We start from the raw sequence: 144,179 nt of genomic DNA, 5'->3' as shown, positions 1-144,179 counted from the left end.
ATTTTACTGAACTGAACTTATTTTTACTAAACAGAAATTATTTTTACTGAACTAAAATTAATTTTACTGAACTGAAATTATTTTTTTAAGCTGAATAGAACAGGGCCTAAACATCTTAACTACGTATCTACCAAATTTTTATTAAGATTGTTTTTTTTTTTTTTTTTTTTTTTTGGCAACTATTTCACTTTAAGAGATTATGTACTAATTTTCATAAACTAACTTTTTCTTGTGTTTAGATATACTAATTGTGTATTTTTTTTTTTTTTTTTTTTTTTTTAAACTAATCGATTGTATTTCCATAAGATCGTCTTATCTAAGTAAGTAAGTTTTTGTGTATACATCCATATAGAAAAGAGACTAGAACAAAATTAAGAGAATAATTAAACAAAAAGTCTAAACTTTAATCATATTTAATATCACAATCATATTACAGTTTCAAATGATGATAATCATCTCAACTATGAACTATCCCTGGAATAAACATGATAACAAATCGGGCATTTCCAGACACCGGTCGACAACCACTGTTCAATGCAATGAGAGTGGAAGGCGTGCTTGCATGTTGGGAGAATTCGTAGTAACTCTCCATCTTCAAAATCGGAAATGCATATTGGGCAATCGGTGTTTTCAAATACCTCTTGCCTATCATCCGTTAGATATATATGTGATGGAAATGTCCTATCAAATAATTTACGTGGGAGATAAACTCCCTTGTAATACATTAACCATCGAAGAAAAATAACTATTAAAATTGCAACAACTACATATATACAGAACAAAATTATTGACTTTACATCGTCGTGTTTGATAGATAGTCCCTCGCAAAGGGGCAAATGGGCAACAATAATGGTCACTATAAGCCACCTGAATATATAAATAATGTAATTTAAATTAGCATAAAAGAGAATTATACCCCAAGTTTAAGTTTAATTTAATTAGTTTCCTTTTCATATTATTGTAGTTAAATAAATTTAACATAAATTATTTTATTTTAATTCTATTCTCTTACATTTAAGCAAACAACCCCTTACTGAAAATATTTAAATAAAATTTATAAACAACCCCATTAAACTTGAGTTAAATGACTCCCGATTTCCCACCTTAATTATTATAAACAATTAAACATGAACGTAACAATTCTCACAGATTAATTTAAAACTTCGTATATTGTGCAATTATAGCATAATAATATGAACACTTTTAACCTATATATACTCTTCGATTAATTGACACTTTGTCCTTTAATTAATTGATTACGTGCTTAGTGTATTTTCTGCAAAAAAAAAAAAAAAAAAAAAAAAAAAAAAAAAAAAAAAAAAAATGTATTGCAGCAATAATAGCATACTACCAAGAATTGATTAATTGACACTTTGTCCTTTAATTAATTGATTGCTTAGTGTACTTCATTGTATCAAACCTGAAACATCTTAGAGCGCCTGAACTTCTCCTTGTAGTAGCAACACGCGGATGCTGGGATGGAGGAAACCCTTGACGTTGGTGAGTAGGAGATTGTGCTGATGACTTTGATGCCATGGTTAATTCAACAGTATTTTATTGCCTTTGATGGAGATACAAATTTTTTACAATCAATATATGAGTTATTTCTTTATTTAATGATATAAATTATGTTTGAATTTTGCAACAATGGTATGTTATTTATACTTGTACACAGGTTAGTAGGCGAATTCTCTAAGAAACAAACTCGATCTGGGTACGTGCAAGTTGTTGAGGGTTAAAATACCCCGTATACGTGGACCAATCCCACAGTGACACGTGGCCCAATTATGGGGTGACACGTGTCACCACGGGAAGATGCCACGCAATCCAGAGTTTTTAAGGTCTCAGGCCAATCCCATGGTGACACGTGGCCCAGCCATAGGGCGACACGTGTACCACGGGAAGATGCTTCTAAAAAACAACACACCAAAAAGCCCTAACAACGTCAGGGCCCAAATTCTGAGAGATGACACTGAAAGCCGCAAAACGGCGCCCCCAGAGGGGCACGTGGCGATCGCTGATTGCACAGCCAATCATGTCACGCAAATCTAGGGTATGAACCCTAGAGGGGCACGAATCCCACCCCTATAAATACCTCAATCATTTATGATGAGGGGGGGATTTTTTCAGACAATTAAAAACACAGAACATTAAATAGCTCCAACTTCTCTCTACTTTCTCTCTCTAGCCCTTTTTCCGTTCTGATCACTGACTTGATCGTCGGAGGCGTGGTTTTGCAGGTGGGACCAACGTATTGCCAGCAAAGCGTGACCAGTATCCCAGGAGATCCAAAAAAGACCCGAAACATTTGGCGCCGTCTGTGGGGATACTCGTACGTTATGGCGATAGACGGTCAGACACCTAATCCAGGCGAGGATGGACATGTAGAGGATATAATCCCTACGATCCGTACCAGTGATCCTCTAATAGCCACATTTGAAGAAGCTGATGATCCTCCTTTTATTGCAGCCTCTCTTAAGGCCGCACTTAACAAACTCAGAAAAGAAATTGAAATCGGAGCCTCTACCTCTAGGCAGCCGCCCAGGAGAGAGGAACAGAGGGCTCCAAGAAAGACACACAGCAAAACAGTCCATGCAACGGACGCCGGAAACACTCCATTTCGAAGGCCGACTGGAAGGTCCCCGAGAGTACCGCGGACTAATTTCTCTGACTTGTTGGCGAAAACGAAGTCGGCTGGGGGGAGGGGTACGCAGCCTCGTAGAGAAGAGCCTGAACCGTCCAGACGATGGAAGGACGCAAGAGATTATCTTAGGCATAAGCAGCGGGAACGCGTTGCCCACTCGGACACGGCTTCAACCCCAACTATGCCGGATGATTTTTCACATCATTCTCTCTCCCAACATACCAACACGGCCACCTCCGGTGGAAGTCAGGCAATTCGCACCCCAACTCCTATTCCAGTCTTCCATGCTCCAACTCCTGTTCAGGCCCAATCACTGCAATATCAACCTCAGGGGTTCAATGGCTTGATGCAGCCAAACCCCCAGGCATACGTACAATATGGGCCATATGGGCAGGTGTACGGACAAGCTCCCTATCTGACTGGACCGTCCGTGCAACCGCAACCCATTGATTGGCAGATGCGCCTACTTACTCTGGGAGATAAGCCGCCCCCGTTTTCGCAAGATATCCTAAATGCCCCTCAGCCACCAAAAGTGAAGAGTGTACTTGTGGGAGCCTATGATGGCTCGGGCAACCCAGAGGAGCACATCACCTCGTACAGGAACCTGATGTACTTGCAAAGTGTAGACGATGCTACGTGGTGCAAATGTTTCCCGGCCACTCTGAAGGGTGTGGCACAGGACTGGTTCAACAGTTTGCCGGCCGGTTGTATCAATTGTTTTACCACTCTTAGTTTGCTGTTCGTGGGAAATTTTTCATACAACATACCACCTCGAAAGACTAGCCTTAATTTGGCGACAATCGTCCAAGAAAAAAATGAGGGCTTACGCTCGTACGTCCAGCGATTTAACCAAGAAAAAGCCCAAATTCATAATCTACCGGATGAAATGGCTTACTCTGAATTTCTCTGGGGATTAAGGCACAATGGTTTTAAATTTGACTTGGTAAGGAAAAAGATTCGGACATACGCAGGTGTTCTGCGGGAAGCCGAAGCTTATATTGAGGCGGCGGACTTTTGTTCGCTCACAAAAGCAGAAGCGTCGACCAAGGGGGCTGAGAAGAAATCTTCTCAGCAAGACTCGGCCGACCAAAAGAAAGAAGGAAAAAAGAGAAAGGAAGTCTGGGTGGCTGATGGCCAGCCGCAGAAAACCAAGAAGGTCAAGGCGTACGAGCCCAGTTTGAATTCAACAAGGACTGTTATTCTATCTTGATGGACATCAAGGATAAGTTTGAGTTTGAGAAGCCACAGCCGCTGAGAGGCCCGACTCAGTATAGGAACAAGAACAAGTATTGTCATTACCACAAGGACGTGGGACATGACACAAATGATTGTATCAACTTGAAGAGACTGCTGGACAAATTGGCCGAGAAGGGCATGCTGAATTCATATGTGATGAAGTCCAAATTCACTTACACACGGACAAACAACACGTCCGAGCAGAGACAGAAGAATGACAAGAACAAAGATAAAGAGGATGATGGCAACAGCACTGATTCGGGCTTTGTGGTCGTGATATCAGGAGGATTTGCCTCAGGCGGTCCCACTATGAGAGGGATCAAGTAGGATGCTCGGAACCTGGGAAAGGTAATGCAGATGGATTCAATGAAGGCTGAACCCTTCCCCGAAGTAGTTATCAGTGAGGCCAATCGGGGGGAGGTCAAAGCCTTGCACAATGATCCCATGGTATTCATTATGAAGATAGCCAATCTGAAGGTCAGACGAATATTAATAGACACGGGTAGCGCGGCTGATATCATCAGCCTGGCCGCCTTGAAAAATCTAAGCTTCCCAGAGGATGCTCTCCAAGACATCACTCACCCGCTGGTCGAATTTGGGGGGAATGTCATCCACCCGGTGGGCCGAATAGATTTACCCGTCCGATTTGGGCAAAAAGGGGAAGGAAGAGATATGGTTGTCCGCTTCTTGGTTGTGAAAGAGCTTACTGGCTATAATGTCATACTCGGTCGTCCTACGCTGAATGCAGCAAAAGCAGTCATTGTGCCTCACCTAATGCTGCTAAAGTTTGAGAGGACGGACGGGAAAATAGGTACAATCCAAGGAAGTCAGAAGATGGCAAAGGAATGTAATCAGTTGGCGGTTAAGCCTACAGCGCGCGGACCAAAATCGTCCGAGCCAAAAGAAGAAGGAACCTCACTCCCAACGCACCAGGTCGGCCAGAAGCGTAAGGCGGCCAAGATAGAGCAAGCATAGCAGCTAATGACTGTCGGTCGGCCAGAAGAGTTACGACCCCAGCCGGCCGGCAGTCACCAGGATATAGTGCTCGACCCCGATCAACCAAATCGGACAGTCAGTGTAATCCACGCACATTCTCCAAGTTCCATTCGGCTTTTTGACATGCCCTGATGAGCTTTATGGACGCATACTCCGGATTCCATCAGATTCCGTTATGGAAAGAAGACCAGGAGAAAACGGCGTTCGTGACTGAGCAGGGGTTGTACTGTTACAGAGTCATGCCATTCGGCCTTAAGAATGCCCCAGGTACCTTTCAGCGACTTGTAAACACAGTCTTCATAGATCAGCTCGGCCGTAATATGGAGGCGTACATTGATGACATGATTGTCAAGTCAAAAGAGCCGGCCGACCATTTGAAGGATCTAAGAGAAACTTTTACCGAACTCAGGCGGTATAAGATGATGTTAAATCCAAAGAAATGTGTCTTTGGTGTTGAGTCCGGTAAATTTCTCGGATTTTTAATTGATCAACGTGGAATTGAGGCTAACCCTGAAAAAATCCAAGCTGTCTTGGACATGAAGTCACCAAGGACGATTAAAGAAGTCCAAAGATTGACCGGCTGTTTGGCCGCACTTGGTAGATTTCTATCAAGATCAGGGGATAAGTGCTGCTATTTCTTTCAAACCATAAAAAAGAAAGCTATGTTTGAGTGGACAGAGGAAGCCGAGGAAGCATTTGTACAGCTAAAGGGCCACTTACATACATTGTCTCGGCTTGTCAGTCCACTTAAGAGCGAGAAGTTGTTCATCTATCTTGCTATCTCAGAGCACTCCTTAAGTGTCGTCCTACTTGCTGAGCGGGACGGCCGCCAGATCCCTGTCTACTTTGTTAGCCACGTCCTACATAACGCTGAGCTAAGGTATCCCCCCATTGAAAAATTTGGCTTGGCATTGTACATGGCATCAAAAAAGTTGCGGCCATATTTCTTGGCACATTCAATTGTGGTCTACACAGACCAACCTTTGAAGAAACCATTTACAACGCTAGAGGCAAGCGGCCGTATGCTCAAATGGGCGTTGGAAATGAGAGGTTTTGATATTACATTTGAGCCAAGAAAAGCAATCAAGGGGCAAGCCTTTGCTGAATTTTTAGCTAAAATGACCCGGCCGGATCTTCAGACTGCCGGAGATCAAATCTGGAAAGTGTTCGTGGATGGCAGTGCGACAGCCACTGGTTGCGGTGCAGGTGTTATATGCCAATCACCCGAAGGAGATAAGTTTGAGTACGCCCTGAGATTGCAGTTCCAAGCCTCTAATAACGAGGCCGAGTACGAAGCCCTCTTGGCCGGCCTCAGAATGTGTAAGGCGGCAGGAGCGACAAAAATTGACGTGTGCTCGGACTCCCTACTTGTAGTCGGCCAGGTGAATGGAGACTTCGAGGCGAGGGAGCCGGCCATGATAAAGTACTTGAAGATTGTAAAAGAGGAGGCTGAGAGCCTAGACCATTTTACCCTGCAGCAGGTCCCTCGTTCGTCCAATCATCAGGAGGATGCCCTTTCTAAGTTAGCATCCTCAGCATCATGTGATACTCCCAGGTCAGTGTTTTGGGAAGTAAAGGAGAAGAGGAGCATTGATGTTGAGCCAGTACATGCAATTGATAGAAGCTCCACTTGGATGGACGGGATCTTGTCTTACCTCAAGGACGGATTACTCCCGGCCGATCCTAAAGAGAGCTGGTTGATGAAAAAGAGAGCGGCTTGGTTTGAAGTTAAGCAAGGAGAGTTGTTCAAAAAGGCATTTGTAAATCCATACCTGAAATGCATTACTCCTGAGAGAGGGTATGATGTCTTGGATGATATTCACCAGGGGCAGTGTGGTTCTCACATTGGAGGACGCGCTTTGGCTGAAAAGGCTGCCCGCCTGGGTTACTACTGGCCGAGCTTAAAGTCGAACGCAATGGAAATGGTGAGGAAATGTGACAAGTGCTAGAGGTTCGCAACATTAATTCACCGACCTGCCAACAGCCTTTCGGCCATCAGTAGTCCGCTCCCCTTTGCCAAATGGGGGATGGACATCTTAGGTCCATACACACCAGCGTCCGGCCAGAGGCGGTATGTGTTTGTAGCAGTTGACTACTTCACAAAATGGGTAGAGGCCGAGGCCGTCCGAGGCATCAAGTGGACAGATGTTACAGCCTTCATATGGAAGAGTATCATTACGCATTTTGGCGTTCCCCAGTCTATGGTGTTTGACAATGGACCTCAGTTCGAAACGCCTCAACTCAAAAAATGGTTGGAAGACCAAGGCACAGCTCATTGCTTTGCTTCGGTCGGCCGCCCACAAGCGAATGGTCAGGTAGAGGCATACAACAAATTGATCTCCAATGGAATTAAGCGCAAGCTAGAAAAAGCAGGTGGCTTGTGGGCTGACGAATTGATTAATGTGCTGTGGTCCATACGAACCACGGCCAAAATTTCCACAGGAGAAACTCCCTTCTTCCTAGTATATGGTGCTGAGGCGGTCCTTCCCATTGAAATGTATGAGCCCACTCTTAGGGTGATGCTATATGATGAAGCAGCCAATTGGGAAGCCATGAAGACCGCTCTAGACTTCCTTCCTGAAGCTAGGGGCAATGCGGCGCTTAGGCATGAAATCTATCGTCTTCGGATGACCAGGGCATACAATCGCCGAGTGTCAAAGCGGCCGATAAAATTGGGAGATTTGGTCCTAAGGAAGATGGAAGCGGTCGGGCGAGCAAATGAGGATGGCAAGCTGACCCCAAATTGGGAAGGGCCTTATCGAGTCAGGGAAGAGGTCAGAGATGGGACTTACCGTCTTGAAGCCATGAACGGCCGACCCATCCCGCGTACATGGAACACTGACAATCTGAAAAAATATTATGTTTAATTACTTAGCCAAAAAGCTGTGTATACAGCTAGGTCTGTTGACCGAGCAATGTAAGCCGTACGGCCACGACAATGTAATTTTGACAAATTAATGAAAAAGTCAAACATTGTTATAATTATTTTTTCCATTTAATTTATGCTTATTTGTACAGTCATAGCTTATACTGATAGGCCGTGTGGAAGTTGCAAGTAAGTTACTTGCAACATAGCAACACGGTCGCAGAACAAAAGTAAATTAAAAAAAAATAAGGGGTAAGGTACCCTGTGAAACCCACATAGTGGGGCAAGGGCATACCAAGGCATTCCAGCCTAGCCGAACATGAAAATTTTAAGTTGAGATCACACTTGGAATTTCCTGAGTGCGTCCGAGCGATAGTTTCAACGGGCAAACTCAAATAAAGCCAAACGAACGGCCAATTTATGTGTTGATTCGGCGTACCACCTCGTCCAAGGGCAATCATTATTATGATTTGATTAACTTGGTAAAAATTATACCACCTAAGGTATAAATTCTACCAAAGCCAATCAAATCACCCAAAGTATGGACTAGGCGAACGCCGAATAAAGGGGCATACCCCCCAATTGTACGCGAATATAAAAACCAGAAAAGTACGCGTATAAAAATGCAAAAAACTCGTTAAGTATAAAATAGGCAAAGTACGAAGCAGAATCGGAAGCCAAATCAATAAAAGGGCCGCTCAAAAGGCGGAAAAATATCTTACATAAAAACCGCTCAAAAAGGCGGTTGAAAAAGTAAAAATAAAAAAATATATATATATATATATATATATATATATATATATATATATATATATATATATATATATATATATATATATATAAGAGCTTAAAAACAGAAAGCTGAAAGTCAGGGGGCGGCCGTAGCAGAAGCTGAGTCTTGGACTGGGATGGGATCCTGAAGAGCTGCAGGAGAGGCGTCCTCGGCTGGTACCTCTTTGCTTTCCGCTTCACCATCATTGTCGTCCACCACTTGATTTTCCTCATCCTCTGAGGTTGTTGGTGTGGCGTCCAGCTCAGGAGAAGGCTGGCCAGCCTTCTTAGCCTCCTCCCTGAGGCAGACGAAGTTGAGGCGCTTAGTGAAGCGCTCTTGAAAGTAGGCAGCCTCCCCATCCTCCACCATGAGCTCGAACGCCTCGAAGAAGAAACTCTTCAGCCTATCCTCAGCGTTCTGCTCAATGCGGACGACCTCGTCTGCGCTAGGGGCCCAAGGTGTTTGCAACTGGAGAGTTAAGTCCTCAACGAACTTCTTTAAGTTTTCCACCTCGGCCCTCAAAGTGTCCGACTCGTCCAAGGCCTCCTTTAAGTGTTTTTGGGCCAAGGCCACATCACTTTGGAGCTTTTCGGAGGCCTCGAAACCTGCCATCTAGCGTTCGCCGTCCAGTAGGGCTTGGTCCCTCTCTTGTCTCATGGCATCCCGGCCAAGGACTCTTGCTTTAGGGCCTCGCCTAGCCTCACCAAATCCTCTGCCTGCCGCGCAGCTTTGTCGGACAACGCATTGATTTGGGTCTCAAAATAGCGGCGCTGGATGGCCGCCTCCCCAGTAACAGCATCCTGGGTCTTTTGAATCTGGGCCCAGTCATGCTTCAGCCGCTCGTTCTCCTTATCCTTCCATTCCAGGAAGGCATTCAGCCGCAAGAAGAGCTGCGTACAGAGTAAGTATGTTAGCAAAATGAGCGAAAAATTGGCTAAGTGCATTTGAGGGAAAAATTTACCTCAGCGCTGCAATTGATCATGGGGCCGAGGAAGCCCTCATGAATTCCCCGCAGCTTGTCCCGCTGCTCAGCAGGGACGGCCCGAGCCATGGCCTCCCTCATTGCCTTCCTGTCCGCCCCAGTAAGGGACTGGCCGGGCAGCTTCATTTGTAGCTCCTCTGCAATGTCTGTAGGCGGACGCAAAGAGTTAAATGTAAAAAAAAAAAAAAAATAAAATAAAAAAAATCCAAAGTTATTGGAACTGACCGTCAGAGAAGCTAGGAGGAGTTGGGAGGTTGAAAGTGAATGACGGGGGCGGCACAGGTTCATTACTCTCCTCCCCCGTCCGGCCAGGCTGATCTCCGGCCGACTGATTGGCATCAAGCCAATCAGATTCATTGACTCTTTGGACGGGCGGAGTCACTTCTGGCCCGGTCGGTTTTGCCTGGGTCGACTTACCCCTATCGTCCGATTTCTCGGACCTAACATGATCCGGCATGGCGGCCGGATCCATGGACTTGGAGGCCCCGCTATCGCTCAGCCGGGGTTGTTCTCCTTTGGACTGTCTTGAGACAGTCCGCGACGTCGTCTTGGCCGCAGAAGTGGAAATGGTCTTGGATGCGACCGTCTTCCTTTGCTTGGAGGCCTTGCCGTCCTGATCCGTCTTGGACGTAGGAGACGACTGCTTCCGCTTGGACCTGGGGGTTGGAGTGGCCAGCTATAGAAACAAAAGTTAGATAAAGAAAGCAAGATAATATAATAGGCCGAGCCTAGTCAGGAAGAAGATCTCTTCCGTAATGCATACACGGACGTAAGAAAGAAAGATAGATGGGTTTACTTACTCCTTTAGTTTGCTCGTACAGTCTTTGGCGAGCCTTGTACCGAGCCAGGTCAATCTTGGACATGTTGACCTCCCCTTTTTGCTCCTTGTCTAGCATCTCGTACGCCTCAGCTGAAAGAAGAAGAAAAAGAGTTAGAAGATTTTTCAAGATCAAATATTATGTGTAAGTGTAAGAATATGTGTTCGTGCGTCCACCTTGGGGCAGGTTTCTGTATAGGCCGTAGGCGGACATGAAGGTGGGATCCCGCAGCCAGCCGGATAAAGGGACCCAGTTACTTGGAACGCGCTCAGTCTTGTCGTTCCTTTTCACCCGCTTGACTTTGAAATATTCAAGCTGGTGCTCCTGGCTGGGGTGGACGGGTGGCTTATCGGGCTTGAGATCCCCGCGTCCAAGTTGAATTGGCTCAGCATTGAACCGATTCATCCGCAAGTTAAATTCGACGTCCTTAGTTTTGACGCGGTAGAATCGGTGCTTCCAGTCACGCCACTTGGAGACGCGGTCCATCACCACCATGTAATCCCTAGTGGTGCTCAAGATGAGCCAGCCGTCTGTATCCGCGTCCGGCTTAGTCAGTGAGTGCATCTCACAGAAAACTGCAAAGTCTGGCACGAAGCCCTTGCAGATGCACGTCACCAGGTATCCAAAAATGTTCAACCAGCTGTTTGGCATCAGCTGGAAGAGAGCTATGTCATACTCGTCCAAGATTGTGCGGACGAAAGGATGGAGGGGGAAGCGCAGTCCAACGTCTAAGGCCGCCCTGTAGACGCTGAAAGATCTTTGGCGCGGCCTCTCTTCTTCCCAGGCGGCCAAGGCGCGGGACTTCCTTGGAGGCTGGATCTCAAATCCTTCCCCGAGAAGGAGGAATGCCTTGTATTCCTCAAAGTTGTGGTTCAGGTAGCCCAGGGCCGTGCTACCCACCATGCAGGCGTACGGATCCTTGAAGTTGTCAATATTGGCAACCTCTTCATCGGTCGCCTCTTCGCCCTCTGCGGCCGCCGCTCCGCCCTCGGCCGCATTTTCAGCTTCGCCCTCCTCTCGTTGAGGAGCGCTCCCAAACTCGGAGGACAGCACTCTATCGAGGTGAGCTGCCTCCGCCGAGCTGCGGCTCCTAGAGCTATGGCCGCTCCGGAGGGAGATTGTGTCTTCAAGTGGCCGTTTGCCCTTATCTTTGGCACCGGTCGCCTGACTCCCAGTAGGAGGGGCTCTGCGAAGGGGCAGGTCGGACGGTTCGTTAAGAGAAATCCCCATTCTTGGTCTGTCCGACCCGCCATATCGGAGATAGATTTCTGAAGGAGTGGGGACGGACGCATAAGCGTCCGCTCGAGAAGAGGAAGGAGGCCCCTCACAGAGTAGCAACTCGGCCCCATCCATGACCGAGCTGGCATATTGGGGGAACCTCAACTCCGGAGTTTGCCCGGACGTTCCCCCCACTAAAGGAGCGCCTTGAGTTCTTTGACGCTCCTCAAATGAGGAAGTTACCTCCACGGTCGAGCAGTGGGTGCCCGTGGAAGCGGTCGTAGGAGTAGTGGAAGGGGTCTCAGCATTAACTCTGTTTAGGTCATAAGGCGGCCTAGGGTTTACCAGACTTCCGTCTGGATTTCTGGTCGCGTGACGGTCGTGCGTTTGCATCGTCCGTGCCATGTTCGACTGCAGGGACAGAGAAGAATGGGTGGATATGAGTTGGTACACACTAGAAATGGACCCACTCCATGAAGGAGACAACTCGTCTCCGTCCACTCTAGACTCCTCAGTCCCAGGCGAACGGCCGGCCTCATGAGGAGAAACGGACGAAGCCGAGTGTGAGCCAGCTTTTAAATAAACAAAGAAATAAAAAGACAAGGAAAAGAAATGCAGGCGGCCTACCTCTGTACGTGTTGAAAACTTGGAGAAAGTTGAAGATTGATCGGAAACCTCAACCAATGTCACTGGAAAACTCAAAGGCGCGGCGGAGCTCTTGAAGATTCAAAGGAAAAACACTTTCTCTCTCTAGAAGCTCTGACTTCTCTCTAGAAAATGTAAAGTTCCAAAGTGCCAAAATGAAGTCAAAGCCCTTGTATATATAGGAAAAATTTATGGGGGTAAGATGGTAAATTCAACTTTCCCGCCCAACTTAGTTAAACGGTTACAATTTGAAAAAAGTAACCTAGAATTTGGAAGGACAATAAGCAATTCCGTCAAAATAGACGGAAGGGACGACCTAATAAACGGCTTATCCAAGGGAAAGCTGGCAGAACTAAGGCTCATTCCGAAACGGCAAGACGGCCGCAAAAATCGACAGCCCAGCTTCGTCCGCGCCGCTCGAATAGACAGGCGTTCGCCTTAAAAATGTTAGGCGGACAGAAAGTCGACAAACCCCTAAAACATCTGTACGCGCCAAGGCTATTAAAGGTCAGAGGAGCCGGCCTATTAGTGTACGAGCCATCCCCTCTGAGGGGCAAATGTTGAGGGTAAAAATACCCCGTATACGTGGACCAATCCCACAGTGACACGTGGCCCAATTATGGGGTGACACGTGTCACCACGGGATGATGCCACACAATCTAGAGTTTTTAAGGTCTCAGGCCAATCCCATGGTGACACGTGGCCCAACCATAGGGCGACACGTGTACCACGGGAAGATGCTTCTAAAAAACAGCACACCAAAAAGCCCTAACAACGTCAGGGCCCAAATTCTGAGAGATGACACTGAAAGCCGCAAAACGGTGCCCCCAGAGGGGCACGTGGCGATCGCTGATTGCACAGCCAATCACGTCACACAAATCTAGGGTATGAACCCTAGAGGGGCACGAATCCCACCCCTATAAATACCCCAATCATTTATGATGAGGGGGGGATTTTTTCAGACAATTAAAAACACAGAGCATTAAATAGCTCCAACTTCTCTCTACTTTCTCTCTCTAGCCCTTTTTCCGTTCTGATCACTGACTTGATCGTCGGAGGCGAATATTCTGTTGAACGGAATATTCGTGGTTTTGCAGGTGGGACCAACGTATTGCCAGCAAAGCGTGACCAGTATCCCAGGAGATCCAAAAAAGACCCGAAACACAAGTAATAATTATTCTAGCTAGCTAGTGTCTTCTACATGTAAGTCACTTACTAATAATAATTGCCAATAACGTACATATTATCATGCTGTAATCAATATTAATTTCTAAAATAGTAAATTAATTGAAACTGATTTCATAAAATGCATGTGTATTTGCAATATGATGCACTAAAAAACAATCAGTTCAGGATATCTATAAGTGCTGCATATTCGATCATATAATGCACTACTACTCATATGGTCCAACGTACTAAATTTGGGAATTGCAAATGTTCAAGATTGTCTACTAATAGCATGTAAAATTGTTAATTTGCCAGAAAAGATAGAATATTTCAGCAATTTCAAGTAGATATTTTAAAGATTTTTTACCACAAACATCATATAAAATCATAAATGACATTAGTACGAAACAATTGGCCAATAATAAGCTTCAACTACTAATACATAGCAATCATTCTCAATCTCATAATCAATAATTTTAAATGTTACGTGTGTAAATTATACTCCCTCTGTTCCTAAATAATTAACACGCTTAACTTTTTTTATTGTTCATATACTAACTTGACCATCGTTTTTTTTTTAGTAACGTTAAAAAAACTAAACAAATAATATCATGAAAACATATTGTTAAATAAATATTTATAAAGTTCTACCTCGTATGTATAATATCAACTTTTTAGCGTGGACTAGTTGTGGGAGCACTCGCTAGCTACGCGTGTGCCCTCCAATTTCGTAAATATTATTTAGTAAAGACGCTTTTAATACATGTTTATTAAGACTTAATTAATAAATTTATGATAATTAAAAGTTAAAGTCGTTTAATGATTATCTCTACTAGGTTGTTTTCTAATTAACACAAATGGATTATCATATTGTTCTACAAAAGAGCTCCTAGGACTTTTAAACAGTAGATTAACTTTAATTTAAAGCTAGTTAGTTGATTAAGGGTCTGTTCACTAATTCAGTTCTGCTCCAATAAGTTCAGTTCGGTTCTTAATTTCCTTCTCTCATAAAATATTCGGTTAATTTCAGTTCAGCTAAAATAAGTTTAGTTCAGCTCAGTAAATCAAAATAGGTCCTAAATATGTATCTCTTAATGTACTACAATTAACGTGTAAACAAGAAATAAATGACGTTTTTTTTTTTTTTTTTTTTGTTGTTCCAGCCGGTTCACCCTTTGGGCTAATTCGGATTCGGGGATAAATTTTGGGTGGTTAGTGTCCTTTCCCCTCCCAATTATATTGTTGTTGCAGGGGATTGAATTTAACTACGAACATTAGAGTGAAATGGAAGTGAGCGGAAGAAATGGATCAAATTGACAAAAGCGATGGGAAGCAAGTGAGAGGGGTCGAAGGGAGGAAGTCCCACCTTCATTCCAGTATTGCCTTGACTATCCTGGTAATCAGTTAACAGTACTCCCGAACCCAAAGTGCTACGAGGTTTATCCACCGTTCTACCTCTACAGATGACGTATAAATCAACAATTAAATGAGGGCTATAATATTACACAAAAATGGTGCAAATAAAGGGTGGAGGCATGTGCTAGTGCAATTTTAGAAGACAATTTTCATTCATATTCATATATAGTAGTAGATCACAGATAAAGAATGCATGTAATTGAAGATAAACAAAGGCTACGTATAAGACCATTTTCAGCTAGCACAAGGTACGGGATTCCACATCATCAATAATTTTGAGAAAATTGGCTTAGGACTTGGCAAACAAAGTGTCCTTTCATCCTAGGCCATTGCTCTGCTAGTTTGATTCTAAACCTGCATTTATAATCAAATACTTGGTGAGATAATCCATTAAGTGATCCGATGTAAATAAACCGTTGTGGTACATGAACTTGAACTATTTGGGGGAAGAAGGACAACGGGGGATCGCAGCACCGGAGCGAGGGAAGGGTGTGGGTGGTCGGGTGTTTGGTTGGCGTGGTGGGGGGTGGGGGAGACTGGCCGGCTGGCCGGCTGGGTGTGATTTTTTTTAAATTTTTTTTCCTTTTAGGAATTATTTTTTCTGACCAATTAACTATTTAACTTGTAACAAGTGTCATCAATAATCAATAACTTAATACAAAAGACAAAACCAGTGATGACACATGCATGTCATTCATTAGTTAAAAATTTTCTTTCCTTTTTTTTTTTTTTTCTTTTTTTTTCGTCAATTTTCTAAGAAAAGTATTCATAGCCTGATTTTTTTTATAATAGTGTTATGAAATATTTGTGGATATCCATTATCCTCTTTTGTATCGAACAATCTAAATCTAGGGTTTATATTCTTATCCATTCAAACCATAATATATTGTATGTATATATACATCATATCATTGAATAATATACATAGATTTATTCTCTTTCAACCTCTCATCTTTCCCCTTATTTCACAACAAATAGTACTTTTTTTTTTTTTTTTTGAAACAAGTATTTGATGTTTCATTATGTTCCTTAGTTTACTTATATATTATAATAAAAACCTACGACTAGCTCACTCTTTTTTAAAAATTTGATTTTTATATATAGAAAAATAATGTTTTTTTTTTTTTTTTTTTTTTTTTTTGACAATAGCAAAATCAAACTATTACAAACTACACCAAAACACTTAAATGAGCTAAACTAGCTCTTACAAACCAACATAAGCAATAACAAAAACTTAAAAACTTCTTGTTTGAAGGATCTTGGTTGCTTGAAACCAAATTCACTTGTCTTGGAACATACATTTGAAGAGTTGTCACAATAACTAATAAAGTAGTTGAGGGTAGGACGGAGTAATTTTTGTTGTTGAAGAGCAAACCACAAAGGATTAGGATTAACAACAAAAGAGCTGGTAAGAAGGAATTGTCAAGGCCACACCGGGTGAAACGAATCACAACTTATAACACAGTATCGTTAATAGGTACTCTTTATCTCTCTTCAAGAAGAGAGACCTTTAATGACATGCTATAAACCCCCAAACTTCGCATTTTGGGAGTCGCCTTCAGGGCAACGATTTGATAAATCGTTGCTAAGTTTAAATGAGAATAAATTAAACATAGTTAATTCTCCAAAGATCTTTCGACAATTGAAATCAAAAGATAACACGAACAAGGACCAAGTAACACCCACCAACTCCTTAACAAACATCACTTTTTCAAAAAAGTTAAAAGTTAATTAAACTTGTATAAACAAAAGTGTATGTCAAAACTGTATCAACAAAATAGGGGTATGATAAGTTATATAGTATGGGTTCTAAATAATCACTAACCCCTATTTTTTTTTTCATATTTATAAAGTCTAGCGCATCAATAGCCTTTACTTGCATCATTGTAAAAAAAAAAAAAAAAAAAAAGGTAATTTTTTTTTTTTTTTGAAGTTTATAAATGTAATTCTTTGTTAATATATAATTGTTAAATTAATGTTATAGTTTGTTAAATAATTTTATAAAACCTGTGCATGGCACGGGACTTAAACTAGTTTTAAAAAATAATAATAAAAAAAAACCTCATTCAACAAGCCACCGATCAATAGTTGGTTAGCCATTATATTTCAAAAGCCACCGATCAATGAAATTGAAGAAAGAAAACAACTCCAAAATTAAATTTGTATGATGCCAAAATAATTCATTAGTGATTTATATTATAATTAAATATTATATTTTTATAATTTTTCAGAAATTTCACCAAATGCCCCTGAGTTATTTTTTTATTCACCATATACCCATGCAAATTTTCAAATTCACCGTATACACTTGAGTTTCACAAAAATGTCACCAAATGTCCTTATTGACTAACGGTGGTTAATTCCATTAGTCATTAAGGTTAATTATGCCACGTGGCATGCTGCAATTGGTTCTCTATAAATTAATTAATTAATTTAATTAATATAAAAAAACAAAAAAAAAAAATTAAACCCCACCCCCAGCCACCCCCTCCCCTACCAAACCAACCCCCTGCCAGCGGCCGTCGGCGCCAGTGGTCCCCCCTTCCCTAGCCGGAATCGGCGCCGGTGGTCCCTATCCGCCGGCAAAATCAGCCCCCCCACCCTCGACACCCCCCTTACCCCACGACACCCGAAATTCTGCCCTAAAACCCCTCCCCATCCCTCGAAAAACCCCCTCTCCTTCGCCGCCGGCGTCCAAAACCCCATCCCTGGCGCCGGCGAACCTTTTTTGCCCCACCCCCCGCCATCCCAATTAGGGGCTGGGTTGGAAGTGGGGCGTTGGGGTGGGGTGGGTCTTGTGTGGTGGGTTTTTTTTTTTAAGTTTTTTTTAATAATTAATTAACTAATATTACAACAGCCAATTAGAGGCTGCCACATGGCATATTAGTCATTAATAACTAACGGTGTTAACCGCCGTTAGTCTTTAAGGGCATTTGGTGACATTTTCCTTAAACTCAAAAGTATTTGGTGAATTTAAAAGTTTTGATAGGTATTTGGTGAATAAAAAATTACTTAGGGGCATTTGGTGAAATTTCCGTTTACTTAAATAAATAACTAGTAATCATCAATGAATAATAACTAATCAATAATCCATAAGTATATAATTCAATAACTATATATATTTAATGATACTGCATACTAAAAAAATCCGTTCTTGGTTTGATAATGCACTATTTTGTTTTTTTTGCCTTTTTTGTCATTTTCATATGGAAAATATTAATGTAGAAATACATATACATATGATAAGTAAAATAAAAGTCTAACATAATACAATAAATTAATTAAAAAAAATAAGCACAATAAGTCAAACTTTAGGTGATCTTCCAATATTAATTCAACGTTAATAAATTAAAAAATAAGTAACATTGATGTCTATATTCCATAAAATATTTTAAGTACTAGATTTTATTTGTGTTCAGTCAAACAAGTCATCATTTGACTTATATTATAATGAACTCTCATTTAAATAAGAATTATCTTAATTAAAAAATAAAATATAGCTTAATATTAACTTATACAAAAAATTAATTTAATTATAATAAATAATTTTTTAAAAGACTAGGGTGTCGGGTTTGGTGTGGAGGGCTAGGTGGTCATAGGTTCATGCCGACTAGGGTGGGTGAGAGTTGTATGGGTTCGATGAATCAGCTATGTTGGGGCTAGGTGAGAGTTCGCCGCATAAGTGTGGTATAAGAGTAAGGGTTGGGCTTTGGTTGGGAGTTGATCACATAAGTGGGGTTCGAGAGTTAGAGTTAAGGTTTGGGTGGGTGTTCGCTAGACTGGTTGGGACACTAGGGTGTAAAGTTAAAATGTATCAAATTTAAGGAATCGATGTAGTATTAGAGCAACTCCAATAGTAAGCTAATTAGCAAATTAGCTTTTTTAGGCTACATAAGATTATAAAGCTAATTTCTTTTATAGCTAGTTTGTGCCTTCGCTATTAGCTTGTAGTGTTTACTAGAGAGAAGAAGAATTTGTCATGCATGCGTCAAGATTGCAGTTTAGCCCAAACAATTTGGAGTAAGTGCAATTATTCTGTGTTTTGTTTCACTCTCTTTGTAGTATGAGTGACTGGTGGAAGCACTGTTTTGGTAATTTTGGGTAGGAAATAGTGAGTTTAATTACCATGTGTTAGGCTATGTGGGGCGCAAGGAACATATGAATGATTGAGGGTGAAAATCCGAATGTTGAACAAATTGCTGCCTATGCTTTGAAGATTAATACGAAGAGGCGTGAGATGGGAAAGTTGAATAACAAGGGGAATTGATGGGTGGAAAGAGTGTCTCCGTGGGCGGGTCTCCTTCAGCATATGATGTGGTTAAAATTATTGTTGATGCTGAGTTTTGGGGGAGATGGGGCTGGGTGTAGTTTGCAGGTATAGTGAGGGGGGTGATGCTTTGGGGAGCTACGGTGTAATGGAGTGAAAAATGAGAGACTAAGTTTGCAGAGGTGAAAGCGGTATTTTAGGGCATGAAGATTGCGAGAAACAAGGGTATGAGTTGCATTGAGATCGAGAGTGATAATATGGTGGTGATTGAGGCAATGAAGAAGCTTTTGTATGACCCTAGTTCCTATCATCTTATTATATAGGATATTCTAGATTTTTTTTTTCTTCTAATTTTATTAGTGTTTCATGGTTTGTTGTAAAGCGAGGGGGTAATATCATCTAATTATATAGGATATTAAAGCTGTCACTTCCAAAGTTATTCACTAACAATTTCCGTTTTACACAGAACACTAACCAACTCATACAATTAACTAAGTGAATTCTACACTTGCTAGTCTGCAACTGCATTTATAATAAAATGTAGGTGACCGTCAACTGATATTAAAACCGCAAAGTTAACACTACCTATACAATTGCATAGTTCACACTTCACACGACACTATTAGTTTGCCATAATGGCCATGACAAAACAGTCATCCTAACCACATTTCTTTGAGGAAAACTCATCAAAAACACATGATAAATTGTGATTGACTTATGTTACCATACTTTCCTTTCGTTTGTTGTAAAATCAATTTAATTAATGTAATTTTAGTCGTTTTCAATTTTTTTTAAAAAAAAAAATAAAACAAAACAAAAAAACTGACAAACAATTTATACAATTTTTTATTTTTTTTTTATTTTTAAATTTAAGACAAATTATACAAACTTTGGTGTGTGATGATAATCACATCCTTATAAAAAGTACAAGATTATTCTTATGAATAAAGTTATGCTTGTTATACCATTCAAAATATGTATTTACATACATACCTTCATTAATATGTACAAGTTTTTTTTTAATGAATAGTGTTTGGACAATTATACCATTTAAAATGTTTATTTACTTATTTACCCTCACTATGATTATTATCTCTTCATTTTTAACTCTTAAGATTAATGTGTGGACATTGATACCCCTAAATATATTTTATCTTATTATGTTTCCAATTATTAAATTTGTGATATAAGGTTAAATCGAAAGAGATTCCGAGTATGACTAGCTATGGCACGCGCGTTAGCTACCTAGTATTTGGGAAAAGAAAGTGTAAATTTTAAAATAACACTCCATATTCTGTACTTTTTAAAACATGTTTACTCTAAACCCTTAAAAAATCTGCGTTATCCCATAATTGGACGATCGTATAAAGACTAAACCCATTTATTTATTTATTATTAGACGGATCTATCCGTTTAATAACTGACGGGTCATAAGGGATCCATAGAATTGCTCTCTCTAAGATTAGTGAGATATCCATTGAAGCGCACTCAACGTTCTCCATTGAAGCGCAGTTGGCGTGAATCTAGTTCTTGTATCCCCCATTGAAGCAACTTCTGAGGTAAGTTGTTTGTATTTGTTATCATCATATCAAATATCTCTGAAATTATGAATCGATAATTGAATCAAATATCCCTAAAATTATGAATCAAATTTGGTTGCTAATGTATTGCACAACACTTTAATGTTAGGATTTAAGTATGAAATCAGAGCTTCCCTGCCTGAGGGACGGGACTGAAGCTGAAATAGAGAATGAACTTGCTGATGTGCCTTTTGGAGAGTTGCAGAAGGCCCGTTCCGATGGTACCCTTTGTTTGCACAGAAAACGCGAAACCGAGAACAAGGCTAAGCGAGCTAACAAAAACATGTATGGGTTTCTTGCTTATTGTTATACTTTGTGCAATTGATATGGAGTGTATTTTAGTGGGAAATTGAGTATTTGTATTGGGTTTTTTGAATGTAGGCCAATGGAGGTGAGTAGCAAAAAGCCGGTTAGTAGATTCAGAGAAGTGATTCAAGTGCCTAAGAAGGTCAGCTTCATAACACATATTAGTATATTATGATTAGTTGTTCATTAATTCCTAAGGGGGATTGGAATATTATGATTGCGATGATCCTTTTTAGGGTGTTCGGGATATTATCATAGCATTGTTCCTAATATGAAAGTCTCATCATCTGTCTACAATTGGGGTTTCTACAATTAATTTTTTACTGTGGGATTAACCGTGAAGTTGCCAATTTATGATCTTGTTTATCTAAAATTAGTGCCTGGCCATCTGTCTCTAGTTTTCCTTAGGCAATTAGATGTGTTTGAACTCTGAAACAGAGGAAATCATCTGAAGTGAGCTCTTTGTTATTCCAATATATGAAGATTCATCTTTATTCAGTGCTTGCTTAGGCTTTAAGTTATACTCCAGTATGCACTTCACCTTTCTATAAGTATTACTGATATCTTCTGTGCATAAGACAGTTACTGTGTACCAGAACAATTGGTGAGACTTACCATTTTTTATGTTTTCTGAGGGTGTTCGACATTTTGACAAATTAGATTTCCTGTTTCTTGGGATGAGAGGTAAAACTCGGATGAGTTGAATGAGACATGACCAATATCTAAGCTTCTGCGAGAACTTTTTATGATGTGAATTGCAAGAGTGATAAGTTAGGGGATTCTGGTTTATCATTCTTTATATCTATGTTACTCTAACTCGGCTAAAAGTGTCAAGACACAGGTATGTATCCAAGTGTGTTAGACTCGGCCATTTTTCTGAATTTTTTTTCCTAATGGAAGTTTCCAAAGTCACACCAATGTTGAGTGTCTAGTAGATATGGCTACTTTAGGGCAAATGAAGCATAGGCTGATGTTATTCCTTTGGAATTATATTATCCCTTTGAATGTTTATGTAAGTAAGCTTTATGTCATATTATGACTATGCTAATTCACTCCTATAATTTGATCGACAGGTAGTACGTGATCCACGATTTGAATCTCTTTGTGGCAATCTTGATGAAGAGGGGTAAGGCTCCTGATTGAAAATTATCTGCCATTCTGTGTTTTTCTTTCTTGTTTTAGATATTTTTTAATTATTTCATTCATTTTTTTATTTTTGTAATAAATTATCAATGAATATGTTCATGTTATAGTCTAGTCTGTGCCAGAATTTCACGAATGCTGATCTTTGAGAATAATTAATTCCGACATTGATATTAATTTTTTTCATTCAATTCTTGTTTTTTATAATTGCGGATAGCGGAATGCATCTTAGAGATAGGTGATGGAATTTGTGTATCGGGCTATCGGCCTCACAAAATTATATGATATGAAGTAAAATTAAAAAAATATGATGATCTAACTATGATCTGGCACACATTTGATGAAAGTTGCATTGTTACATCATTCAAATACTAACATTAACTTTGTGTACAATGCAGGTTCAAGAAGAGATATAATTTCATCTATGAAGAGAACCTTCCCGCTGAAAAGCAAGTACGTTTATTTGTCTATCTGGTGCTGTGTCTTATTTGAGTTGTTTCAAACAAGCTTTTGTCTTTTGAGCCATCATCATAATATTTTCATCTTCTCACAGGAATTAAAGAAATTGCTGGAGTCATCTAAAGACCCTGAAAAAATTACAGAATTAAAAAGTCGCATTGCCTTGATTGTAAGTATATTTGCCTCAAAGTTTTTGTTTTATGAGCAGCTTTTGTGATGTCAGTTTCATTATTCTTTTTGCTTGGAGCTAATACCTTTAATCCTTATGGAGTTACGATTGTCATTTCATTTAATTTTTGATTTGTGGGTTTTCATAGGACAAACAAATGAAGTCTGACTCTACAAAACTCAGGAGAAACCAAATTCTTTCTGAACACAAAAAGAAGGCAAGGGAAGCAGTAAAGCAAGGAAAGCGTCCCTATTTTGCAAAGAAATGTAATCCTTTCCATCTCCTTTTCCATTTTCTCTTCTCAAATAGGGTCTTTTTTAAAAATAATCTTTATTCTTTGTTCAATCTTGAAGATTTCTCTCCAATCAAACCCTGTGCTGCTTTCCTTGATATTTTTTGCTTCTTTAATTCTTTTGGGATTTTTAACGAAATGAAAGTATGGGATCTTGTACAATTTAGGCTTCCTCTTTAAAAAGGATGTGACTTTGAACTGGGTGAATGGAGGTTTAAGCGAGGTATATGCAGGGAAGTGATGAGAATTGGAAAGAGGGAGAGAAGGGAAAGAAGAGGAGAGAAGTTTTCTTAAGTAACGACAGCGAAGCTTTTTAAGAGAATTCGGATTTTTTAAGGAGAGGAGAGATCGAGGATGATGAAAATGATAGTGGTTAGTATGGTGATGTGATACAAGGGTATTTTTTTGAAAAGAGGGGTAAATAATAAAATAATAAATCCCCCGTCTCCAATGTATTCTGAGGTCTCCGGAGTCAATTATGATTAATGACACACACCTTGGCTTTAGTTGATATTGTGGCTAGGACTAATGTGGTGCTCTTCAGAGTTTTTATTACACCCTTAAACTCGTCCATAATTGGTGCTATATTGGCAAATTTTGCCCATAATTTATTTAACCAGTGATCCTGTAGCTCAGGTTTGTGAGCTATGTATTACTCATCCTTTTAACCTGTTTTTTCCATGAGCTAATTTGGAGCTCTATGCTTGCACATGCTCATTTGATTCTCTTGTTGCAGCTGATATCCGAGATCGGATTAACATGGAGAAGTTCAAAGATCTGAAGGTATGTGCTAACCTCTTGCTTATTATTGATGGATGATTAAGAAATTACGTGTATTTATTACTAGTTGATCAATTGTCTATAATCAGGAAAAAGGTAAGCTGGATTCTTTTATGGAAAAGAAGAGGAGGAGAAACGCTGCAAAGGACCATAAGTTCATGCCTTACAGGAAGTCTAACAATAATGAGTAACAACACAGCTCTCTTCCGATTCTTGACAAGCAGCCTCTCCTTCATTTTCCATCTCATGGTGCATACAACCTAGTTCTATTTTATCCGTGCACTTTGACTATGTCGGACTTGTTAGAAGTACCTGACACAGACAAGGAAATCATTCCCAAAATGCTCTGTTATATTTTAAGGATCACATCTGACTGAGGTGACTGGATACATGTTGAGCAAGGGTATGAAAAGGTAACTGGAGAGTTAATGACTTATCTGTAGTGTTCCTCAGCTCTATATTTTTGGACTTCACTGTCAATCTAGCATCTTTTTCATGTGCTGATATGACAAATGCATTTTAGCTGTTACTGTCATTTCATCCTTTGTACCTCTGGAAATGTATCACACTTGTTTCAAGTTGATGAAAATGCTGTGCAACTATGAATTTTATTTACAAGTATTGTTCTATTTTCTAAGGCTTGTAACTATAGAGTAGAAGTTTTGAAGTCCATTCTAAAGATAGGTTCATCTCCTGCAGTCACTTGTGTAATTTTGGTTGATGGGTCATTCATTGATTCTACAGAATCCCAACCAAACCATTAAAACGGAGCCCAAAGCTTCCCAAGGTAGACTTAAAACCTTGCTTATCATGCATGCTCATACTTGGCGTGTAATCCTCAAAAGCCAAAGTAGGATTTATTTCAGTATGCCGGTGGGGAGAAACGACCTACGTTGGGAGATCAGCATGTTTACCGGCACCAAACCGATGATGACTTGATTTTTGTATGCTTGTTCTATCCTATGGATACCTTAACCTGAAGCCTTAAATCCTCCTCAAAAGTCAATACCCCCTTTCAAGTGTTATTCAAGGCAATTCAATTTCGATTAAAGCCCTAGGCGATTAATTTTTTAGCAATCCCTAGACATATCACAGCTCAATTAATAACAGGTTCAAATCTATACATAGTACAGTTTAGAGGTGATTAAAGGGCAGAGTGTGCCAAGGGTAAAAAAATTCAATTTGCTTGGTTAGGTTGGACCAGGTTGGGGCTGAAAATACTTGCCTAAGGACCTACAAAATGCGCATATTCTTAGATGCACACTCATGCACCTAGAAATAGGTGTAACAACAACACAATATGAACATTAGCTTTCTTCTCCTCTATTCTTCTCCTTTGTTTTTTATTTTCTCTTTCCTCTGTTTTTTTTTTTTTTTTTAATTTTCCCCTTTTTTACACTTTTTTTATTGAATTTGTTTCTTACAACATGAAAGTAGTTATTAAGTATGAATTTTTGTGTGAATTTCGATTTTGTGCTTTAATTTCGATTGATTAAGGTTTATATGAATCTTTGAATTCAAAATTTTATACTCTTTTTTTCTCCTTCTTTAATTCCTTTTTCCTCTATTTTTTTCTTCTATTTTCTTGTTTTTTCGATTTAACAATTGAATCTATTCCTTACAATATGGAATTGGTTGTTTATCTGATTTTTTGAATTCAAATGAATAGAATGTTTTTAGCTTCAATCAATTTCATCTGATTTTCTGCATTTTTTTTTATCAATGAACATAATCATGCAAAATATGAACATATGCATAGGTTTCCTTAAATGTGAACATTAGTTTTTTAGAAAGTGAACATAGCCATAAAACATATGAACATATGCATTTCAGAAAGTAAACATAACAATTCAAAATATGAACGTAAGCATTGGTTTCCATAAAAGTGAATATAACCATTTAAAAGGTGAACATATGCGTAAAAAATATGAACTGTGCATAAACAGACTTAATGAGGATACTTATGAACAACATAAATTTACTATGAATATTTACATTATGAACATATAAAATATTATTATGAATATAAGACATTTAATTATGAATATAAAAAATTGAAGAAATAAAAAATAATATGATTATGAAACATATGTATCATAAGTATTAAAAAATATGAACATATGCATTCAAAATAAAAACATATGCATTGGTTCATTTTTGAATACGTATGAACATAATTAAGCATTACAGAAGGTGAACATATACATAAAAAAAATATGAACATATAAATTTAGAAAGTGAATATAAGCATTTCATAAAGTTTAAAAAAGGATTCAAAATATGAACATAAGTATTCAAAATATGAACATATGAATTTTGAAATGTGAACATAAGGTATCCGTTTGATTTTACTAATTTTTTTGACAATTCCAATAAAAAATTTCGAACAATAGAGAGTATCGAATAATATTCAAACAAAACTAAGTGATAATCATATAAATTCAAACAAAATTAAGTGAAATTTACATAAAATTGCCTTTTTTTTTTTTAGGGATGATCCTTTTGATTTTGCATCTCTTCTCTAATGTCCATTGATGTTTTTGCAGTTTTTTAGTGAGAGAAAATGAAATATAGGACAGAAAAAGTGAAAAAGAGAGAGAAAATCATCTAAGAAAAAAGGTTTTGAGTTTAGAGGTGACGTTATATTTATTGGGTGAGGGTGGGTGTATTGCAGTTTCTGTGTTTTTTAGTTTTAGGGCTTTTTTTTAATTGAGTTGTGTGTAATTGGGCTTCTGGGCTGCTTGTTACACTTATCGGTGCACAAGGGTGCACCTTAGACTAATTGTACAAAATGGATCGGGACAGATGATTTTTTCGGGCTGGGTCAAAAAAATAACTAAAAATTACCGATGCATGTCCAAAACCTTTAGGAAAATTGTTTCAAGTCGAGTTGACTTCGGGTTGAAAATATTTGCTCAAAGTCTGGCCTATATTGGGTCTGGTCGGGCCAACCTAACATGATCAACTCTAGCACAAATTGTGGCAGTACATTTAATAAATTAATTATATCTTAAAAATTAAATCTTCTCCCTTTTAAATGTTTTGCGTTTAGTTAAATTGTTTATTAATTGAGAGTGAGGGATAGCTCAAATGGTTAGAGCTTTTCTCCCAATTTTAAAAGGGATTGATTCTCACCCCCGCCTTTGTGGCTCTCTAAACACCAAAAAAAATTGTTAATTAATTGCGATAAAATTACAATGTATACATATTCAATTCAATTACAGTTGCGATAAAATTACAATGTATACATATTCAATTCAATTACAACTCTTTGTACGATTACAGGTTACTAGTTAGTGGTAGAGCTATGCACATATTTTGATATTAATAATTACGGTTATTTCACCAAATGCCACTGAGCACTTTAAAAATTCACCAAATGCCATCGGACTTTTCAGAATTCACCAAATGTCACTCAGTTTTTAAAAAATTCACCGAGTGCCATTAATGACCAACTTTCGTTAGCTCTGTTTGTCATTAGGGGTTAATCATGACACATGTGTATGATATAATTGGTCCATTTATCTTAATTAATAAAAAATTTAAAAAAATAAAAAATTAAGAAAAAAAAACAAAAAAAAAAATTTTAAAAAAACCCCGAAAATTTTCCCAGCCACCCGCACCATCGCCAAACCCTAGCCCCTCCCCCTATCTCGCCGGAAAACAGCCAGCCACACCCTTAACCACCAAAATACGACCGCACGGCCCTTTAACACCCCACTTGACCCACCACCGACCCCCAAAACTACCCACACAAGCTGCCCCGACCCCAAAAACCAATAGCAAGCACGAGCTTTGACGAAAAACATGACCACCGCGCAAAACCACTCCTATCCTCCACCCTTGAAACGACGAAATCGACCATAGAAATCGACCATTCTGGATTTCCATGCATGGTCGATTTCGGCCATTTGAGGGTGAAGGGTTTCCATAGTCGGGTTCTAGTTTGGGTTTCCATGGTCGATTTCGGTGGCTATGGTGACGTGTCGTACGTGTTGGTGCGTGAGGTGGTTGCGGTGGCTGGGGTTTTGGTGGGGTCAAAGGGTTCAAGAGGGAGGTTAGGGGATTTCGGCGAATTTCGACGGGAGGTTAAGGGGTTCCGGCGGTTGGCTTTGGGCTGGTGATTGGCTTTGGCTGGTGGTTATGGTAGTGGGGTTGGGTTGGGTTAAGATTTAGGGTTTTTTGTTTTGTTGTTTTTTTTTTTTTAATTTTTTAATTTTATTTTTATTTATTTTTTAAACCAATAGCTAACTGACACGTGTCCACACGTGTCATGATTAAGCCCTAGTGATTAACGGAGTTAACTCCGTTAGACAATAATGGCACTTTGTGAATTTTTTTAAAACGCGGTGGCATTTCGTGAATTTTGAAAACCTTAATTGGTGGCATTTGGTGAATTATTAAATTGTTCAGTGGCATTTGGTGAAATAGCCGTAATAATTAGCTATGTAAGGAAGTCAATATACTATCTCCGTTAAATGTTATGTGCAACTTTGAAATATTTTATATCTCACAAATAATACCCCAAATTGCACATAACATTTATCGGAGGTAGTATATTGGTTAGCAATTGCTTCAAAATACTTTTACAATATACTGCGTAGTTTTTTTTTTTTTTTTTTTTTTTTTTTTTTTTTTTGAAATATGGAGTATATTAGAATGTCGTCACAATTGTTTTAAGGGAATATAAACTAAATTTGTTTTTTTCATAATATAATGAAAATTTCCCAAAAATAAAATAAGGTTTAGGAGGGAAATAAGTAGGGCTGTGCACGGTGCGGTTTGGATCTCAAACCGCACCAAACCGCAATTCTATACAAACCGCACCAAATCGCACCGCAAAATACGGTTTGATGCGGTGCGGTTTGCAGTTTTTCAATAATTTTTTTACCTCGATCACAAATAATGATTATTTGCTAATCTTTTGTTATGAAATTTTTACTTGGAAACTGTACAACTATGCAAATAATTCCATAAAGAAGTAGTGCTTTACTTCAATGTTAATAGTGACCCAGTAACATGCCAAGGCAAACATGGAGCAAAATCATTAAGTAAACCACAACCACTCCATTACAACTCCAAAGCACAAGAGACGCAGAGTAATAAGAAAGGAAAACTTTGGTTTTCTTAATAATGACCCACACAATTCAGTACATATAAATACAATATAAGAGTCTTCTTTCCATATAAGAGTCTTTGCATTAAATTGCAGTTTGCGGTGCGGTTTGGTTTGAAATTTTTTTGAAACCGCACCAACCCGCAAAACCGCGGTTTGGTCAAATTTGAAAACCGCACCGTAATTTCCAAACCGCAAACCGCAAACCGCACCAAACCGCAAAATTGCGGTTTGGTTTGCGGTTTGGTGCGGTCTAGACCATACTCTGCACAGCCCTAAAAATAAGGGTCCATTTAGTTCCTTGTTCTCGATTTGTTTCTCGTTAGTTTAAGGGTTCAGAGAGAGAGAATGTGTTATGATGAGAACCAAGTCGAGAACAAGGAACTTATTCGGACCTTTAAACTAATTTTTCCTCCTAAACTTTTTATATATATATATAATATTTTTTTATATTATAACTATATTATATTTTATACAATTTTTTTCAACATATGTCCCAGCTATTTGTTTATTCACAATATACCCATAAAATTTTTCAAATTTGCCATACACTCCCGAATTAACAAACAAATGTTACCAAATGCTCAAATGACTAACGGACATCAACTCTATAAGTCATTGCTTAATTGTGCCACGTGACATCATGTTTGTTCCTTTTAAAATATATTAAATTTTTTTTACAAAAATTAAAAATAAAATTACAAATCACCCATACTGTACCCAACCACCATCCCAACCCACCACCTCCGCCCAAGCCCAACCCCCTCGATCAGCGATCAGAGCCCTCTCCCTGGCGCCACAGTGCTTCTCTCTCCCCCTATCCCCTTCCGTCAAACCTCATTCCCCTAAGCCACCACCTCGATTTTTTCTCTACTTTGGCTAGAACCCAACCCCCTTTTCTCTAGTGCCGACACGGCGACACCGACCTAGATAACCCATCCCAACCCACCTCCCCTGCAGTTTGTGTGGCATGTCGTCTCCCCTAATCGTCGCCCCCTCCCCATTCTCCTCAAACCACCTCGAAACCCTAAAACCAAAATCTAAAGGTTTTGATTATGGGGGTTTTTTTTAGTTTCGGGGTGGTGGCTTGGGGGGCAAAGCTTTGCCGGCATAGGGCAGGGGTTTGGGCGGCGACATGAGGAAGGTGTTTTCCAAATTAAGGAGGGGATTATTTTAGAGCGGGGGAAGGTTGTTATGGGAAGATGAGAGGCCATGGTGACATGAGGTACGGGGACGAACAGTGGCGATTCCAGTATAGGTTCAGCTAAACCCATACTGGATTTGGAGAAAAACTGATTAGTTTTAAAAATTAATAAAACTAGTGAATTAGTTAAATAAAATAAAACGCAAGAATACTTGTTATCCGTTGCAGCAGTGCAGCGGTAGGAGCATTGTTTACTTAACTCACAGGTCGTGAGTTAGAATCCTGCCAAGCTTCTTTTTTTGGTTATTTTTTTCTGGGAGGGAATGGCGCCGCTGGTGCTTAAGGGGGCGTTGGTCGCCAGTGGGTGGTAGGGGCAGGGGCCGGCTGACGTGGTGGTGGGTGGAGGGTCGTGGCTGGGTTTGAGCTTCTTTTTTCTTAATCTGTTCCTTTTTTTTAATATTAAAATATTACTATTTCCATTTCTATATGATAGTCTCATATGGAATCAATCACATAAAATAAGAAAAAAAGAATGTTTGGAATCTGATCTAACATTAAAGTGCAAAAACAGTTCATAATTAGTTTTGTCTTATTCAAAATTTTTTGATTTTTTTTATGGAAATCATTAGCTATAATTGCATAGTTCAAAGAACGGATTTCCTTAATTAGAGTCATGTCATCAATCAACAATCAATTAATTTACCAATCAAAATTTAATATGTATAAAGTAGGAAATAAAAACTCAGTTAAAAATGGAATATAATCAATATGAGACTAACATTCTGAAATGGAAAGAGTGATAAAAATGAACTCATTAGAATATGCCACGTGGCACAATAAACCCTTAATGACTAACAGAATTGACGTCCGTTAGTCATTTGGGCATGTGGCAATATTTTTGTTAAACTCAACTGTATATGGTGAATTTGAAATTTTTCATTGATACGGTAAATAAACAAATTACCCAGAGGTATATGATGAAAAAACTGTATATTACTCCCTCCGTCCCCTATTGATAGTCACTTTTGCCATTTTTTGGCGACTCAAAATGTAAGTCACATTTGCTTTTTTCAAGTACCATTAATATTATTTTTTTACCAAAATTCTCTAACATTTGCAAAAATATTTGTGCAAATTTTAACTTTCCCACGTAAATTTTACTTTCCCATGTACTTTAATTACTTTCTTTCTCAACTTTTTTGCATACCCAATGTAAATTTACTTTTTCAATGTACTTTCTTTAATTCTCCTTAATTCCCGTGATTTTTCTCCCAAAATGACTATCAATCAGGGACGGAGGGAGTATAACTATGAATATAGTAAGGTGATGTCATATACGTATAGTAATGTGATGTGTTGCGATTTGACTATAATGATGTCATATGAATATAATGTTATGAGACTTTACTAAAATGATGTCATATAAGTATAATGATGTGATGTAACTTGCTTGACTATTATAATGTCATAAATATAATAATGTCATATAAGTATAATGAAGTGATAGATGTGACTTAACTATAGGTCTGTTGACTTCAGCTTAATTTCATTTCAGTTCAATTCAGTTCTGCTCTAATCAGTTCAATACAGTTCAGCTCAGCTTCTAATTTCCTTCTCTCATAGAATATTCATTTCAGTTCAGTTCAGTTCAGTAAATGTGAACAGACCCTATAATGATGTCATATAAATATAATTCGATGTGACTCGACTAAAATGATATCATATATCTATATACGTATAATGTAGAGTTGTTCATGGACAATCCAACCCGCTAAAATTTGGGCTTAGACACTTTTATTAAAAACAAATAAATTAATGGACAGGTTAAGCCCGACCCGTTTGTTGAAATGGGCGAGCATGGACAATGGTAACTATATTTCGAGCTGGCCCTTCTAGCCCGTTTTGTAAATCAATAAATGTATTTTCTTAAAAATATATATATAATAAAGTACAAAGTATATACAATACTACAAAGTACGAGTAGTAGGTACTAGAGATCTAGAAGAGTCTTTATATATTTGATTGTCAATTATCTCTTTCTACAACATAAACAAAAGTACCCCTAAATCTAACATCTTCGTCTTCTCATTACTTCATAGTCCATAATCTCCATATCATACATACTATTTATATTTTAAGATTTTAAACCATCAATAATTATAGGTAAGAAATAAATCCACCGAAAATAACAAAGGTCAATAGGTCGTTAGCCTGTGGAAAAGCCCAACCCGTTTAAGATGGCAGGTATGGATAACATATTAAGCCCACTAAAAAAGGCTTGGACTTGCATATTAAACCCGTTGGGCAAAATTATAGGAATTGGCCCTCTCCGTATCTGGCCCAAGCCCGAAAATGAGCAAGCTCCAGTATAATGACGAGATTTTTTTTTTTTTTTTACACATAATGACGAGATGTTACTTGAATATATATATATATATATATATATATATATACTCCCTCTGTCCCCGAAAGAACAACCCACTTGGGTTGATTACGCGGGTATTAAGAAAGTTAGATGAAAAAGAAGTAAAAGTATATTGAAAATATAAATTTACATGGGGTTTGTAAAAAAAATAGAGAGAGAAAGTAATAAACTTACATGGAAAATCAAATTTTTATATGGGGAAGCTAATTTTGCACATATATTGTTGCAAAATGGTGGGTGTTTTAATGCAAATGGGTCATTCTTTTTGGGACTAAAATTAGGCCAAATAGAGACGAAGGGAGTATATATATATATATATATATATATATATATATATATATATATATATATATATATATATATATATATATATATATATATATATATCCCAAAATCCTAAATAATGGTATAGGACCATATGTGAGTCATTGAGCTCATCATGGCTCATTGAAGGCATGGTGTAACCATAGTGCATCATTGTCCTTTTTCATTAATATATTCGGATTGTCCCTATTATGAGATCTATTAACCATTTATAAGTCCTTAAAACATGTTGGCAACTTCCTACTTTATCTCTTTGTATGTCACTTTTTATCAAAATCAAATCTAATCTCATGTGCCATATAGAACTACTCGTTATGTAGGTTATAATCCCTGCAGTCTTTAATCTAGTATATTCTGGTTTGTTAAACTAAATTACCCCTTAGCCTATTTGCCTTCTGTTGATGTTTAAAGGTTTTGATGATGAGGAACTTAAGTTACAGAAAACTCGTCTCATAAAGGCTTTTCAAGTGTTTGTTTAGCTTAGGTGAAATTGATCTTGAGATGGAAAAAGTAACTGAAGCTGAGAAGACTTGAAGGCCAGGGGATTTTTATCAAGAAAGTTATTCAAAATAGAAGAAGAGTTCCCTAACAGGAACTGAGTTCCCTCACAGGAACGTTCCTTCACAGGAACCTGAAGATTGCTGGCTAAGATCTTTGGAGGAACTTAGTAAGCGTGGAGCCCAAGTAAACCTACCAGAACAAGAGCGCAGCGCAGCAATGTTTTAGTTAAGATTTTATCTTCTAGATTCATTGTTAAATATGTTAAGTAGGATATGCATGAAATTTATTAGAAGCGTGACAATTAGCTTGGCAAATAAATTAAAATCGGAAAAGATAAAAGATAAAAATAGAAAAAGATTTTCTTTAAATATTTATCTTTTAAAATCAGTTTGTTAAAAAGATATTATGCTTTTTAACTCAATATTTCTATCTTATTTTCTGAAAAGATTTTCTTCAAAAGATTTACTTAAAAACCGTGTTTTAAGATAAGTTAAGTTTTACTTATTTATCTTTTTGAAAACCTACTTTCTATATAAGTAATACTTATATAAATAGTAGAGAATAATATGAGTTTAGGTTTTTGTGAGTTTTATGCGTGAAGAATTTACAGAGCTATAATCGTGTAAGTTTGCCAAGCTTATCATATTGTCATATTAGTTTCGGGTTTCATGCATAGCTTGCCTATCATATACTAGGTGTTTGTACTTGTAATTGGTTGGGGTTATTTTGGTGAGAGAGTATTTTTATCATTGCATACAGAGAGAGCTTCTGGTGAGAAGGGGAAGATTTGTACTTAGGGAGTACGAGAGAGTTTGAGTGTGGGACTCAGACTGGGTAGAACAGTGCATTGTTCTGTAGCGAGTTCATTCAGGAACTTGTGAGTAGAGGCTTAATTATAATAGGTTGTAACTTGGGGTTTGCCTTATTATAGTGGAAGTATTTGTGTTTGAAATCCCTAAGGTAGGGTCGAGGTTTTACTTCTAGTTGGGCACTAGAAGGTTTCCTCGTAAAATCCTGTGTGCTTTGCAAGTTCCTATTTTGTTATGTTTTATATTTGCAAAATTAGTAATTAGGAACTCATCTACAATTCACCCCCCCTCTTGTAGTGTTCATCTCAATTAACACCTTCTAATGTCTAATCCAATTTTATATTATATGTTCCCACTAAATGTAGCGTTAATGTCGGTATATAATAAGCTTGGATTCTATTTTTTTCTACCTTCAATAAACTGGTGTGGGGGGGCGGGCTAGGGGTTTACAGCAACAGCACTACGTGGCATGAACTTTGGCCTAATTGCGATTTTTTTTTTTTTTTTTTTTTTTTTTCACCTTTAATGTATTATGCCAATTTTATATGCTTTTAAACAAATACAGCGTAAGAGTTGCAATTTTATCAGCGTTAAATTCCGAAATTAATGATAACTAGCATTTTGGCTTGTTTGATACACGCATAGGCGGACCTTTTGTGAGGCTAATAGGGGCATGGCCCTAAAACATTTTTGTGACCATTTTTTTCTAAACTTAAACTAGCTATCAAAGAGGAGAAGAATAGAAGATATGTGACAACACTAAGCTTTAATAAGGACATAAAAAATTATTATCTTCTTAAAATAGTCCCACTTTTTAATTAACTTATAATAATCCTAACTTTTACACCCATATTCTTTTACTGGTCCTTTGTCTGTTTTCACTTACAATAGCAGGTTTCCTAACCTACGTGGCAGTCACCTATCCACGTGGCACCGAGTGAGTGAGTGTTGGTTATTCTTTTACTGACCTTCATTTTTCTCTTAATTTTATTCTCCCCTTTCCTTGCTTCATCTTCTGTGTTCTTTGTTACGAATTACCCCCAAGCTTTTACCTCCTCATTCCAAATTTTCATCTTAAAGGTCTTATACACTATTTCACCAGTTTTATCCTTCTTAAAATTACCACCATACCAAAATTTAAGAGTGACTTCATCAATTAAAGTCATTGAAGAGGGGTCAATCACTAATCACTCCGAGCAATTTTCCCTAATACGGAGTTTAGAATTCAGAAAAAAAAAAAAAAAAAAAAAGGTCACAATTTTCTAATTAAACAAATTTCTACTCCGTAATAAACTCTTATCAATACTCCACCAAACACAATTCACAACAGATAAATTTGAAATTGACAAAAACCAATCGCAATTTAAGGGTTTAGATATGTTTCCTGTAATTCATACTAACTTGGGCAAGAATTTTCTTTGCTGCTGCAGTAGAATTAGAACACCAATAAGTTCACAATTTTTCCCCTTTTTACGCAAGAATTCAGTTCACTGCCTTCACATGAGCATCGAAGAGAACGAGAAATTTTTTAAAAATATTACAGAGAAGTGATGGCGCTGACAGAGGAGTAATAGTTAGAGAAGATGAAAGATGTCTTAAATTAGAGTTGACAGGGAATTAAGAACTTGGTTACCCAGTTACCGGTTACAAGGACTGTTAAAAGAATATGTGTTTAAAAGTTGGGATTATTATAAGTTAATTAAAAGGTAGGACTATTTTAAGAAGATGAGTAAAAGGTAGGATTATTTATTTCAAATTTTCCTTTTATAAATCAATTTGAATGTGCATATTTAAAATATAAATTCCTTAGAGTTTTAATTGATGATTTCTAATTATTAAAAGGCCTACAGTCTACAAGTCTTACTTTGGCAAGCTAGATAATGATATTGTGACATTGTGTTTCTCATTTTTTATAGTATGACAAATGTTAATTACACAACTCTACTCCGTAAGATTTACACTCATGAACTAAGATCGAACTATAACCATTAACATGAAATTTCATCATAAACAAATTGACATTAACTTGATAGGTGCTCCCTCTGTTTTTTTATTTGCATCACTTGGGATTGCACGGAGTTTTAGGATAGTATTATACTATTGTGAGTGGGTAAATAAATTATTATTGTGAAAGTAATATGGGAACCATGAAAGAAAAAATATTTGAGAGGGGATAAATATTTTTTATTATTTAAGTGGAGACCATTAAGAGAGAGAAATGATAAAATAATTTTTAATGAGATTTGAAGTAAGAGAGAAATGTTAAAATATAGTATAAAGTTTCCAACTATAAAAGTGATGCATTTAAAAAAAAACACCCATAAAAGGGAATTAATGCAAATAAAAAAACGAAGGGAGTAGTTAAAAACACTCATTGAATTAATATAAGTGATATATAAAGACAATTAACGACACGAATTTGATAATCAAAAATCATTCTAATAACATAATTAACTTTTTTTTTATTAAATTCATGTCATTGGGTGTCCGTAGTGTCCATTCTCAAATTAATTTAAAAATGCGGACAATTTTATGTCAATAATTTAAGTTGAGTCATGTTCTATATCAATTAGTGTAATTTTGTCATTTGTTTGATTCTTGTTATGGATTTTATATAGTTACATACTTATATTAATACTATATAAATTTGGCCCCTAATAGAAAGAGTTTCAAGATCCGCCATACACAGGTTATTACTTATTAGTTTACTCCCTCCGTTTTTAAATACTTGCTCCACTTTCCTTTTCCGTCCGTTTTTAAATACTTGCTCCATTTTCTTATTTGGAAAGCTTTTACAATACTTAATTAATTTCTCTCACCAAGTGGATCAATCAATATTAACTAATTTTGGGTTTTTACAATTTTTTATTCTTTCACCAACCCCACTACCTCTATATTTTATTACTTTATCTAATTTCTACTAACACTCCGTGCATGGAGAAATGAAGCAAGTATTTAAAAACGGAGAGAGTATTACTTGAATTATTTCTATATGTAGGTATCAATAACTATATACTAAAAGACACACTAGCAATGACACATGTCATTTTCTGGTGTGTCCTTAGTATTTTTTTTTTAAAAAAAAAATATTTAATAAAAAATTTATTTAAGGTTAGTTTATAAATTACCACCCAAAAATGTAACTATTTTCAAACTAACCACCCGTTTAATTTTTTATTTTAAGTTATCACTCCTTAAATTAAATAAATGCTTGGATTACCAGTCATTTCAAAAAACGGTGGATTTTCCGTCTGTAAGCCCCACCTAATACTTATTTTGACTCTTTTGACTGATTTTTTCCCCGATTTTTCTCTTTAAAAACGCTCTCTATACTTTGAACAAGCTTCAATGAAATTAAATAAACAATAAAAAATATAGGTGAAAAATGAATGTGCATAATTTTTTAATTAAATGTGCATAATATTTGTACTAAATTTGCATTTTACATAGGCGAAATATGAACCGTTGGATTAATTTGGACGTTCAAGATTCTTTCTCAATTTTCTCATTATAAGATCCTTCTTATTGGATCACATGAAGATTTTTCTACAATATCTTACTAATATATAAAGTATTTTCATATATATGTTTATGGCTAAAATTAGGCAGAAAGACTTGTGTGGACCTGGTCCACAATAATATTATTGCGGACCCGAGATTTATACACACGCAACTGACATTATATAGAACATATAGTGACCCTTATTTTTAATATGGTAACCTTATTTTTTAACATAGTATCCTTTATTAAAACTTGTATAATGTTTGACATTATTGTGAACTTGAATTCGACGTTATGACCCTAATTTTAACATAGTGACCTTTATTTTTCATATTGATCGGTATATAAAATATTTCATTAAAAAAATTAACCACTTATAGCCTATATATTACCAAAATGACTTTTATTTCAATATAGTGGCCTTTTTTATTATTAATAAAACAACAATGGTTTCTCTAATACTGGAAGTCCACAATAAATTAGTGTAAACCATGTTTATTTAAGAAATTATGTCAATTATTATGAAATAGAAGGATTATAAAAATAAGACTAATGATAATCAATCATGGAAGACCAATTTAGATTCTTAAATCCAACTAGCCTTCTGTCCTGTACAATGCACGGTTTGTTTATAAGTATACAATATAAATAATTATTTTTTAATATATGTATATTGGAAAATGAATAATTTATAGAGTAGAAGAAGAGATGGAAATTAAATGTAATTATAGAAGAAATTAAATTGGGAGAAAGTGAACAAAACAACATTCATACATGTATTGAATTTTTTTTTTTATTTATTTATTTTTTTAATATGAGAAAAGGGATTAAAAAAAGAAAGATTAAATGAGGAGACATGTGGCATTGGGAAAAAAAAATTAAATTTACATGTGGCAATATAGGGATAATGGTTTGTGTTTTTAAATACTAAAGTATAGATAGATATAGATATAGATATAGATATAGATATAGATATAGATATCTAAATTTTAAAATAAATAGAGAGAAATTCTTTCTATACACGCATTTAATAAGTGTGGGGCCTACAATGGTGGCACGAATTTTGGCCCAAATGCAACAGAATGAGCGATGAGACTTTTTTTTTTTTGGACAAAAACTAGTCATAAGTCATATATAGGGATGTCAGCGGGGCGAATTAAGTAGGAGACCCGTCCCATTCCCGTCCCACTGGGGCGGGGATGGGTCTTGGTTTGATGGGTGGTGGGGCGGGGATGGGGATAAAAATCATACCCGCCATGGGTGATGGGGCGGGGTTGGATTTTACATTGTACCCGCCTCATCCCCGCCCCGCTCTACCCGCCCCACTTCGTACCCACCTTATCCCCACCTGACACCCACATCTATATATTTTATAAAACAAAATTATATACTTTTATACTATTTTATATATAAAAAAAATATGTAAAATAAAATAGTAGATATAATAATTTGTAATACACTAATTTTATAACTAAAAAAAGTGTGTAATATTAATAATAATTTTATTTGTTGTAATTTATACGTAGTATTAAATATGTTGGATTGTGTATTGGGACGCGGGTTTTAGGCAGGGATTAGGCGGGTCTTAGGCGGGAATTAAGTGGGTATGGATATCCAAGTGGGGGTGGGCGGGGATGGTGTTGGAACTGTTCCCGCGCGGGGCAGGGATGGGGATGGGGACGGGAAGGCCAACATCCGCCCCGACCGCCTCATTGACATCCCTGGTCATATACGTACGTCTGACAATCTCTGACCCGATTCGAAATTACTGAGAGAAACATGAACCCTACCCGAACAACTCGCGTTCGACCTAAATTTCATATTTCATAATAGTATAAAGTTTTACACTATTTTTGATAGTTTTTAAGCATAATCCGAAATCGACCCAAAATCTGACCCGAACCGACTTGCTGACCCAAATCGCCACCCCTACATATACTCATGTAATTATAATCTATAGGGGGGCTTTTGATTTGGATAATGGAACAAAATGGAAAGGAAACAAATAAGCGGGAAGAAAGGAATTATTTTATTATTATCTTTTTATTTGTTTGGTCTGACCATAGAAAGGAATATGATAAACTTTACTTCCTTGTTAATGTTTGAGGAGAGTAAGGGTATTTGTTCCCCTAAATTTTATAAAGGTAACAAATGAGAGGTAACCAAGGGTAATGGTAATTGTTGTAACCAAATACTTGGTAATAGTATCGGTTTAATCGAATCTGTTTCCAATCCAAAAAAGACAATAACCAAACATGCTCTAAAATAGTTTTGGAAAGATAGTAGTATGTGGTTATCAGAACTTGAAAAACTATAAAAATGTGATCTTGTTAGATTCGGTAAAGTTAATGGTAATTAATCTCGAAGAATCAATTCAAATGTTTGCATCTGTGCGAGTGGGTCTGGGCAACCCGAATAAGGATGAGGAGAGTTTGGTCCACCAACAAGACTTAGTAGCTTCCATACTGAAACCAATTGGCAATAGTACGAGGTATCCTTATACCTTATAAAGTGAAACCATCTATCCTCTTTTTTCAATGTAGGACACTCATAAGTGGACAATAATGAAGTACATATTAAGTTTTCTTAATATGCACCTAATAGTATGATTTGTTGTGTGTTTGGTTTTTTTTTTTTCCTTCTTTTTTTCTTGTGAGGTGGGGAGAGGTTGGGGCTTTGGGGTGGCTACTTTAGTGACACAAAATTTTAACCCAAATGTTTAAAACAAAATGACACTAACTTGACATTTTTTTTATCCAAAGTACTAGTATTCAAAATTTACAACTTCAGATAGATAGTAGCAAGATGGTCAACGAGACTTGAAATGGCTGAAAATGTACAGTTATTTTAATTACTATGTATGTAAAGTTAATGGTATATTAATAATCCCAGAAAAATCAATTTGAAATCTTGGATACCCCGTACTATGCATCAATTCTCAACACCCACATTAAAATTTGGTTTTGTGGCAAACTTTGAACCAAATGTATAAAACTGATACCACTTGACATTTTGCCAAAAAGCTACTCATAGTAGCAACTTTAGATAGATACAGAGTAGTAGCTTTTCACCCAAAAAAAAAAAAAAAAAAAAAAAGTTAAAACTCGGGAAAGTGAAATAATGTGACTTTGTTACGGAGTAATTTTTTTTTAAATAATTAACATCTCTAAAGTGATCGGTTTAACAATTAATATCTCTAATAAGGGGGCGTTTGGTTCACAAACTGATATGGGGTTGGAATCAGGAATGAAACCATAATGGTATGGGTTTGGAACTTGATTCTTAATATAATATGTTTGGTATGATTATAAAATGCAATGTTTTTCTTTTATTTAATGCCTAAATGTATGGAAATGAGTCAAACCCACCTCCCTCCCAAGGTTTCTAAACCCCATACCTTGGGGGTTTGAGGTATGGGTTTGAAACTCATAAAATCATAAAACAAACATAAAGTATGGGTTTAAACCATTCTAAACCCATACCCTATACCTTAATTATGTGAGCCAAACACTCCCTAAAAGGATTTGCTAATATAATATACACTAAGGGCATGTTTCGATTTACTGAACTGAACTGAATAGAGATGAACTGAACTGAATTGAGCTTAAAGGAATTGTTTATGAGAGAAGGAAATTAGGAAATGGACTGAAATGAACTGATTGAAGCTGAGCTAAACTGAACTAAAATTAATCTGAATAGAACTGAGCTGAAATTAAGCTGAACAGAACATGCGCTTAAGACAATTGAAACAAGATCCACAAAGCAATATTTTTTTCACATCTATAAATTAGATTAGCTAGTGATATTAAGGTTTGTGAATAAAACAAAGGAAAAATTGAAAGGGATATTATGACCTTTGCCCGGTCTGCAATAAATAAAACCACCTTTCGATAATCTCCCAATAAAACAACTTTTGCACATGAACTTCTAAAAATTATAAAAAACAGGCATCTTGTTTGATAGGTTAAGGAAGGACACGTGTTACCTTATAATTGATTAGTTTTTTTAATTTCAATTTTAACATATTTCTTCTTTAAAAAATAATTAATTTATAAAAATTTAAGTCTCCAACCACCTCCCTCCACAGCCTACCACCACCCTCCACCTCTTCCCCTCCCACCCCTAATTCCGGCATCTCACCCCATTCCCCTCTAAATTCTGTTCACCGCACCACCTTACCCACCCAAATTCGGCAGACCCACATTCTCCTCCAAAATCCAACCACCGCACCCTCTTCCCCTCTAAAGTTCGACCACCCCACCCCTTCCACTCCAAAGTCTGACAGGTGGATTTGCGGGATATGCTGAAGCCGAAGGTGGTTGTGGTGAGGAGAGAGGAGAGAGAAAGTGAGGTAGGAGTTTGAGTGCATGCTGGTAGAGGTGGGATAGTTGGGCTTTGCGGCAGAAGGTGGTGAGGGATGAGTAGGGAGTGTAGCGGAGGGAGGAGAGAGAATGTGTGGTTAATGGCAATGGAGGATTTCGTTTGCGATTTCCCATCGGCGGTGTTGTAATACCCCGTAGTTTTATACGTATTTCATTTAATGTATATACACTTTATACGTATTTTATTTAATATATATATTTTATAAAGGTATTTAATTAACTCTAGCATTTTAATTATAATGTTTTAATTATTTATCTCATGTATATTTGGAATATTTTACAAAAGGAAAAGCCGTTTAATTAATTAATCAATAAGAAGTTGGGGTTTTATTTTAAGAAATTATGATGTTTTAAACAAGTTTTAGTAGGGAAGGGATTAGGAAAGACTAAAGGAGGAAAGTTAGGGTAAAAGGGGGAGATAGAGAAGGGGTATAAATATTCCTCTTATGGGGCAAATTAACTTTGCCTAGAGTGGAGAAAACCCAAGGTAAATTTTTCTCTCTCTCCTCCTTATTTTCCTTTCTTTTTTTCTCTCTTCCCCTTCCCCTTATTTTTTTCGGCTGCCCCCTTCCACCACCACTGCCAGCAGCCGGCAGCTGGTGGCTGCCGTTTTCTCCCCCCCCCCCCTTTTACCCCTATTTTCGAGTATATATATATAAAAAAAAAAAAAAAAAACTAAGCTTTCTTGTTTTAATTTAATCTATTCTTGGATCTAAATATAAATTATGAGTTTGGGGGTTTAATTTTGATGTTTGATAATTGTAATTGTATGAATTAATTTTCAGATTTGGTTTTTAATTAAAAAGCCCCAATTTTTGAAACCCTAGGTTCTTGTTTCATGATTTATTGAAAGATTATGATGTATAATAGGGTAGGCCTTTGTTTTAAGTGTTTTTAAACCAAATTACAGCAAGTTTTAAGTATAATAAAGTGCTGAAATTTTATGTAGAACACTTAATATTGGGTTTCTTGAAGAAATTTTAATTACCCACTAATTGGGACTTAATTTAGGGTGTTTTAAATATAATTCCAGCTTATTCTAATTAATTTATGAAGGGTTTTAAAATAATATATATTGCTGGAAATTTGTTTAGAGTGAATATTAATACTCTATTATGGATTCAATGTGTATGAGACTTTGAAGTAAGCGATTTCTACTAGTTGTGGCAGTTTTAATAACGTACTCAAGATACGTTCGCGTACTTAGCATATTTTGATGATGTAGAATCATGATAGGTTTAATTTCAATCAATTACAAGTAGTATCATGCTAAGGTTTATGTATTGAGTTGTGAATTATTGGTGTTGGTGATTGAATTGTGAAACATGAATTATTTGTGATGGTTTATGGATTGAAAAATTATATTTTGGCATGATTATATGGACTACATATTTATTTATGGCATGATAGAGAGCATGTTTAATTAAACTAATTGTTTAATTATGTTTGGAATATTGAAAGGAAATTTTATTACGGTTCATATAATTTTTATTGATGCTTTAAGCATGAGAAAGGAGCTATATAAGTGTCTATGTACACAAGGAATAAATTGTATGTTGGTGCCTTTGTGCACTTAAGGTGTTTTTAACACCGAGGGATAGGATTTTTGGCGCTTTATGCGTTTAAGGTGTCTTTGACACTGAGGTAGAATTAAAAAGGGTTCAACATTAAATATTATGTGGTCACTAAATATTCAAGAATTAAATTGGTATGTTTGAGTGATTGAATTATTATTGATGATTGAATTGTTATGCTTTGAGGGTCATCACCAAGTCTAATAATATGTAAATAACGTAAAGTGAAAGAGATTACGCACCAAAACTCTTGGAACGTATATACCTTGAATATGAACATATGGGGGGAGTTATGTGACTTTATATTTGATCATAACTTCTAACGGAGTACAGGACGCTGTATATTCCTTTTTATTATTATTATGCGCTAGAATTCCGCCACCTATGTGTGGCACAGGTTTGTTGCTGGCACGGTTAGCTCCCGTGTCAGTTAACCTCAATTTATTGGGGGAGGTATAGTTGGAAACCCGTTCGATGCGTAATCAACGCTAAATGAATTATTTAGTGTCTTGTTGATTGTTGTGTGTGTTTGTAAACAGGTGCAATGAGGTAAGTGTGTGTGATGATAGGAGAATGCATGTTAGTGTGTTTAATTACGCTTATGTACTCAGCTTTGCTGATTGTGTGTGTTGTTTGTGTCTGGCCATGTCTTTATCTTGGCCCTACGGTGATCCATTTTAATGGAGAGTAGTGGGGGCAAGTAGAGATACACTTTTCAGGTATTGAAGCATGTTCATGACGGGGCATGAGTGAAGAGAGAATCATGCTAGCTTCCATTAGGATATGATGTGTTTTATGCATTGAATATTTTATTATATTACTTTATGGACTAACACAAAAGCTTGGTTGTTTCGGTTTTGAATAAGGGCCTTAAATGGTTCCAAGTTGTAGTGGATTTTATTTGACTTTGGTTTTGTTGATTTTCAACTTTACTTTCGTTGGTTTGGTTTTTAAATTGCGTTATTTAAATAGTTTTGGTTTTCAAGTCTTCCGCTGTGTATCTTTGATAGTTGCCTTAGCCGTTTTCACGGTGGCGGTAATGTCTTAGATATTCCTAAAACGTATTTTTAAAAGAGTAAAGTGTGTATTTAAAGGAAAGGAATTTCTAGGGTGTTACAGGTGTCGCGGTGGTTGCCGTCAGTGATTCATGGGGATTGGTGGAGGGGTTCAAGGGATAGGGGTTGTGGCTGTGGGGGGATTTGTGTTTAAATTAAAATACTACCTCCGTTAACGGTTATTTGCAACATTTACCAAAAACAGGTGCTATATATTATGTGCAACAAACTGATTTTTTTCCTCTTTTGGTAAGTTTTTTTGTTTGAAATAACCAAACTGCCCTCACTTAACCAACTTACTCCTTTAATTATTTCACTAACTATACTCTATTATAACCCTAACTTAACTCATCTAATCTTCTAAAGAAAAAAAATCAAATCTGTAAAAAAACCAAACCTCTCAACATTCATCTAGTTCATCACATTTCTCACTCCTCATTCATCATCATATTCATCAAAATCTCACTCACCCTTCGTGGTTCATCAACAAATTTTCTCTTTCCTCCTTCATCATCAAAATCTCTTTCCTCCACCATCAAAATCTCACTCCTCCTTCATCATCCACATCTTCCATGGAGATCTAAAATTGGAGGTGGTTTTGTGCGGCACGAGTATCGTGGATATGGTGGTCAAGGTTTTGTGGGTTTCGTGGGTGGATCTAAGTGTCGGGGGTCTAGGTGGTGTTCAAGCTTTCGTAGGTGTTGTGGGTGGTCTAGGTGGTGTTGGGTTTTATGGTGGTAGCTGGGATTAATTCAATTCATGGTGGTGGTGGTTGGGATTAATTCAATTCGTGGGGGGAAGGGGGTGGTTTGATTGGGGATTTCGTGGTTTTGGTGGTTGTTTTCAGTGGGTTTGGTGGTTGTTTTCGATAGGTTATAGTGGTGGTTTTCAGTGGTGGTATTTAGTGGATTTTGGTGGTTTTCAATGGGTTTTGATGGTGGTTTTCTGGGTTTTGGTGGTATTCGGTGGTGGTGGGTTCAGTAGGTTTGTTGGTGGTGGTTTTCGGTGGGTTCTAGGTGTCGGTGGTGGTGGTTTTCGGCGGGTTCTGGGTTTCTGTGGTGGTGGTTTTTGGTGGGTTCTGGGTTTCAGTGGTGGTGGTGAATCTGGGTTCTGAGTTTGGTGGTTTATTGATTTTGGTTAATTGTGGTTTTTTAAAAATTAGATTAATACTTAAGTACTACCCTTGTATTTCAATAATCATGTTTTAAAACTTTCGCCTAGGAGTTCGCACATGTCCCTTTCGTTGCAAATAACTATTAACGGAGGTAGTATTTATTTTTATTATAATAATTTATTTAAAAAATAAGAAAATTGTAAAAGAAAAAAAAAAAAAAAAGCAACTCACCAATTACAAAGAGATATGTGTCATACTAGTTCATTAAACAGGTTACCAACTGGTTTCGCCCCATTTTTAGAAGATCATATGCAAAGGTCGTTTTATTGGGGATTATCAAAAGGTTGTTTCATTTATGGTAGATCACGCAAAGGTCATAATATTCCTTTCAATTTTTCCTAAAACAAAATTCAAAACATGAAATATGTACGGAGGAAATACAATTTTTTAAAGAACACATATACTAGTGGCACGAACTTTGGCCCAAATGCAAATAAGTGAAACCTTTCAACCAACTTCACATTTGTCACAAAAACTAATCATACTACATGACTTTGGATGAATGAGAGTGAGGGATATCTCAAGTAGTTAAATCTTTCTTGTCGATTTCAGAAGATCTCATGATCGATTCTCATCCCCGTCCTTTGAAAAAAAAATGACTTTAGATGAATAATAGCATGATGATCTCCACAAATTTAAATACGCTTAAAACGTGAACGCATTTATGAAGAGTCATTTAAGATATAATATTACCAAAATTCATACAGTTCAAAACGGTTTTTTCCTAAGATCAGGATGTTCCTCGTTACAAACCCAACAACTTTGACTTCTTAAAGAAAAAGCCAAAACCTTGTCCGTTTGGTTTGGTTGCAAAAAAAATTATACTCCCTCCGTTTCATATAAGAAGCTTTTTTTTTTTTTTTTTTTTTTTTTTTTTTTTTTTTTATGCAAGCTAGGAATCATATAAGAAGCTTATTTCCCATTTTTCACGGTAAAGTACAAATATGCTTGCGGGGTTAGAGAGAGATAAAGAGAAAGAAAAAAATGGTTGAAAATTATTAAAGATATAGAGAGAGCGAAAGTGTTGGAAATTGATGTTAAAAGTACAAAAAGAATAAGAAATAGTATGACACATCATTAAAAAAAAAGGGTATTATTATCAAAAGTACTTTTTTTTTTACACAAGTCAAAAGTACTACTTCCTCCGTTCTTTTTTTTATTGCACCATGAGAGATTTTACACTTCCCAATGCATTACTTTAACTATTAATATCTTCAATTTTACTTTTGTAAAAATTATAAAAACTTGATATTTGAAAAGTAAATTTCGAGACGAATCTAACTAGATCCCACATGACTATGTTTTTCCTAATGGATAAATCACAAATGATGGTCAAAGAAATTAAGTGAATAGTGTAAAAGTCCTTATGGTGCAATAAAAGAAAAACAGAGGAAATATCTATAAATAGTAATAGGCTTCGAACTTAAATACCCAAAAAAGGAAAACATGCTTCTAATTATGAAATGGAGGAAGTATCCCATTTGTTGCTGAAAATTTGAATTAATTGTCAATTACATGATCTCTAATACATATCTTTGAGCATTAATGTATCCATCCATTTATCTGTTTATGTAACTTGCAAAATATTGACAAGTACATTTGTCAATGCACAACTTTAGCTATTAAAATATTTAAAACTATATAACAAATACGAGTATTAAAAGTTATGAGTAACACTTAAAAAATGTAAATATACAATAAGTAAACCGAACATTTTATATAGTAACATTTGCTTTCAATATGCTCCCTCCATCCTAAATTACATTCCTACTTCTAGCATTTATTCTTCACATAAAGAGAGAAGTATGAATGTAATTTAGAGACTGAGGGAGTATAGCTATAAAGAATGGTAAAAGTAAAGAGTGTAAATAATGCAAAAAAGTCAAATATTTGACTCACTTTTTATATGACGAACTACTTCGTATTTAAAATGAAATTAGACCACCAATAATTTAATCTACCATAACGATCCACTGTGACTCACTGACTTACCTTTTTCAATTTAAAAAACCGCTCTCACCTCCTCCTCCTCCACCATTAGTAATTCCACTTGTTTAATTCGTATCAATAAGATATCTTCTCATTAACTCCACTCTACATGTTTTTTTTGAACATTGTATTACAAGCACGGTTAATTATTACGAAACGAATGGAGTATAAATAAAAGAAAAAAAATAATAATGACAAAACAAATGGGATTATTCCACGTGTCAAGTGATGTAAGATTAAATATCAAATTTAATTATTTTTCCCCCAAAAAAAAGAGTGTGCCCGGGAACTATAAAAGAAAACACATCTCTCGCTCCCTCCCTCAGTCATTATACTCCTACTACTACAAGGAAATCTCTTCTTTTTTCTCTCTCTACTTCCTCTCTCTATTTTTTTTTATGCAACTTCTTCTCTTTTTACAGATATATAGGATTTCAAGTCTGCTCTTTTCGTCGCTTTTCTTCCTTATTTTTGGGTGAGAATTCTTTTTCTTCTACCCTTTTAGTCGATTCTCTATTTTTACTACTTGAATTTAACTGGGTTTTTTTTCTGTTGATTTTGCTTATTGTTTGGCATTGATTTTTTTTTTTTTTCTTTAAAATTATTTGATCAAATCCCACATTTTTAATCATCAGCGAGAGAAATTTTGATTATTTTAGGTTTGGTTACCTTTTGATTTCGGTTATTCCTGTTTTCATTTTAAAAATATTCGATTGTTTTGTGTTAATGTTGCACTAGAAATTAGAGCATGGATTTTGGAGTTTTTTTTTTTGTAAATTTTGCATTAGGAATTATGATTTTTAGGCTTTCCGACTGATTGAGGGTTTTTTTATAGTGAAAAAAATTGGTGTGGAAGGGGGAAATTTTCTTTGCTCATTAATGTTTTTCTTTTAGTTTGTTTGGACATTAATTTTGCATTTTACGTTTTTTTTTTTTTTTTGATGTTCTGTATGTGTAAGAAATGATTTTTATTTAAACAATTTTTTGTAAAAGACTATGTAACATTGTAACATACCGAATTTCAACAAGGTATGGATACAAGTATATAACACATGTAACATGTTACATGTATAATACGAGTATGTAACAACTAAAATGTTGGTTGCTAAAAAGTTTATTTGTTTGATTAAAATGTTTTTATCACATTTTATGACAAGAGACCTATCATAACGTTTTAATGGGTGTGGGATTTGTGTGCTTTGTGTCAAGGTCACTTGGTGTGTAGATATAAGTTAGTTGCTTGGAGTCTATGTTAAATGTATATTCATTATTATGATTATACGGAATAATTACTTATAATTAACTATTTTATGTGCGAGTTTTTTGAGTCAATTGGGGCTGGGGCACATAAATAAAGGCATAGAGACTAGAGATTAGTATTAGAATTTAGAAGTGTGCTTGTAACACTCTAAAATTTGTTTGTTTATTCAACGGGAGTAAAAAAATTCCCATGCATGCCAAATCTTTAAATTCTTGGAAGAGTGCTTGTAACACTCTAAATTTCACCCTCCTGTTTTCCTTCTCATACTTCCTTGAATTGCACTCTAGTAAATATATGAGTTTGGTATAAGGTTATGAACATTTCTTAGAAATTGTACTTTATTTTATTGGTATTTGACAACTGATTGCATGTGTTTTTTTAAGAGATGCTTCCTTTGTCAATATATGTTCTTCTCATTCATCTTGCCGTTCAAGGCTATGAAATTTTATGGTGCCATTTATTTATAATTATTGAGTTAAATGATCATCTCCGTTTAATTTGAAGTCTTATTAGATTTTTTTCAAGGGACTTAATATGTGTAATGGTAGATTAAGATATTAAAAGAATAAATATTAGAAATACAGGAAGTTTTTTAAAAAAAATTCAACCAAATGTGTCCCATTAGTTTTCATTTTGGTGATAATAAAATACATTATTAACCATGAGAAAAACAGTATTTTAAGAATTGAATATATGTGCAAGTTTCTTTATTCCTTCATCATATATAACCCTTGTATATCTAGATAAGAAAGATTTTGTTGCTACATATAAGAGTAGTATAATTTATGTGTATTACCTCATAAGTTTGTTTGTTACCCCCAATTTTTTTTTAATATATCCTAACTACTCTATTTTGTGCATCTATCTTATGTTTTTCCTCCTTTGGATTTAGCCTTGTATGTTGGCAATTTAGATAGCAATTTGGTATAAAAATAAAGAATCTGCATGTCATATGTTAAAGTTACTAGTGCACTACTAGTAAGTAGTAATGATTATTACTCCGTATCTGTTATTGAAGGTTTGTGATTGAAATCATGTTATGGCTTGCTTTCAATTTAACTAATTTTACATCTCATATGATTTTACTCTGGTCATTGAGTGCACCCATTGACTATAGCAAAGTTTCTTGCATTATTATCGTTTTAACAGTGTAGTTTTGAATCTGCTGTCTCATCTTAGATAATTTTGGAGCAATGAATTTTAGCTACCAGCATCAGAACCAGATGTCTGATGAAGAAGAGTTTGTGCAAATGCTAAGTTCTTGTATCTCATATGACGATGGTTACCTCTCATCACCGAATGGAAGCTCCCCTAATACGTGGGGTACTTCAATCAACATTTCCCATTCGGTTGCTCATCATCAAGGTTCGCAATTTGTTCATGGAGAAAGCTCATCAGGAGCCAGAATTAAAGATACCTCGTCGATTGCTGATGCTAATTCTCCATTTTCTGGGGTTCCATATATGCCAGGCAATGGCGGTAACAACATCAATATATTTACAAACTGTGGAATAGTTTCGTGTACTGTTAGAGAGAATTTCCCAGCTCAACAGCAGACCTTCCAACCAGGCCAAATTTACCCAAAAAGGAATGGAAGACAAGGCGATCAGCTTCCAAGTCCAACTTATTCTCCACAGATGATGATGCAAACAAATCAAGCATCTATTACTCCTTTCATGAAGTATAAGAAGCCCCGGATAGAGATGACACAGGAGAACTACATGCATTCCTTTTCTGTTCCGCAGCAATCACCTAGTCAAGTCCCTATGCAGTTTAGAAGTTACGATCCTGTGACAGGTAGTTGGTTGCATCAGCAAAATATGGTACCAAAACAACAGCAGAATCAGCCCCCTTTATCGGTTCCCTCCACACAAAGGCATCCGATGCAGAGTCAGCCTCCACAGCAGCTGACCGGAGATGTCCTGAAACAATTGACTACTACTGCTGCTGTGAGTGGAAGCATATGTTTACGCCAGCTGGTGTTTTTCATTCATGATCGACAGAATAGGCCACCTGTGAGTTGTTTAGCCTTGATAAAAAGTTTTGTTCTGTATTTCTAAACTAGAAGCTTGCATTTTTGTCTAAAATCTTACATGAGTGTTTCAATTAATATGAAACTTTGTTTTTCTTGATTCGAGGTACTGATTTTTTTTTTCCCGTTTGTACCTTGTAGGACAATAACATTGGATTTTGGAGGGAATTTGTGAAGCAGTATTACTCTCCTATGGCTAAGAAAAGACTCTGCTTGTCCATGACTTCCATGATTAATAGAGACCGTCACCAGAAAGTTTGGATGTGTGATTTATGTGGATCAAATGCTGCCAATGCAGGGAAAGGATTTGGTAAGCATTCTGCTGTTTGTATTCTTGACAAACTTTAGTTACGCAGTATACTAAATATTTACTATGTATTATACCTGCAGATTTTCATGCATATCTTTTACTTGTAATATCATAATCTTTGCAGAGACATCTTATGAACTTCTTCCAAGAATGAGCCAGGTTTACTTCAAAAACTGCGTTGAGGATGAACTTTTATACTTGAATTCACCTGTTGAAACAATACTTCCATCGGGATCAATGATGTTGACGTTTAATAAAGCGGTACAACAGAGCATTTATAAGAATATTCATGTTGCTCACCAAGGACAACTTCGCATTGTATTTACTCCAGAGTTGAAGGTCAGTAACTTTTGCGCTTTTCTGCTTACAATTTCATCTTTGCATGAGCTATAAGGGATTTTCTGTCTAGTGCACTATGCTCACTCTTTCTGCCATCGTGATAGATAATATCTTGGGAGTTCTGTGTACGATCTCATGAGGAGCTTGTTTCGCGAAATTTCCTTGCAGCCCAGGTACTAACACTCACTTTTATGCTTCCTGGTTCAAATTAAGTGGTAATCTGTCCTATAATATCATGTAGCACATTAGCCTCAAGTTCTTCTGAGGCTCTAAGCCTCTAACATTTGCTAATAATGCATCAATATCAAATACTTCATAGTGTTTTCCTATCCTGCTTTCAATGTCATACAAATTTAGTATATCAGGATTCCTCTATATTCATTACTGTCCCATTAGGCCGTTACACTTAGTGCTTTTGTTTTTAATCTTCTTGGTTGTGGAGGTTCTCATTGAATTATAATTATGATATGAGTAGGATATAATCCTGTCAAAAATTATAATATAATTTAGAATCATGTCAGTAATTATTTAGCTTTCATGGACTTAATTGAAAAATAAAGCTTACAAACTTACTCTGCCCTTTTTATGTTAATGTGGGATATATGTGCTATTTATATATTTAGTTTGTGTTCATGCCATAAGTACATCAAAATAACAATATGTTTACAAGCTTCTTTTGGGCTTTTTCTTCAATAGTAGGTTGCACATGAAGAAGCAGTTTTGGTTTGTCTAAAAGCTTTGAAAAACTGAAAGCATACCCCTCTTAGCATTGTGCAATTATTGAACTTTAATACCATAACTTCCTGCATCTGTACATTTTTTCTATCGAAAATCAAAGACTAATCCATGAAGGCACTATACTTAATACAAGACTGACTTGAGTTGCTCTTCATTTACATATTTATGTGATGTAACATATATTTATAACTTTATAAGATATCTTACCGTTGCAGGTTAATGAATTTGTTGAGGTTGCTAAACAATGCAAAAGAAACGAAGGGTTTAATGAAAGGAATGGATTTCAAGCACAGGATCAAGTAACATATAGCAATAGGTAAAACATATGACCCCTGGCTCTGAGTGATTCCTTAATCCTCCTCCCCCCTCTTTCTCTTGTCCCCAGGAACTGGATGGCTGCTACTATTACTTATCTAATCTCGTTCTTATTAATTTTAACTATTCCATCATGTAGTTAAGAATGGAATGGATTGTTTACTCCATTTTCTGGCGTGCATATCTTGTTCAATGAGGGAACAGGGATTTATTAATATTTAAGAATTAGAAGTGAAGTTATCGGTCTAAGAATATTGAGTTAGGAGGTGGTGTAGTAGGTTTTTTCTTTAGACGAGTATTAAATTTCTTCATTAATGGTCTTTCACTCTTTGTTCTTGGTAGGCTAATGGCTGCAGGGCAACACCTAGCAGCAAACTTGGAACTACCTAATATTAATGAAGCAGGCTTTTCCAAAGTATATGTTCGACACATGCAGGTATGTTAGCTTACATAAAATGCAACATTCCAGTTTTCCAAATTTTAATATTGGTATATTCATATAACACTCGCTGATTATGGCTTTCAGATGTCTGACGTTATTGATTCTATGAAAGATCTGTTTGGTATGTGCGCTGACAGCCAATCAAACAATTTCAGTCCAATAGGTAAACCCTTGCTTGCAGTTGCCATTATAGTTTTGTTTAGTTTATGTCCTGCGACTCCTGTGTGCAAAGATTTACTATTATAGCCTGTAGTGTTTAATACGAAGTATAAGAAATTTTTTAATGTATTATTAATTATATGCTATAAAATGAACTTGAGGAAATGTCAAGGACATAGTTTGTGGTGATAAAGTCAATTGCACTGCTTGAATATAGCTATGATGCGTCTCTACTCTGTCAAAATACTGCTCTGAATGATCGTCATTTTTTTTACTACCTCTGCTGCCACTAGGCTTGGTAATTGTTGCATTTGTGACTGTACGAATTGGTTTTCTGATCATGCAGAGGCTCTGCAAAGTCTTCATCGAGATTCAATACTTAAGAAGCATATGGAAAGCATAGCACAGATGCCGCAAACACCAAGTGTTGGTGTCAACATGGTGTCAAATATTACAAATCATACACCAAATACTAGCAAACAGGCCATGGTGATTCCCCGAATCTATCAGTATAATCAAAGCCCCAATATCAGACCATTATCTTACTCTGTGCCATACAAGCCCTTATACTCTTTGCCAGGTAGTCCTACCTCTCATCAGCAAGGCCCAACCGTTATGCACCAAGTAAACGACCTTCTAGCTCGTGCGTATACTAATGGAACCCTAGCAAAAGGAGGAACACAAAGCAGGGTTGTGTATGCCCCAAAAATTGAAACTCAGGCTGCAGAATCTGCTGAGCTAAGAAAGGCTAATGCAATGCAGACAAAGGTGAACACATCTGTTATATTGGGTGGTATGGCGGACAAGGGTAAAGGGTTCAACTACTCATCTGGCAGCAACTCATCTGCTAGGATCTTCGCTGATAGCTGCCTGGTAAAGAAAGAACCTTGGTCTGACGATGACACCACCTCAAATGTTGGTCACCATCGGGTTGAGAAAAAATGATCGTCGTTGATGATTCAACCTGTAATCTGCTGTTTCTGTGTAGATTAACAATTGAGCAATGTGAGTTATGTTAAACTCTGTAATAAAGTTATGTTTGCCATTATTCTCTTGAAACTTCATAGAACATCTCATTAGACTTAGCTGTTAGCTCCTTAGGGATGTGTTGTTAGTAATAGACTTGTTTAAGTATGTAATTTGTTATGTTTGTCCTTGTTTTTTTTTCATATATAAAATTTATGAACTAATTAGTTACATACTATGTTTTTGTATGTATTAAATCTACCTTTACTAATAACTAAGCTAGAACAACTTGAATTCTAGAGGAAGATGATACAAGCAACAAAAGAAATAATTTGTTGCCTAAGAGATCATCAATATTTAGTGGACTAATCAATAACTAAATTGAAAGAAATTATAACTCAAATCTCCATTGTACTCTACATAGTAGCTAGTAACTGACTGTCTATATCATCTACAATTAGCTGACATTCTGTTAGGATTTGAAATCCCAACCCAAAAGTCCAACACGGTTAGTAGGACTGGAAGGCATGTTCTGAGTTTCAAGTTCGGGTATTTAGTTTCTTAATATCACTACTATTCTAGATGTAGGATATATTTTAGAATACATAAGATTTAGGACCTGTTCTGATTGATTGAGCAGAACTGAAGTGAACTAAACTGAATTTTATGAGAGAAAGAAATTAAAAACTGAATTGGATTGAAAATAAGCTGAAAAGAATAGACCCTTAACTTGTAAAAGGGTAGTATGTACTCTAGATGATGAATTAGGAATTTTCAACTTTTGCATACACAATAACAGGGGAAAATATTATTATATAAATTTTATATTAGTACAGAGCTCTCAAAAGGTTTAAGACGATCCTACAAGAAGCCAACTCGTATTGCTTCAATAGAGGCATCATTAGTTCATTACCCAACAATAACGAACTGATCATGTGTTATTGGACGGTGTTAGACTTGAGGCCTTGAGGGGAGCATAATAGAGTTTAGCTTACATAAAACTTGAATAAATCCATACTAAGATTCATGTATACACAATAATAAGGAGAGATTATTTATTGACACTCTTAGGTTTCTAGATTACATAGTTCTTGAGAGGTACGAGTCGTAATTAAAAGGATGTTATTTGCTGTGTTTTTTTGGTGTTCTACCTGATTCACCCATTGGACTAATTTGGATTCGGAGATGAAATAATTGGTTTTCTCGAACCGTGCAAGCTACTACTTCGTATGTTAATATGATGTTCGTTCTAATTTTTCTAGTGACAGGTCGTCTAGCTACTGGAGAGAACCTTCCCTTTAAAAGCATCAACACTCGTGGTATAATTTTATACCACGGTGTAAAAACTCATCAAAAACTTGCAATTTTTTACTACATTGGTGGTATAAAAGTATAACATTTGATGGTATATACCATCTCATGGTAAACATTTGCTTCGATCCCCGTAAAACATGAACCAACCAGGTCACGCCATGTGGCCTGGTTATCATATATCTTTTTTTTTTTTTTTTCTAATTGCATTTTAAGAAAAAATTATAAAGTTAAAAATTATGAAAAAATTACCATTGTTCATAATTTTTCAAGATCTACACATAGACACCCATATTTATATATTTTTTCGAATTCGCTTTTACTACGTAAATTGCTTATTTTATTTAATTAACTTTACAAACATTAATTAGTTATTTCCAATAATAAAATGAAATATAATTATAATTAAATTAAGTGTATTATTAATAAAAATAGGGGAGAGAAAATGTGGTGGTAAACTTTTTTATACCATGGGTGGGTTGATTTTTGGAGAAAGTATATTGTATTGTGATACAGATGATGTGGAGGAGTGAGAAAATGGTAGAGAGAGAGGGATGGTATAAATTTTTATACCATGAGTGATGATGGTCTAATTAAGACCACAAAAATAATTAATTTCAATAAAAGAAAAGGGTGAATGACTTCATATCCACCCTTTATGAGAAATGGGTGGTGAATAACTATTGAAAAGGCACCGGCTTAACCGTCATCCCACAATTAAAACATAGATTTTGTTTTAAATAACCAGCATATAGATTGTCTACGTAAAGCCCCACTATGCCACTACCCCATAAAAGTGAACTATCATAAAAATTTCAACATTACAAATTAATGCAATGTTTTTCGTTAACAATGTCGACTCATGTTACCATGTACTCGTGTTTTCTGACCTAACCACAATTTAAACCCGAGTCCCATTTTGTTTTCCATGCTTTTCTTTTTGGATGCGGCAAAATTATATTTTGATTTACATCGTATGTGAGCTCTTTTTAATTAATCCTGTCTCTACGTCCTAAAATACCGTGATAAAGCTCTTTAATGACACAGTTGACCACTTATCCTAGTGTTATCCAAAATTTATATGAATTTCCAAAAAAATATATATTTAAAAAGCAAGATGAGATGGAAGAAAAAATGTAGAAACATTAAACACAAGTCAATAATAATAACATCAATCATAAAGAATATTTAAAGTTGATAATCAATCTTAAGACTATTATAATTGTGAATTTCCTGCTTAAGTAGATAGGTGACTTGGCTTAGATTAATCCAAATTTGTATTATCACCTAATTATATTTGCTTGAAAATTAATCATGGGAACTAATAAGCTAATCAAGTCACCTCAATCAATGTGATAATCCAACCAATAGGAAAAACCATATTTCTTTATCATCAACCAATTAATAAATAGTAAAACAATGTCATTCTCTTATTATCCACTTAATGACCTAATAATATCACCAAATATAACCCGCTTTTGGATAACGACACTAATTTCCATTGATAAATTATCCAACACAATTATGCAAAAGAAAAGGCATTAATTTGAAAATTGATTACTGCCACTGGTTTAATAATTAAGATTAAGCAATAATTAGCAAAGTGATTTAGAATATTCCTAAGAGAAAACTATGGCTAAGCTCCAACACATAGAATTTGTACTTGAAAGACAGAGGACCACAAGTGGTGGCTACTTTTTATTTGTGGCAAAGCATCTACTGTCTAAATACTTGTCAATGATCTTTTATTTTTGTTTTGTGGTGCTACCACAATGTTGCTTATTTTGCTCCTTCATACCACACCAACAAGCAACATGTGATTCATTTTATTCGTTCATAGACCAATAAATGAAAACATATTGTATCATAGATGATTCATTGTCATTCATTAGTTGCAATTAAAAGGATTGGTCAACTCCATAGATGACTAGTAGAGCTGGTTATTAGGTAGGGAAGCCTAATGATAATATGGTCAGGGTCAAGCTTAAAAGGCCTTTTAATGGAAGACCCTTATTGGGTAGAGTCAAAGAGCAAAATGTTTTTTCAATTTAATTGATACAGAAAAAAGATAATGTAAAAATAATTACGTAGATAAATTTGTAATCATATATACTTAATGGCTTTATCTGATATTTAGTTTAATTGATATTTTATAGGCCCGCCCATTATCGACCTACTATTGACCCGCGACCCGCATTGGCCACAGTGCCAGACCCGATATTGACCCTATAAAATATGACCCTCTTTGACTCGACCCACACCGACTCTGACTCTGACCCGACCCGCCCTATAACCAAGTCTAATGACCAGGTATGTCAGTGTTCATAGTAACGCTAATCAACTCCATATCACGCAATGGTCTAGATATGTCAATGTCTATAGTAACGCTAAGCAACTTTGTTAATTGTCAAAATATGTCAATTTCTATAGTAATGCTACTACTTAATAATCAGTAATGCTAATCAACTTCAAAGAAGACCGAGTATGCCAATGTTAATAGTAATGCTAAATTGCTAATCAAATCCGTGGAGCGCATATTTACCTAACTACATCAATATCTATAATAACGCTAATCTACTTCATTTAGGTGACCAATTGGTATATATCAAGTTGTCAACGTCTACATAACCCTTTACATATAGTCGGATGGTATGAATGCTAATCAACTGCGTTTACTATCAGTTCAATTCCTAATTTCCTTCTATCATAAAATAATAAAATATTCATTTTTCAATTCAATTCAACTCTAATAATTTCAGTTCAGTTTAACTCATTTCACTCAATGAGAACAGACCCATACTACTACTCGTATTAAATTGGTCGGGGATATGTCATTGTAAAACAACTCCATTCAATAAAGCTTCCAAGAAAAACAAAGATACTCAGTGTAGGAAAAACAAACAACAAATAGTTGCTAGCTTAATTCGAGGCTTCAAGCGAAGCATCAATTGTCCTCATATACCGTCTAAAGTCTTAAAAAAAAACACAGAATAGAAGAGGTGGAAATGACTATTGTTTGTCTATTTCCACCATAAACTATGATTACTACAGTCTACAGCCGACGATCATAACACATAACAGAGCCTGAAGACCAAAAATAACTCATGCCACTCTGCTACTATCTATCGCTCACTCTCTCACATACACTATTCCCCTATATATATATCTACATCTCATCTAATATAGAGATTCCTAAAACTAGGACGACGACTAAGCCCTTCAAAAACGCTTCAGCCTCTCCTTGAATGTACTAGGGTATATCATTACAGAGTCTACACAAATACCGCCTTTGGTGTGGGTGCAATCTATCTGCATCATTGAGAACTTCACTTGGGTCAGACCTTCTGATTTCTTGACCACAAAGTCCCCAGCATGGTAGTGAAGCCACTGCCCTGGACCATCCAGGAAACATTGGGAGACACTCCGCTGCCCTTCAGAAGTCGAGAGCTGGAATCGGACAGGCTTGACATCCCACCCATGGATCTGCTCAGTATTACACAGTTGACGCCCAAACTTCTTGTAGGGTCGGCCCAGTTGCAACTTGAAGAATACACTGTAAGTTCCTTCAGGGAACGGAAACTCCACCTCCCCATTGATCTCAAACCACCAGATCTGTTGAAGATAAGCCACTGAAGAGAACCTGATAGCATACAAGAGGGAAACTCAAATCAATAAATAGTTGCAAGACTAAAAGTCAAATAAACAAATAAGAAACCACAATAAATTAATCTAACTATACTTTAAACAGGTGAAAGGGAGGTGCCAATAAAGCCTAAATTTGTCACAAAAAAACCCAAGATTTGTCAAAAAATTTAACCAGTGGTAGGGAGTGACAAAAGCTTGATATGTGATCCTAGAGTTACTAGTTGCACGTAAAAAAATTAAGCTTGATTTTTAAGGTAACAGTCAATTTCGAATTCTATATTCACTCGGTTATTAATCCTACACAGGATACCAAGGGAACCAACCTCTAGACAGCAAGAGGCCATGGAGAGCTGCATCCATGTGTTATGTGGATGTTGCAACATCTAGACAACCCAACAAGCACTATAAATACATAATAAGGAGCTCAAAAGAACGAAAGATAAATAAGCCACATATATATACGGTTCCAAATATCTTCATAGGACAGTGAACAATCAAAGAGCATGAAAGATAAATAAGTCATCATACATTACATGGTTCCAATTATCTTCATAGGGCAATGAACATTCCAAGAGCAAGCAAGATATATAAGACACATATAGTATGCTTCAATATATCTTCATAATAAGACAATAAACAACCAAACACATATCCTGAGGTATAAATACCATAAAAATGAATAAACAGCAAAGAATAAAACCTAAATCAAAATGATCTCTAGATCTCTAAACTCAATCATCGAACATTTGAGACCTAAAGCGAAATAATAAACTTGTATTGAAATTGTGAAAGATTCCACCTTCATAAGACTAATAGCGTTTTCCTTGTGTGATTCAGCAGGACTCGATTATCAGGAAATACAACCTAGATAAACACATTCACAATACTAATCCACCCAAAAAATCAACATGATCCATAGAAAACCACCCACTCCATTGATTCACAAAAAAAAAAATCCAATGCCATATCAAAGGCCTAACCAAAGAAAACACAAAAGGCTTCCAATTTCATCCAATACTTTCACTAAACCATTATTTCAACATCATGACAAGGAAAACCAACAACCATCACTCCATATCAAATTGTCAATACAACATCCAGATCCCAATACCAATACACAAAATCCAACTAACAAATTAAATTTTGAACTGGTTTCGAAAGAATCATCCAATACCAGAAAAAAGAGCAGCAAATATCTTGGGACAATTCACAATTACAATTAATGATATCAAATCATATCAAAGTTGTGTTTAGCACAAAATACCAATCCAAATCATTGACAAGCCCCCTACAAACATCAATTTAAATCACATCCGAAGTATATGAAAAACACAAATTGCAAAAATTTCTCACCTAGATTCCTGGGTAGCAATGTGGCTCCAATATCTTCGATCATCAATACCGTTTATTGATAAACCCTTAGCAGATATCGCCATACAAATTCCTCCTGTACTCTTATCAAGCCACACCATCTGCACAAATCAACAAAATTAGAACCCCAAAAATTCCCAAATGAAATCCCAAAAATTCCCACTAAAAAGAAACAAAACCAACCTTTTTGCCATCATCCATGAAATTAGCTCGAGATAAGCTGGCATAAATCTCCTTTTTACAAGAATAAACAGGAAGTTTATCACTATCATCATCTTCATCAAAGATTTTCTCAACAATCTGGTGATAATTAGTGGGTAATTTCGATTCCCAAACAAAATCAGCAGATGAAGCACCACGAAAAGCCTTGTTCAATTTCGCCAAACTGCAAATATCATTTGGGTCCAAATTCATCAACACAGTTGCAACACAGCTTTCTGGTAAATCCCCTAAACCCGTTTTCTTCTGCTGGGTTGACCCATTTGCAGATTCCTTCCTAAGAGCAGAACCCATTCAGAAAAACCGATAATTGGGTCGATTTTATCCGCCAAATGAACTTCTGGGGTGATAAAATTTCTCGATCCTAAACTAATTTTAACTTCTAGGTCAAAAATCAAAAAGTTTCAGAAAAAATAGTTTTAGGTCGAATTCAATTTTCCCGATGAATTATTTTTTGGGGTTTCGAATTAACTTTCTGGGTTGAATTCATTCAGTGAGTTGAAATCTGGGTATGAATCAAATTTTGATTTTGGTGAATCTTCAAATAGTAGGTGGTTTTAGAGAGGGAAAGAAGGGATTTTTAGAGAGAGAAAGAGGAAGAACACAAAGGGAGGGAGAAGAGTAGCACCGTTGAGGCTGCTGTAAATAGACGCGTAAAAGAGTGACAGAAAAATTAATTTGTTTGGCGTTTAAATAAAGAAAATAATATGAGAGGTTAATATAAATATTTACAGAGAAATTGATTTTGATTATTCTTTCAGAAAACGATGGGTTTATTATTGAAAATGGATTATGGTAAAGGACATTGAAACGTAACAAAATATGTTATTTATAATGTTTTAATTGACAACTGTAAAGTTTTTGATTTTTTGGAATTTTTCCTATTTGTGTCTCTTCCTAATGTGGACATGACTAGATTTTTTTCTTTCATATCTACTCGTATTTTTCGTAATTTCCATTTTATTTGGTTTAATTTGATTCTTGTTTCCTTTTTACTAGGATGGATAAAGATATTCCTAGTCTTTTCCATGTAAAAATTACGTAGTATTTCAAATTTTATTTATTACCTTTTATCCAAGATCCATATAAAAAAAAAAATTTGTTTAATTGAAATATCTTGATTATTATTCTCTTAATTTGGAAATGTTACAAGTTTTCATAAGCCAATATTAAGGGTCTGTTCACATTTACTGAACTGAGCTGAAATGATATTTTATGAAAGAGGGAAATTGGGAGCTGAACTGAACTGAACTGATTGGAGCTGAATTGAACTGAACTGAACAGACCCGGCCTAAAAAGTTTATTGTTATTTGGTTTAATCCAAAACTTTTTAAAAAATCCAAAATTTAAAATATGCTTTTAAAAAAAATCCAAAATATGTCTTATTGTGTTTTTTATGATCAAATGTGGCCTATATGTAAATAAGATAAAAGATCTCTCTAATAATGGACACGTTAGTCTTTTTCATGATTCATATACTACTTCCGGTTCAAATTATGCACATAGTTTCATAATATAACTTTTTATTTAATTTTCATCGATATTTAATTACATAAAGATAAAATCAAACTAATGCATTGGCATGTGTGCAAAGTTTCACGCCTTCACGGCTACAATTATTCTATGATAAAGGAAGTATAGAACTTTAAAGTCGTCTAGTAAGTGATAATATTAAACATTTTTATAACTGATTGAACAATTAATTATATAATATTATAATTAATATGTATTCCATAGAATTTAGAAGGTCAAATTCACTACTTGTATTACAATAGGAAAATCATTATTGTAGGTAGAAAGGTGCACACTCACAAAGTTACAATTTCTATTCCACCTTATCTATTATCTATCTATATTATGTTCTCAAAAAAAAAAAAAATAATAAAAAAAAAAAAAAAATCTATATTATTATCAAAACTTATAGAGACAACATGCTAACACCATGTGTCACCCTTCTATCAAAATAATTTGGTGTCATATGTGCGCTATGTGTCATCAACCTTCAAGTGTACTAATGTTTAGGGTCTGTTCACATTTACTGAATTGAGCTAAACTGGACTGAAATGAACTGATTGGAACTGAACTGACCTGAAATGAGTATTTTATCATAAGAGGAAATTAGGAGCTGAATTGAATTGAAATGATTGGAGCTGAACTGAACTGAATTGAACCGAAATTAAGTAAATGTGAACAGGCCCTTAGTCTCTTTAAGAAACCATTTACTTGTCTAACGTTAATTCTATAACAGTGTTATTTGCTCGAAAAAACTCTTCACATGTATAACCTCTTATAATATTTACGTTCACTTAATAATCTTTTTCAACATTAACCCTTCTAAACTAATTTTGATCAAACTTATAAATTTATGATGATCCGAGGTATTGTCTGGTCAATAACTAGTTGTATTGTAAAGATTCTAGATGGAAAAAACAAAAAAAAGAAACGGAGGGAGTACTTTAGAATAACTTTTGGGTGTGTATTATATCCTCAAAGAAATCAATTCGGAGTTCCTACGGATTAAATGTACATAATGTTTAGAATGACATCCTCTACAAAATTAATGCGATATAAAATGCATTTAATTAAGTTTATAAGAAAATACTCTTATAAGGTTTCAACTTTCCGTGACATCTCATATATTTTAACGGGTATGTTTGATAAGGGCCAAAAGCCCATAAGCTATATATTCTCTGCCCTATACTATATAATTTGTTTCATTTCATACAATTTTTAATAATATGCCGCGGTTTAGACCGCAAACCAAACCGCAATTTTGCGGTTTGGTGCGTGCGATTTGAAAATTGCGGTGCGGTTTTCTAAAATGATCAAACCGCGGTTTGGTGCGATTTCCAAAATTATTGAGACCAAATCGCACCGCAAATCGCACTTTAATGTGATTTGCGATTTTTATACTATATTTTCGTTAAAAATATATAAAAGAACTAAAATATATGAACTAATTTTTTACTATTAGGGCCTGTTCATATTTACTTATTTTCAGTTTAGTTCAGTTCCAATCAGTTCAGTTCAGTTCAGTTCAGCTCCAATCAGTTCAGTTCAGTTCAGTTCAGTTCAGCTCTTAATTTCCCTCTCTCATAAAATATTCATTTCAGCTTAGTTCAGTTCAATTCAGCTCCAATCAGTTCAGTTCAGTTCAGTTCAGTAAATATGAACAGGCCCTTACTTAATTAAAGGTTAATAAAAAGAGTTTAATATTTAAATTATCAACTAATAATTATAATATAAAATAAAAGGTTTGTTTTAAAAAGAATAATTACAAATTTAATAAAATACGGTTAAACCGCAAACTGCACCGCACCAAACCGAATCTTGTGGTGCGGTTTGAAAAAATTATAAACCGCACTTTTACGGTTTGGTGCGGTTTATGATCCAAACCGCACTGCGAACACCCCTATGCACATTTGATCATCATCAGTATCTTTCATTAATATTGACAAAATTTTTGACGAGTTGATTTTTATTAAAACCAAACTACACAATAAGATGAATGTAATACAATGGAATGGTATCTCTTTTTTTTTTTTTTGGTGTACTTCGTATAATGAGAAATTTTCATCAAAGAAATCAAAATTAGAAAGGCATTATATTATAAGACGGAAGAATAGTAAATATTGGTAAGACGATGACATCTACATTCTTATATACACAACCCTTATCAAAGAATTCTAGGACTCTAACTGTTACAGTCATTTATGACTCTAACAACACACGTTGGTATTTCACATAATACCAACAACAAATCATATCGATACCAACAAAACAATTTTATGTTAGTTGGTATCAATGAATAAGGTGGTTGGTATCATAGTGATACTATCTAAAGTATAATGAAATACCAACATGTATTATGAGTTATGACATTATTTTTTTTCAAGTGTGGTAAAAATACATGGACGATTATGCTGTTGTTAGAGTCATAAATGAATTCCTCAAGACCTCCACCCTTATCTGCTACGGAGTAAAATCCATTCTTATAGTATAGAGTAGAGTAAAATTAGAAAGGCAAGCAAAGAGGGTTCGTACTTATCAAGTACAAATAACACCACTCTAGTATTTTTCTAGAAAGTGCCAAGAGTCACATGGTATGTCGTAATCTGAGCTCAATGTTAGCATAACTCTGCAAGAAAATGGACATGACAAGAAATTAAGGTGACTATTTTTAGATGTCGACAAAATAATTCCAGCTGCACGTGATAACTACAGTCGTGGATTTCATGTTGTTTACGAATACCGAGTCTTTACCATTCATTCATCGCCATTACATTTTCTATCCTTTTGGTTATGGGCTAATGTTATGGCGCCTACCCTTATTGACCTTTTAACCCTTTGTACCCAACTATATATATAACCAATCTTGAATTTCACGAGTATTATATTATCTTGTCCAAGATAATCAAGCTTATTTCAATTATATATATATATATATATATATATATATATATATATATATATATATATATATGTAGCTTTGCTTATAATATATATCATAGCATAGGTTTGCCATAATAGATGAACATACTTGGAATCTAAGAAATACTATATAATAAGAATTTGTTAATTCTTAAGACATGAAGTGGAATTGTAAAGTATAATGTAATCACAGTATAATAAAATAACACTAGTGGAGTACATTGTTAGAATTTGTAAAATTTAAAAAGATGGGAGAGAGGGGGAGGATTGATGATAGCATCATAAAAGGTTAAACATGTATCTCATATTTAAAAGTAGAAGATTGTTGATTTGAAGACATCCAAATCAAAATAATACTTTAATATATATTTTTTTAACAAAAGCTTATTGTTATCACTTACACTCAAAAAATTTTATGGTCAGTAATATAGGCGAATTAAAAGAGGATAATTAATTAAACCGTCTATTATTATTATTACTCATATTATTATTACTCATATTATTATTAAATGTAATACATAATACTTTGTATAGATTGTACGACACTAAGTGCTTGTTCTAATTTACTGAATTGAGTTGAACTGAATTGTTTATGAAAGAAGGAAATTAGAAATTGAACTAAACTGAAGTGAAATTAAGCTGAAGAGAACAGATCCTAAAACAAACTAAATAGCTCAATTTATACATTCATGAAATCCTTGCTTGTTGATTATTTACCTTGTGATAATTTTCTACATTAGTAATTAACAATCAGGTGATAATTATTATTATACTCGTATAGTCCTATACGTTAAAGGGAAACACTATGCAATTGTTACTCGCTTGATATATATATATACGGAGTAGTAGCTAGTGTTATAATTCAAATTGAATTTGCAAAAAAAAAAAAAAAAAAAAAAAAAAAAAAAAAAAAAACCGTATTCTTTTTGTTGACTGCTATCAATAATTGTTATCAAGTATGCTTCTCTGAAGCCATGAAGGGGTGCTAGCTATAATATCTATTTTGAGCCCAACAAATAACACAAGCTTGTTTTGTGCATATCGTCTTATGATACGAGCCATAAACTTTCTTGATGTTGACTCTTCTGTCTTCTCTAACTTGATTTGATTGTGTATGTTCGTATGTATTTCTTAAATTGATAGCTGCTTTTTCTTAATCATAATCAATAAGCTAAGATACTCTAATAATTTGAGTTGGTATATGCCAGTTTTAGTAGCACACAGTACAACTTCAAGCTGCCTAAATTCAATGTATACATTACTTATGCACGTATTATTAATTTATTAGCATTATATTGTTACTTGCATTATTTTTATATACTAAACTATGTACTAGGTAATTCCCTAGTATGTACTTTGTAGATCTCATTGCTTGTGGTATGCCTAATTGCCTTGGTGTTGTATAATGATTACATCCATGCAATTGTAATTAATCTTTAAATTTACTAGGTTTGAAGCACGTTCTTTGCACATGTAGGTTATCTTCGTCTTTTATTATTTGCTTACGGTCCCCCCTCCCTCCAAAAAAAAAAGTTTAAACTATTACAGTAATATCTTTAACTATGCACTATTAAAAACAAAAAAAGAGTTAGAAATTATGAAATAGCTTTGCTTAAACAAATTTAGCAAAATCTCATATGACCATGCATGCCTTTTTCTTATAGTATCAAAATTGTCAAAGTTGATAGTTTTTTAAGTCCAAAAAAGGGAATATTGATTGTAGACTTGGAAAAAAGGAATAGAAGAAAAACAAACATCATAATTTTAAATGTAGTATATAAAGCATACATATACCAATAGTCCAATACACATACATGTAAGATTTTTGAATGTTTTGCATTACATATTTACATGAGTTAAGTAAACAATTTAAAAACCCACTCTTTTTAATTAATTTGATAAAAATTGTGACTTTTTTTTTGTTAATAACAAGTCAAACATATATGTGATGTGTTTTGTGAATTTTGCGATTCCAAAAATTACAAAATTGTCTAATGATAATTATTATGAGAACTCGTGCGATGTACGATTTTAAACACACATTGTGTGATTTGTTTATAATATGGAGAAATAAAATTTTCTACTTCGTTAATTTTTTTGTATAGATGGACATATGGTAAGTAATTTCTACTTTAGCATATTTCTTGTAAAATATTAAAAAAAATACAAAAAAAAAAAAACAAAAAATCACAATGAACACTTTTGAACCTTCAAATATTGACATACTTGTTAAAAAAAAAATCGATAGGGATAAAAGTCAAAGTATATGAAAGGTTTATTAGATAAAAAATATACAAAGGTAAAACCGTAAAAGTAAAAAAAATGACAACATCATAGCAAACTGCGCGGGAAAAAATTTTGTTAAAGTGACATGTGTATAATTTGAAAAAGAGATGATATTGTTCTATTTTAGTACTTCCTCCGTCCCTAAATTACATTCCTCTTTCTCTCTACTATGTGAGGAATAAATGCTAAAAAGAGGAATGTAATTTAGGGACGGAGGGAGTATTAGTTAATAGATTTGTATATATTTAACTCTCCATCTTAAACTAGGTTATTAGTAGTTTTTTTACACAAGATTATCAAGCAAGTATGTTTACTATCACACCTTTTCAATGGGCTTGGTTGCCTTGGTATGGGTTCCTCCATTAGTTAATTCTATTTTGTGACCTTATAATAAAAAGAAAAGTTGAATAATTTTGCCTTTTGTTAAGTTCGTCGTCCTAGGTTATCTTTAAGACTTAAGATTTTCTTTTATATTAGTAGGGTTTGATCTAATTTAGAAATGCCATGTTGCCATTTACAAAAAGGAAAAACAATAAAATAAAAATGATATAGGGAAGTAAAAAAATTAGCGGCACCTTAAACGCAAACGTGGGAGTGAGTCAGCAAATAACATGGGCATCACTAACATTAAAAAAATAGAACCCCACTAGTGACATCTGTCAAATCTTAATTAGCAATGCGCCTATTAATCACCACCTATGATTGTATATTAGATAGGAGCTGACGTGGATTTTAATAAGGGGTTACATCCAATGTGACATTTGGATAGTTGCATAAAGTATATGCTCCCATTTACACCTTAATCCAGATTAATGGGTTAGACACTTAAAAATAGAAGAATTATATAAAAGAGTAAGAAAATCCCAAATCCTAAAGTGTTCGATCCCTCGATATAGGTTGAACCCGAACCTCCAAGCTCAAAACTCAATCTCAAAGTTAAAAGATCATTACCCGGCCTCACTAGTCAGTACTAAGTACGAACTAGGTTTGTAATAAAGAAAATAAAATCTTCTTGTTAACTCTTGTTCCTTATTAATTTGTCCTTTTAGAATTTTTCAATTTGAGAAAATTATAGAATTATAAATTTTGTTACAGGTATAAGAAAAATCATTATCATGTAAGACCTTGACCTAAAATTTCTAATATTAGCTTTAAATTTGAAGTTATTAATAATGTGTACATCTTGTACATATTGATGCTCAAATATACCTTCTTTAGGATCTGGTCTGATTGAACTGAACTAAACTGTTTATAAGAGAAAGAAATTAGAACTGAATTGAATAACTGAAATTAAACACCTAAAAGACAAATGAGACAACAATTAAAAAAACAAAGGAAATACGGAGTATAAAAATCAAATATTTTGAACATTTTATAAAAAAAAAAATAAAAAAAAATTAAAACGATACTCAATTATTATGATTTTTCTGATGTATACAAATCATAAAATATGATCAAATTACTAAAGATTGCAACCTTTTAAAAGTAAAATTATACTTATACTATATGTTGACCATTAGTATGTGGAGTTGTTGACTACGGAATACCCCGTATAAAATTAGTTATTGGTATGTATGGGATCTTTATGGGGCAAGGAAGGTTCTGGAGTAAAAAAAAAAAAAAAAAAAAAAAAAAAAAAAAAAAAAAAACACTAAAAGATCAAGATGGAAATCTTGGTCTTTTGGGTGTTGTTTGTAGTGTTTGACCGACTTGTATGATTTTTGATAAGTGGTTGGATGGTCTTGGTCATATTCCCAAATGCCCTTTCTAATTGTGTGAACACACCAAAATTTGTGTTGGATACACGTATACTTTTTTGGTACAAACGCATATTCATGCCCCTCTATTTTTATATACTTCTTACTTTAGAGTGTGTTCATCACCTTAATTTATTTATTCATATTTAACCATTTAATTAATCAATCAATGTGGAGACTCATAAAAGGATTTATGATGTTTAAGTTTAGTTCTCTATTTTGCATTACTCTCCGTCTCTCCCTATCACAAACCTTTTCTATTTTTACTCAAAACAAAAATGACTTTAAGTAATTTGACTAGTTGAGTTTATCATGATGATTTTAGCGTTAACTTGATTTCAAATTCTCAATTTAACATGTTATGGTTGTGATTTGTTGTAAAACTTTATTTTTATGTTATTTATGACTGTACTTGTCCCACATCACAGAAAAAGGAAAGAAGATGTCGTTTTACATTTAAAAAAGAGTTAATTTATTAATCACTAATTAATTTTTCTATGATTACTCCTTTGAGCTTATAAGTGTAAATCTCCTCTTCATGAACACGATGATTACACTAAACTCTTATTCCATATTTCGCTTTTTTTTTTATTTAATTATTTTTAAAGAAGGAAAAAAGAAAGAAAAATGAACTTAGATGGAAATAATTCAGATTGGTAATTGAAATTATCCCACCATATTTTGGTAAAAAGCTAGCTAATCCAAAGCATCCTTTCGATATCAAGTATGATTGTATGAGGGCCTTGCATTGTCTCCTTATTATTACAAATACAAATTAATATGCATGATTTACGTGTGTTTCCTCTACATGATTGAAGTGGACTTTTCATTTATTTAAAGATAATTTATTTAATTGATAATTTGTTAGAGACATCGTAGTTTGATAGAACGATATGATGTTGTGAAAAGTATGGTGATATAATTATGTATGAAAAAGTCTAATGTTGATTTTCCCTCCACTATTATGATAATCTTCTTCTTTTTTTTTTTTTTTCTTTTTTTTTTTTTTTTTTTTTTTTAAAGAACTATTATGATAATTTAGATCCTGATATCCAGGGAATTTTCCTTTTTCGTAGGAAGATCAAGGTTGGACATCGTCTCACACTCTCACTAGAGATTAAAGAAAGTCATCCTTTTGTTAAATTGACCAAATATTAAGATTTTAAAGGTAAATTTTTAGCTGACACTAGAAGTATAATTTTCTTAACATCAATAATCGGTCTTTTGATCTTATATTAAACAACTATACCAAGCGTTTTTGTTCAATTTAATTATTAAAAATATTAATGATCTAAGTTGTGAATCGACAAGAGTTAAAGTTGACACGTTGCATTTATAATAAAAGCACAAAAAAAACAAGTAAAACTAAAAGATGGGATTCACAGTTTCTTAACACTTCTGTTTAAGGGCCCAAAGAAAGGCCCAATGTCATTCAACAGAAAGTACCTGTGAACCAGAGCAATAAACCTGTTCCAGAGATGCAAATTCTTGCTTTATTCATGTAATTGTGTTAGAGATATGGGATAATCAATATTATCTCCCATTGTTTTCCAAAATAGTATATCTAGCTTATTTCCTTGGGAATCAAGCATGATGTTTTCTTAAAGCAACCTGAAATTTTTGAATATAATTGAAAATAACCAAAAGCCTTACATCTTCAGCATGGAGACAAAAGGCTTCAACATTGCTAATGCACTTGACTGTATAGTACTAAGGTGGAAGATATTGGGTTGATGAATTTGGTTGTGAAGCCCATGTTAGCAGATCATCCCTAAGAAGTCACCTGCTTATTAGTCCCTTTCAAATTCAATGTACTTTAGAGCCACGATACATAATTACAGGCTCATTGTTGCTGATTTTTTTTTTTTTTTTTTAGTTTCAATCATTTGTATGCTTCTATCTGCTGCGCATAAATCATGAGTAGAGAAAGCAACATGATTAAACTGTATTTGCTTCTCATTCTTTCTTATTTGTTCAACTCTAAGAGAAGATGTGGGTTCATGCTGTTGTTACCCTCTTGAGTCCTCAAGGTGTACTTGTATAGTGTACTAAATGTGTCCTTCGATTAATGAAGAAACACACTTTCAGAAAATGAATGGTAGTACAGTGGCTCTATTCTTCTCAACTTATTTTACATTTATCTATAGCATTGTCTCAAATTACATGACAAAAAAATCAACCGTGCATCAGGATATTTCTGATCTGTTTCTGTGAGCTGTAAATTAATTTGTAAGGCCAATCTTCAAGACACTATTTTTAAAATCAAGGCTTACAGTAATTTGGTGTTTTTGGATCTGCTTCTGTGGTCCAACAGCCAATCTGCTTTACCAGTAACGATTTTGTGGTTGATTTGAGCAATACCAGTAATGATGGACAAAACTGTAACGCCGCCAAGTCCACCAAGTACATGCTTCTGAAATTTGTGCAGACGTGACCATTAGAACAATAAATAAGAATCCATATTAGGATTTTTATACTTGGATTTACACATCTCTTTAACGAATTAGGGTAGTAAGTAATTACAGTCTTATTGACATTATTTGTAAAAGGGATTATTTTTGCCAATCTGCTTTACTGTCAAATTTAAGAAAGCTAGGTTGATAGCTTTTCCTTAACATAAAGATTAGACAGTTTGTAAAATCTAATAATGAAAATATTGGCAGTAGCATGCTTCTATGCCATACATGCAAATTTACTATTGAAATTATTATTATGATAACTAAAAGCCAGGAAAACACAATAATGAAACAACCTTAAAATGAATGATTTGTATTCCATATGATCCTGGATAACAAATGAATAGACACTTTCCTGAATAACGACTACAAAGAATTATCATTACACAAAAGAATTGTAGAATAAACATGAAAAATCTGTACTGCTTCATACAGTCTAGTTAGAAATATGTATGTAAGAAATCTAACTGAAATCTGTATTGAAAGTGATCCACAAAAAGAATTTTCATGGTCAATCTGAGCAATACCAGCATAAATGGCAAAAACAGCAACACCACCACCACATATGCTTCTGTAATTCGTGCTGATATGACCATCAGAACAAGAAATAAGAATTCTCAATTAGGATATATATATACTTGGATTTACTCATCTCTTGCTACTTGCTATCTTTCTGCTCAAAGATAACTGTAATCATAATCATAACTTTATTTGCCAGTCTGCTTTACTGTCAAATAAAAGAAAACTAGGTTGCAAGCTTATACTGTCTGCAAAATCTAACAATTAAAAGACTGGCAGTAACAAGTCTCTGTTATTTACAACATATATAAACATACTATTGAATTACTACTAAAAAGTCAGGAAAACACAATGATGAAACAACCTCGAAATGAATGATTTTTATTCCATATGATCCTGAATAACAAATGAATAAACATATTCCTGAATAACAGCTACAAAGAATTTTTTTTGACAAAAGAATTGAAGAATAGACATGAAAAAACTGTGCTTCATACAGTCTAGCTAGAAATATGTATGACCTATATAAGAAATCAAACTGAAATCTGTATCGAAAAAATGGCTAACTGTATCCTGTAGAACTACGATCCACAAAAAGAATTTTATCTGCATGAAAGAATCAAAGAATTCCTCTACACCTACAAAGAATTCGAATTCCTATACTTGAGCAAAATCCATCAGCAACCAGAATCAAATTGGCTGGGAAAAACTGGAAGAACTCCCTGCAGCAGCATCAACAGAACCCCACAAAGAGACTGTATACAGAGGCTGATCCATCCATCTCAATGTAATGCCTTCATCTCCTTGCTGTTCCACATTGTACCTTTCATTCGAGTACATCTTCAGCAACATCTGGCTTTGAAACACCTCTCTTTCGTCCCTCCTGATACCCCGGAAACCCTCTTGCTCTATTCTCCTCTTCCAATTGCCGAACTTCTCATGCCTTTCAATCCTGTCACTCCCTTCACAAGCAACAATGTTCCTAATTTCGCGCCCAAACATCTCCTCAATCTTCACCCTTGCAGGACTATCAAAAGGAAGGCTTGAATCAATTGAATCAAAAATGGCCGAGTAGTATCTTAATGAATTACAAACCCGCATCTCCAAAGTGGGCTCGTTGTGCTCAGCTTCTTGCTCAGCCATAACCAAAGCTATAGGGTTAGTGCTTCGGATTATACCCATGAAGTCCCTAAATGCACCATTATTAGCATCATATAGGGTCTTGTGAAGCTGTAAAATGCAATTCACCGCCACACTTTCTCCTTCCTTGACATGGAGCATCCATAGCCTAACATCCTCCAAACGATCAACAACCGGATGAAACTCAAAAGGCAGATTAAATGCCTCAGCAAAGCTAGCCAACCTTTCTCCTGTCTCGACTAATTCCTGCTTCGACTCCCCTATCCCAGTGATCCTAACATGACTAGGAGGGTTACGCCTCGTGGCTAAGCTTTGAAAAAAGCCAGGCCATTGCAGCCCTTGCTTGACATCAAAGTCTATGACATGTACCTTATCCTTCCCTTCAAAGGCTCTCAGCAGCATCTCATTCGCAGTGAAGTGAATGAACTTCGGAATAGGACTAATCTGATTCAACAGCCTGAATGCAGCTGCACCGGACTCATCATCGAATCGATCAAGCTCCCTAGGGACACTTATGTGAAATATTCGCGGCCATAACCTTGTCACCCTTAAGGCTAAAGCCTCGGTAAAGTAAGCTGTAAGACGGCTGATGGTAGACCGGCCCCTAGGAGAAGCCTGCTCACCCAACTTAGCAATAAAATGATTGATTGCAGGAATATTCCTTGATGTAATACCTTCCACACAACTCATAAGAAAGCTGACAAGCTCGAACCCTTGCTGCTCGGTCTGATCATCGTCGTTGTGAGTCCTAACCGCCCTAGAACCATCACCAGGGTTAGGATTCACAGACCCATTTCCATACTCATGCTCAGAAACATTCTCATTGAGCCTAAGCCCCAAACTGTGACTCTCAGAAGATGAACTTGACCCTGATGTTGTTGTTGTAACAGGTCCATGACTTGGCTCACCTTCAATTTCACCACCATACTCAGTGATCTCAGTAACACCAGACCCAATCCAAGGGTTATGCGACAGTGGTGGCAATGGCGGCGGCGAAACCACGTCAGTAGGAGCACCAAAACACACCCTCCTTTCTTCTTCCCCTGAACAAGAAATTGAAAAGGGCAATTGAGGGTAATTAACCACTCCAAAACCAGGTTGTTGCATCCAAAAACCCTCAGATTCTCCAAAATCAAATCTTCCCTTCTTCCTTCTAGACCCTTCTTCTTCATCTTCATCATCATCTTCTTCAAAAGAGCCTTGATCACTGAATCTCCTCTTCAAGTTCTTCCCTTTTTCACCCCAAAACTCTGTCTTGATCTCTCTCCTTCCCTCGGGCGAAGGCGGTACCTTGATTGTCTGCTTCAATCCCTTTGTTTCGATCGGCTTCTCGACTGATAACCCTCGAATCGACTGCGGCGGACGAGTGACTGACACTTCTTTTCTTGAAAAATTGCAGGGTAAATCCAATCTCTGTGTGCTCATTGAAGGTAATGGATAATGACAAGCTGATGCTTCACTCCTTAATCTATGCCTTGGTGACAATAATGTTGATGAACACCCAGCCAACATTCTTCTCAACTAAAAACCACCTTTTCCTTCTTCTTCTTCCCTATTTTCCTCTGTTTTTTTTCCTTCTTCCTCTGTTTTTCTATCACACACTCTGTTTTCTGATGTATGCTCTGTTCTAAAATCTCAAAACATGCACACACTATGCACTATTGTAGTATAATAACAGTTATGTTTGTTTGTGCGCTATGTGAATTTTGTAGGTGAGTGTGTGCGAATTCTATGAACAAAAACCGGAATCCGATGAGACGAAAAATCGAGTGAGCTGTGATTTGTGAATTGTGATGTATTTTTTCTCTACAAAGAATTGGGTTATAATGTGATTTTATATGGGTAGTTTATGTGCAATTAAGAATGAATCAATGAATTTTGGACTAACTACAAATAATGATGTAAATCAAAAGCTATAACATATGAACAAAAATCAATAATGAATGAATCTAATTAAATTGAATCAAAAATCAAAGAAAGAAATAAATCATCGGATTCCAATAATATTATGAATGAAAAATGCTCATTTGAAAAGTCTTAGAATTGCAAATTGAATTGAATAAAATACAAGAGAAGTAAAGAAACATACTTGATCATCAAAATTGAGGCAGAATTTCTGAAGAACAGAGGAAGAACAACAACAACCCAATTCAGCGAATTCCATAGCAAGCAGCAAGAAATCAAAAACCCCACCAAAATTCACTTAAGAAACAACATTTCCCAACCTAAGATGAACAAAAACACAACCTTAATTAACCCAAAAAAACCATAAAACTTAAGCAAACTCTGTTTTTATATAATGAAATGAAACAATAAAAAAGAATAAAGATACCAACTTTATGAATGTTTCTCTCACTACTTCCATAGCTGTCCCTATCAAAGCTACTTTGTTGACCGGAAATTGGGGTGCTTTTTAAGTACTGAGAACTGGAAAATGATGGGAAATAGTGTGAATTTGGAGTGTTATTGAACGTTGGATTGGAATCGGACGGTTGAGATTAAGTTAAAAGATGGTATGTTACCGTTGGAGAGATGTCGGTGAAATATGACCGTTGAAGAGAAAGAGGGAAGAAGAAGAGTTGAGGAGTTGGTTCGACTTTTATGGGAGTTTGTTGATGATATAAATTTCCACGTGGATTGCACGTGCTTGTCTCACTATGATTACCCGCCCGTGTAGTTTATGACCGTTGTATTTTCCTTTGTTTGTTCTTTCTTTCTTTCTGTTCTAGGAAATTGTTTTTTATTTTTTTGGAGGTATTTGTGTTATTATTGTGGGGGTTTTTCTTTTTTAAGAAATACTTTGGTGGTTAGTGAGCTTCAAGCAAAAGGATATAATCATAATTTAGTGGATTAATAATAAAAGTTTTTAAAAAATAATAAAGTTTTAAAAATGTGTTTACATATTCAGAATAAAAAAAAAAAATGCTTATTTATAATCAAATAGAGTAATGGTCAATTTTTTATGATAAAAACAGATTTTTGGTATATTAATATATTTTAAGGCCATGTTCAGCAAATATATAGTTGTGCGAGTGGCTGTTAGCTATGATAGTGAAACTTAAATGTGAAACATTGGTTATACAGTTATGCTCCAAATGATGATAAGGGGATTTGAACACCAAACCTTTTATAAGAAAGATAGTTACTTAACCATCTATGCCACTCATAAACTATTAGCAATAAAGATAGAAAAGTGATAATTTAGCTTTTATCAATAGGTTTCTAACCTTGTACAAGGATTATGTAACACACTAGCATTCTGCCACTCCACGTGTTTTAAACCTTAATCTTAGCAATTCGAAAATTTAAACTATATTTTGTTTGATCATTAATAGAAATATACAAATTAAATATTATATTGTGTAAAAAAAAAAAACAATATTGTTAAAAACATAAGCCATACAATACAATGCAATTATAATTGTCACTTTATACGGAGGGGGTACTATTATTAATATTATTACTCTTTATTTCTTTTTTATGGTAGGAACAAGGATTTTACTAACGAGCGCCCCCGGGTGTTGGGTAAGGAATATTTATATTGGTTGAAATGGTATTAAGTTATAAATGCATGATAAAATTACGCGTCATTCGGTGTAATTAATGTTAATTTTACTCTAATATTTTCGCTTTAGTTCTCTTATCTAACGCCCCGGGTGCTCATTAGCTTTTGCCTAGAAACAATTACAATTTACAATTTATAATAGGGTGGAACAACTTGAATTAATAGTCCACTTGTCAACAATTGTACCATAAAAGTTAAAATTATTAAGCGTCAATTAAGATATTGTGCCATTGTGTGTAGCAGTGTAGGTTGTGGTGTAATTGCCCTAATTGGTGCTAATTACTACAAGTCAACATTCAACAAACGTATACTTGATGTTATTATTGCCAAATTTCCCTAGATGATTTTAAAATTTTGTGATAGTTAATATCCATCTTTAATTTTTAACGAATAAATAATGGGTGATGTTATATGTAACCCAATGAGCTATGTATAAGCATTAAATATACTCTTGAAAATTGTATAAAATTAGAAATTCATGACAAAAACACGCATAAATCAGTGTTATTAGTGTTTATTTTTTAATGATTCCTTAACTTTTTATGATTTTCAAGTGTGGGTTTAATTCTTATATGTAACCCTAAGGGCTATGTATAACATTTTCCATAAATAATATCCTATCTAACTTGTATGGTGAATAGGGTAACGATATAACAATTTAGTATATATTCTAAGCCGGTATCCAATTTAGAAACGAATAACATAATCATGTTTTAATCGCTATTTTATTAATTCTACTTATAATTACTTTTATATAGCCAAGGGTATTACATATCATTAAAAAAAAATTAGCAATAGGGGTTGCATATTCTTTCAAAAAAAAAAAAAAGGTAAAGCCATTTTGGGAATTGGGATACTTCGTAACTATTTGTATACTATAATGAAATTCCATATTGGGATACTTCGTAACAATTTGCAAAGGCATCAAAAACCAAATTAATAATTTCATAAAACCAAGCAAATAAAAGCACACAACCAATTGCCCATGAACATGATTTTCCATTTCCAACTCCTTTAAACACATGGGAGTTACTTGTACTAGAAAAGCTAGTCAAAAGCCCAAACATATATAAACTTCCATGTGCATGTAAATTATATATATATAATTCTAATAATTACTGAATGGGATTAGACATTAATTTCTACAAATTTGGAGTGTCTCAAATCAACTCCAAAAACAAAGCTTCTTGTTTGCTTGTCAAGCCAAGCTCGTTTAAGGTCACGTTGCACTCTCCACTGCTGAATGTTTGGCGAGGGTAAGGCCTTACCTGTCAATGCCACCACATAGCATGTTTGATATGAGATATACTAAAAGATGACGATTGATATAATGATATATGGTGTGCAGTAAAGCAAGCCCTTCAAGAAGTCAATACACAAGTGCAACATTTTAGAAGGTGTGATTAATTTAACTAGAAAAACCATGTTGATTTAACAGAGATGCATAAATTGAGTTTTCAGCCTTCAAATAATTGGTTGAACTTCAATCCAAAGAAGTATCAGTTGTGTAACCGCTAAAAATTGTATAATTTGACATCTAAGTGGTTGAGAAATAGAAGATTACCAATCGATAAGAGCCAGGTTTGACTGCTTTCCCAATATCAATGAAGTCAAAAAGTGACTGCAGGAGCAATGATCAGTTAGCTATCAACTTGAGTATCAGTGTGAATCATATCTAAACAGAAGGAACTATTTACAGAATATACCTGCAATTTATCAGACTTAAGAAACCGGCGGCCACGTCGACTGCCATCAGGCATTCTAATAAGAAGAGTTACAGCATTCTCATTATTCGATGATGGTTCCTCAGGAAGGGAGGCTTCTTTTGCAGCCAATTGCCTCTCAAGCTCCTGGCAGAGAAAAACTTCTTAAGAATCGGAAAATTATGATATAGACAAGTATAGCTCAGAAATGAACCATAGATGATTCGCAATATGCTAACCTTCAACATATATCAATACCGTCACCTAATTTTCACCATCACCAAGAATTGTTGAGAAAACCCATGGTTAAAAAGAAAATAAAAAAAAAAGCACAAACGGCGACTACAAATTTACAATCAAAAGCAAAAGCAAATCAATAATATTACATACTCCCAATTACCCACTTTCCATACTACGCAAACCTGTTCCTTGTACTCTCTATGAAAACTGAGAAGGATATTCTTTTCTATCTCTCTTATGAGGGGGTCCACGAAGTTTGCCCTCTTTGTGGTAACAATGACCACACTCTAAAATCTTGCCCAAACAAACCTGCTCCTTGTCTTGATCTCATCGTAGCTCAGTTGGAGGCTAGTAACCTCGATCAAGGGGGTGACCAGCCCTCTCTTCCTGAATCCAATTGGATTCATGTTAAACCTTAACGTAGAGCGAGGCCCCGTTTATTCAATAGAGGTGGCAGGGGTAGGCGAGGCACCTCCTTTGGAACTAGACCTAGAGTGAAAAATTCCTTTTTCTCTTACAAAGCTGGTATATTACCATCTCATTCTCCTTTACCCTAGATTAATTACCCACTTTCCATTTTGAGGTATATTTTTTGTACTCACTTCTAATTTATCCTATTTTAGGCACACATATTACCATCTCATTCTCCTTTACCCTAGAATAATTACACTTGTCCACTCAATCCTCACCCTCTCCTAGAAAGAAGAGTCCACAGTAAATGGGTACATCATATATTACACATAGTATAAGATGAAAAGGAATTAAGAAAGCTAGAGATTAGAAATGAATACAAGTGAGAAAGCCAAAATAACACTCAAAGTGTACAAGTTCCATAAATTGAAATTCATGGATTTTACACACACAAATACACAATAGCAACCAATGAAAAGCTTTAGCCATTCAGATTGGGTAGCATGATAAATTTGGCTAACAAAGGACAATAGGAATTAATTTGAGTGAAATTAGTTTCACAATGACCATTTTTTTAATACAAACTCAACAGAAATGAAACACGAGAACTAGCAAATTCCTAGTATGTAGCCTGTTGATGTCAACCTAAACCTGACATCAATAGGTGCTTGGCGAAAAAAATACAAGGTTCCAAGACACCCTTCTTCTAAAAAAATTTTAAAAAAATAAAAATAAATAAGACCAATCATTATATGAGGATTACCTGGTCAAGATAAAAGCAACTCATATACAGAGTACATAGATACTCTTAAGTCAGTGTGCCGTTGATTTTGACCTTTCAGAATATGCATAAAGGACCTTTCAGTTTTTGAAACTCACAATTACAGCTCCAAAATTGATTTCAGTATAGAAGATGATTTACAAACTAATGCAAGGTTGTGTCATTCGAAAATTCATTATTTTTTAATTGTGGCTTGACCTGATCCGCTAACCCCAACAGCAAAGACAAGTATCTCACACAAATTTTATTATTAATGCCGAAGCAAAATGATCTATGTATAAAGGGATAGCCAAGAAGAGCTCAATATCAAATCGTCATTTACCATTAAGTAGGGACAAAAAATATCAGACTACAAAACAAAAGCTGTAACAAATAAAACCATGCATTGAGAGAGTAACAATGTTGTTTAAGACACACAAGAAGTTGTAACGTTACCTGTTCCTCCTCTAATTTTCTACGCGATTCTTCCTCCTTTAGCCTCTGCTCTTCCAATGCAGCTTCCCTAGCTGCTTTTTCTTCCTCTACAGCCTTCATTTCCCTTTCCCTATCAGCTTCCAAAGCAGCAAGGTACTCATCATCCTGCATGGATCGAATTGGAAAAAAAAAATATTTAGTAAAAATAATAATAATAATAAAAACTTTTTAAAAAATACACTTAATTTGAAAACTCCTCATACCTGCTGTTCCCGAATTGCACGCTGCGCAACAAGACCCGGTGAGGGAGGACGAGGCATTCTCCATGATGTATCAAAGCCAGGGTGCATCAGATGATTTGGAGCATAAGGTGCACGAAATCCACCCTCAGGGATTCCACCAAACATGGCAGCCTCCAACATAACTGCTTCATCATGCTCTACAGAGGAGATACCTCCCCACTACAAGAACAATAATTAATTATTAAAATACAGCCATTGTTAACCTCCACTCTCAGCCCTTTTTACTGCTTTCATAATTTTACAAAAAATAATAAGCCACTTAGATATCTACTGTTTCCATTTTTTCAAGAAACATTGCATTCATTAACATGCAGAAAAACCACATTGAACTGTGTTAAGGGATATTATTACCTCATCTGAAGGAAAAGCAGTTCCATTGGGATGAGTCTCACTAGCAACATTTGGTTGTGGAGGATCCAGAACAGGACTAACATCTGATTCAGCAACTTCCCCTTGGGCCGTTGAAGCGGAAGACCTACGCCTTGACCTATTCCGGACCAGTGGTTGTTCATCCATATCATCGGCTTCATCTTGGATGGATGAGCTCCCTGCTTCTTTCTTATGGTGAATTGAAGAAGGCTTGTCAGAAGAACTAACATCTTGCCTTTGAGATTGAGAAGAAAAAGGACAAAGATAGGGTCAAATATTGTGAAGAACAAATTGCATACATAATTATTGTTTTCTTGCAAGTATGGAGAGGGGTAAATGATACGAGGTGCACACTCTTATCACTTATAGGCAACACAGCTCTATATAATACTAAAGAAATATGCTTAAAAAAGAAAGCCAAAATGTTAGCAATAGAAAGAGGCGCAATATACTCAGTCCAAGACAGGATAAAGATGATCTGGCTCCATTGCATCTGGTTCAGAAGGTTCATGTTTTTCTGCTTCTAAGCCTGCAAGAAGGGGCTCCCAATCCAAAACCCACTCCACCTAGGGTGAGAGAAGTGCAATGGAAAGATTGTAGAAAAAAACCACAACCAAAGCCCAGAAGAACTGGAGAAGATGGGATACAAATCCCAGTAAAATTAACCCTGGTTACTGGGCAGGTTGGGGCAGGTTCGGGTATTAGCAGGGCGTGTCATTGGCAGGTCAATGAAAAATTTACGTGGGTTGGGTCATGGTCATATTCATGGCCATGAGGGTTAGAATTAGGTCAGGCGTCAGGGCCAGGTGTAAAAGTAAAGTCGGTCAAAATGGGATAAAATTAGAAAGAAAGAAGGAAAAAAAAAAAAAAAAAAAAAAAAACCCAGCCAATTTACAATCTTAGATATATTCTTCACTCATTCATCCCTTTATGTGAGAGATCCAATTTCTTCTACTGTGTTTATCATTCTCTTCACTCCCCCATTACCAGTAATTGTTTTGATTTGAATTTTTTTTTTTTCACATTATATTGGATAGCATTGTTCTTGCATTGTGTGTTTTGTCACTTTTTCATCAAAAATCTCTCATTAAAACCAGAAAATTATAAAAATTACTAATCAAAATCACTAAATTGAATAACAAAAGAGTATATGGGTGATTTGAAATTTCAATCCAACCTAACGGAGGAGAGAGATATACAGAAATTACATTATAATTTTCGCCCATAACCATATTCAATTATTCAACCCTAACTTTTTCTCTCGAGTAACTTTTTCTCTCGAGATTTACCAATGGCTGAGAGAAATATCGACTATTTACATAATTTATGATCATAGAAGTTGAATTTAAGTCGATTTACCATGTAGATCAAGAAGAGGTTGGATAAGAGGATGAATATCAAACTTGAAGAACGACGAAGAAGAGAGAAGTGGTATGATTGAAAGTCAATAGAGAGATTAAAAAAAAAAAAAAAAGCCTTCCTGATATTATTGAAGACCTTATATTTTTTTTAAAAAATTATGGGGGTTTAAGTGGTGAGTTGGTGACCCTATAAAAGCCTTGCACATTAAAGATGTTAAGGGTCAAAACCCTTTAATTTTTAGCCATGCTCTTCTATCAATGGACAGCCCTGTCCTGCCATCCAATAACCAGGCTTAGTACATATATCCATTGAATTTGCCTTAATTTCCAACAAGTAGTAGAAGGTATAAAACATAGAATGATAGAGTACCACTAAAGCATATTATATACATTGATACAACATAAACATCACTCTATTCATCAAATTACTTCTCTTTGAAGTTAAAGACTACTAGATGGTCCATCAAATGGAGCTAAGGATAATATTTATCCGAGCTAACCATAAGGCAAATCAAACAGTCAAAGCCTTGGTCAAAACTTGACTCAGTGTGAATTTTACTTGAATTCCTTGTGACCAGATCAATAACAGTTTTAGATTATAAAAATTTTGGATGGGAAAACTTTAAACATAATCAGTGTTAATGATCCTATTTTAACATCGTTTAACATAACATAGCAACAGATTTCTCAATAATTAATAAAACTAGGTAATAATAGTTTAAATTTTTTTGTAGAATTAATGGTGAGTAAGCAAGTACTAAGGTTCAACACTTCAACTTGAGCTCAAGTCAAACCCCTTTCCCAGCTTGCTCAATTATCACCGTATATGCCCCTAATCCATTGCAATGAATTTAAACTTATCAATAGACTTGGCTGTCCTCCATAAACTCAGTTAAGGAAGTGAGACTTCAAGTTCAACTCCAATTCAGGTTGGGTTACTTTAGTTTGAAGCTATTGATAATTAGATTGTTATAATAATAAATAAAAAATAAATAAATAAAAGCGTAAGCCGTTAGGTATTAATGTCTGTATCTATTCTTAGGTTAAATCCGGTAGATTCCTTTTTCCTAGGCTATTATCAAGTTGCCCTGTCTCCAACAAGATTTAGATCAAGTTCAGATTATTCAGATCAGATAAACAGGAATTCTTTATCCAGACGTGCTTATCAATTAGTAACCAAGAAAACCATAACTATTACACCTACTAATATATACCTTCTATTTGATTCTTCTATTTTCCCTAGCTCTTCCACCTCCAGAGGCTCATTAGCAGTTGAACCAGAAGCTCCAGCCTTGAGACTCGTCTCTCTTTGAAGAACTTCCTGTTCTGCTGTCTAAATTGACATTAACAAGGCAGTATAACCAAATGTCAGGAGCTGTAAATAAATTTACAAAAGAAAATCAGTCAAACATCATAGACCACTAACCTTTAAAGATAAAGATACGGCGTGTTCAAGCTCGGCATCATCTCGTTGAGGAGGCACTTGCTGCCGGCTAACATTATCCAACCCCTTTAACATAGAAGAAGGAATTATTATTTACAGAAACCAAAAAAAATATATAAAGGCTGTTAAACAGCATAAATTAATAGAAATTCCAAAGTTATAAGAGGAAAACAGGGCCAACTTGAGTAGTTTGGAGTTCAGCATCTCTCTTGGAAGCCTCGATGGCAGCTCGAATCATTTCTTCTTCGATATCATTCGTCGCATAATCTCGTGAATCATCAAATTGAGGTGCACTAGGTCTAGAGCTATTCCAACCACCTCCTAAATTCCCAGGGATTATATCATCATCTTCATCCTCAACAATGACAGTTCCATGTGTTTGAGGTCCCTCTGCATCAATAGAGTCTGTGACATCCTCAATCCTTGGACCATGACCAGAAGGAGCAGCTAAATTTTCACCCCCATCCTTGACTTCTATGGGAATTTCTCTAACTTCTCTTGGCTGAGAGACAAATGGGGCACGTCCCATGATCTCAGAACTGGTATCGAAAAGGTTTCTAGTTTCAAATAGGCTCCTCCCAAAGGCTGGATCAAGTATGGAAAAGGGATTGGTTCCTCTGGCAGCAGAAAGTAGTGATGCAGGTCCATGAGGCTCTGTTACTGGGGGATCATCTATATCCATGAGATCATTTGGTGTGGTAGTACCAGTAATAGAGGCTTCCTGCATACTAGATTTTGAAGAGCAAGTTACAATTACATATACATTCATTAGGTAGAAAAAAAGAAGCCAGAGGTGCTACAAGTAACTATATTAAAATAAAACAGGAAGCTCTACAAGTGAGATAACCAGTAGTAAACGCTAAAGATGGTCATGGAAAGCACAGTAATGTAGCAAGAACTTACACATTTCTATCCCCCTCGCTAAAATGTGCATTAACAGCTTCATTGAGATTGCCACCGAACTCCTACACATATACAAGAATATATTACAAAAAATAACATACGGAGTAGAAGAGAACACAGCTGCACAAACATTTACAAGTATGTGTAATTCTTCTTATCTCCAAAAGATACGCTACATAAACAACAGCAACTGCATAACAAAAATTTCAAGCAAGGAATACGTAGAAAAGAGCAGCTCAAGCATTAACATAGACAGAATTGTGAATAACAGGTATATGGATGGTTTAATAACAACCTTAAACAAGCATTATATTATGAAACAGAGAGTAAACTTCCTCAGTATATCTTAATGATTCTCTCCACACTTCGTGATGTCGTCTATAATATCTAACATATACACCATACATCCAAAACAATTATCACTCAAGACAATGTACACCCCTTTCTCTCTATCAGCATAAACATGATCATTTGTGCCTTTGTGGAGCACCATTTGAACCTAGCATAACTCGCTCAGAACATATTTAGCACAAATCTTCAACTAGTCCAGTCACACCTAATAAGATAAAAGCCTCCGGCTGATCCTCTATTGAGCCAAGTACATTATCACACACATGATCACAACTAATAAATCAAGCCAAACTCATCTTCTAATGTTTCATTGGAACTCGGTTGATTAAGCAATTGATTGAACTTATTCTTCAACATCAAACTCAAGAGAAAGATTGAAAAAACAACAGTACAGCATCTCTTCAACCACTCTTCACAGGTAATAAAGTATGCCATAGTTGGAAAATGGCAACATGCCCACTAATAGGACTGTACTTCTCAGTTACTCTTAAACACTCTTTAAATTCCAGCAACCACCAAACAGTAGTTAGCACAGAGCACAATCAGACGACTAATCCATGAAACCGAGCAAAAGTACTCGTATTTATTTAATAACAAATACATAGAAGCACAATTTAAAGCCACAAAGCGTATAATAATCAGTATAATGGCATTATGAAGTGAATTACTAACTAAACTACACACATTGAAACAAACGGAAAAAAGTAGAAACGCCAAGATCCTTATAGAAACTGCCAATGGATATTAAAATGGCCTCCAACTCCACTTGATCAATAGCACTAAACTTAAATTATCATCAATCAATCAATTAAACCAAACTCCACAACAATCAATCAAGTCAATTGCAGACAATCATCCATCAATGCCATCCAAATTCAGCTCAAGTCCATAATATGAATCTAGTACATTAGTACAATACATATAATTCCCATCAAACTAACTACAATAATTGATCAGAATACTATTCTTAGATTGTTCAATCCCATAAAAAAAATACCCAAAATTTCATTAAAAAGGAAGCAAAACAACAAAATAAAGCAAACCCTAATCAGCCCAACTCTGAAATCTTACAAAAATCAAAACCCAAATTCGACAATTTAAAGTTTAATCAATACCTGAAGCCTCTGCGTAGCAACAGCCTCAGGTGCACCGGTGATGCTCATAAAAGTATCAATTGCTTCACGATTAACAGTCGCCATTGTAGTAGAGTTTGAAGAAACAATTTCAATGGCGATGAGAGAGAGGGAGATTCTTCAAAAGGGTACAATTCAAAGGGAATTTTGTATGATAATTTGGTTTTTTTTTTTTAAAAAAAGGAGAATTTTCCAAATATTTGAGGGTTGTTTATATATTGAGGGATTACAGTTAGCGGTGGAGAAGAAGGTGAAATGAAGGGTAATTGATTTTGGTTTTGTTTGACAAAGAAATCTCTCAATTGTTCTACACTTGGAAGTTGGAATAGATTATAGAATTAAAGAATGCCTTGCAAAACAAGTAGACTAGAGTAGTAAAACATGACAAGCAAAGTACCCTAGGGAAAAAAACAGCTCACCTTCGTTGCGTTTAGAATTTTAGGTCATGTAAAAACTTAGTGTATTGTGGAAGTGTTGATGAACCTAGCTAGCTCTTACTTCTTAGGCCCTGTTTGATTCACCTTAAACTGAACTTATTTTTACTAAACTGAACTTATTTTTACTGAACTGAAATTAATTTTAGGCCCTGTTCTCTTCACCTTAAAATAATAATATTAAGTAAAAATAATTTCAGTTCAGTAAAAATAAGGCCCTGTTCTTTTCACCTTAAAAAAATAATATTAAGTAAAAATAATTTCAGTTCAGTAAAAATAAGTTCAGTTCAGTAAAATTAATTTCAGTTCAGTAAAAATAATTTCAGTTCAGTAAAATTCAGTTTTCTTAAAGAAGAATTATAATAGAAAATCAGTAAAATTAATTTCAGTCCAGTAAAAATAATTTAAGTTCAGTAAAAATAATTTCAATTCAGTAAAATTAAGTTAAGTTCAGTAAAAATAAGTTCAGTTCAGCAAAATTAAGGTGAATCAAATAGGGCCTTAGTATTTAACTTAAAATAATACTTGTAGTATATATGTGTACAAGGATGATAATAAAATCTTGGTACATTGTAATCTTGTTGAGCTACTTAGGCACCCATGATTTATCCTTTGCAATGTGGTTCAAATAGTTAAAAGCTAAGAGTGCGTTCTTCCTTATTTTTATTTATCTAAACTTATAAGCCCTTATTAGAACTTATTTTAGTTATAAATTGGACTTTTGTAGCCTTGATTAAGTGATTAACCCTTATCACAACTTATCTGAATTTATTTTTCCTGAATTATCTTATCTGAACTTATTAATCCTTATTTGAACTTATTTTTACTAAAATAAGTGGAAATATAAATATATAATGAACATAACAAGGCCTAAGACAAATGTGAAGAACTTGGGTAAGATAGTTGACTTTACATGAGCTATTTCGATTCTACCTTAACAAGGCTATTTATGACAAAATGCCCTCGATTCAATCTTAGGGTCTGTTCTCTTCCGTTGAAATTTAGTTCAGTTCAGTTCATTTCAGCTCAGTTCAGTTCAGTTCAGCTCAGCTCTTAATTTACGTCTAATGATATTGCTAATGATATAAAACCAAATTTCATTCTTTTAAGCTCTTATTACAACGACGACGACAACAACAACAACAACAACAACAACAACAACAACAACAACAACAACAACAACAACAATAATAATAATAATAATATTAACAACAACAATAATAATAATAATAATCAATAAGTAATAAATAATAATAATAATCAATAAATAATAATAATAATAATAACAATAATAATTGAAATAATAGTACTAATAATAATCATCAATAAATAATAATAATAATAATCAATAAATAATAATAATAACAATAATAATAAAAATACTAATAATAATAATCAATAAATAATAATAATAATAATAATAATCAATAATTAATAATAATAATAATAATATTAATATTAATATTAATAATAATATGTACATTTGTATATACACATATGTATAGTAATAAATAATCAATAAATAATTAAAGGTCAATAATCCGTAGTTAAAAATCACTAATTAATAAGTTCAGTTCAGTTCAGTTCAGCTGAGTTCAGTCAATCGGAACAGACCCTTAGTTACAGGTGTTTATGTACATTTTGTGGAAGACTATTTTACTGATGCAAAGAAAGTGTTTCAATTCCCTACTTTTCGTAGTATAATCAACAAATTAGGTTATTAGCTAGTCTCCGCATATGCTTCACTGGATAAAAGGTGAATGTCGATGCTTGCATTTATGAGGGAGGTGGTCATGACCCTCATGGGTTGGATTTGTTGCAAACAATGAAAATGGTAGCAAGTGTTAGTCGAAGAAAAGAGCATTGTGATAACGCTATGGCTTAATGTTTTGAAAGAAAACACATTGTCCCACATTGGTGGGATAAAGATGGTTTAACTTGTTTTATATTTTGGATGAAATGAGTTTATCCCACGTTAGTGGAGATAAAAGTTTTACTTGGTTTAAATATGTGTGGTTAAACATAGATGTTTGAAATACTATCCTTTATGTTGTGGGTTGGAATGGAGCATCCCCACGCGTGCACCGCCGAGGCTAACCGATTTGTGGCATGTGTGCGGTGTGGTGTGCTTATTTGTTTTTTTTTTTTTTGAGTTTGAGTCGGAATTATGGGAGGAGATAGATATAAAATTAATTCAAAAAAAAAAATATTGCCATAAAAAATGATCAAAACCGTTAACATTTCAATGAATGGACCATCATGCCCTTAAAACTTCAACTCTATTCCCTCTTGCCACCAATCACTAACACCTCGAGATCACCACCCCGACTGGCGACCCACCACATTCCCCTCAACGACGACCCACAACTTTCCCTCGCCGGTGGAAAGGTGGCGTTTTTTTCGACAACTGCACCCATCGACGTATTTTTTTTTTGGTAATAAATGAAACTCGTAAAAAAAACGAGGGAGTAATGATTTATTGGTCAAAATTGTATCGCGATAAATGTACATGTCAAATTGTTGCATTAAAAAAGAAAAAAGAAAAAAACAGAGTAGCCGGACTGCCGGAGACGAACTGATCACTACTCCGTGCTATTCAAGATCCATTTTCAACTAAAGAAGGACTCGAGAGAAAGACAACGATAATCGGACGAAATGGGCGAAGACGAAAACAACGCAAAATCATCGACAACAAAAACGGAGGTAAAGAGATTCTGGGAATGGGCAATTGCAGCAATCATCTTCAGATTCATACTCATCTTCGTCTTCCCAGATAACCTCTCTCAGTTAGCTTCTCGCCCTGAAGTCTCCACCCCTGTTACTTCCCTTCGTCGCCGTAATCTATCTTTCTCTCTTATATCTGAAATCCCACTTACTTTGAACACTTAATTGCTCACCCTTTTTGTTATTTTGATTGCTTCTTTTTGACAGTTGCTGAGGGTTATTGGTTGAAGAAGCAGGCATCAATTTCACCTTATGCTGGTTTGTTTTCAGAAAAAAAGATCCCAATTTTGATTTTGTATGATCAATTTATATTGATTTTGAAATGGGGTTTTCCTAATTTGTTCAATTTTTATGTGGGGATTTTGCAGGATCTATGTATCATGGTTCTCCGTTGTTACTTTCTGTGCTTGGTCCTTTAACTGTTCAAAAGTAAATTATCCATGACTTTCTTTTGTATTGGTGATTGTGAGTATTAGCTTCATTAGATTGTAGCTAACTTGATGATGTTTTGTTGCAATGTGAGCAGAATTAACGGGCTACCGAGGCACATTTTGTGCAGGTAAATCTTTCCTTCAACCTCCTCTGATATTGGTTACAGTATGCTCGGTATTATTATTATTGTTTGCCATTAAAGTTCCATGCTTTCGATCAGTAGATTTCCGTGTTAGTATTTTTATGTTGATTTTAGCTAGTGAGCTTTGATAATATTTGACCTGCAATTAAGTACTGAACACTGAAATTTGTTTTTATGTCATTTCTGTTGTTAACTTGTGCTTATTTATAATTGATACTTTGCTACTCCTTTGTCCAAAAACTGTTGCCACATTACCCTTACCATTTTGTGTTTCTACTAAAAAAAAAAAACTTTAACAACATTCATGTCTGTATCGTCCTCTTCATTCACTCCAAATGACTATGAGAAATTCAACTGTGATTTATTAATTATGAACAATTTCCGACTCTTCCAAAATAGTAATATGACAATCACTTCTTAATGAAGAACCTGATGAAGAAATAAGTAGTTATTATGCATTGTAGAGACTTGCTCTGAATAACTTTTGGGAGCTTGATGTTCTGTCAGATCATGCAAATTATTTGCAAGGCACATTTTTTGCCTATTCTTTATTTTCATTTTTGCCTCTTTCTTCCCTGTTATATCCTTGGATTTGGGGATTCAAAGTTATTGTCATTGGTTTGTTTGCTATCTACTTACCGGGAAATTATTGGATCAATGTGCTCTTGAATTTTGAGCTAATGCTTTTACATAAAGTACTGGCTATTTTGGATTCTTTCAATCAGCCAAGAATCCAACTTAGAAAAAGATTTTCCGTGGTCAATATCAACACTTGGATATAGTTTGCTTTTTGTGATTGCAGATTTTATTGCTGCATTGCTTCTCCGAGCAACTGGCAAGAAGCTTCAATCAGCATATAGTCAGAGTTTGAAAGCTCTAAGCCTTGATAAAATATTGGGAACCTCAGGTAATTTTCAATGTAAAAAAGGATTAGTCTCAAGTGTCTTGATAAAATATATTTATATGAATTTTGTATGTATAATCTTGAATGTGGGTTTGTAGGGCAGTGCACTAAGTCTGTTAATTATGATATGCTTAATTAATTTCAAGGTGTTTGATTGCTGAGATCTTGTTATATACTTGTATCAATAAGATAATTTACAGGTCATTCTACTTATAAATTTGAGAACATATGGGTTCATCATTACAATTTAAGAATTAAATTAAAGATTGGTGGAATGTAATTTCTGTTTAGAGGTGGATTAGTTTTAAATGATGCGAAAGTTAAGGATCAGTTGGATTTTGAAAATTTGAAGATGTTCGGTGGTATTGTGGTGAGGAAGAGAGGTTATTTTGGGTTGATGCCGACATTGGTTAGGCCAAAAGTGATGGCCTCTAATTAGTGAGTTAAAGCTTTGAAGAGAAAATATAAAAAGAGAATTAGAAGATATATTGCTTAAAAAGAATAAAAGTAGGTGTTTTATAATGAAATTAAGGGGCAAAACTGTAAAAGAGAGGAACAACAGTTCAAATTTGTTTATCAAGGTTGCTTATGAGAGAAGGAGAAGATATATTAAAGAGGTTGAAGTTGAGTGGGTGGGGAATATGTTAGGGATCAAGATTTTATTGTTGAGGAGATTTCTTCTATCAATGAGTCCCTTATTAAGGAAGAGGTGATTGATCATTCTTTTGTTAATGGGCTTGAATTAGGATCATATTCCTATAATGATAAAGTTGGGTTGTTTTTGATGAGCTCAAGAAGAGTGTCTTTAATATGAAGCTTGATAAGCTAGGATGTTGTTAGAAATGGTTTATTTGAGCCCTTTGAGGTGTGCTATGAGTTTTTTAAGACCGGAGTAGTATGTAAGATTATAATCATTACCTTTGTTACTCTTATAATAAAATAGTTATTAAGTTTGAAGGTTTCGTGTCTACTCACTGGTGTTTACAAAATGTTTTGGCTAAGGTTGTTTGTCAAGCTCAACGATTAAGTGTGATCTTACCTAGCATGATTTCTTGTAACCAATGTACTTTTGTTGGGGGCAATGAATTTTTTGGTTCAACATAGGTAACTTAACTAATGAAGTGATTGACGATTGTCATAAAGGTGGGAAATCACTTGTTTTCATTTAGCTTGTGATAAGGTTTCTTGAAAATTTTGGATTAATGATACAAGGTTTTGGTCTTAGGTGGAAAGGACGGCTTCAAGGGTGTCTTTCTTGTGTGAGTTATTCATTTTTAGTACTTCCTTGGTTCACATGGGTATTAACTTTCCCATGGAAAGTTTCAATTCAATTCACATGAATTAACTTTCCTTGTGAACTTCTTAGTAAATAACATATGCTAGGTCTACATTTTGGCATTTGCACTTCATGGGAATATTAACTTACTATAGGGAGGGTAGGTAAGCCGATTTCCATGTTTCATGGGAATTCAACCTCTTAAAAAAGTTCCACTTCTTCCATTTTGCTCATTTATGCCAAACACAACTTGTCATGTATACAATTCATATTAAGTCTTACTCCCCCTTTTATTTCTTGCAAACGAATAAGAACATGTTGAATGTGAGGCCTAAAAGGTGGTTTGGTTTGACATGGTGTTTCTCTTTCACCTATCTTTATATATTTTTTTTATGGTGGTATATATAAAGTAGGATGCCTTGAGGCAGAAGAGTTAGGTATCTTAAAAGGTTTTCTTGGGAAGGCGTAAGGTTGTGGATGATTTTGTCTTTTTCCTTCTTGATGAAATTTATAATCATTATCCCCATCTTAGGCTAACTTTACTTCAACTTGTTTTGTTTGAAATTATATTATTAGAACTTATCTTAACTTATTCAATTAAGAGATTCTTTCTTTCAAAATAAAATTAAGAGATCTTATTTCCAATACAGTAGAACTTATATGTGAGTGTGTCTAAACTTATTTTCAGTGTAGTAGAACTTAAACTATCTAAACTTATTTGAACTTTCTTTGTCTGAAATAAGACAATAATATTTAGTAAGTTGAAACAGACAAACCCTTTGTACTTTTGTTTTGAAGCAAATTTCCAAAGCTGTGAAAGTATTAGTTTGGAATGCTATTGCGGGAAAACACAATTCTTCTAAATGGATAGTCTATGAACTTGACATTGTATGAAGCTCTTTTTCCTCATGTGTTTTTGGTATGTCTTGCTAGCGAGGAGACAAGAAATAATTTGCATTTTCCCATAGCGTTGTTACTTTGGCATAGATTGTTTGGTATCGCTGGGATTCATTGGATTGCTCATTTTAGCTTATGTGCAGATTCATTATATGAATATTGTTTGGAGGAAACAGGAAAGGGTATAAGATTCTATTGTAGGTTGCTCTCTCTCACTCTCTCTTTTTGGGCTATTTTGTGGGACAATGCTTTATTGATATTTAGTGAAATTGTAATTTTTCTTTTCCCGTGCCTTGATTTTTGGTGGACATTTGGAGTTCTGGCCCTCTATTGTTTCATCAAATTCCCTATAAAATGAAGTTTATCTTTTAAATAACAAAAATTAGTAAAAGATTGTGCTTGGGAAATACAAAGAATTTCTTCATTCAAATTCTGAAATATCTGGAAAAATGGAGAAAACAAAGATATGGACAGAATTTGAATTAAATATCTGAAGCATTGTTACACTGTTACCAAAAGAGGAGGGAGAAAGCAAATATAAAAAACTGGTAGAGGCATAAATTGTGGAGTTGCAAAATTGGAATAAAAACTACAGAGAAAGAGCAAGAAAAATTGAAACTTTTCGTCTGTTTTTACTGTCAATCAAAAGTCTACAATCAGGGGAGTAAGAAGTAGGATGTAAGTCATGGGCTTTCTTTAATCTGTAGAAAATTACAGGGTTTTACTTTCACATGGGTTTTGAAATTCTCTCAATTTGGGTCTTTCTTATTTGTCATAGAATTCACAGAATTGGGCCACATCTAATTTTCCCAAGCATTTATTAACATTCTGAGTTCAAAGAAGTGGTTAATGAGAGTACAGCTTTGTAGAAGCAATCTAAAGCAATCTCATTAGCAAATTCATGAAGCATTTTATTTTTATGGCCCATGGGGAGAAAGTGGGGCTTCAGAGCAAGCGGTTATATGAGTTAGTTCTAGTTGCCACCTCAACTAGAAGAGCATGCAAATTCGATCTACCCAATTTTCTTTGTAAACATTTTTTATCTTCTTTGAATCCTTAGGAGCTAAGTGCTTGTCGAGCTGTGATGCTAGTAAAAGGGGAAATTTCCCATTCAGCTTCAAGAGATAGACAAAAAAGAGAGGATGTGGTTGTGGCGGTGGCTATAAACACTGGTAGTGTTGGTTATTACTGGTGGTGACAGACCTTGCTGTGGAGTCATGATGAAGTTTAAAGGACAAGGTAGTAGAAGTAGATGAAGGCATGGATGGTCAATGGGCTGATCTTTGTATTACTATACGTATAACATATCTTATGAATTTATGCATTCGAACAACCTAGTCTAACCTGAACTTTATTGAGCCTGGACATGATGTGCAATGCCATTAACTGAGGTTAAGTCATTAAGCTTGTCTTATCTCATCTTAGTTTTTTCTTGCACAAGCTCACTAAGTGATGCCTTGACATATATGAAATCAAAGAGTATGATAAATACAGTGCAGTCAATGCCACTTTTAAGCTCATTAGAGAATAAGGTTAAAGAGTATGCAAGTAATCTGCAACCATGTTATTCCCTATCTCAAGTGGTGTGCTAAAAAGTAAAAACATCTGGGCAGCTTGTCTATGTTGCATGGATTCTCCTATTCTTAAAGCCTTAAGGGTGTATATAAACTAGATACTTGAGTGGTTTTAAAAAAAAAAAAACCTAGATACTTGGGTCAGTCATTTGATGAGATGTTCTTCCCTGATTAAATTGATATCGTACCCCTGATTAAATTGACATTGTACTGTGATCAAGAGGGCAAAAGGTTGCAGCTTCCTGCAACAGTTAGTTTTCAGGAAAAGCTTCTCTATGATGGTGTTGTTGCATTTCCTATGGTTTAATTGTGGGCAAGTGGGGGATTCCATTCCAACACAAACATGCATGTATCAATTAGAATTAGAGTTATCTGAGTTATAACGACTAGAGTTGACCAAGCATTTCTCTCTTCCCTATGCTATGTGCCATTGGATCTTTGAGATTGTTGTATTTGTTATATATTAAGTTTTTAGTCGGAAAGGACAGACTAATGACCTCATTATTTGTCTATCTTATTCTCGTAATAAAAAAAATCTGTATTCTATTCCTTGTCTAACTGTAAGAACTAAGAAGTCCATTAGACGTAATAAGATGGTCAAGACAATGGAGTTTACCTCATCCCCTTTAACTGAAGTGGGATTATCCTAGCCAAATCGGGGGTTTTGGTTCTTTTTCCATTTGGAATCGGTTGTGTCCTTGTAGGCAAGGAGGGATCAAACCCCCAGCTTTTCTCTTTTGTTTACATGTAAAATTATCATTCTGTGATCTGTCTTTACTTTACCATACCTCAGTGAGCAGTGAACTAACTAAAAGTAAAATTGTTTATCCTTTCAGAAATTTATGCTTCTGGGGATATTTCAGCTCTATTTTACCTATGGAATCCTTTGACGATTCTTACATGTGTGGGATCTTCGACATCTCCCATTGAGAACTTGCTCGTGATTTTGTCTATTTATGGAGCATGTATGCGTAAGATGCCAACCATTTTATCCTATACAAGCTGTTTGTCTTTTTTCTCATTTACGCTTTGTAATGTTGCATAAGTATGTGATTTGATAATATTGCCTTATTTGTAAACCTACTCACATGTTAATTGTTGTAATCTTGGGTTCACTGTCATCCTTGCACTTCAGACTATTGACATCTGCATTATTTAGACTTGGGTGCACAAGTATTTATATGTGCTTTTGGTGCCAAATGAAATATTTGAGTGTTCACGCAAATTTAGTAGTGTCAATTATCTAACATGGGTACCCAAATACCCAAGGTACAAGGAAGAATTTTATTTAATTGACCATTGAATTTAATATTTTTTTTGCCTGGCTCTATATCCTACATCTCTATCATCTATCCTTGTTTCATCTTACTTGTATTTTCTTTACATGAGACAATCATAGATTATCTTTTATAGACATTAAAATCTTCAAATTTCCTTTTTTTTTTTTTTTTTTTTTTGGTGGTTCCATTGGTGTTGAACATGTTGAAAAAATTGATGCAGGATTAATACCTCTGGCTGCCGTTGGATGGGTATTGGCAACTCATATATCACTATATCCAGCAGTTCTTGTTATACCGGTATTATCTTTTTCTTTGACCTTGACTCCTCGGCTATCTCTATGTTAGAAGTAAATATGATTCACTTCTTTGGGGATCATTTATTTAAAATTTCAAGTGAGCATATATGTATTCTAGGTGATCCTCTTGCTAGGCTATGGTCCAGATGCTCCTCCGAAGAAATTGTTCTTGCAGAAGATTTCCAGACACAGTGCAAAAAATTCTGGTGATAGTAGCTTGCAGCATGTCAAACTAAAATCCGGTTCAGCATTACCTTCTTTTACATGGAAGCCAGTAATTTTGTTCCTGTTATGGGCGTCAGCTTGGTCAGTATATATTCTCGTTTTGTGTGGAATTTCTGTCGGACTGAATGGTGGTTTACAAGAGATGTTTAAAAGGTAGCTAAAAGTAAATGAGTTTTCTATCATAAGAGTGCAAGAAACCATTTATATTCAGTTATAAGAATGAGGCTATGAGATCCTCTTTGTATTTGTATGGGGAAGCATGTATACATGTGTCAGTGTGTCACCCATCTGCCATAGGCTGGAACTGTTATAGAGAGGCATTAGGGCAATGGTATTATATGCTATGGTACTCTTTACTAGGAGTCTCATTTAGATTATGTTTTTCTTCTTCTTTTCCCTTCTAATATGATGACCAATTCCTTGATAAGTCTCCTTTCTATTCAATTATTCCCTTTCAAACTATAAGTCTACTTACATTTGGGACACAGAAATCCTTGCAACTGTAAGGATGAGGCTAAAAGATCCTCTCTGTAGTTTTAGGGGAAAGCCTTATATATATATGTTCCTCATCCTGCCCTAGGCAGAAACCGTTACTGAGGCATTGGAGCAATGGTATTATGTTTGCGATTGTAGTGTGCCTTTAAGATTTGAAGAATATTTTTACTATAGGACAGCAATTAGACTGACATTACTATATGGGTCAGAATATTGGGTATTTAGGAAGGATAATATTCAGGTGTGTGTTGAGATAGATGCGTGGGAACACTTTGAAGGATAGAATTAGCCATTAGGAATGAGATTCCTAGGAAAGTTGGAGTTACAGATATTGAGGATAAAATAAGAGAAAGTTGGCTGCCATGTGAGATGTCGACTAGAGGGTGCACTGTTTAGGAAGATGGAAACTTCAAACGAAGCCATGAATGGCCAATCAGTCAATCAATCAACCAATCAAGGCCATGGGTTCTTAAATAAAAGGAGTTAAGAATGACAGATATACAGTGGGATTAGAGCATGTAGCACTAGATAGAAGCATATGGAGAAAGAGGGTTCTTCATGGTTGACCATGATTGTTGAATTTTTTTTGCTTCATGTAGTCGACCTAAAGATCACATTGGGCCAGGCCAGACTGAGGCATGGCACAACTTAGCACAAAATAAAATGCACAACATGGGCACAGTGTAGGCACGTTACTGTGTACCAGGCCATGGGCCAGAGTGGGCTGCCTTTATTTGGAATAAACACAATTAGGCACGACAGAGCACGTTAATAAGGGAAATTTGGCTTAGGCACGCAAGCATGGCATGGTGGCACATGGGCCAACCTTTTGGGATAGGACTTTGGTTTTGTTTTCAAATCTGCCTTTTCCAACTATTAAGTAGACTGAAGCAAACATGAGAGACAATGTTGAATATTGATTCTCCCTTGAAAATAAAAAACCAATAGATGCTGCATATTGTTTTAGTTGATTGATTATGTGATGATTTATTATTTATGATCCTTGCTTTCATACATTTCGACTAAGCTGAATATTCTTAGAATTTTTTTTGCATAGTTACTTTTGCAAACAAATTCTTTTTTTTAAAAAAAAAAAAAAAAAAAAAAAAAAAAAAAAAAAAAAAAAAAAAAAAAAAAAGAGTAGAAATGACTTCTTATTGTGACAAGTTTACTTCAAGATCACTACTATTAGCTGGGTTTTGGTCTAAACGCGAAGTATCAGTAAGACCTCTCTGGTGTCATGCTTGAGCAACATGTGCACTTTTAAAATCTACAGTGGTCACTTACAACTCTTGCCTCCAACTTAGGTGTGATATGTATGCTTTTAAATCACTTTATATTTGGTATATGTAAAATTGGTAGAATGGATGTCTAAGGGTCCTTTATTAGTCTATGTTTTAAAGCCTATTACTATTAATTTTCCCCACTAATCTTAATCTTTGTGCAAATCTGACTGGGACAAACTCTGTCGTACAGTGGGAAGAATGTTAGACTGTTACTTATTTTCTTGAACTATAATTTGATGCAATGTGTTTTATAAAAAGGGTTATAGCCACATGGTGGTTTGACTTGTTTGAGTATTTCTGCAGGACCTATGGGTTTATTCTGACAGTGGAAGATTTGTCTCCAAATATAGGTGTTTTATGGTGAGTGACAGTTGGGGAGATACAGGGGTAGTGCTCAGCTGATTTTTAAGTCTTGTTGTGACAATGCTAATCTGATTGATATGCTAACTGCAGGTACTTCTTTGCAGAGGTTTTTGATTTTTTCAAAAACTTTTTTCTGCTAGTGATCCACATGAACATTCTCTTCATGATATTGCCATTGGCCATACGGATGAAACATCGGCCTTGTTTCTTGGCTTTTGTCTATGTTGCAATCTATTCAATGCTGAAGACTTATCCATCAGTAAGTAACCCATCTTTAATTATCTATTGGTGTTTTACTCAAGTAACCCATCTTTAATTGACAACCTTTAAATTGTTAAATCTTTAAAGTTTGTTCAGGGGTGGCAAAAGATATCTGTCATGTGCTTATTGTTGAACTTTCTGAATGATATGTATAATCAAAGTCAAAACTTGCATGCTGTGATATCAGATATAGCTTTCGTGATCATCTTGTCTTGGATATCTGTTTAGAATTTCTGTTTGCGACTTTAGGTTCAACCTTAAGTAGATGATGCATTTGCAGAAAGGATAGAGGGGTGTATTCCTGCAGGTTTGCAGAATAGCTGTATAGAAATGCGGCTGACCAGCCTGACCTTATAATTGCAATGTCTTGAAGAGTATTTTCGTTTTGCTAGGTTTGATGTGCTTAGATAGAGACCATTCAAGGTTCTGCAATTACAATTTCAGCTGAATAAAGAATTTTTATCCATTAATAGTTTCAGTGCTTACAGCAAGTCTTTGATTCCCAATGCCCTTATAATAGTTTGAGTGCTGAAAGGTTTCATGAATGCTTTTTGAGCTGGGTGATAGCCAGTTAGCTAATTTGGCTGACCAGTAAAAGTTTTAAAAAAAATGAAAATAAAAAAATAAATTCTTTTGTACCATAACTCTGGAATGAAGTTGGTTTGTTAAACCTGTCCAAAATGGATTATACGTAGTACTATATAGTATATTTTGTTCACTTGACCTTGAAGAAAGTCATATTGAGAATTTGATGGAGAAGAAATGGTAAACACAAGCTTGGTCTGTCTAGCCTTGTTGAATACAACACCTAGAATGACACATCAATCCCAATTTAAATGTCATTACATGAGAACTACTAATTTATTTTTTAAAAAAAACAGTTATTTGTTCAGACATGTTATTAGTTCTACTATCATACTATGTGTACCTAATGTTTCCTACACCGGTTTATTTCTTGTTTGATATTGTTCAGGTTGCAGATTCCGCTCTGTATCTTGGTTTGTTTGGCTTGTTTATCAATCAATTAGCAGGTAAGTCCATAAATCTGTCAATTATTCTTCTCTAAATATAAGTGGACGTGAATTAGTAAATTGTTTCATTTTTTTTGCAGAGATGCATTTCTCTTTTGTCCTCTTCTGTGGGTATGTTGGTGTTAATCTCTTGAGTCCTGTTATGCACAATCTTTGGATATGGAGGGTACGCTGTTTTTTTGTTTTTGTTTTTGTTTTTGTTTTTTAAACTTACCTCTTATGCTATCAACTACCTTAGTGTGAGAGTAGTTTAGTAATTACTGGATCGTTCTGACAGGGAACTGGGAATGCAAACTTCTACTATGCAACTGCCATAGCTTATGCTGCTCTCCAGGTTTTCTTTCTTGATTATGACAACTCTGCTTATAAATTTTAGAATTTTCTATGCCCCCTCCCCCCTCCTTTCTCCCCCCATTTTAATTGAATTCTTGGAGCGCAATGTTTCTGATAAGGGAAGATGCCCCTGCGGCTTATGTCTACTGTACAACATTGAGTAAGTTTAGTTTTTTTTTTTTATCAAACTATCTTTTCGTAGATGTGTGAATGAATTACAACATATTGAGGCTTTAATGCCCTTCTTATTTCTAAATCATTCCCAAAGTAATATTGTTTTTTCCAGAGTTAGATGTGGCCCCTCATTCCTTAGGAAGTGAGAGGTTAAGCGAGAGAGGGTGGGTGGCCCCTTATACACTGATTTCACTTCGGCCTTCTCCCCTGTCTTCGTACCTGACTGGTAGTTTTGTTATCATTATCAACTTAGACTTGAAATTGACAATACAATTAACAACGGAAAATTAAATGCAAGCCTGTGTTATAAATCGACCATGTCCTACGTAGTGTGCCTTGAAGTATGTACTCATAAAATTATGCTTCTAGTTGTCATTATATTAAACATTTTGAATGCGTGTTTAAATGGAAAGTGGGTTCAAGTGCATACTAGGTGGTTTTAACTGTTTACTTGTTTTTGCTGTGTGCATTGTCTTAATGTTATATTAGTGTTATGACCTATGGGAACAGTCACTTTCTCTTTTAGCCAAGTGCCTCTATGATTTTTTTTTTTTTTTTTCTTATTTACACCCATTTGTCCAGACTCCTGATGATAAAAACCTAGCTAAGCTGATTATTCATTTATTCCTGAAAAAATTCTAAATATCTTGTTTTGTTGTTTCAGATTGTATTGGTGGTTGATAGTGCAAGCGCAATGCTTAACCATGACAGATGGTTGGGAAAGTTGATTACTACCGAAAGTTGAGTTGCCAATTCATCCGGCTGTCTTTCCAACTCGACCAAATGTTTGGTTGATTATGGCAGTGCTTTAAAGGCCGATGCTGTACAGAGCTCAAAAGTAATGTTGAAAATCTTTAACCATCAGGCGAAGGTTCCAAAAGCATCTGTCTTTGTGAAAATTTCAAAGGTATTCCACTTTGGTAGTTGCATACTTGGCCATCCTAGGGACTAGAGAGAAATCTTTGTTGTAACATTGAGAAATTCAGCGATTTTTTGGCATTAGAGCAGTAGTTTTCCGCACTGATTAGCTGGTATAGAAAAGAATTTTATCTTATTCTGATTTACTCTAGATTTTTTTTGCTTTCATATAGGTTTGCTTGAGTTTGTAATATTTTGATTCGATGAACACTACTTTTGAATAGATTACACTTTTTCCATCTTAAAATAAATGTCATACTGCTTAATATTGTGGATGCTGGAAATGGCTCTGACCGAGGACTGCTTGCCAATAAGTTTCTTCATGTGCAGCGATATGGTGTGTAACACAAGCAGCAGGTGCAATAAGGCACACTTCTTGAACTGTAATATCTTGACTAACAATCAAACCATCCGCATCAAGTTTTGCTATTGTGGAATTGAATACATTGTGGATTGATTCTCCCACCCCACTTCAAAATATGATGCAAATAACCCAAATGATGAACTAAGGGAGCTTTTAAACCTATAACATTTCTTATTATTGTCAGCAAAATAAACGGACTGCATGATCTTATATTCGACCATCGGACGGTCTGACCATGCTCACAAGCTTTTTAGCTTGGCCAAGATTTGGCCGTGACAAGCTTAATTGCTACTTTCCTACTGGAGTTCAAGTGTGCCCATACTATACGCAAGGCTTGCCATCTTAGCAAGATCTAGTTGCAAAAGAATCAAATCTAGTTTAGTCTAATCAAGCTACGCTGGATTATAATAGTTGGAGATAGCTTGTGCTCTGAACAAGCTTTTTTTAATTTCTTGTTCATGCTTGCCTTGTAACTAGAGCTGTCAATTCGGGTATTCAAGTCGGGTTTGGGTCGGGTCAAATTAGGTCTCGGGTTAAATCAGGATTAGGTTATGTCAGGTCAATCTAGCTTCAGATTAGGCTCAGGTTCAGGTTGGGTCAATTTCAGTTCAAGTTATAACGAGTCGTTCACCTTTTCGGATATAGGTCGGTTCAATTCGAGTTAAAATCAGATCGGGTTCAATTTCAAGTTCCGGTTGTGTTGAGTCGGGTTTGGATGGGTTAACAAGATGGTAAATTCGGGTTCGGGTTAGTGTTGAGTCGGGTTTTGGTTCAAGTTCAATTCTAATAAATATCGATGTGGCCAAGTTGAACTATATAATTACGCCTTCCATAACTTGATCAACCATCATCAAGATTTTATTAAACCTATATACGAGTAATAGAGAACAAAAGTTATATAAGCTAAACAAAAGATTTTATTAAATCGGATTGAGGGTTTACAGAATTATACCAGTATAAGCTGAATAAAAGGTACATAAAAATTTTATTAGACATTCCATGACTCGAGTTCATGTTTTAATTGGGTCAGGTACTAGTTCAGGTTCGGATTATTTTCAGGTCGGATTAAATCGGTTGACGGTTACTATCAGGTCAGGGGCAAGTTCGGGTTCAGGTCATAAAGTATTGGATCAAATGGGTTTTCGCTACAGGTCACTAGTTTCACCCCATATTTTGAGTACAGGCTCGGTTCAGATCTTAGTCCGTTAAGGTCAAGCTCTCGGGTTGTGTCAGTTTTTGACAGCTCTAGCTATAATCCACACTTTTTGAGGAAATTTTGAGGTTTCGGGGCCCGGTGGCAAAAAGTGTTGAGACCCTAGGGGATTTATCTCGGGTCATATAATGCCGTTTGAAACCATATATGATCAATATGTTGTCATAAACGTACGTAGTAGGCTTGAGTTTTCGAAACCAATGCAAGTTGTGAAGTGGTAAAATGACCGTTTACGGGCATATTGGATGGTTCCACCGACCCAATGGGACACCCGAAGGGTATTAGGGACCATGGCAAACATCTCGCCAATTTTTATTTCCGGGCGAAAAAAGGTAAAAAAATTACAAAATTAAAGGCTATAATCCACGCTTTTTTAGGAAATTTTGAGGTTTCAGGGCCCGGTGGCGAAAAGTGTTGAGACCCTAGGGGATATATCTCGGTGTCATATAATGCCGTTTGAAACCATATATGATCATTATATGTTGTCATAAACGTCCGTGGTAGGCTTGATTTTATGAAATCACTGCAAGTTTTGAATGGGGAAAATGACTGCTTAAGGGCATATTGGATGGTTCCACCGACCCTATTGTACTCCCGGAGGGTATTAGGGACCATGATAAACATTTTGGTAATTTTTATTTTCGAGCGAAAAAAAGGTAAAAAAATTACAAAATAGAAGGCTATAATCTACGCTTTTTGATGAAATTTTGAGGTTTCAGGGCCCGGTAGTGAAAAGCCTTGAAACCCTAAGGGATACACCTCAGGGTCATATAATGTCGTTTGAAACCATATATGATCATTATATGTTCTCATAAACGTACGTGGTAGGCTTGAGTTTACGAAATCACTACAAGTTGTGAACAGGTAAAATGACCGTTTAAGGGCATATTGGATGGTTTCACTGACCCAATTGGACTCCCGGAGGGTATTAGAGACCATAATAAACATCTCGGCAATTTTTATTGTAGGGCGAAAAAAGTCAAAAAATTACAAAATTGAAGGCTATAATCTACGCTTTTTGAGGAATATTGAGGTTTCAGGGCCTGGTGGCGAAAAGCCTTGAAACCCTAAAGGATACATCTCGGGGTCATATAATGCCGTTTTAAACCACATATGATCATAATATGTTTTCATACACGTCCGTGGTAGGCTTGAGTTTACGAAATCACTACAAGTTGTGAACGGGTAAAATGACCGTTTAAGGGCATATTGGATGGTTCCACTGACCCAATTCGACTTCCGGAGGCTATTAGTGACCATGGTAAACATCTTGGTAATTTTTATTACCGGACGAAAAATAGTCAAAAAGTTACAAAATTGAAGGCTATCCACGCTTTTTAAGGAAATTTTGAGTTTTAGGGGCTAATGGCAAAAAGCCTTGAGACCGTAAGGGATACATCTCGGGGTCATATAATGCTGTTTGAAACCATATATGATCATTATATGTTGTCATAAACGTCCGTGGTAGGCTTGAGTTTACGAAATCATTGCAAGTTGTGAACGGGTAAAATTACAGTTTAAGGGCATATTGGATGGTTCCATCGACCCAATTGAACTCTTGGAGGGTATTAGGGACCATTGTTAACATCTCGGCAATTTTTATTTCCGGGCGAAAAAAAGTCTAAAAATCACAAAATTGAAGGCTATAATCCACGCTTTTTGAGGAAATTTTGAGGTTTCGGGGCACGGTGGCGAAAAACCTTGAAACCCTAAGGGATACATCTCGGGGTCATATAATGTCGTTTGAAACCACATATGATCATTATATGTTGTCATAAACGTCCGTGGTAGGCTTGAGTTTACGAAATCATTTTAAGTTGTAAACGGGTAAAATGACCGTTTAAGGGCATATTGGAGGGTATTAGGGACCGTGGTAAACATCTCGACAATTTTTATTTCCGGGCAAAAAAAAAAGTCAAAATATCACAAAATTGAATGCTATTATCCACGCTTTTTGAGGAAATTTTAAGGTTTCAGGGCACGGTGGCGAAAAACCTTGAAACCCTAAGAGATACATCTCGGGGTCATATAATGTCGTTTGAAACCATATATGATCATTATATGTTGTCATAAACGTCCGTGGTAGGCTTGATTTTATGAAATCACTGCAAGTTTTGAATGGGGAAAATGACTGCTTAAGGGCATATTGGATGGTTCCACCGACCCTATTGTACTCCCGGAGGGTATTAGGGACCATGATAAGCATTTTGGTAATTTTTATTTTCGAGCTAAAGAAAGTCATCCACGCTTTTTGAGGAAATTTTGAGATTTTGGGGCCCGGTGGCGAAAAGCCTTGAGACCCTGAGGGATACATCTCGGGGTCATATAATTTCGTTTGAAACCCCATATGATCATTATATGTTGTCATAAACATCCGTGGTAGGCTTGATTTTTCGAAATCAATTCAAGTTGTGAACAGGTAAAATGACCGTTTAAGGGCACATTGGATGGTTCCACCGACCCAATTGGACTCTTGGAGGGTATTAGGGACCATGGTAAACATCTCGACAATTTTTATTTCCGGGCTAAAAAGTCAAAAAGTTACAAAATTGAAGGCTATAATCCATGGTTTTTAAGGAAATTTTGAGATTTTGGGGCCCGGTGGCGAAAAGTGGCAAAATTGAAGGCTATAATCCACCCCATTGTTCGAGTACATGCTGGGTTCAGATCATTGTCGGTTAAGGTCGGGTCCTCGGGTCGGGTCAGTTTTTGACAGCTCTAGTTTCAAGCTAGCCATGATTTTGACGAATCAAAATGGAGAAATGCAGATTATATTAATAGATAGCAATCATAGTATGAATGCCAAAATTCAAAATTCTAAGGTGATTATTACACTCAAAATTGCAATTTAATGATGTTACATTCTGTCATCCTGACATCAAAATGAACAAAATATTGATAGGCTGAAAGTAATATAAACATAGCTCGGTAAACATAGCTTGGTAATGGTGATACACTGATACATGCTTGAAGCCCAGGTACAACTACATCAACAAATTATTAGGGCTGCAATATCTTTTCAATGTTTGATGCAACAAACCAAGGAGCTCGAGGCAAGCATTGATAATTTATTTCATCAACTCACCTTTATTCATCATCATACTCATCATCTGTTCCTCTAGCTGACGAAAGCCTCAATATGTGGCGGCCATCTGGTAGCCTCTCTAAGAAATTCCCATCCTCTTTAGGCTCTTCTTTACACATCCAAGATTCTGGGACTTGCAACTCATTCCATTTTGCACTGCTTCGAGTTCCAATAGTAGGATGGACAAAAGTTGTTTCTCCCAAAACCGGCACCTGTAATGCCTCTGAATTTAAATCCACCATTGCCTTACACACTAACCTGTATGTCACTGCTAAAGGTATTCCACTCGTCATGAGATACAAGGTAAGGGATTTCAATGAAGAAGAATCGGCCAAGGAAACCGAAAAGCTAGGGAAACAGTTGAAATAGAATGGACCCTGAGATAGATTACATTCAGCAAGTGCTAACAAAGAGTTCTCCCAGTTAAGGTGTCTGGCATCTCTAAGGCACGCTACCACTGGAGCTCCTACCCCGTCTCTCAGTAGAGGCTTGATAGCTATTTGGACCAGACCCAAGTGCAAAAATTTATGTTTCTTCTTTAAGAAGCCTTTAAAGAAGTCACTAGTAAATAAATTAATGCATACATCCTGGTTATCGGCTTTCAGGGTGATGGTTTCTTCATAATCGGTTACAGCATAGCTTGGAAATATCCTAAATAGTCTTTTCTTGTACACTTGATCAATGGGAATTTTTGGGAATTTCCAACCAACAAGGTTCCTTTTGAATCGGGAGCTGCCTTCACCTTGATTGGCAAGATCAGAAGCCATTGATCTGCCCTGAAAGACACAAAAGATTAACACTATACTCAGTAACACACAAAAATACAGAAACAATACCTAACAAACTGAGGTTTATTAATTTGTACAAACTTCAGAAAATACCAATTTGCACGTACTGCTTGAAATTTTTTTAGAGAGAACAACTTTTAAAGGGTTGAATAATCAGACAGAAGCTTCTGCATAAACATTTATAATTGGGAAAAAAAAAATTAATGTTTCACCAAATACAAAATATTTTAGTGCAAAAATGCTTCTAATTATTGCCCTTGACAATTTGACATTGTTTAACTAGTTATCTTTCAGAAAATAAAGAAGTCTTTTATCTTTTTTCCCTGATAATGTAATCATGTCCTAAAGTCGTTGCCTTGGGTCTTTCTTAAGTCTACCCCCTTTGTTATCTTATTCCGTAAAGAAGGTAGACAATCTCAATCATTTGTACATCACTCTACTAAATGCCAGTTAACAGAGAACATTACTCTACTAGATGCTACTGAGGTCGCATTTTTTAAAGAGAGAATCTTCAAGAGGAGTCTAACTTCTGCCTGGAGCATTTATCAAATAAGTTGACACAACAAATCTTTCAATTCCATGAGAAGACACCTTTCAAGATGAAAACTGAAATGAGAATGATAATAATAATAATTAAAAAAAAAAAAAAACTCACTTCATACTTGAATTTCACCCCTCTCTATATTTGGAAATGTGGTAGCAGGGTAGAAGAGGATCTAAAACTAAGAATGAAGATTTTTTTGTACAGTTCTTAAGCTTTATAACTACTTTTGACCGAAAGCGTATGTCTCTTAAATCTACCGTCTGCAACCAGTTTCCATTACTCTGGTTTTGCGTAGCCTACAATCACATAAACCAGCAACAGTTCTACATCTCATAATAGTGGTCGTCTTAATGGTTTACACATCATTCTTAGTCTAGTAGTGTTCTCTGATAAAATTAAACTATACAAAATGCAATATACCAAAATTAGCTAAAATACAGGTTATACAGCTTTGCTCACAATTATCCAAACTATGATAAACCTAACCTAATGCTTTAATGAGCATCAATAAAAAGGAGCAAAAGTTTATTAATTAGTAACGTTTTCTTAACAAAGGGTAAAGAGAGTAAAGTAGAAAACAAACTAAAATTCTAAAAAAAATTACGTGTAAAGTAGGTAATCAGTAAGTGTATGTGCAAATATCAGTTTAACAGGAAAATTCCAGTAAACTCACCAATTTGATCCAAGAAACCAATGAAATCAAGCTTTAAGATTTCGATCATGAGAGAACATATGTGTAGTTCCACACTGATTTGGCGGCCTTGTTACCACTTTCTGACTCTCCAATGATAGGAGCTCGGTTATCCATCTCCATCGTGTTCCAACAACTAATATCCATCTGCCCTATTCACGCGGCATGACAGGATAATCATCTATCATCTTCTTTTGCTTGAGAGAGCACATTGTAGACTGCGCTTGATGGTTTCAGACCTAAGCTCAACATCTCTTCAAGTAGAATTTCAGCTTCTTTTAATTTCCTGTCTTTACACAGGGCGTGTATAGTTGAACAGTAGCTAGCAACATTTGGAATCATCCCCTTCTCCCTCATGTCTCTCAGTGAACGCAGTGCCCTGTAAGAACTCCCCTCTCTGCAGTAACCATTAATCATCATATTATAAATTACATCACTTGGATGTAAATGCATCATCTCCATAGAATTGAACAACTTCGATGCTTCTAACATCCTATCCTTGCTACACCATCCATTTATCAAGGCACCAATAGTGTAAACATCTGCTGCCATTCCGAGCTTCTCCATTGAATAATACATCGCTAATGCCTTCTCCATATCACCAGAACGAACAATTGCATCGATTAGAATTGTGTATGTCACTTTAGATGGGGTGATACCTCGCTCCCCCATCTCCCTGACTAAATTGGTAGCCCTTTTAAAATTTCCAGATTTTGAGAAACCTGAAATAAGAGTATTATATGTCACCAAAGTTGGCATTTGACCATCCAACTTCATTTGTCCAAATAAACTCATAGCCTTGCTCAACTTCCCAATGTTACAAAATCCATCAATTAGGGTATTATAGGTGATCAAATTTGGACTCAGGCCATAGTTTTTCATCTTTGTAACCAAATTCTCAGCCTCCCAGGGGTTCTTCTCCTTGCACAGCCCACTGATCAATATATTGTAAGTCACAATGTTGCACGCCAAGCCTCTCTCAACCATTTCATCAAACAACAAGAAGGCTCTACCTAACAATCCGTCTTTACAATGCTCATTCATCATGCTATTATAGGTATAAATATTAGGTAAAATTCCACAAGCCTTCATCTTCTCATAGAGTCGAAACCCTTCTTTCTTAAGCCCTTTTTTGAATAACCCATTCATCAAAACAGTGTAAGTATGCTGATTAGCAACCAATCCCAATTCCTCCATCTAGTTAAACAAATCCTTTGCTTTAGCAATATCACCATTTTTACAACACCCATCAATCAAAGTGGTATAAATAACAACATTTGGAGACATTCCCACATCATCTAATCCATCCAACACAATTAAAGCCCTTTCCAAATCATTTCCTTGACAAAAACCCTTTATCATAATCCCAAAACTATACACATCCAATTCAACTTTACCCTTAAATTCATTAAAAACCCACCAACCCTTTTCAAGGTTGTTGCCTTCTAATAGAAGAATCAACAATGAATTAAACAAATTCGACCTCGGTACCGAACCGTGATTAATCATCTCAATGAAGGAATTCAAAGCCTCTTCAGGCAATTTAGCTTCAACATATGCATTAAAGATAATTTCTTGGAGATGAACACAAATGGGGTGTGAAATTGGGTAATTCTTGGTGAAACTCTGAACAATTGACGCAGCATTCAAAGGTGAAGATGATTTAATTCTACCAGAAAGTAGTAGAAGGGTAAAAAACTGGGCTTGGGGAAAATTTTTGAAGCTAATTAGGAAATTCAGAATCAAATAAATGGAATCATGGGTGTGCTCCATTTCATGTAAAACTGAAGATTTTAACAGAAAAAACGCTTTTACAGGAGGGTTTTTCACCAATTTTTGCATCAATATTAGACATTGGCTTGTTGTTGAAATTTTATGCATTTTTACTCAAATTTGAAGAATTAACTTAACAACCCAGCAACAATTTCAACACATTGATGATAATAATAATAACCCATTAAAGGAAAACATTCAAAATTACTAAAAACCCAAATAAAATTGAGCTTATAAACAAGAAATCAGGAGTTAATTGGAATACCTTCTGTTTGGAGGAGAGAGACTGCAAATTTAAAGCAAAGGCAAAACTGTGAACTCTCATGCTCAAGTATTATCGGGGCCATTAAACGGGCTTATGGGGTTTGGAAGCGAAAATAACTTTATCAGACGAGTAGACGACCAATTGGTATTACATGCACTAGGCCCAATTCTCTGCCCAGCCCAGCGAATTCGCGCCCAACAGTCTAAAGGCCCAGTTATTTTTTTTGTTTTCACAATTTTGATATTCTCTTTGTTTAACCTCTAAATTCTTTGAAAACCTAAATTTAAATTTTGATTTTGATATTCTCTTTTTTTTTTTTTTTTTTTTTTTTTTGAAGATTATTTTTTGTTTCCCTCTAAATTACTTATAGCTCTAAAATTTTTAACAATGGGGAAAACTCTACTTTCTCTATCCACTTTAATATAAAGTTTCTTGTACTTTGTTAAATAAAAATGGAGATTCGCTATTTTTTTTTTGAGCTTTTTGACCAATTTTGGTGGATTGTACAATAAAATTAGCAAATTTGATACTAATTGTTCCAAATCTCTTACCTTCATTTTTTTTTTATCATACATTTCATGTTTGAGGTTCATATATATTGTCTTTTATGTTCATATATATGTGTTGTATGAAGTAATGATTTGTGTATAAATTTTATCAAGTATATTGGTATGAAATAATAATTTATTTGGATATTATGCACTTCCTCTTTTCTTTTTTACTTGACCTGTTTCTTTTATCACGCTTGCCAATGCAAAACTTTAACAATCAATAACTTAAATTTTCCAAAAGTAAAAAATATAAAAGTTATATATTATGATAATACTTATTGAGACGAATCTAAAAAGATCATGCATGAATATATTTTTCCTTACATATTATTCACAAAATACGGTCAAAGGAGGAGTGATGAATAGTGTAAAAGTGAAAGCGGGTCAAGTAATAAAGAACGGAGGAAGTATGTATTTCCTTTTTTTGTTGTTTAATATTTAATTATAGACCAATTATTGAACACCTTCAAGAAATTTCTGAACATCCCCTAAAAACTTCTGATAAGATACCAAAAGCAACACAAAAGCCCCATAAAATTCTGATAAGCTCCTAGAATTTTATGATAAGACACCAGAAACACTGAACGAACCTCAAAAACCTTTGAACCCCCTATAAAAACTTCTGAACCACATTTACAAACCATTGAACACCCTTCAAAAAACATTATAACCACCTTCAAAAACCTCTGAACTCCAACCACAAACAACTGAACACCCTACCAAAACCTCTGAACACCCTACAAAAACTTTTGAACCCCAACCGCAAACCACTGAACACCCTACAAACACCACTGAACCCCAAATACAAACCACTGAACACCCTACAAACACCACTGAACCCCAACCACGAATTACTGAACACCCTACAAAAACCTTTGAACCCCCTACAAAAACTTCTGAACCCCAACCACAAACCACTAAACACCCTACAAAAACTTCTAAACCCCTACAAAAAGTTTTGAACCCTAACCACAAATCACTAAACACCCTACAAAAACTTTTGAACCTCAACCACAAACCACTGAATACCCAACAAAAAATTTTGAACCCCAACCACAAACCATTGAACATCTTATAGAAACCTCTGAACCCCCTACAAAAATTGAACCCCAACCACAAACCACTAAATACCTTACAAAAACCTTTGAACCACCTACCAAAACTTCTGAACCCCAACCACAAACCACTGAACACCCTTCAAAAACTTCTGCACCTGAAGACACTGCTCAAAATGCTACTCAACCTTCAGAATTTCCTTATAAATAACTTCATACGTTCTAACTGCAATAAACAAACACAGTTCATAATAACCATTACTGAAGTTCAAAAATAAAACAACAAAGTTCAAATACAGGAAAATGTTCATAATTACGTGTACAATTATTTCTTAAAAAGCATATATACATACTCAGAGAATTATGTAAATCAGAAAGGTTCATTAAAGTAACCTAAATGTTCATAAAAATAGAAACAGTGTTCATAATATGATGGAAAATTTGCCAGGAATAATACCACCTTTCACTTGTCTTCCAATAATGGAACAACCTTTAATTTATTTCTAAATGGAACCACCTTTGACCCCTATTTTCTATAAATGGAACAGGTTAATTGTTAACCGGTTTGTGAAGGTAAACCGGTGACGTGGCCTTAAATTTGAAGGTTAAATTGGTGAGTTGGCATATTACCGTTAAGTTATGTTGCCTTTTCTTATAAATTAGGCCCCTTGATCTCTGTTCTCTCTATTCTTCTCCTTCCCCTGTTCTTTCTATACTTCATCTTTCATCTTGCGAAGGAAATCCTTTGACAATGGCTTCAAGAAAGGGAAATTCATACACTTCTGGTTCTTCTTCTACCAACAAAAAGGTTGTGAATGCAAAAATTCGGTGTGACTGTGGAAGGGAAGCCCTTATCAAGACTGTGAGAAATGGGCCTAATATGGGGATGAAGTTCTATGGTTGTCCTCTGTGGCCAGTAAGTTTTGTAATTTACTTAATTTAAGGTTAATTAGTTATTTGATAGGCTAATTGAACAATTTGATAGGCTAATTGGATTTGATTTGTTGTGTTGTGTTGCGTTTTGTGTAGGATACACAATGTGAATTTTTTAAATGGGTGAATGAGCACACTGATTTGGAGGAGCAGCAGATGAAATTGTTAGAGAAGGATACTATAATATTAGAGATGGAGGTTGAACAAAAGATCAGAGATGAGAAGATTAAGAAGCTGCAATTAAAGAAAGGTAATTTGGAGGAGGAACTTAAAGACATGAAGAATGAGGTGTTTCAAATGAAATCTGAGATAATGGATTGTTCAAGGAATGAGAAAAATCTGTACATGGCTTTGTTTATTTCATGGCTTTTGTTTGTTGTTGTGTATTTATCTTAGGTATGTACTGTTGGCTTGACATGATTGAGTTTGTAATGGGATGGTTTCAATGGAATGAGAATGACTAAGGTCTATTTTGTACAAAGTGTTTTACAAGTTCTATATGTGATTGCAATTGGAAAAAAAAAAAACACCTCTAAATTTGGCAGCATAACTTCACCAAAAAGCTATAATGAGCTAAAAAACCTTACATTACTTAATTAATTATCATCCAAATGGTGCCCATATTTAAGCACCACCATGAAGTAAAAACATAGTTTTTTAAGTTGCAAAAGATTACAATACCCTGATCACAGTTTAGCTTGCCAAAATTACACAACTTTAACAAAGTTCAAAAGATATCCTAGTCTGAAAACATATGTAGTTCAAGTTGTTACAACATCATTGTGGCTGGTGGTCAATGGTGGAGGTCTGGCTTGACTGAGTTGCTGACCTAGTCCTTGCCCTTGAACTTGAAACCTATTGTGTGTACATGCCAAAAAAAATGATGTCAGGAAAAATTAATAAAAAAAATCAGATTAAAAAACAAAACAATGTCAGACAACATACTTGTGGGTTTCCATCAGCACCAAACAACACACCAATACCAACAGGTGTGTTGTTTCTTCCCCTACCCCTTCCTCTTGCTCTCCCTCTTCCATTTCCTGAAGTACTTACAGCAGCATCAACTTGACTCCCCATTCCTCTTGCTCTCCCTCTTCCTTGTCTTGTACTAGCTGCAACAACCTGAGTACCTCTCCCAGCTTGGCTTCCCCTATCTCTTCCAGTTGACCTAGCACCTTCACCTCCCAGAATCATTCTACCACCCCTGCCAATAAGAGTTGGTAGTACAGGAGCACTGTGATGGGCTGAGGAAGGTGTTGCAGTTGCAGGTGTTGCAGTAGTTGCTGCAGAATCCATCTGTGAGGGGTGGTCTGTTGGAGTTGGTGTTGGTTCAGCTCTTGGCCTGCCTCTTGGTTTTTTAGGTTGTGGTTCAGTAGCTGCTGCAGATCCCTTGTCTGGGCACCCCCTCTTATTGTGACCCTTTGAATTACAAATGCTGCAGGTCATCTCAATCCCTGATCTAGTCAATGAGCCTGTCTTCTTAGGATTCTCAAGTGGGTGTTTGATTCTGTTCTTCCTGGGCCTTCCAGGGCCAATTTTGATTGGAGGGGGATCCAAATTGCAGGGCACCCTTGGCCAATACCTTTCTCCTTCCAATGGTGGTATTGAGCCACTGTAAGCCTTCACATAAGTCTCCACCTTGTAGCACACATCAACATAATCCTCTGCTACCTTGTTCTGAAAGTAAATACAAGCTATGGCATGGCAGCAAGGAATGCCAACCATATTCCACTTCCTACAACTACAAGTCTTAGCCACTAAGTCTACATTCACTTGATCTAGGATATGTCTGACATTAAACAAGCTATCTGAGGATGGCATTACAGTACAGTATGCTGCCTTCTCCTTTTCTTTGTTTAACCTAGATTGTATCCTAGGGCATAAGATAGAACTCCACTTCCCCATTTCTTTTCTTTTGCTCACTAACCTTTGCATTAATGCAACCCTAATATCCTCTAACATGAAGATTAGGTGCCTAGTCCTAGCATTGATTATATAAGCATTGAATGTTTCTGCCATATTGTTAGTTATGGCATCAGTTTTAATAGATGGATCTAGGTGTGCTCTACAAAAGACATTAGGATTGTACCTCTTAAATGCCAAGGCAGCCTCTGCATTCATTTCACTTAACTCATCCAGTGCTTCATTGTAATCTGCCAAGTTATAGCACTTGGCTATCTTCCAAAACTGCATCTTCATCTCATCCCCTTTGTATGTCCTGTGCCAATGGGCAAAGATATGCCTGGCACAGTGTCTGTGTTCAGCTTTTGGAAGCACAGAAGCAACAACATTCAATATAGCCTAAACCCAACATAAAACCACACAAACAGACTATTGGATCAACACATGCATTAACAAGTGAATAAAGGCAGGACTGTAGATGCATTAACAAGTGAATAATGGAGAATGGAAACATTTATACCTGGTGCTCATCTGAAATTATAGCAATCCCACTTCCATCTCCCAAATCAAGGCAGGACTGTAGATGGGTAAAGAACCATACCCATGACAGGTTGTTCTCTCCCTCAACCACAGCCCAACAGATTGGGTACATATGCTCATTTGGATCCCTAGACACTGCTGTCATAATCTGACCCCCAAGGAATGTCTTCAGAAATGCAGCATCTACACAAATCACTCTTCTGCAAGCCATCTTCCAACCCCCTTTGACTCCATCAAAACAAGTGAAAAACCTCTTGAAGACTAGGGTTGATGTGTTAGGCTGTGGATCAACAACCAACTCAACTACAGTTTCTGGGCTAGCTTCCTGAATTGCCTTGAAGTACCTCTCAACTTTCATATAATGCTCTTTCATTGATCCATGTAACATCCTATGAGCATGATATTTGACCTTGTATGCAAAATTTCTAGTCACAATTACCTTGTACCCTCTTCTTATTGTTTCCACTATCTCCTTAGCTGGCCAATGTGGCCTTGCTTTGAACAACTCAAGAAGTTGCTTTGCCACCCAAGTGCTCTTCAGTTGTCTGTTCTTGTTCATGTTTCTAAGACATGTGTGGCTATCTACAACACTCTTCACCAACCAAGTTGCATCTCTGGAATGCATAGAACAGTATAGATAGAAAGGGCAGTTCTCTACACATTTAACTCCCAATTTTTGCTTGTCTTTGTTGCTTATGACATACCTAAGATCTCTCTCTTGCATGACTGCATATTTGCTAACAGCCTCCTGGAAATCAGCTCTGTTTGCAAACCTTAGACCCACTTTCCAGTTGAACTTTGTGAAGTCAGTGTCTCCCTTCACTAACACACCCTTTTTACCCTTGGTAACTCCCTATAATTCATCCTCACTTGCAGTTGGTGTATGAATATCATCATCACTCTGCTCATTATCAGTGCATACACCACCTTGCTGGGTTGTAGTTGCACCAGATGTCTGATCTTCCTTCTCTAGTTGGTTTTCACCCAGCTTCCCCTGACAAACTTCTTTCTGCAGCTGCAAAGCTATTTCAATTACCTTTGAATTGCAATTCTTCACTCTAGCCCTAGCTTCAATGACCTCATCATCACTAACATCAGACTCAGGGTCAATAAAATCAATACCCTCAAGCTCTGCAACCTCCTTAACTTCCAGATCTATGTCATTTAGACTGAAATCATCAGCCTGTTCAGTGTCTCTATCACCATCTACCTCATATTCATCATCAATTTCATCCTCCTCAAACTCACCCCCCTCACAAAACTTCTTGTATTCTGGGTCTGGTTCATAAGTTGGATCACTGTCATCACTGAATACATCATCATCACCTATAAGCTCACTCCACCTCAAAGGGCTATCTCCCCTGTTGTCCACCCAATCATAATCAAGAAAGGTTGTGTTAACACTAGGCAGCTCAGCAGTGGATACAAATTCACAACTTGGAAATTGAGAAAGGTTTGGAAAGGGGTTTTCAGTTTCTTTATCTAAATCTGGAACTACAGAAGGAGGTTTGCTGAGGGAAGCTGCTTGTTTTTCTTTCAGATTTGGTTTCAAGGGTGGAACTGAGGTTGTTGGGGCAGTCAATTGTTGGTAAGATAGAGAATAGGGTGCTCTAATAGATACTTTTTGTGATGATGTGGCAGCATCTTTTTGTCTCCTAGGGCTTATCCTAATAGGTGTGGCCAGCTTTGTTTGTGGTCCCTTCTTTGGGGTCATTTTTTTTCTGTTGTTTACTTTGCTTGTGGGATTCTCAACATCTTTGACTGTTGTTTGAGATTTAGGTGAAGATTCTGCCCTATTGCCGACAATAACTCCCTCCTCACTTTGTACAGCAGGATTGCTAACAGCTCCCTCCTCACTTTGTACAGCATGTCTACGCTCAGATGGCTCCTCATGGTGCAGGAAATACACATCAGCACGCTTATGTGTATTTGCAATTTTAATCAACTCCAACACTTCTTCATCTCCATCTATTTTCCTCAAGCCATCCTCCAAACTCATCCCAGGAACTAGGTAATATATCTCAGCCACAGCAATGTACCCACATTTATTTGCATATTCAAGTAATTCCCAATAACACAACAAATCAGTGTCCACCTTGAAATTCCTACCCTTACCACCCACATACACCAATTCACCATTATGTTGATGTTTGAACTCACCACCATGCCAAAACCTTATTGTAACACTATCAAAGAAACTACTCATTGCAAACCTAGAATTACAATTACAAAGTCAACATCAAAGTCTACTATTAATACCATCACAAGCATACTATCACAAGCAACAACATCAGCAGCATTAGCTAAATACATCAATTAACCAGAACACTCCATCAGTAACCCAACTAACAAGATTATCACAACATTCACAGGAATTAGCATCATTCGAAAATGTGTACTAATTACTCACATGAAATTCTTTCTAAATTCATAATTAACACCAAACAACACTTCAATTGCATCAAAATACACTCAAAATCATACGTGACTAGGCCACAATTCACAATTCAATACATGTCATTGCAATTTCACATTTTGTCAATAAGTTGGGGCAAAAAATCTTACCTTTAAACGCGCAATTAGGGGAAAAATCGTCACTTTCGTACTTCCATAGATTGTAGCTTCCTTCTCCAGTTGATAGGGACGGCTCACCGCATTCAATTCCGCTGTTCAATTGTGGTAAAGTGAGTGTCTTCTTTAATGGAGTAAACAGAGGAGAAAGAGTGTGAAAGGGAGGGAAATGAAATTGAAGAGGGAAAAAGAAGGTTGTTGGGAGTCATTAATGCCACGTTGGCTTCTTAGGGAGGGAATGGAAGTCAAGGCTTGACTTCCACCTGCAACCTCATTTATTAGCCGGTTACCCGTAACCTGTTCCATTTATAGAAAATAGGGGTCAAAGGTGGTTCCATTTAGAAATAAATTAAAGGTTGTTCCATTATTGGAAGACAAGTGAAAGGTGGTATTATTCCTGGCAAATTTTCCTAATATGATACTGCTAATAATAATTTTGATAATAAAATAAAATGGAAAGTGCGTCACTCGAATTATATGAACAAAATGTTCAAAATTATGATATAATATAAACAAATTATATTCATATAATACATATTAAAGCATCAATTCAACAATTAAATTATAAATGAAACTGAAAATCATAAAAAAAAAAAAACAAAGCAATTAAAATAAAAAATCAAATCCAACACACTTTCAGCGGCTTAATTAATATTAAATCTCAAATTAATCAATAATTAATAAATAACAACTAAATGATCACAAAAATTCTGCAGTAAGTGATAATATGAACCGTGTTTCGGGGGTTTTTGTCCCTTGGGAGAGTTACGACACTGAGACTGGATTCAGCAAAGGACGCATGTACCTGTAAAGCAAACGGATGGTCGATGGTCCGCCTCCGAAGATTAAGTTAGTAAGTATTCGGTAGTAAAACGTGCGGAAATAAAGTTATCTGCTTAGATTCCAAGCTCAGGTAAAGTGCTGTCTGTTCCTTGAAAACGACAGCTCTGTAATAAATGAGAAAGTGACGTGTTGTCTCGTATTGCGTGTATCCGTTGCCATAAATGTAGGAACTGTCCCTATTTATAAGGTCCTTTTGGAAAGTGTGCCCTCCCTAGGATCTGGTGACTTAGGGATTAGGTCACGCCGCAAAATGGCCCCTCAAGGTTTGGGCCCTTGAAGGCCACCATTCTAGAGGCAATGCCTGAGTGACACGTGTCACTGAGCCCAAAAGGATTTTGGGCATCTTTTAGGGTGACACGCATCGCCCTCTTAATGGTCCATGCTGGATCATCAATCCTTTTAGGACAGAAGGATATTCGCCCACCACGTGTCACCATCTCATAGGTCCAGATGGCACCTTTACTAATGACACGTGGCAGTTTTTGACTGGGCCACCTGGCCGGGTAAAAATAACCAAATCATTTGCCCTTCACAGGGGTCACGTGCATTGCACATGGCACCTGTGACAGGTGTCATCATCCGACTGGACGGATTTTCAAATTACATTTTGGGGGGAAAAATTAGGGTTTCCCCTTTCTATAAATAGGAGGGTTTGACTCCATTTTTGTTTTCACACCTTTGCGAATCTTGGAAAATCTCTGGACTTTTGACTTTCAAAGACTCTCAAAGACCTAAACTTGTCAAGCATCCGACGCTCGGCTTTCTGTCCGTCTGCTTCAGCCAACCAAGCGTCTCGTAATACCTTATTCTAAGGTAACCGCCTGCTCTTTTGTTTTATTCTTTCTTGCATTTTTCATTTATCAAATGGTTTCCCAAACGTACACGGCACGACCTAGGTTAGCGATCAGCCGGTCACCGAGGACGGCTGAATCTAGAACTAGGAGTGCCGAATGCTCGTTCGAGAACTTTCCTTTAAGTACATCTCCAAATCCGATAGTGTCTGTGCATCTGCAGGACACGATGGCTTGAACAAAGCAGACAACGAGGAGATATAGGCTGGATGGTTCCTATTACCATTCGGACAGTGAAACTGTCAACTATGACGGCTCTATTAGGGTGCCTGCTAGCGAAATTTCTGAGCACCCCCCAAACCCTTCTTCTAACCTTCCCCTAACTCAAACTTATTACTCTTCCCCTTCTTCAAGCGGCACCCCCAGTGATACTATACTGCGGGAAGCCGACAGTCAGTACCAGGTCGAGCCTTCAGAACAAGCGTCGAAGGAGAGTCTAGGGGAGGACCCTACTGGCCCTAGCCGACAGTCCCCTAGCTCTGGGGAGAGTTCTGATGACGATTCGGCCTTGTCATCTTCTGATAATGCCTCCGTTACTTCAGAGGAGGCCCGAGCAAAAATAAGCACTGCAAGGGAATCCTTGTCAGTGGAAAAGGGGGAAGGCTGGGCGGAGCCGAGTGCTTCTAGGCGCTTGGAACGCGCCCCCTACTATCACCATGTTCCGCAAAGCAAGCGGACCTCTATGACATCCGGTCTTGCTAATTTCAAGCGTAAGACCGTAATGGGTCATGACTTTTCCTTGTCCGTTCCCAACAAGGATGACACGATAACCTGGCCGACCCTGGCCAGTTATAAGGACCAAGCCTTCGGCTGCTACGAGGCGGTCCTTCAGGCTGGTCTATGCTTCCCTCTCCATCCGGCCGTGGAGAGAATACTGGACGGATACCAACTGGGTATCTGGCAACTTGTCCCGAATTCATGGATCAATATCATCGGGTACGTTGCCGCATGTGAAATGCTGGAGGTGGATCCCAGCTTTGAGGCATTCGCCCACATGCATTATCTCAGCCGAGCGCCTGCCAAGGGCGGCGAAGGCTGGTACACCTTGTCCACCTGCAAGGGGTACATGATGGCAGTCGGCAAGGAGAATAAGTGGAAGGACTGGAGAACAAAGTTCTACATAGTCCATTCCTCTGATAGCCGACTGAACCAAAAATACAATAGGTGGAACAAGGATCCGCCCCTCCTGGCTGGCAAGAGCGCCTTGCCTCCTCTCCTTAGGCGGGCCCAGGAGGAAATTTTTGACCGGGGTTTGTTCAAAGTGTCCGTTCAGACAAATGAGCAGGGGGAGAAAATAGTCGTCCCCCAGAGCTACATTCCCCTTTACAAGTGGCTGGAAGATGGGGTGTTCTTGGCCGCTTGTGGGCTAAGCTCTGAGATGCCAAGATGTAGTCGGCCGTCTGATTTTATGCAACCTTTAAATTGCTTTTCAATGTATGTTTATAAAGCCTAACTCCTGCTTTTGGTGCAGACAAAGCTATGGAAAAGGTCTCGGCAACAAGGAAGCAGGCTGCCGTCTCTGCAGCAAAATATTGCTCAAACGTCCTTAATCGGGCGAGTGATGAGCAGAAAACAGCCGGGACTCCCAAGGTAGCTATTTATGACACTTGGTATATTTTTCAACAAAGGTTAAATTTTGCCCGCCTGTTTTTCTGACGCCTTTCTTTTTGCTCATGCAGAGTGGTTCCACCAGGCCCTCTCCCTCCAAGTAATCCCAACCCAAGATTCAAAAAGCGGGGGCTGGTGATGTGAGTGAATCCGGCAAGAACCGGAAGCACATTGCTCACAAGCCCAAGAGAGGGGACGGCTCTACTCTCGAAGCTGACAGGGAGGTCAGCAAACCGGATGCTACTCAGGCATCGAAGGGTGGCTTTAAGCAACCCAGCACTGTTATCGGCTCAGCAAGAGAGAAGAGGCGTCACGGGAAGGAGGAGGAGGTTCAGCCGGACGGTATAAATCGCGCCTTTACGGAATTTCTATGTCAAGATAGTTTCTTAGAACTTCTTTGACTAACTTTTAATTTTGCAGCTCCTGTGCAAAGGCCGACTGTCGTCCAAATGGCCAAGGAGATGCTGAGGGCGCTTGACCCAAAGGACAAGGCGTCCGTAAGAGGAGTCGGCACCCTCAACTTGGATGCCATCTTGGGGAACCTCTGTGAGGTAAAAAGTTAGCTTAATTTTCTTAGTATTTAAGCACATATCCGACTGGTCTTGACCATTTGGCTCTTTTCTCATTTTCAGGCTATGATGCGCATCCAAGGGCTAAGAAGGCCAATCCAGGAGAGTCTAAAGAGGTAACAGCCGCTAAAGCTCGAGCCGAGTCCGCCTTAGACCGAGCTTAATTTGAAATTGCTCAGAATGAGCTTCTGACCCTTGATATGATGTATTCCCAGGCGGACGCCAACTTGCAGGTGAAGAAGGACTTGGATTCGGCTCGCTCCAAAATCAATGACCTTAAGGCCGAAATTAAAGGACTTAAGGAAAAGCTTGAGCCTCTTCAAGAGGCCGAGAGGGCCAAGGAGCGGGTTGGCCGCCTGGAGGTGCGCCTGTCGAACCAGGAGAAGCAGTTGAAGGCCAAGTTCCAGTCCCGAGCTGAGGAGGAGTAGGAGGCCCTTGCCAAACAAATGATGGAAGACTATGAGGCCATCATGCGGATGGCATGGGAGGCGGTACAGCCGGGTGCTGATTTTAGCATCTGGAAATCCAAGTTTGATCAAGCAAACGAGGATTTCAATGCTGAACTCCTTCGTCAAGCTAAAGAGGAGGCGAACAAGGCTGATGCTAAGGGAGAAGAGGCCGGCTCCCCTTCAGGCTCTTCTGGGGACGAGGAGGGGGACGAGGAGAATGATGAAAATGCAGAGCAACCGGCAGGTGATGATGCGGCTTCCAATGTTGATAACTCCCATGCCCCTTAAGCTTTTTATAAGTTCTTTCTGCGGCCGAATGGCCATTTATCTCATCTTCCGTCCTGCGTGCCGAGTATTTGTGTATCTTTACCGACCGAGGGGTCGGGTAAATTATCAATTTCTCTGGCTTTGCCAGCAAACAATCTTACCCAGTCGTCTGGTGGCGATTGGGCTTTTTAATTTGAAATCATTCGGCCGTTTGGCTGAAGTTATTCATATTGTTGTTTTTTTTATAAATTTTTTCATTGCATGTCTTTTGGCTAAGTATTATAACCTGTATACCATGCGAATGTTCTTGCCCCTGGACGGATGTCGAGTGGTTTCGGTTGAGTGGATTGATTGACTTAGAAATTATTGATACTTAGAAGAGTATGCATGGTTTCTAAGTCAATCAATCACTATGGTGATTGCCCCAAACCACGCGATAGATGGCCATCCGGAGCTAATGAATGATTGTTTTTATTCGGCCATTGGCACAAACGAAATGCAAAATTCTTGACTTAGCAATTTTTCTAAAAAGAAAACCTCCTTCTGTTTTGCCCTAAGAGCTAAAAGCAGGCGCATCCGGCCATATGCTTCATCAAGATAAGATGCTAAGTTTTGACTTAGTCTTAATTTTACTTAAGAATAGTCCGCCTGTCTTGCCCCAAGAGCAAAGAACAGGCGCATCCGGCCTAATGCCTCAATAGCCTCTACTTATGAAACAATGACCCTTTTCCGATTGTGCTAGAATAGTTAGAAAATTCTGGCCTTTTAGATTTCACTTTCGATTAAATCAAACGACTGCGAATGCTGCCTTAGCATTCGGTAGGGTCGCTTGGTGTATTTGTAGAGCAATGTGCCACCCAAATGGGAGATGCTTCTCCTTGACGAATTCACCCGAATGGACGTCGCCGGTTATCTGACTCATGTTGGAGCAGACGGTCATACTCATGTTGGAGCAGACTGTGACCATTCGGCCTCTATTTGTTTTTAACATCCGGCCATTGGCCTCAAAATGATTTAATCTGGCCTTAGGCCTTTTAAAGAATTAAGCAAATATTCGTTAAGTGTTAGCATAAACTTAAAGAATTTCGTAGAAACGATTGCTTTAAAGCAGTCGGCTCCTTCATAGAGATTGGGACGTCTGCTGTTGGGACAGACGCTATCCAAATACATTGGTCGTCTGTATTTTTTACAGACGACACTAAAAAAGACAAGTTGGGAAATGAAGGCATATTCTCATTAGCAAAATTTGAAATGACAAAATTTGAGGTATTTACATTCGTACTTAGAAATAGTACTTTTTCAAGTTGTCTACATTCCAAGTTCTAGGCAGCTTCCTGCCGTCTGGTTCTTCCAGGCGGTAGGTGCCGTCTCTTAATTCCTCATATATTCGGTAGGGGCCTTCCCAATTTGGGATCAGCTTTCCCTGTTCATTCGCCCTACCGACTGCCTCAATTTTCCGTAGCACAAAGTCCCCCACTTTGAGAGTACGCTTGTGTACTCTTTTGTTGTAAGCCCATGTCATTCTCAAACGGTAAATCTCATGGCGCAAGGCAGCGTTGCCCCTGCTCTCTGGAAGTGAGTCCAATGCCAGCCGCATGGCCTCCCAGTTAACTTCTTCGTCATATAACATGACTCGAAGAGTCGACTCATAGTGTTCAATGGGCAGGACAACTTCTGCACCATACACCATGAGGAACGGGGTTTCTCCAGTTTCCCTTTAGCAGTCGTTCTGATGGACCAGAGGACGTGTGGTAATTCATCCGCCCAAAGACCACCAGCCCGTTCAATTTTCTTTTTAATCCCGTCCGAGATTAGCTTGTTGAAGGCTTCGACCTAGCCGTTTGCTTGAGGCCGGCTGACTGATGCAAAGAAGCTTGAGACCCCTTGATCTCCCAGCCAAGTCTTGAGTTGAGGCGTCTCAAATTGAGGACCATTGTCAAAAACCATAGACATGGGCACCCCGAAACGAGTGATAATATTCCTCTAGATGAAGGAAATGACATCTTTAGTCTTGATGTTTTCGACCGCCTCTGCCTCTACCCACCTGGTGCCGTTGTGTAAGGCCCAAGTATTTCCATGCCCCATTTGGCAAAGGGTATTGGGCTGTGGATGGCCGTCAGGTCTGTGGCCGGACGATGGATGAGCTTGCCAAACTTTTGACACTTGTCACATTTTTTTACCATTTCCATGGCATCCGTTTCCAGAGTAGGCCAGAAATAGAGCCGCCTGGCCTTGGCAGCTAAGGACCTGCCACCTATATGGGAGGCGCAATAACCCGCATGCAAATCTTCGAGGACCTCTTTACCCTTCTCTGGGGTAACACACTTCAACAGGGTTTCAAGAAACCAGTTTTGAAGAGTTCTCCTTGCCTCAGCTCGAAGTTTGCTGCTTTCTTCTTCAGAACAGCCGCCTCCTAGGGTGAATCAGGGAGCGTGTCGTCTCCAAGATAAGCCCGGATGCTGTCCATCCAGGTAGAGATTCGGTCGAGAATTCCAATGGGGTCTTCATTAGATATACTTCTCTTTTCCATGACCTCCCATAAGATCGACCGAGGCGTTTCACAGGAGGCGGATGATGCTAATTTTGACAGAGCATCCGCCTGATTATTTGAAGATCTGGGCACCTGAGTTAGATGGAACTCCTCAAGTGTCCCAACTTCACTTTTGATCGCCTGCAAATATTTTATCATGGCCAGATGAGTGGCCTCGTACGTTCCATTGACCTGGAGTACGACTAGTTGAGAATCAGAGCAGGCGTCAATCTTCTTTGCCCCTGCCGCCTTGCAATACCGAATGCCGGCTAGCAGGGCCTCATACTCGGCCTCATTGTTAGAGACCTGGAACTTGAACCACAGTGCATATTCGTACTTATCTCCCTCAGGAGATTGACAGATGATCCCTGCACCACAGCCGTTCACAGTGGAGCTCCCGTCCACATACACTTTCCAAACCTGATCAGTATTGTCTGGTGCAACCGGCCTCGTCATTTCGACAATAAAGTCGGCGAATGCTTGCCCCTTTATTACCTTCCTTGGTTCGTAAGTGATTTCTAATCCTTGCATTTCAATCGCCCATTTAAGCATTCGTCCAGAAGACTCCAAGGTTGTGAGTGGCCGCTTGATCGGTTGGTCAGTATAGACCTCTACCGCATGCGCCAAGAAGTAGGGTTTTAGCTTCTTGATGGCCATGTAAAGGGCAAGGCCAAAATTTTCAACCATGGGGTACCGAAGCTCTGCGTTCCTCATAACATGGCTGATGAAATACACCGGGAGCTGGATGCCGTCTCTTTCAGCTAGGAGAACGACACTGAGGGCATGATCAGAGACGGCTAAGTACATGAAGAGCTTCTCTTTGGGCAAAGGGCTAACAAGCCTCGGCAAAGAGTGCAGATGAGTTTTCAGCTTTTGAAAGGCCGCCTCTGCATCATCCCCCCATTCAAAGTTGGTCTTCTTTTTGATTGCCTGGAAGAAGTAGAGACACTTGTCGCCTGACCGACTGAAGAATCTTCCCAAGGCCGCCAGGCAACCTGTTAACTTTTGCACTTCCTTCACAGTACGGGGCGACTTCATGTCGATTACCGCCTGTATTTTTTCAGGGTTGACCTCTATTCCCCTTTGTTCAATCAAAAATCCGAGAAACTTCCCAGACTCAACGCCAAAGACACACTTTTTTGGGTTTAGCATGACCTTGTGCTGCCTGAGTGTGGCAAATGTTTCTCGGAGATCAGCAAGATGATCCGCCTGTTGTTTGGATTTGACTATCATGTCATCAATGTACGCCTCTACATTCCTTCTGATTTGATTAATGAAGACCGTATTAATCATTCGTTGGAAAGTAGCAGGCGCATTCTTCAAACCAAACGACATCACCGTATAACAGAACAACCCCTGATCAGTGACGAATGCCGTCTTTTCTTGATCTTTTTTCCACGGGGGGATCTGATGGAAACCTGAATAGGCGTCCATAAAACTCATCAAGGCATGTCCGGCTGTTGAATCGACCAGACTGTCGATCTTAGGCAGTGGTTAGCTATCCTTTGGGCATGCCTTGTTGAGGTCTGTGTAATCAACACACATCCGCCAAGTTCCATTCGGCTTTTTTACTAACACAACGTTAGCTACCCACTCAGGGAAATTGCACGACCGAATGAACTTGGCGTCCAGCAGCTTTTTAACTTCGGCGGCTGCCGCCTGACTTCTTTCCTCGCCATGGTTTCTTTTCTTTTTTCGGATGGGCTTCTTTTTAGGATCCACGACGAGTTTGTGGACGGCGAGATCCGGGCTGATGCCTGGCATCTCTTCCACTTCAAAGGCAAAGATGTCTTTGAATTCTCTCAACAGCTGGTGAAGGCTCTCACCCAGCTTTGCAAATGCAACCGTCCCTACCTTAACCGTCCGCTCTGGGCGGCTGTCATCCAGAGGGATATCAATGTGTTCGCCAGCAGGCTGGGGACGGAGATCATCCGACCGTTCCCCGGTCAGTGATTGCTACTGTTTTTCTTTTTTGACCACCACCAGCTGATCAGTCTTTCTTTTCTTTCCGGATGGTGGGGCCGACTGTTCTTCCTCGACATCGTCGAGGTCAATCATTTGCTTGCCCCGGCCGGATGCTGCGGCCGCAGGCTTGACGTTCGAGATATAACACTCTCAAGCCGTCTTTTGGTCCCCATTGAGGGAACCGACTATTCCATCATCCTTCTCATACTTGAGCAGCATGAGAGCAGGGATGATGACGGCCTTACACTCATTTAGAGTGGGGCGACCAAAGATGAGGTTGTAAGCTGTGAGCTCTTCAACCACTAGGAAACGGATGGTCATATGCCGACCGTCTCCCCTGCTTCCCAGGCGGACAGGTAAGTCAATGCGTCCGACTGGGTGCACAAGTCCTCCCCCAAACCCAACAAGGGTGTGGGAGACCTCCATCATGCTATCCGGTTTGTACTTGAGATTGGATAAGCATTTGAGGCTGATGAGGTCCGAGGAGCTTCCTGTGTCAATCAGATTTCGACCAACCAGCTGGTTGGCCACCTTGCATTCAATGACCACAGGGTCATCATGCGGCCGACGGACTTTGCCTATGTCCTGCTCGATGATGACAACTTTAGGGAAGGCGGATGTGCCTGCCGCCTCTCCTTCCTCAACAGAGTTGACCATCTTTCTCAGATGGTTCTTGGTGCCCCGAATGGTCGGGCCACCACCGGCAAATCTGCCTGCTATGGTATATACCGGATCTTCATCAGTTTCGGCACTCACAGCAGGCTGGGGAGTCTTTTTCTTGGACTGCCCCGGATTTGCCTTTGAAGTCACTTTGGACTTCACATAGGACTTCAGCTGTCCTTTGTCGGTCAGATAGTCGAGCTCCCGCTTGAGACTGAAGCAGTCGTTCGTGTCATGGCCGACATCCTCATGGAAATGGCAATGCTTGTTCTTGTTTCGATTTTCAGTAGAACCTTTCATATGAGTCGGCTTCTCAAGAGTCAGCCGATCCTTAATTTCCAATAGGATGGAGCAGCAATCCTTGTGGAACTCGTACCTTGGGACGTACGATTTCCACTCTTTTTTCTTCTTCTGGGCTGGTTGATCAGAGTTATCAATGGCCCGGACTTGTTTTTTCTTTTTGCTCTCTTTGGCTTAGGAGCCGGCTGAGTAGGCCGACTCTCCTTGTGTCGGTCGGACTTCTTATGGTCCGACTGCTTATTGGAGGAGTAGAGTTCGGTCGCCTGTATATAGGCTTCCGCTTCTCGCAAGGCTCCTTGTAGAGTAAAGATTTGTTTGCGGACGAGTTCGTACTTAAAAGTAGACCAGTCCTTCAGACCCTTAAAGAAGTCTGTGAAGGCGACCTCATCAGACAGCCCATGAATTTGGATTCGTACCAGATTGAACCGCCTGACATAGGAACGCATGCCTTCTCTATCTCCCTGCTGTACATTGCCCAAATCAAGGCTTGTCTTTTTGGCAGGGATGTTCATAGAGAAGTTTGAACCGAACAAGAACGCAAGCGTCTTGAAGCTATTAATGCAACCAGCCGGCAGATTGCCGAACCACTGTTGGGCTATGCCCTTCAGGGTGGCTGGAAAACAGCGACACCATGCGGCATCATCCAACCCCTGTAAATACATGAGGTGGGTGTATGCTAGCAGGTGGTCTTCTGGGTTGGAGGTCCCGTCATAGGTTCCAACCAGAACATTTTTAACTTTAGCCGGCTGTTCGGCTTCAGTTATTTCCTTGGAGAAGGCAGAGAGTTGATCTCGAAGGTTTTGCAGCCTAAGCTGCCAGTCCATCGGCTGATAGTCGTATGCCGCCTGTCCTCCAAAGAGGGCAGGCTGCATGTAAGGTAAAACCGGCGACTGATACAATGGTTGAGCCATGTACTGGGCCGACTGGATCATATGAGGGCCAGACTAAACCCGTGGGTTGCTTGTTGGGGTCTCATGTACAGACTGGGAACACCTCACAGAGGTATTCCGAAAGCTATCATGGTAAGTTGACGTTGAATCCGACTCTGATAGTTGGGTCTTCTTCTGCTCAATGTATTGTCGAGCATTAGAGAATGTTTTCTTGCTACCATCCGGCTGTATGTGTCGGATGGCTTTTCTTGTGCCCGTTTTTGGGAAACGGAGCCTGGTAAGGTCAAATTGGGGTCGAGCCTTCTCCGTAGGGGCAGGATGAGGAGTCGGATGACGGTCCCTGACCGACTTTTGTTTTCCAGCTTGGGCTGGCTTCTTGGCCGACTGCTCCTTTCTAGGAGTAGGCGACTTCTTGGAGGCGAGTTGTTTGATTTCACCCCTGAGACTGGTCAGGAGTTTCATGAGTTCATCTCGAGTGACGGGAGTCGATCCTGCCGCCTGGGACGGATCACCCGTCCGCACCGAGGTCTTTTTTGACTGACCAGCAGTTTTGCTTGGCCCCGCCTGATCAGTGTTACGCTCCCGCTTTTCCCTACTGCGGATGCGTTTTGAGATGAGGGACCCATTAGGATCCACATAGGTTTCGACGTCAGTGTCGTCCCCAGAGTCATGGTCCGTCTAGACCACTATGTCTTCTGATTGGCCTCAGGATTCGGTACAGGGACTTGTGAAGCCATTTCAGAGGTACTCTCCCCACAGACGGCGCCAAATGTTTCGGGGGTTTTTGTCCCTTGGGAGAGTTACGACACTGAGACTGGATTCAGCAAAGGACGCTTGTACCTGCAAAGCAAACGGACCGCCGGATGGTCGGTGGTCCGCCTCCGAAGATTAAGTTAGTAAGTATTCATTTTTATATTCATTTTTCCCAGCTCCATACCCATGTACTAAGTTGAAGGACTTATGTCTTCGATAAGTGCAAATACTATATATATCAATGATCACTATTATGGAGATAATAAGTTCATTCTTTTAGGTCGTCATTGATTGTTGCTAGATATGACAAATGATCTTTAGGCTAGTTAAATAGTCCAAAGCCCAATAGAATGGATCCTATGAGGTCACACAACAAGGGTATTGGGTTAAACAAGTAAGAGGCCCATTAATGGGCATCATGAGATTATGACATACCATGTAGAGTGCTGGGCTAGAGTAGTGTGTTTAGGATAAGGTATTTGGGCTTGACATGGACTCTTATTTAGAGATGTGATCTATAAATAAGATCCATGCCTAGAGTTGAACATAACAATCAACATACAGTATATTGTATAAGAAGCAACCAAGTCCCAAAAACGAACCCTAAACACTCTCCTCACCTCACGACCCTCCCCTCCCCTTCACGTCCGTATGTGCGGCGCCCCTTCGTGGTGGCTCGTGGTGTTCGTCGTGGTGGTTCATGGTTAGCTCGTGTCTCTCCTCTCCGTTGAAGGTTGATTGAAGCGTTCAATCACGACTAACTAGCATTAGTGGAGGTTTAATCTGTGCTCGTGGACCAAGTAGAGGAATCACGCTTGGGGTTCTTTATCTCTCATTGTTCTTTCTCGATCACACGTGGATCATGCTTCAAAGGTATAATTATGTGTTCTTTATGTGTTATGCAATGTTCGTTGGGATTAGGTGCTTTATGAATATGATTCATGTTATTTCCGCTGCGTAGTACCTATAAACTCCTACAGTGGTATCAGTTAGCCTATAAGCACTTTTCATGTTAGGTTCAAATGTTTCGAATTAAATGGACCAATTCCAATTGATTAGAAACTACCTCATATAGTTGGAAGGTAAAAGAATGGAAATGTTTCAATTTAAGAAGTATATTATAGAAATTGATTTAGCATTTTGCTACTTCTTGGACATATGATGCCTTGTTTAGATCACTAATTGCACAATGTGGTTGAATTAAAGGAAGAAGTTATGGCTAAAGGAGAAATAAATCTACAAGTTTAGAAGCAAATGTTGCTACTTCACTAGTAGAATCTACAAGTCTGGAAGCAAAAGTTGCAACTTTACAAGTAGAACTTATATTTCACCTCACCTACTAATTGGCTAGAATTAAATAAATGTTATTCATTCTTGCCATTATCAAAACACCATTCAATGTTAGTAATGACTAAGCATCGGAGATTCAAAAACGTGGAATAAATGTTATTCTATGCTTCATTGAGTCATAATGTGTTTTGAATTGCTAAATAGGATTTAAGTTCTATATGATAGAAATAATTAAACCATTTCTATATATAAATTGTCTCTAAAATGTCAATTAATTCCAATGAAAATGAACATTGCATGCGGAAGACCCAAAGGGATGGACTTTCAATATCATTGGATTATAAATCCATTAATATATGTAAATATCATTCTAATTTGAAAGTATTGACAAAGTCACCATTTAGAGAAAAGATGATGCAAACTCGAGGTTGAATGCATATCGATGTAAGAAAACCAAAGGTTCAAAGGCTAGAGACGGACAATGAAACTTCACTTGTGATATGATCACTATATATGCTTAGTTAGTTGAAGCATGGAAGTGAAAATTTTGAAAAGTTCAAAATGTTCTGTATGAAGTTCAGTATCAACTTGACAAGATAATGATTACATTACAATATGATTGTAATTATGAAAATTTAAGTCAGGACATGTGCTTGGCAACACATTCAAAATATTACGATATGATCGTAATAATGAGAATTTTAAGCTAAGACCTTGATAAACATCCAAGAGTTGTGAAATCGTTTTACAACAAACTCCGAAAGAAGCCATTTGAGTAATTAATGTAATTATCATTAAATAAGAAACGTTTATATTTTGGTTTTTGAATGTTATTTTGAAATTTGAATGTAAGGTGGAAAAAATAAAACAAAAAAATTTTAAAAAAAAAACAAAAAATGAAGGCAGAAAGAATCAACCCCAAGACTTACGAGGAACACATTGCTTTAATAGTTAGCTCCTTACCAATGCTTTTAACCCTTTTTAAAAATAAAAAAAAAAATTTATCAGTTTTTAAAAACCGGTGGAAAAAATAAGGAAAAAATTGGGCGGGATTTTGAGGGAAGATTATTGCCACCGGTTTTTAAACCGGTGGAGAAATGATTAATTCCACCGGTGTTGAACCGGTGGCAAAAGTCCAAAAAAAAAAAAAAACAAAACACGCCCCTCCATTTTCTCTCTTTCCGCGCTCTCTTTCTTTTCCTCGACCTAGCGTTCTCTCTCTCTCTCTCTCCTGTCTCCTCAAGTATATCTCTCTCTTCTCTATCTCTTTCCTCTCTCCACCGTGCCGTCGCCTTTTCCGCCTCGCCGGTGCGCTCTCCTCTCAGCTCTCTGTCTATCTATCCATCCCACCTCGCATTCACTCTCCTCTCTCCTCTCTCCTCTCAGCTCTCTATTTCTCTCTTTCATTTACCCTCGCACAACCACCATCGCCTCCGCCAATTCGAACCATGCAAGCGTCGATTGGCCACCGCTTTCCTCCGTCGAAAATCGACGTAATTAGAACCAAGCACAACCACCGTCGCCGCCGTCGTCAATTTGAACCAAATACTACTACAACAACAAATTTGAATCAGAAATCAGAAAAATCATAAATTTGATGTTAGGGTTTCAGGGTTCTTTGGCTTTGCGTTTTGGTCCAATTATTCAGGTTATATGCCTTGATTTTTTTGGGTTTAATTTATGTTATATTGTTCGAAAAATTACACCATTTTTACTCACGATCCACTCTTCAAATCCTATTATTTTAGGGTTAGGGTTTTCCAAATGGACCCAGTTGCAAAATCCGGCCAAGATCTTATCACCGGCATCACTCTCTGCCGGCAGAATTAGTCCCGTCAAAATCTGGTACCTTTTTTTTGTTTCTCACTTCTGTTTTAATTTCTGTATATTATCATTTTGTTTGGCCTTGTTAATTTCTCAAATTTGATGCTGCAATGTTGTAAAAGGCTGAATCTGATCTTGTTTCCAGCTTATTATATGCAAATTTACAAATTATTGATTTGATTTGATCAGTGGCGGAGCCAGAATTTTTAAGTGAGGGGGGCCAAGATCATATCTACGTATACGTATGTGTAATTTTGCAACTATTATTGAGTTCGTTGATTACATTTACTATTAAAAAAAAATTTAAACTAAATATTAGTTGCAAGATTTGAACTCTTGACCTCTTGTTAACTATTAAGTGGCAAAAACCAACTACTCTACACTAAAGCTTATATCAATTAATGCAGCCAAGGGGAGACCATGGCCCACCCTAGCCCCCTTGGCTCCGCCCCTGGATTTGATAGTGTCAAATTTAATCTTAATTGCTTGACTTGGTTTAGTTTCTGCCAATTTTACGCAGAAATTATCATTTTAGCCGGTACAATTTGATCTTAATTTGAAGTTTTATGGAATATATGTTATATTTTTTTGGTAGAATAATTGCATTGTTATTAAACTCAGGAAAGAAATATTCTTGATTGTGTATGAAGTATGAAATCATCTGTTTTCTTAATGATAATTAAGATTAATGAGGAGTTGTTCCATTGTTCTGTATGAATTTATACCAAAATGAAGTTGCATTGCTATACAATCCGTTGGAAATTTGTATTAAGAAATTTTGTTTTCAGAGGAGCATTTCACTTCATGGTTACTCTGAGATTATGTTAGTGAAGGGCTGGTTGATTTTCGTGGTTGCCTTGCAATTAGAGTAACGCTACTTTGTTTAGTTGTTACTCTTGTTAGCCACCTGACTAGGGTAAAAAAAAAAGCCAACTTTATTCTTACTCACTTGCTCTTAAGAGTCTTAACTGTCTTGAAATGAAAGTAAAAATGTAAGTTTTGTTAACTTTTAGGCTGGGTAATAGTTAGCCATTTAGAGTTTTTCTTGTGATAACTTTGGATTGATAACTTGGGATTGTCTTTTTACCATTTTGTGTAAAGGCGGAGGCCTTTTGAAATACATTGATGGCATATTGCTGTACGAAAAATTAATATGTTGGCTATTATCTTAGCAATGAAAGAATTGAAATGCTTGTTGCTGGTTGATGGCTCTTTTTTGTTCCTTTTATTTTATTCCTATTGCCAATAACTTGCCAATTAAAACTTTTGAATCATAACCTGAAGAGTGAAGGGCAGAGGTAGTCATGAATATGAACCTTGTGCTGTAGCGGAGCTAGAATTTTCTCAAGTGGGGTCGATATATGGTATACTTGTATCTCAATTGGTATAAGCTAAACAATATTGCAATGGATGATGTGAAAATGAATGTAACATGCCCTTGTTTTGAGAAGTGAAAGCGATTTGACCAAGGACCTGGCCTGGATCACTAGATGGATTGTCTGGCCACTTTCCTCAGAGTGTTGTTCCACCTATGATTGTCTTCATCTGTTTGGAGTAAATTTTAATACTTGTTCTCTAGAATGTATGTGTTTTTTTTACGGGAAGAGTATTTCCTATGTGGATCCTGACTTGTTGTCAACCATCCCACACAGAGAGGTCAGGTTTAAATTCAAAACCTTTAGCTATCAAAGAAACATGCACGATTGATTACTCCTAAGCTTAGTGTAGCACTCTTCGACCCGAAGAATTTCTATATCAAGCTTATAGTTTGGTTCACAGTTGTAAGGACTTTCTATTTCCCTTTTCTTTTCTGACATTTCTATATTATGCATTCAAGCCAGTAGGGAAGCCTGAACCAAAACCTTCACCAACTTCAGAAAGTGGTACATTTCTTCTCCATACTCAATCTGGCATAATTATGAGGGGCATAGCCTCGCAAGGGCAAACTATAATCTGGCATAATTTCATTGATAGTGTTATAAAATTGAATTAACATGTTATTTCTGTTCAGAGTTCTGTATTTTTGGTGCTTCTAATTACAGTCTTCATCAACTGAGCTTGATTTTTTTCTTAACTAGAAAATCTTGTTGATTTTCAGGCTCATTTGGCTCCCAGTGGTTATCTTAAAATTCCAAATGTAAGTGTAGTTCTACTATCTATCTCTTCAGTTGTATCTTGCTTCTTTTGGTTGATTTTACCCAATGCATTAGGCCTACAAAAGTGTGTCTGTATGCAGTCATAAATTTGTATTTGTGATGGGCCACGCCCCAATTAAGGCTGCCCAATGCCCCAAACCTGGCCTATATAAGGTCAGGAAAGGGTCATGCTTAATCAGCGGGACTTGTTTACAGGAGTTTTCTAGTGGAACCTTGGGAATCATGCTTCTCTCTCTCTCTCAGAATGCCCGCAATGTTCCTTTCTTGCTGCCAATTTATGCATCATCTAATCAATGTTATCTCTGTTTTTTCAGAATATGGATGACTACTTAGAAAAGTGTAGGTTTCTCCCAAAACTTAACAATGAAATTCCCGAGGAGAGAAATTCAACTTATAAGGAACGTTTCAGCAGCTTAGAAAATTTGGTGCTGATTATGGTACATTAGAACACTTTGAAATCTTTTGATATTTTGCTGATTTTTATGTTGGTTGAAGTGTTGTATGTGCAACAATATTTACTTTCATTTTTTGCCATTACAGTTTGAGCATGACACGGTTTTGGTACCTAAAGAAACCTCTTGGTTTGGATACTATCCAGAAGGTGCTTTTAGCCCTTTGCTAGCACCTCAGGTGGTATGTTTCTCTTTGACACAGTTAGTCATCTAGCTCAAATAAGCATAGAAGCATCAAGATTTGCGTTATAAACCTGACTATCAATTGGTTTCAAGATCGCTGGGTTAAAGTGCCAAATTTTACATGTTTACGAGGGGCATAGCCTCGCAAGGCTGCTGGTGCAGCTGCCGCCTCGCACTATATGCCGACTTTGCTGCTGCACTATATGCTCTGCTAGAGCTACTGTCACTTCTGCTCTGCCCTGTCAATGTTGTTGCTGCAGCTGGTCTGGTAAGGGTGCAACTACTGCTGCCATGCTAAGCTTTTGTCATTTGTATTTTGTGATTATATTTTATGGTTTGGTCAAATTAAATGGGGTTTTGCCTCTGCATTCTTTGATTTGTCTGATTATGTTTCATATATACGTGGTTGATGATGTGCTCTGTAAGTTTGTCTTGTTCTATTTGTTAAGATTCATGTTCTTAAATTATATAAGCTTCATTAACTAATCTCAATCCCTATTGCTTTCTTGATTTGCAGGTTCCAGAATTTTATCTAAGAAGTTCAATTATAGTTTTACTAAGACATGGAGCTGCTTCTATGCTGGTGTTCTGCTTCTCTGCTGCTCCTTATGTGCTGCTGTTCTCCTTCTGTGCTGCTCCTTATGACAAGTCTCGCATATGTTTGTAACCTTGTATTTTATTTTTATTTTTTAGACAAAAATTGTAATATTACAACATTTTTTTGATGAAAATATGTAAGTTTATATACTCTCTCCGTTTTTAAATACTTGCTCCAATTCTATTTTTTGCACTATTCATTTATCCTACTTTGATTAATGTTTGTGATTTATACATAAGAAAAAATATAGTCGTGTGGGTACTTGTTGGAATCATCTCAATGAATAGATAATTAATTTTCAATTGTTACAAGTTATACCTATTGATAATTAAAGATATGATATTAGTGATCAAAGATTAACATCGGCATGCGTGTCCAAGAGAAATGGAGCAAGTATTTAAAAACGGAGGGAGTATATGTTAGTGTTTATTAATCAATTTAAGCAAAAAAATTCAAAAAAAAAAATAAATAAATTTTGTTGGCCATTATTGACACCGGTTTTGAACAGGAACCGGTGCCAATAACCCCTTAAAAAAAGGCGGGAAAGGTTATTGACCGGTGGCAAAAATATATATTGCCATCGGATTTTGCCACCGGTTTTGAATCGGTGGCTTTTTATAGACCTATTGCCACCCCCCAAATGCCCAGCAGTTCAAAACCGGTGGCATAGGGGGGTTTGAATCGGTGGGGAATTGCAATTTTCTACTAGTTATAGACACTAAAGATATCTTGGGGTTACAACGTGGAATTTTAAAATGGGTGGGCACAGCTTGGAAAAGTCAATACCTCGGGGGCACTGTATAGAGAAAAACCCAATAATCTTTAAGTTCCTTTTCTAAAATATGATAGTACTAGTTTTTTTCCCCGTGCCATGCACGGTTACATAATAATAAGACTTGTAAATCATGATATTAAAGACATTTAGTTTAAATGGAATGAGTTATATAACATTTTAAAAAAAAAAATTTAAATTCAATTAATGTCTACCATAAAACTCTTTTTAATATATATTTTTTTTATAAATTATTGTAACTTTTCATCATCATGTTATTTTTAAGGGGAAAAAAAATTGGCGAATTTTTGTTGTTAATGTGACACAAGTACTTCTCAAAAGTTTATAGTAACAATTTTTTTTTTTTTTTAATTATCATAAGTGTTTTATTTTCTTAATAATTTAAGAGATATTTATCAATTTAAAGCAATACCCAATCATACTATAACAAACTTTTTTAGAAGATAACAAAAAAAATGCAAAAAAAAAAAAAGTAATAACAAACTTTTTTTTTATCGATTAATAATTTACGTAATATTATCTCAAACAAACTTTTTTTTTTATAATTATTAAAAGTGTTTTATTTTTTATTAATTATTTAAGAGATAATACCAATTTAAACCAATATCTAATCTTCATATTTAAATTCAAAAATAATGTAACAAACTTTTTTAAGAAGATAACCAAGAAAAAAAAAAGAAAACTGTAAAAAAAAAAAAAAAAACAAACTTTGGGCGGGAATCTTTTTAATGAGAATGCGACACGTGTATTAGGGGATTATCACGGTGATTACTTTAGTGTAGTAATATTGATGATTTGACCCTTTTTCTAAAAACTAGGGTGGCCAATGCGCGCGATGCGCGCGACATGGCTAGCCAAATGCGGAGAAGTTATCAAGGCTTGTCTTTGTACTTAAGATTTTAGCTTGTGCACAGTTATGATTAGTAAGCATTTTGCACGTAAAATGTCTTATGCAATCTTTAAATACCTTGAAACTGATAAGAATTAATACAATGAACCTTTAGAAAGAGTAATAATCGACTATTAAGTTCAAAATCATATATCCTTAACCTTTTCTTATGTATTTTAAAGAGTAAAAAATAGCATTTACATGCTTTTCTTATAGAGTCTGGATGATTCTCTAGAATAAAATTTTGATACATATTATAAGCTGAAAAACAAAGAGAAACAAACAGATCGAGGAATAATGAAATTTTGCATCAATTTGTTCTTGGGTACCCTATAAGTAGTTAGGACTCTTAGGTGTTAAATTTTAGTTTTGAGTTTGGATTTTGCTCAAGTCCAATACAACGTACATTTATACTTAGTATTGCTGTTAAGTCTAATATGATCATCTAATATAAAGTTTGGTAGTTTGAACCCAATGTAAAAATCCAAAATAATAAAATACGGAGTAGCTTTTTTTTTCCCTCTCTTTGTATATTGGTCCAGGGGATTTATTTTTTATTTTTTAATACTCTGTAATTAAACCCAATGTAAGAAGAGCTGAGTTATCCAAATATCCAATGTAGGCAAGCTTGAGCTCAACTTAATTCAACTCAACAATATAAAGAAATACAGTAAATCATTAAATTGATACTCATTAGATGCAGAGCATATAACATTATTAGGATGCATCATATCAGAATCTCACAAGAAAAGTGGTATCTTCTCTTCTAACAAGTAACAATAAACCTTTAAGGTAGGTTAGGATTGATAAGAGAGCTACTCACACCTCCTTTCCTTCAAATATAGAATATACATCTAGAGCCTAAGCACAAAGGCATTCTACTCCCTTTAAAAAACATGTACCTTGAAAAATTGCATCTTTTAAAGTTGTGGACTCTCATTTTACGCTCTTAATCCCAAAATTATAATCGAAATTTAGATGTTCTTTGCATCTCATAACAATTAATCTAATAGCAATGTTGAAAACCACCTTTGTAAAATTCTACAATCCCCAAAATCAAAACCAAAGTACAATCTAAAGATCATAAATAAAAATCCTAAAAAATCGTATAGAATTAAAGTACCTTTTGATCGGATTTGTGGTAGCGCTTAACTGAACAAACCACAAAGTCATGGACAAATATTCATGAAATGATCAAATTGAAAGAATAGAAAGAGACATGAGGAGACATGAGGGGCTTCCATGGGATAGTGCTCGGAAGTTGGTATATTTTCCTCGCTTATAGTGTTTATGGTTCTCCATTCACTTTAATTATCTACTATATTTTTTTCTTTTAAAATCCAACCAAATTTAGGAAAAATAGATGAATACCCAGACCCTAAAACTTAACAAGGATAATACCTTAAAATCTAATATCAATCAAAACCTTATAAAACAATTGAAATTAAAATTGAAAATTATCTTTGAAGATTGTCAGTGACTTTGTGGTTGAAATTTGAAACAAATAATTCAACCGATTGAATGAGAAAATGAAAAAGTACGTAATAACAGAGAGAAGATGTACAGTATTAAAAAAAATCTTGTAATATTAAAGAGGGCAAATGCGTAAATACACATTTTTGGGTTTATAATTGTCACAACACTATTCATAAGAGCAAGATTCTACTTTTTATAAAGTAGGGATATAAAGTAGGGAAGTAGGAAAATGATCTTTAACATCAAAGATATGGGATGAAATATTATCGCAAATTTTAACAATGTTATCTCCTCGTCCAGATAGAATTAAATTCATGAATCGATTATATTTTTCTCAAGATCTACACCAATATAAATAGGGTTTACAGAATGTTATCTCCTCGTCCAGATATAATTAACTTGATATAATTTACGGAATATACGGCGTAGTCACCCAACCCCAGCAAAGTTACGACATCACAAAAAATACATACACCCCGACTCTCCGCAGAAAGCCAATAGTAATTTCTAAGAGAGAGACTGCTACCGCCATTCAAATTTCTCTTTTTTAATTTTCCCTCCGTGAATGTCAAAGGTCGCTCTACTCTAACCCGAATTCTTCGATTTTCATCAACGGCGTTAATGGCTCTTCGCTGTTTGTCATCATCTTCTTCTACTTCCTTTTGCCCTACTTTTGCCCCTCCTCCTCGCTTGCCGCCTTGTCGCATCTCACTCCCTTTTTCCGTTGTAAGTTTTTTTTTTTTTTTTTTTTTTTTTTTTTTTTTTTTTTTGTTGCGATTTATATTAATGTATCAATTCTGAAATCCACTGTGGTTGCATATCTGATTTCTGATGATTTTTTCCGGTGTCAGTTTGGCATAATGCATGTTATATATATATATATATATATATATATATATATATATATATATATATATATATATATATATAACATGCACTGTGCTTAAAATTGTGTTTTAAGCTTAGACGCTTAGTTATGAGGAAGCAGGACAAGCTGAATCAGTAAATTGAGGTTGAATTCATGATTTGCTTTTGTGATATGTTGTAATTTGTAACACTGCCTTGCATCTCTTGTAGAAATGTAATGGTTCAGAGCCGTTGAAGACAGTTAATGGACGAACATCTGTCCCAATCCTCGACGAGCAATCTCTGCCAAAGTTCGTGCACTCGACACGTTTAGAGAATTCTGTAAATAGGAGTAATACAAGGCTGAAACTGTTTTCAGGGTTGGCAAATCCTGCTCTGGCTAAGGTCAGTTTGTAGTTTATATCATTGTCCTTTTCATTTGTTTGGCTGAAACAATGTTAGTTATGCTTATGTTGGTGTCTATAATCCCAATATTTGATTTGTCACTTTTTTTTAATTAGCGTTTGTTGTCAGTTATTTCATTTTGATGCTTGTTGTGTATAGGAAGTTGCTGGGTATATGGGTCTGGAGCTGGGAAAAGTGAAGATAGATCGTTTTGCAGATGGCGAAATTTATGTGCAACTGGAAGAGAGTGTCAGAGGGTGGGATGTATTTATCATTCAACCCACAAGCCCTCCGGTAAATGAAAATCTAATGGAGCTTTTTATTATGATAGATGCTTGTCGTAGAGCATCAGCCAAAAGTATCACTGCTGTGATTCCGTATTTTGGATATGCTAGAGCAGATAGGAAGGCAAGTAATTCCTCATATTCCTATTTTGTGTTTTGGTATTTGTAGTGCATGTGCTTTGTAGATTGGAATTACCAGTGTCAAATTATTTATTTACTATACTTGCTATGTGTCCCTCATAATTTGTGATTTCTCCTATTGGGTACTTTCTATGATTTAAGTGTAGAAAACCATATTGTCTGAATCTACTTGTTTATTTTAGACTCATGGCCGTGAATCTATTGCTGCCAAACTAGTTGCAAATCAAATTACAAAGGCAGGTGCTACAAGGGTGCTGGCATGTGATCTCCATTCTGGGCAATCAATGGGTTACTTTGATATTCCTATAGATCATTTATACTGTCAGGTAACGATTGATGGTTTTGAATACATGCACTGATGAATGTTGGTGACATCTAGAGATGATCATTTGCAACTTCTGATGCTTTCATTATTATACATGCAGCCTGTGATACTTGATTATCTAGCAAGAAAGGGTATTGCTTCAAGTGACTTGGTTGTAGTTTCCCCCGATGTTGGAGGAGTTGCAAGGGCCCGTGCTTTTGCCAAAAACCTGTCTGATGCACCTTTAGCCATTGTGGATAAAAGACGGCATGCTCACAATGTAGCTGAGGTGATTTTCTTATAAATAGTTTGTTAGGAATTTGAATAATCTGGCATATCAGTAAAGGAATTTGAGTTATCCTTTTGTTATTGCCAGATACGTGCTTAATATTCTTTCTGTTAAGGGCAAACACTATTATTCCAAGGCTTTAGATGATTGAATCATCTTCAAATATAAGAATATGTGCCTCCTTCACGGGCTTAATCCAATACATGCTATTAAAAAATATGAAGTCATACTTGGTTCATCCTTATGCATATCACAATCTGCTTGTTATTATAGTTTTTATTTGTCTTTTAATAATGTTTATCTTGTTTGGTATTCATTAAGGTAAAGTAACTTAAGGCGCTTAAACCTGAATTCTTGTGGTGCAGGTGATGAATCTTATTGGTGATGTGAAAGGAAAAGTTGCTGTTATGTTGGATGACATGATAGACACTGCTGGTAAGTTGTTTTGTAAAACGATATATATAGCTATCTACATGGTTTTATTCATGGCTGGAAGTAGTATACATGATAACTTTCAGCTTTTACCGTTTTGACAAGTTTTCTTTTGCTGAGTAATAAGTTAAAGTCTTGCAAATCTTTTGACTTGGAGCTCAGAAGAGTGCTTATAGGAATTCAATGCTCATTTTTTGCTTAAATGTTTTTATCTGGAGGGCTTTGTTTCCATCTCCGTTTATCATATTATCAACCTACGGATTAGTAATCTATGTCTATACTAGCCTGTTTCATTAGTAAATGTCTGCACCATTTGCCCTGCCCATGCCATGGGTCAGGGGATCTGTATGAGCAATTGGACAATGCTATACAGCGGGTTAGTCTTTTGATTTTGGCATTTCTAAAAATTTGGTTGTGAAAGTATTGTGTATGTAAATATGAGAACTAATGAAAAATTTGACTGTAGGTACTATTACAAAAGGTGCAGAATTGCTGCATGAAGCAGGGGCTAGAGAAGTCTATGCATGTTGCACTCATGGTGTCTTTAGGTAAGATTTTTTTATATTTTAAATTTAAGTTTCTGTTTTGTGAAGAGATTTTAAAGTGTAAGTTGTAAAACGACCTCACGACTATTGGCTTGTCCCTGAAAAGGTCTGTTACATTATGAAAGTTGGCTGCATACGATCACTCCTTTACCTTGCCCTAAGTTGTAGCCTCGTTGTTGATGTAAGTTTTAACATTGATGTGTTGTTAATCTGTGAAGAGGTTCACTGAATTGCCTTTTCTCTTATTAGCTTGTTCTTTAACTCCGTGAGTGTTGGTTAGTAATTATACTATGACTTATAATCAAGTACTAGATGATGTATGCAAACTAGCACCTTTTATTACTGACGACTCACTAGAGTTGTTTGGCTCCTCCCTCCATGATTATTTTTCATTGCATCTCCTTCGTTGTTCTCTTGACAGGACTATTAGATCTTTTGGCTCCTCCATTTTCAAGGCTTTATATTCATCAGAAAACTTGTGCCAAAAGCTCTTTTATATGTGTTTGTTCCGGTACTTGGCATTTGAGTTGCAAAATGATTACGTTCAGTGCTTTGAGAAACACTTATGGTCTTACAAGTTTGTCCCATCATATAGTAAATTACACGATATATGTATCACCACTTAACCCAGATGCTAATCTTATTTATTGATGTTTGCTTTGCAGTCCACCAGCAATTGAGAGATTGTCCAGTGGTTGTTTCCAGGAAGTGATCATAACTAACACAGTTCCAGTGGCAGAACAGAACTTCTTCCGCCAGCTGACTGTCCTTTCGACAGCAAACCTTTTGGGGGAAACCATTTGGAGGATCCATGACGACTGCTCCGTTAGTAGTATATATCAGTGAAATTAGTCAGCCCACCAACATAGTTAGCATATCCTATAGAGCCAAATCTTTTGTAGGTGCCTTGTGTTTCTTTGGTGTCCCGTGTCCTCATTAGTTTCTTGCCTTGATAAACATACTTCGTATATATATATATTATAAGCTTTTTTTTATACTTTATATATATATATATATATATATATATATATATATATATATATATATATATATATATATACACACTAGATTAAAACCCCGTGCAATGCACGGTTGCTAAATATTGATAACGACAATAAATTTGACCAAAATAATGGTAATGTACAAAAAATACGAATAGATTCATCTAATATTAAAAATTACTTGTATGAAATATATTTTTAAAAATTAGAAATATGCAAAAATATATATATATATATATATATATATATATATATATATATATATATATATATATATATATATATATATATATATATATATATATATATATAATTAAACACATGTAATATTTATAATGGGTTTGATATTAAGGAAGTTTATTTTAGATTTTGTACAAAGTAAAAGACATAATTTAGGTACAATTGTATAAACCTTCTTTTTATGTACTCTCTCCGTTTTTAAATACTTGCTCCATTTTTCAGGAACACGTATGCCAATGCTAATCTTTGATCAATAATATCTTTAATTATCAATTATTATAAATTTTAACAATTGAAATTTAATAATCTATTCATTGAGACGATTCCAACAAGTACCGACAAGACTATATTTATTAAAAAACGGAGGGAGTAACAATGAATTTTTATTATATTAAGCAAGTAAATTTGGAGGGAAAACTTATAATAATATGCTATCAAGTGTCCCTTTAAGTTTCACCTCTAGTATTATGTAATAAAAGACGGATAATTTGTTCATATTAACTAGTCTTTAGGCTTGTACAATGTACGGGCTTGTTATTAGTAGTTTTTTTTTGTGCATTGATTTTTTTAGTTAATATGAAATTAATCCACTCTGAAGCAT

The 144,179-nt window shown here is 36.3% G+C and overlaps 7 protein-coding genes and 1 pseudogene across 10 annotated transcripts; 3 read left to right on the top strand and 5 right to left on the bottom strand.

The window, feature by feature from the left end:
• Positions 1-20,440: 20,440 nt before the first annotated feature.
• Positions 20,441-24,402, top strand: LOC145582491 (rRNA biogenesis protein rrp36-like). The gene is made up of 9 exons (XM_081639480.1): positions 20,441-20,586; positions 20,717-20,892; positions 20,989-21,055; positions 21,987-22,039; positions 22,455-22,509; positions 22,610-22,684; positions 22,833-22,950; positions 23,713-23,759; positions 23,846-24,402. The coding sequence occupies exons 2-9, from the start codon at positions 20,726-20,728 to the stop codon at positions 23,945-23,947; spliced, it is 684 nt and encodes a 227-aa protein (XP_081495606.1). The 5' UTR covers positions 20,441-20,586; positions 20,717-20,725; the 3' UTR covers positions 23,948-24,402.
• Positions 24,403-58,512: 34,110 nt separating this feature from the next.
• On the bottom strand, positions 58,513-61,538 carry LOC145595415 (F-box protein PP2-A12-like). The gene is made up of 3 exons (XM_081651828.1): positions 60,824-61,538; positions 60,623-60,741; positions 58,513-59,264 (listed from the first exon to the last, which is right to left on the bottom strand). Exons 1-3 carry the CDS (start codon positions 61,151-61,153, stop codon positions 58,844-58,846), a joined length of 870 nt encoding a protein of 289 aa, XP_081507954.1. The 5' UTR covers positions 61,154-61,538; the 3' UTR covers positions 58,513-58,843.
• Positions 61,539-72,663: 11,125 nt separating this feature from the next.
• On the bottom strand, positions 72,664-75,852 carry LOC145582479 (scarecrow-like protein 28). The gene is made up of 2 exons (XM_081639471.1): positions 75,785-75,852; positions 72,664-75,673 (listed from the first exon to the last, which is right to left on the bottom strand). The coding sequence occupies exon 2, from the start codon at positions 74,958-74,960 to the stop codon at positions 72,999-73,001; it is 1,962 nt and encodes a 653-aa protein (XP_081495597.1). The 5' UTR covers positions 74,961-75,673; positions 75,785-75,852; the 3' UTR covers positions 72,664-72,998.
• A 2,081-nt stretch (positions 75,853-77,933) lies between these two features.
• Positions 77,934-86,814, bottom strand: LOC145595388 (plant UBX domain-containing protein 8-like). 3 transcript variants are annotated; one of them, XM_081651791.1, is made up of 11 exons: positions 86,408-86,812; positions 84,942-85,003; positions 84,220-84,766; positions 84,021-84,104; positions 83,809-83,927; positions 81,216-81,468; positions 80,826-81,023; positions 80,584-80,727; positions 78,720-78,875; positions 78,578-78,634; positions 77,934-78,281 (listed from the first exon to the last, which is right to left on the bottom strand). In XM_081651791.1, exons 1-11 carry the CDS (start codon positions 86,489-86,491, stop codon positions 78,174-78,176), a joined length of 1,812 nt encoding a protein of 603 aa, XP_081507917.1. In that variant the 5' UTR covers positions 86,492-86,812; the 3' UTR covers positions 77,934-78,173. The 3 variants fall into 3 exon arrangements, with proteins under 3 accessions (XP_081507917.1, XP_081507923.1, XP_081507932.1); XM_081651797.1 differs by having other exon boundaries at positions 78,720-78,863; positions 86,408-86,804; XM_081651806.1 differs by lacking the exons at positions 77,934-78,281; positions 78,578-78,634; positions 78,720-78,875 and adding an exon at positions 78,962-79,343 and having other exon boundaries at positions 86,408-86,814.
• A 2,571-nt stretch (positions 86,815-89,385) lies between these two features.
• Positions 89,386-101,746, top strand: LOC145595405 (uncharacterized). Its single transcript, XM_081651816.1, has 14 exons — positions 89,386-89,695; positions 89,791-89,841; positions 89,952-90,012; positions 90,110-90,142; positions 90,940-91,064; positions 95,645-95,779; positions 96,309-96,385; positions 96,503-96,762; positions 98,694-98,750; positions 98,844-99,012; positions 99,988-100,045; positions 100,126-100,211; positions 100,323-100,379; positions 101,217-101,746. Exons 1-14 carry the CDS (start codon positions 89,515-89,517, stop codon positions 101,295-101,297), a joined length of 1,431 nt encoding a protein of 476 aa, XP_081507942.1. The 5' UTR covers positions 89,386-89,514; the 3' UTR covers positions 101,298-101,746.
• A 4,987-nt stretch (positions 101,747-106,733) lies between these two features.
• LOC145582467 (uncharacterized) lies at positions 106,734-110,042 on the bottom strand (annotated as a pseudogene). The gene is made up of 2 exons (XR_014099883.1): positions 108,138-110,042; positions 106,734-106,908 (listed from the first exon to the last, which is right to left on the bottom strand). The product of XR_014099883.1 is annotated as an uncharacterized LOC145582467 (transcript).
• Positions 110,043-113,509: 3,467 nt separating this feature from the next.
• Positions 113,510-115,898, bottom strand: LOC145567946 (uncharacterized). Its single transcript, XM_081627380.1, has 3 exons — positions 115,155-115,898; positions 113,678-115,033; positions 113,510-113,587 (listed from the first exon to the last, which is right to left on the bottom strand). The coding sequence occupies exons 1-3, from the start codon at positions 115,896-115,898 to the stop codon at positions 113,510-113,512; spliced, it is 2,178 nt and encodes a 725-aa protein (XP_081483506.1).
• Positions 115,899-139,712: 23,814 nt separating this feature from the next.
• Positions 139,713-143,183, top strand: LOC145582456 (ribose-phosphate pyrophosphokinase 2, chloroplastic-like). The gene is made up of 8 exons (XM_081639454.1): positions 139,713-139,817; positions 140,169-140,342; positions 140,502-140,750; positions 140,950-141,093; positions 141,193-141,360; positions 141,726-141,795; positions 142,259-142,340; positions 143,003-143,183. The coding sequence occupies exons 1-8, from the start codon at positions 139,713-139,715 to the stop codon at positions 143,181-143,183; spliced, it is 1,173 nt and encodes a 390-aa protein (XP_081495580.1).
• The last annotated feature ends 996 nt before the right edge of the window (positions 143,184-144,179 follow it).

Source organism: Chenopodium album, chromosome 2 (genome assembly GCF_948465745.1).
Source record: "Chenopodium album chromosome 2, dcCheAlbu1.1, whole genome shotgun sequence".
Taxonomy (NCBI): Eukaryota; Viridiplantae; Streptophyta; class Magnoliopsida; order Caryophyllales; family Amaranthaceae; genus Chenopodium; species Chenopodium album.
The sequence above is the reverse complement of the archived record's forward strand: the minus strand, read 5'-3'. Positions and strand labels throughout refer to the sequence as shown.

Coding starts and splice junctions, on each gene's coding strand:
- LOC145582491 (XM_081639480.1), top strand. CDS start 20,726: ATGAAATCAGAGCTTCCCTGCCTGAGGGACGGGACTGAAGCTGAAATA. Junction 22,040..22,454: donor GGCAATCTTGATGAAGAGGG/GTAAGGCTCCTG, acceptor TGTACAATGCAG/GTTCAAGAAGAGATATAATT. Junction 22,951..23,712: donor TCCCTATTTTGCAAAGAAAT/GTAATCCTTTCC, acceptor CTCTTGTTGCAG/CTGATATCCGAGATCGGATT.
- LOC145595415 (XM_081651828.1), bottom strand. CDS start 61,153: ATGGGTTCTGCTCTTAGGAAGGAATCTGCAAATGGGTCAACCCAGCAG. Junction 60,742..60,823: donor TCATGGATGATGGCAAAAAG/GTTGGTTTTGTT, acceptor TGATTTGTGCAG/ATGGTGTGGCTTGATAAGAG. Junction 59,265..60,622: donor ATTGCTACCCAGGAATCTAG/GTGAGAAATTTT, acceptor GTATGCTATCAG/GTTCTCTTCAGTGGCTTATC.
- LOC145582479 (XM_081639471.1), bottom strand. CDS start 74,960: ATGTTGGCTGGGTGTTCATCAACATTATTGTCACCAAGGCATAGATTA.
- LOC145595388 (XM_081651791.1), bottom strand. CDS start 86,491: ATGGCGACTGTTAATCGTGAAGCAATTGATACTTTTATGAGCATCACC. Junction 84,767..84,941: donor AGCGAGGGGGATAGAAATGT/GTAAGTTCTTGC, acceptor TTCAAAATCTAG/TATGCAGGAAGCCTCTATTA. Junction 84,105..84,219: donor CTGAACTCCAAACTACTCAA/GTTGGCCCTGTT, acceptor TCTATGTTAAAG/GGGTTGGATAATGTTAGCCG.
- LOC145595405 (XM_081651816.1), top strand. CDS start 89,515: ATGGGCGAAGACGAAAACAACGCAAAATCATCGACAACAAAAACGGAG. Junction 89,842..89,951: donor ATCAATTTCACCTTATGCTG/GTTTGTTTTCAG, acceptor GGGATTTTGCAG/GATCTATGTATCATGGTTCT. Junction 100,212..100,322: donor ACAATCTTTGGATATGGAGG/GTACGCTGTTTT, acceptor TCGTTCTGACAG/GGAACTGGGAATGCAAACTT.
- LOC145567946 (XM_081627380.1), bottom strand. CDS start 115,898: ATGCAAGAGAGAGATCTTAGGTATGTCATAAGCAACAAAGACAAGCAA. Junction 115,034..115,154: donor TAATTTCAGATGAGCACCAG/GTATAAATGTTT, acceptor TGTTGGGTTTAG/GCTATATTGAATGTTGTTGC. Junction 113,588..113,677: donor GTGCTGATGGAAACCCACAA/GTATGTTGTCTG, acceptor TACACACAATAG/GTTTCAAGTTCAAGGGCAAG.
- LOC145582456 (XM_081639454.1), top strand. CDS start 139,713: ATGGCTCTTCGCTGTTTGTCATCATCTTCTTCTACTTCCTTTTGCCCT. Junction 141,094..141,192: donor TAGATCATTTATACTGTCAG/GTAACGATTGAT, acceptor TTATACATGCAG/CCTGTGATACTTGATTATCT. Junction 142,341..143,002: donor TGCACTCATGGTGTCTTTAG/GTAAGATTTTTT, acceptor TTTGCTTTGCAG/TCCACCAGCAATTGAGAGAT.